General features: G+C 44.2%; 1 protein-coding gene and 1 long non-coding RNA gene across 11 annotated transcripts; one reads left to right on the top strand and one right to left on the bottom strand.

The window, feature by feature from the left end:
• Positions 1 to 14,679: 14,679 nt before the first annotated feature.
• On the top strand, positions 14,680 to 87,939 carry LOC139535752 (kelch domain-containing protein 8A-like). 10 transcript variants are annotated; one of them, XM_071335517.1, is made up of 10 exons: positions 14,680 to 15,382; positions 15,521 to 16,732; positions 55,874 to 56,010; positions 78,198 to 78,608; positions 78,846 to 79,056; positions 79,288 to 79,452; positions 79,557 to 79,775; positions 82,947 to 83,048; positions 86,018 to 86,166; positions 86,248 to 87,939. In XM_071335517.1, the coding sequence occupies exons 4-10, from the start codon at positions 78,444 to 78,446 to the stop codon at positions 86,296 to 86,298; spliced, it is 1,062 nt and encodes a 353-aa protein (XP_071191618.1). In that variant the 5' UTR covers positions 14,680 to 15,382; positions 15,521 to 16,732; positions 55,874 to 56,010; positions 78,198 to 78,443; the 3' UTR covers positions 86,299 to 87,939. The 10 variants fall into 10 exon arrangements, with proteins under 10 accessions (XP_071191618.1, XP_071191609.1, XP_071191610.1 ...); XM_071335508.1 differs by having other exon boundaries at positions 86,018 to 87,939; XM_071335513.1 differs by having other exon boundaries at positions 14,707 to 15,382; positions 16,659 to 16,732; positions 86,018 to 87,939.
• Positions 87,940 to 101,472: 13,533 nt separating this feature from the next.
• Positions 101,473 to 106,334, bottom strand: LOC139535751 (uncharacterized). Its single transcript, XR_011667189.1, has 2 exons — positions 102,277 to 106,334; positions 101,473 to 102,228 (listed from the first exon to the last, which is right to left on the bottom strand). It is a non-coding gene; the product is annotated as an uncharacterized lncRNA (long non-coding RNA).
• Between the last annotated feature and the right edge of the window lie 6,917 nt (positions 106,335 to 113,251).

Raw genomic sequence — 113,251 nt, 5'->3', positions numbered from 1 at the left:
CCCCTCCTCCTCCCTCTTCCTCCTCCCCTCCTCCCCCCCATGCCAAGGTCATTGCCCTCCTTCCTGGTGTTAGCATTCCCCTCGTATCCCCATAATCCTCAGTGTTTGAGCCAACAAGTGTGTGCTTGTGTGTGTGTGTGTGTTTGTGTGCAAGCCTTTGTGTCTAACACCCCTCAGAGTGTTTAGTATTCTCTCCGACACGCGTCCTTGCGTCCCTGTTCTGCTCTTTGGGAGGAGAATACCAGCGCTTGACAGAGGAGAGGAAAGGAGAAGGGGAAGAGGAGAAGTAGGGAGAAGGGGGGAAGGGGAGGAACATGTAAAAATATTATTATTTCCACTTTTCCAGAGGGACTGTTATTTTCCCTGGTGTTCAATAGGCCCCCCTTCCTCCACAGTGTTTAACTGATAACCAGGTCTCCAGCTTGAACTGTGTGACTCACTAAATAGCTGTTGGGCTGTTTGGTTTGGTAGGACTGTGCCATCTGGGAAAAGGACTGGAGCAGGGCTTACTATAATGGGAAGAGTGTGGATATGGGATACGGTTCATAGACTAGATATTGAGTTGGGTTCATAGGGAATTGATATGGGAATTAATACTCACAACACCATGGGATATGGATTGGTGAATATTCATAAGTAATGGGTTTTGCAGAGAAAATAGGAATTTGTGGATTGTATTTAGAGTACATTCACCACAGGCATCTCGGTGTGTGTGTGTGTGTGTGTGTGTGTGTGTGTGTGTGTGTGTGTGTGTGTGTGTGTGTGTGTGTGTGTGTGTGTGTGTGTGTGTGTGTGTGTGTGTGTGTGTGTGTGTGTGTGTGTGTGTGTGTGTGTGTGTGTGTGTGTGTGTGTGTGCATGCATGCAGGTAAATGTGTTTCCATGTGAGTGTGAGCGCATGAGTGTGTGTGCTGTATGTGGCTGTGCCACGGGCTACTCTAGTGTGAAATCGTGTGGTGGTTCCTCCATTCCGCCCCATTTAGCCACACATCACCCATCTCCCATTCCTGACAAGTTTCTTAACTGCTCTAAAATGCAAGCGCCTCGGGGTGGGTGGCGTGTGTGTGAATGCGTATGTGCTTGTGTGTATGCGTGGCTGCAACAAGATCTCACGGTCTCATTTCAGCATTCAACGGTTGTGGAAGGGGAGTGGGGGGGGGGGGGGGGGGGGGGGGGGCAGGCCGGTGACGCATTGCTTCTTGAAAGTGAAATATCTTGAAAACGTGACTGCTGACATGCAAAATATTTTGGAACTGTATTGACAGTGGACTAATGAAGAAAATACCAAAATAGGTTTGGGATAGTGTTATAACAGAAAAAATATTGACCATTAAGTTTAGCCATTTATTCCGACAGGTTAATGTAAGAGTTGAAGGGTAGACAGCATAAACATAACCACATGTAACATATGGATTTGCATAAGTATGTGCATCAAAAGTCCCAATGCAAGTTGCACCTCACTTTTCTATTTTTCAAGTTCTTACATAAAACCGATCAGAATTTGAAAGAATGCCGAAGTCATGTCGGAATTTTTATTTACGGTGCGTGATGTAATATGGAGGCCTCGGCAAGCCAGCCTATTCTCTATAATGTAAACTACAACAGAAATAACAGAAAAACCAGTCAAAAGTTTGGACACACCTACTCATTCAAGGGTTTTTCTTTATTATCAATATTTTCTACATTGTAGAATAATAGCGAAGACATCAAAACTATGAAATAACACATATGAAATCATGTAAACTCAGCAAAACAGAAACGTCCCTTTTTCAGGACCCTGTCTTTCAAAGATAGTTTGTAAAAATCCAAATAACTTCTCAGATCTTTATTGTAAAGGGTTTAAACACGGTTTCCCGTGCTTGTTCAATGAACCATAAACAATTAATGAACACGCACCTGTGGAACGGTCGTTAAGTGTCACGCCCTGACCATAGAGAGCTGTTTATTCTCTATGTTGGTTGGGGCGTGACAGTGACTAGGGTGGGTTATCTAGGTGATTAATGATTTATGTTGGCCTGGTATGGTTCCCAATCAGAGGCAGCTGTTTATAGTTGTCTCTGATTGGGGATCATATTTAGGCCATTTCCCCATTGTGCTTTGTGGGATCTTGACTATGTATAGTTGCCTGTGAGCATTATTGTAGCTTCACATTTCGTTTTGTTCGTTTATTGTTTTGTTTTGCTTTGAGGTTCACATATCAATAAAGATGTGGAACCCAGATCACGCTGCGCTTTGTCCGGGAATTTGCAGGTGCCTTGGTGGAAGAGTGGGGTAAACTCACAGCAAGAACTGGCAAATCTGGTGCAGTCCATGAGGAGGAGATGCACTGCAGTACTTAATGCAGCTGGTGGCCACACCAGATACTGGCTGTTACTTTTGATTTTGACCCCCCCCCTTTTGTTCATGGACACATTATTCAATTTCTGTTAGTCATATGTCTGTGGAACTTGTTCTGTTTATGTCTCAGTTGTTGAATCTTGTTATGTTCATACAAATATTTACACTTGTTAAGTTTAGTGAAAGTTAACACAGTTGACAGTGAGAGGACGTTTCATTTTTTGCGGAGTTTAGTAACCAAAAAGTGTGAAACAAATCAAAATATTTTTTATGTTCTAGATTCTTCAAAGTAGCCACCCTTTCCCTTGATGACAGCTTTGCACACTCTTGGCATTCTCTCAACCAGCTTCACCTTGATTGCTTTACCAACAGTCTTGAAGGAGTTCCCACATATGCTGAGCACTTGTTAGCTGCTTTTCCTTCACTCTGCGGTCCAACTCATCCCAAATCATCTCAATTGGGTTGAGTTGGGTGATTGTGGAGGCCAGGTCATCTGATGCAGCACTCCCTTACTCTCCTTCTTGGTCAAATAGCCCTTATACAGCCTGGAGTTGTGTTGGGTCATTGTCCTGTTGAAAAACAAATGATAATCCCACTAAACGCTTTCCAGATGGGATGGCGTATCGCTGCAGAATGCTGTTGTAGCCATGCTGGTTAATTATGCTTTGAATTCTAAATAAATTACAGACAGTGTCACCAGCAAAGCACCCTACATGATCACACCTCCTCTTCCATGCTTCACGGTGGGAACTTTCAGACCTCAGTATGAGACCCAGATGCAGACAATTAGAAATAACAAATGTTTATTTATGAAACAGGGGCAGGAAAACGACAGGTCAAGTGCAGGCAGAGGTCAGTAATCCATGGCAGAGTCCGTAAGGTATAGAACGGCAGGCTCAAGGTCAGGGCAGGCAGGGGTCAGTAATCCAGGGCAGTGTCAAGAGGTACAGAACGGCGGTCAGGGTCAGGGCAGGCACAAAACTGGGAGAATTAGAAAACAAGAACTAACAAGAAACAAAAGTACGGGAAAAAACGTTGGGAGGCTTGACGAGAAAAGACAAACTGGCAACAGACAAACAGAGAACACAGGTATAAATGCACTGGGGATAATGGGGAGGATGGGCGACACCGGGAGGAGGTTGGAGACAAGCACAAAGACAAGTGAAACAGATCAGGGAACCACACATGCTGAGATCATTCGTTCACCTACTCTGCGTCTCACAAAGACACTGCGGTTGGAACCAAAAATCTCAAATTTGGACTCATCAGACCAAAGGACAGATTTCCACTGGTCTAATGTCCATTGCTCTTGTTTCTTGGCCCAAGCAAGTCTCTTCTTATTATTGGTGTCTTTTAGTAGTGGTTTCATTGTAGCAATTTGACCATGAAGGCCTGAATCACGCAGTCTCCTCTGAACTGTTGATGTTGAGATGTGTCTGGTCCTTGAACTCTGTGAAGCATTTATTTGGGCTGCAATTTCTGAGGCTGGTAACTCTAATGACCTTATCCTCTGCAGCAGAGGTAACTGGGTCTTCCTTTCCTGTGGCGGTCCTCATGAGATCCAGTTTCATCATAGCGTTTGATGGTTTTGCGACTGCAATTGAAGAAACGTTTAAAATTCTTGAAATTTTCCCGATTGACTGACCATGTCTTAAAGTAATGATGACTGTCGTTTCTCTTTGCTTATTTCAGCTGTTCTTGCCATAATATGGACTTGGTATTTTACCAAATAGGGCTATCTTCTGTATACCATCCCTAATTTGTCACAACACAACTGATTGGCTCAAACACATTAAGAAGGAAAGAAATTCCACATATTAGCTTTTAACAAGGCACACCTGTTAATTGAAATGCGTTCCAGGTTACTACCTCATGAAGCTGGTTGAGAGAATGCCAAGAGTGCGCAAAGCTGTCATCAAGGCAAAGGTTGGCTACTTTGAAGAATCTCAAAAATACCATTTATTTTGATTTGTTTAACACTTTATTCCATATGTGTTATTTCATAGTTTTGATGTCTTCACTATTATTCTACAATGTAGAAAATAGTCAAATAAAGAAAAACCCTTGACTGAGTAGGTGTGTCCAAACTTTGACTGGTACTGTATAGCAAATTGATCCAAATCATTTGCAGTCATGACTATTGGTTTCAATTTAATTTTCAGTCAACTTGCAAGCAAATACTTTATGAATGTATAGTTACAAGTCATCTTGCAAGGTTGCTAGCCAGCTAGCCTGCTAACGTTAGCCCTACCAGCACAACATGAGTCTGTCATTTACTATCAACACCTAGCTTGCAGCTACATTAAAGTAAATTAAAGTTTTGGAAATACATAAAGCCATCTGACGTGTAATCTACTTGACACATTAAAGTTACTTTCCTTACAGATCACAGTCAGTTAATTTCCACTCCATTCATATGCAAATCTGTTTGACTCATACTCTGGCCTGTCTGGCTGTCATGTTTTTATTTTAACCTACCCTTCCCTTATCTACACTGAAATAATATCATTTTAGTAATCTTCTATTATGATTCATTTTTTTCCTAGCTCGCATAGCTCATTAGTACAGCCTTATGCTTGAATATACTGTAAAGGTATCTATTGTAGGTCCTAGGATTGTAACGGTTCTCGTCTGGTGAAGGAGAAGAGGACCAAAATGCAGCGTGGTAAGTGTTCGTCATAATTTAATTGAAAACTGAACACTACACAAAATAACAACGAGGAGAAAACAAAACAGTTCTGCAAGGTGAACAGACACTACACAGAAAATAAACACCCACAACCAAAATGGGGAAAACAGGCTACCTAAGTATGATTCTCAATCAGAGACAACGATCGACAGCCTCCTCTGATTGAGAACCATACCAGGCTAAACACAGAAATACAACAACATAGAAAAAAGAACATAGACTACCCACCCCAACTCACGCCCTGACCAACCTAACACAAAGACATAAAAAAGGAACTAAGGTCAGAACGTGACAAGGATACAACAATGAATAATGTGGAACAAATAAATACCATCAAAGGATATCTTACAACATACAATGAACAACTTGTGAAACAACTGTGAAAACCAACCTGGCAATATTTAAGATTTTAATACATTACCGTTGATATTTTTGGTACAGTTGTGTCATTAATTTATTTTCACTGATTTTTTTGTACACTCACATGGCAATCATAGACTCAAATACTGAATTCTGGTGTGTGGAAAATAGAGTAGGTGGTTACTGTGTGGGTGGGATGTTCTGCCTGTCACTTGTTCTCAATAGGCAGCCAGTCTTAGAAGGGGGACTTGAAGAGGGAGACCAGGCACTGCTGCTCTCTTTGTTCTGAGTGTTTGCAGTGCTAATGTTTTTAGTTAATCTGTGTATCTCACATAATTATGTGCCCAGTATGATAGAGCAAGAAAACGTTCTTAGCAAATAATGACAACATGACAACAACAGCAGCTGTAGATGATGTAATGAAAAGTTGGGTGGTTGGAGGAGGGTGGTTGGTAGTGGAGGACATCAGATGTATCCACGTCTGGATGTTGGGCAGAACCCCTAGGTCCTGGAGAACAGGAGCAGAGTTATAAATGTTATTTGGGATCGGTGTCCCATCCACGGGACGATTGAGCTAATGTAGGCTAATGCGATTAGCATAAGGTTATAAGCAACAAGAAAATTTCCCAGGGCATAGACATATCTGATGTTGCCAGAAAGATTACATTTTTGTTTATCTGACTGCACTTTCCAATTTACAGTAGCTATTACAGTGAAAGAATACCATGCTATTGTTTGAGGAGAGTGCACAATTTTGAACATGAAAAGTTATTAATAAACAAATTAGGAACATTTGGGCAGTCTTGATACAACATTTTGAACATAAATACAATGGTTCATTGGATCAGTCTAAAACTTTGCACATACACTGCTGCTATCTAGTGGCCAAAATCTAAATTGCACATTGGCTGGAATAATACATTATGGCCTTTCTCTTGCATTCCAAAGATGATGGTACAAAAAAATACAAAAGAACGGTTGGTTTTTCTTTGTGTTATCTTTTACCAGATCTACTGTGTTATATTCTCCGACATTCCTTTCACATTTCCACAAACTTTAAAGTGTGTCCTTTCAAATGGTACCAAGAATATGCATATCCTTTCTTCAGTGCCTGAGCTACAGGCAGTTATATTTGGGTATGACATTTTAGGCGAAATTTAAAAAAACGGGCGGATCCTTAAGCGGATTAAAGGGAACAGGGTAGGAGACAGAGACGGAAATAAGCAAACACGCAGGTTACGCTATACTGGGAGAAAATTTAATGGATTAGTGCAGTGTTATAAATGGGAGATATGTACTTTTTAACACTTTAGGAAGGTATAGCCTACCTCAAGCTGGTCCCCCCTCTGACTCAGACCACAGACTGATCTGAACTCACTGGTTCTGGTGGATGGGATACCTCTTGGGGGTTTGGACGGTCGGTGGTCCTAAAGTAATTTGAAGAGGAAAATTGAACGTCGGTAGCCCAGCCGCCTGGTAAACAGTGTTTGATCGCTGGATGATTCGTTTTAAGTCTAATACTGTGGGAAATGGAGTCGCCAATGACTAGGGTTTTCAATTTGTCAGAGCTAATGGTGGGAGGCTTCAGCGTCTCAAACCTCGTAACGGGAGGAGGAGAGACCAGAGAAGGCTCGGCCTCTGACTCCAACCCGTTGCTTAGTGGGGAGAACCGGTTGAATGTTTCTGTCGGCTGAATGAGCGACACCGGTTGAGCATTCCTACAGCATTTCCTTCCAGAAGCCATGTGAGAATTGTCCGGCTGCAGGGACTGTGCGAGGGGATTTATACTACTATCTGTACTTATTGGTGGCACAGACGCTGTTTCATCCTTTCCTACACTTAGATTACCCTTGCCTAACGATTGCGTCTGAAGCTGGGCTTGCAGCACAGCTATCCTCCCCATAAGGCTATCCTCCCCATAAGCACGCACCCCTGGGGAGCTCCAGTGTTGAGGATCAGTGTGGCAGATGTGTTGTTGCTTACCCTTACCACCTGGGGGCGGCCTGTCAGGAAGTCCAGATCCAGTTGCAGAGGGAGGTGTTTAGTCCTAGGGTCCTTAGCTTAGTGATGAGCTTTGTGGGTACTATGGTGTTGAACGCTTAGCTGTAGTCAATGAATAGCATTCTCACATAAGTGTTCCTTTTGTCCAGGTGGGAAAGGGCAGTGTGGAGTGCAGTAGAGATTGCATCATCTGTGGATATGTTTGGGCGGTATGCAAATTGGAGTGGGTCTAGGGTTTCTGGGATAATGGTGTTGATGTGAGCCATTACCAACCTTTCAAAGCACTTCATGGCTATGGACGTGAGTGCTACGGGTCTGTAGTCATTTAGGCACGTTGCCTTTGTGTTCTTGGGCACAGGGACTATGGTGGTCTGCTTGAAACATGTTGGTATTACAGACTCAATCAGGGACATGTTGAAAATGCCAGTGAAGACACCTGCCAGTTGGTCAGCACATGCCCGGAGCACACGTCCCGGTAATCCATCTGGCCCCACAGCCTTGTGCATGTTGACCTGTTTAAAGGTCTTACTCACGTCGGCTACGGAGAGCGTGATCACACAGTCGTCCGGAACAGCTGATGCTCTCATGCATGCCTCAGTGTTGCTTGCCTCGGAGCGAGCATAGAAGTGATTTAGCTCATCTGGTAGGCTCGTGTCACTGGGCAGCTCGCGGCTGTGCTTCCCTTTGTAGTCTGTAATAGTTTGCAAGCCCTGCCACATAAGACGAGCGTCGGAGCCGGTGTAGTATGATTCAATCTTAGCCCTGTATTGACGCTTTGCCTGTTTGATGGTTCGTCGCAGGGCATAGCAGGATTTCTTGTAAGCTTCCGGGTTAGAATCCCGCACCTTGAAAGCGGCAGCTCTACCCTTTAGCTCAGTGCGAATGTTGCCTGTAATCCATGGCTTCTGGTTGGGGTATGTACGTACAGTCACTGTGGGGACGACGCCCTCGATGCACTTATTGATAAAGCCAGTGACTGATGTGGTGTACTCCTCAATGCCATCGGAATAATCCCGGAACATGTTCCAGTCTGTGCTAGCAAAACAGTCCTGTAGTTTAGCATCTGCTTCATCTGACCACTTTTTTGTAGACCGAGTCACTGGTGCTTCCTGCTTTAATTTTAGCTTGTAAGCAGGAATCAGGAGGATAGAGTTGTGGTCGGATTTACCAAATGGAGGGCGAGGGAGGGCTTTGTACGCGTCTCTGTGTCACGACTTCCGCCAAAGTTGGTCCCTCTCCTTGTTCGGGCGGCGTTCGGCGGTCGAAGTCACCGACCTTTTAGCCATCGCTGATCCACTTTTCATTTTCCATTGGTTTTGTCTTGTCTTCCATCACACCTGGTTCCAATTCCATCAATTACATGTTGTGTATTTAACCCTCTGTTCCCCCCATGTCCTTGTCCGGAATTGTTTCTTGTAGTGCTTGTGCATGGTATGCTGGTATTACCGGGTTTTGTTTGACCCATTTATTTGTATTGTTCTGTTGACGGTGGTTTATGGATATTAAACGACACCGTTGTAAATCAGTTTTCGCTCTCCTGCGCCTGACTTCTCTGTCGCCAGTACGCACCTCACTACACTCTGTGTGTGGAGTACAGGTGATCTAGAATTTTTTTCCCTCTGGTTGCACATTTAACATGTTGATAGAAATTTGGTAGAACAGATTTAAGTTTCCCTGCATTAAAGTCTCCGGCCACTAGGAGCGCCGCCTCTGGGCGAGTGGTTTCCTGTTTGTTTATTTCCTTATACAGCTGACTGAGTGCGGTCTTAGTGTCAGCATCTGTCTGTGGTGGTAAATAAACAACCACAAAAAGTATAGCTAAAAACTCTCTAGGCAAGTAGTGTGGCCCTCAATTTATCACAATATACTCTACTTCAGGTGAGAAAAATCTAGAGACATCCTTAGATTTCGTGCACCAGCTGTTGTTTACAAATATGCACAGACCCCCCCCCCCCCCCCTCGTCTTACCAGAGTGTGCTGTTCTATCTTGCCGGTGCACCGTATATCTCGCTAGCTGAATATCCATGTCGTCATTCAGACACGATTCCGTGACACATAGGATATTACAGTTTTTGATGTCCCGTTGGTAGGATATTCGTGATCATGCCTCGTCTAGTTTATTGTCCAATGATTGCACGTAGGCGAGTAGTATTGACGGTAACGGCAGCTTTCCCACTCGCCTTTTCCGGGTCCTGACCAGGCATCCGGCTCTTTGTCCTCTGTACCTGCGTCGCTTCATCTTGCAAATAACGGGGATGTTGGCCCTGCTTGTTGAAGAAAAAATCTTCATCTAATCCGAGGTGAGTGATTGCTGTCCTGATATCCAGAAGCTGTTTTTTTGCCATAAGATACGGTTGCAGAAACATTATGTACAAAATAAGTTACAAATAACGCCAAAAAAAACACATAAAAGCACAATTGGTTGGGCGCCCGTAAAACTGCTGCCATTTCTTCCGGCGCCTTGTTGATGGGAATTTGGGCCTGACTCTTCAATGCCATTGGATGAATCACGGAACATATTCCAGTCTGTAGCATAGCATCCACGTCATCTGACCACTTCTGTATTGAGTGAGTCACTGATACTTCCTGTTTTAGTTTTTGCTTGTAAGCAGGAATCAGGAGGATAGAATTATTGTCAGATTTGCCAAATGGTGGGCGAGGGAGAGCTTTGTACAGTGGGGAGAACAAGTATTTGATACACTGCCGATTTTGCCGATTTTCCTACTTACAAAGCATGTAGAGGTCTGTAATTTTTATCATAGGTACACTTCAACTGTGAGAGACGGAACCTAAAACAAAAATCCCGAAAATCACATTGTATGATTTTTAAGTAATTAATTAGCATTTTATTGCATGACATAAGTATTTGATACATCAGAAAAGCAGAACTTAATATTTGGTACAGAATCCTTTGTTTGCAATTACAGAGATCATACGTTTCCTGTAGTTCTTGACCAGGTTTGCACACACTGCAGCAGGGATTTTGGCCCACTCCTCCATACAGACCTTCTCCAGATCCTTCAGGTTTCGGGGCTGTCTCTGGGCAATACGGACTTTCAGCTCCCTCCAAAGATTTTCTATTGGGTTCAGGTCTGGAGACTGGCTAGGCCACTCCAGGACCTTGAGATACTTCTTACGGAGCCACTCCTTAGTTGCCCTGGCTGTGTGTTTCGGGTCGTTGTCATGCTGGAAGACCCAGCCACGACCCATCATCAATGCTCTTACTGAGGGAAGGAGGTTGTTGGCTAAGATCTCGCAATACATGGCCCCATCCATCCTCCCCTCAATACGGTGCAGTCGTCCTGTCCCCTTTGCAGAAAAGCATCCCCAAAGAATGATGTTTCCACCTCCATGCTTCACGGTTGGGATGGTGTTCTTGGGGTTGTACTCATCCTTCTTCTTCCTCCAAACACGGCGAGTGGAGTTTAGACCAAAAAGCTCTAGTTTTGAATCATCAGACCACATGACCTTCTCCCATTCCTCCTCTGGATCATCCAGATGGTCATTGGCAAACTTCAGACGGGCCTGGACATGCGCCTGCTTGAGCAGGGGGACCTTGTGTGCGCTGCAGGATTTTAATCCATGACGGCGTAGTGTGTTACTAATGGTTTTCTTTGAGACTGTGGTCCCAGCTCTCTTCAGGTCATTGACCAGGTCCTGCCGTGTAGTTCTGGGCTGATCCCTCACCTTCCTCATGATCATTGATGCCCCACGAGGTGAGATCTTGCATGGAGCCCCAGACCGAGGGTGATTGACCATCATCTTGAACTTCTTCTATTTTCTTCTATTTTCTAATAATTGCGCCAACAGTTGTTGCCTTCTCACCAAGCTGCTTGCCTATTGTCCTGTAGCCCATCCCAGCCTTGTGCAGGTCTACAATTTTATCCCTGATGTCCTTACACAGCTCTCTGGTCTTGGCCATTGTGGAGAGGTTGGAGTCTGTTTGATTGAGTGTGTGGACAGGTGTCTTTTATACAGGTAACGAGTTCAAACAGGTGCAGTTAATACAGGTAATGATTGGAGAACAGGAGGGCTTCTTAAAGAAAAACTAACAGGTCTGTGAGAGCCGGAATTCTTACTGGTTGGTAGGTGATCAAATACTTATGTCATGCAATAAAATGCAAATGAATTACTTAAAAATCATACAATGTAATTTTCTGGATTTTTGTTTTAGATTCCGTCTCTCACAGTTGAAGTGTACCTATGATAAAAATTACAGACCTCTACATGCTTTGTAAGTAGGAAAACCTGCAAAATCGGCAGTGTATCAAATACTTGTTCTCCCCACTGTATGTGTCTCTGTGTGTGGAGTAAATGTGGTCTAGAGTTTTTTTCCTCTGTTTGCATGCTGGTAGAAATTAGGTAAAACGGATTTAAGCTTGCCTGCACTAGGAGCTCCGCTTTGGATGATAATTTTTCTTGTTTGCTTATGACCTTATATAGCTCGTTGAGTGCAGTCTTAGTGCCAGCATCGGTTTGTGGTAGTAAATAGATAGCTACGAATAATATAGATGAAAACTCTCTTGGTAGATAGTGTGGTCTACATCTTATCATGGGGTACTCTACCTCAGGTGAGCAATACCTCGAGACTTCTTTAAAATTAGACATTGCGCACCAGCTGTTATTTACAAATAGACACACACCCCCACCCCTTGTCTTACCAGACGTAACTGTTCTTTCCTGCCGATGCATGGAAAACCCAGCCAGCTCTATATTATCTGTGTTGTCGTTCAGCTATGACTCAGTTAAACATAAGATATTACAGTTTTTAATGTCCCGTAGTTAGGATAATCTCGAGCGGAGATCATTCAGTTTGTTTTCCAGTGATTGCACGTTGGCCAATAGAATGGATGGTAGAGGTGGGTTACCCACTCGCTGACAAATTCTCACAAGGCACCCCGATCTCTACCCCTTGTATTTCCGTCTTTTCTTAACGCGAATGATGGGGATTTGGGCCTGGTCTCGGGGAAGCAGTATATTCTTTGCGTCAAACTCATTAAAGAAAAAATCTTCGTCCAGTCCGAGGTGAGAAATCGCTGTTCTGATGTCCAGAAGCTCTTTTCGGTTATTAGAGACGGTAGCAGAAACATTATGTACAAAATCAGTTACAAACAATGCGAGAAAACAAACATAATAGCTCAGTTGGTTAGGATCCCGTAAAACAGCAGCCATCCAGTCCGCCGCCGTTATCCAGCTTGAGCTAGCTACCGATCTAGCATACGAACTTGGGAGCACAGAGTAGATTCTCCATATGATGTTGAGAAATAGTGCATTGTGGGTAGTTTAAAAGATATTCAGAAATAAGTTAATACATACTGTATGTAATAACCCAAAAACATAACTATGTTTGTAGTTATAGTTAACCAGATCATGACTTCAACTAAGTTACTAAGTCTGTGTTGTTACTTTGGTGAGTAAAAACTCATGCTTCCTAACCTTTAAGGTAATGGTTAAAAAAGAAAACATGTAAAACAAGTGCCTAGCACTGGGATTGGACCCGCGATCCTCGGAGCCGCAGCCATAGCAAGCCACGAGCATACTAGATTGTAATAGGCGCTCGCAATGCCCCTAGTGGACAGTATTGAAGGCATCTCTCGTCATCCTGGAAACCTGGACAAATGTCTAATCCTGCAGTGGATCTGGTGTGACCTGGCTGGTATTTGTGCGTGTTTGTGTGTGTGTGGTATTCAAAGTGGGACTCTAATAAAGCTAGCCGCTGCCATGGCAACCAGGGTGGAGGCTAACTCATTCTCCGTGTCTGGGGGTCCAACATTGCTCGGCCATGACACACACACACACAGTCCTTAGCCGTGACGAATGGCTCCGATGGACATGGCCGTGTGGAGTCGAGCCCTCAGCCCCAGAGGGGCCAGACAAATCCCTGTGATACACACACACACACACACACACACACACTCTCACACACACATACACTCATACACACACATGTACACTCACACACACACACACACATAGACTGTGAAATGGTCTGTGGCTCCCAAAGAAATTTGTGGGAAAACTCATTGACTGTTCCCCTATTGAAGAGACGAGACAGTCTCACTTACACTGTATCACTATGAGGACACCCTACTGGGGACAGAATGGTGACAGTGTGACAGAAACACAGGACCAATCTCTTTTTGATAGGTTTATTGCATTTATAATCTCTGAATACACAAGACTTTGGAGGAAAGACACACACACACATGCACCTACTCACACAAATCACCCCCAACATTTGTTCCTAGAACCCCCTCCCTCTTGTCAATCAAAGCAGTGGAAAAGGGCACTGGCTTCTCAGCAGCCACTCACCATGATCTGTAAACAATATTACCCATGATTCTCCAGAGGTGTGGGGGAGGGATGGTGACGGCCATGCTCTACCTGACATTTAAGAAAGGCAGTTTCCATAAACACACACGCACACAATTTGTTTTTCATAACCACAGAGATGATGACAAACAATAGAGAATCGTTATTATCAAGAACACCGACAGATTCTTTGTGATTCAGAGGAAATCTAATGATATCAGTGTCAGTGTGTATAGAAAGCAATGAAGTTATAATACCCTGTTAAACCTGGAATCAATAGGAATTGGATCAGAAAGTGTTAGTGGGGTAAATGTGAGACAACACCAAACCTATTGGTCTTGGGTTCTCTTGAGATAAATTAGATTATAAATATGAATATTTGGGCAAACATAATGATTTTCTAGTGATCCCTTGAGTCCAGCTTAGTAGAGAGTGACTGGCAGCACACACACACACACACACACACACACACACACACACACACACACACACACACACACACACACACACACACACACACACACACACACACACACACACACACACACACACACACACACACACACACACACACACACACACACACACACACACACACACACACACACACACACACACACACAGAGAACAATGCAAACCAGCCAAGAAGGACAGTCTATTCACTGACATAAGCAGACTGTAGAGGACGCCTGCTAGTCTAATATACCCCCTCCTCATACTCCCCCATCCTTCTTTCACTCTCTCTCTCTCTCTCTCTCTTCTCTCCCTCTCTCTTTTTATTTTCTTCTCCCTACTTCAGTATCTCCATTTCCCTCCCTCACTCACTAATTTTCTTTCTCTCTTTTCCTCTCCACTCCTTCCCTCACTCACTTATTTTCTCCCTATCCCTTTGACCTCTCCCTAACTCCCTCCCTCGCTCTTCCCTGTATTAGGATTCTACTCCTTGCTCAGCCCAGTCTTTGTGAGTGGGTTAGCCAAGCGTGTCACAGTGAGAACCAGTGAATGGTAATGAACTGTGTGTGTGGTGGTGGGGGTGTGTGTCTCAGAGAAGGAGGGAGTATTCAGTGAGTATGAGGGCAGAGCCAGCAGAGAGAGGGTGAAGAGCGGATAGAGGAACGAGAGCGGAGAGAGGGAGGAGAGCAGACAGAGAAGGAACAAGGCAGTCGGCTGATTCACCACCACTCCATCCATCTCTTCTTTCTCTTTCTCCTCTTCTGCTTCAGTGACGAGGTAGTGGAGGTGTGTGTGGGAAAGGAAACCCTCCCTCCACACACAAACAGACCACTGCTCCTCATCCCTTCCACCTGCCTCCATCCCTCTCCCTTCTCCCATTGTCATTACTACCTCCACCTCTGTCTCATTCCATCCCATCATCCATCTATCTCTCTATTGCTCTTTCTTTCTCTCCAGCCCCCACGCCCTTCTAACCCACACGCTCTGTGTCACCACCGTGGTGAAGAAAATGATCAGCCAACAAGCTGGAAAAGGTAGAGGAGAGGACAGAGAGAGGAGAAAGAGAGGAAGAGTGAACTCTGTCCATTCAAAACACTCCAGACTTTCCCGTTTCCCTGATGGATTATCGCCGGCTCCACGGACAGAAGGAGGAGTGGAGGAGAAAAGAAAAAGACCAATAGAGGAAGAGAGAAGACAAGAATTGAGCTCTGGACAGCCAGTTCGCCTAAAGGGTATGGTTAAAAAAAACTTCAATCATTTTCCTAACAACTTCAGCTCCTTTATGTCCCTTCTGTGTTTTTCATTTCAGTTTAATTTCTCTCCCTCTCTTTCTCTCTCTCTTTTCCCTCCTTCCCTCTCTCCCACCCCAGTCTTGTCTGCAGGCTGTGCTTGGGACTCTGGCTAATTGTGGAATATTCTCAGGACTCCAGCGGAGGAGAGAGAGAGATGCTCTCTCTTTCTTTTCATTCTAATCAATTCCCCTCTATGCAAACACTCAAAGAGCCTTTCTCTTTGAGGGCGATAATTTCATATTCTGTTCATATCATTATTTTCCATTAGTTTTTTTCACACCATTTGTTCCATTTGTTTTTTTCACAGTACCTGTAGGCTGCCACTCAAAAAGAAAAAGAAAATAAAAAACACGCAAAAACTCTCTGACATCCCTAGGGGGTTTGGGAGTGGGTGTACAACACAAGACAATGCCGGTGTGAACTGGACGTGCTTGGACAGAAAAATGAGAGAATGAACGTGAGAGTGAGAGATAAAACATAATCGTGTGGAGTCTACTAGAAATAAGTATTTCCCAGAGTGGTGTGAGGGAAGAAAGCAAGGAAAATACTATTTTCACCTCAGGTCTAACCAGTGCTGTGGATAGACAGAGTAAGACATCGGCCCCTGCTCATCGGTCCCTGCTCATACAACACCGAGACTGAGAAGAATGCACAAGACTGAGGAGAGAACGGACGGACAAACACACAGACAAGTCAGCCCTCCGACCCCAACCGCATTCTGGTCCATCTCTGTTAGGGTACAGCGCCCTACATACACTTACTCTCACACACACTCACTCATACACACACTCATACACACACTCATACACAGACACAAAAGAACCTTGGCTTCGTCTGGGACCCTTTTCTTTTCAGAATTATTTATTTTCTAGCACCCATTTTTTCCCTCTCTCTGCCCCCTTCTCTCCCTGTTTCTCTCCCATCTCTCCTCCATCTCTCCATATAGACTCTGAGAACACCATATCTCCACTACACAGACCTCTACACTTCCTGATTCTTACATTGATTGGTCTTTCAGTTCCTCCCTTCTACATATCTCTACTTCTCTTTCTCTCCCTTCCCTCTTTTTCTCACCATTCTTCTTTCTCTCTTTTTCTCTCTCTCTCTTTCCCTCTCTCACACTCCTTTGCTTTCATGCCCCCCTCGTCACACCTCACTCCCTCTCTCTTCTCCTACCGCTCCCTCACTTGCCCGGTCTCATTGTCTTCACAAACAGCAGTGTTAGTGTGTGTGTGTACGGGGGAACCAATCCATTCTGCAGTGGAGCCACGGAGCACAGGGGAGCCTGAGGTGAGTACCCATATCATATACTTCTCTGTGTTTGGTGTCACCTGAGGGCAGTGTGTGTGTTTTGTGTGTGTTTTTGTGTTTTTGTGCGTGTGTCTGTGTGTTTTTTGTGTCTGCGCTTTTTTTGGTGTTTTTTTCTGTTTCTGTGTGTATTATCATTAATGGTGTGTCAAAGGCGATAATTGTGGCACTTCACTTTAGTCCCCATGGAATGGTATGTGGAATACGAGGTATGACTGTGGTTGACGTGTGTGTGTGTGTGTGTGTGTGTGTGTGTGTGTGTGTGTGTGCGCGCGCGCGCGCGTGCGTGCGTGAGTGTGTGGCACCACATGGTGAGACTGACTGGGACTATACGCGCTCTGCTTATGAATTACTGACCATGGCATTAGCTTCACTCCCTGTTAATTCACATTAAGTATGTAGACACACACACACACACACACACACACACACACACACACACACACACACACACACACACACACACACACACACACACACACACACACACACACACACACACACACACACACACACACACACACACACACACACACATACACACACACACACACACGCACACACATGCACACACCACATTCCATGGTAGATTTAAGTATTTCCCAGGGGTGAACAAGAATAGACCTAATTCTAAATCAGGACTGAGCAGAGAGCTGGTGCTCAAACTCAGCCAGGTCACCCGTGATACAAGTAAGTATTCAATGTCCATCCATGCCTGTAGACGTTAGGAGATGAGGTTGAAACCGGCCACTAGGGGCAACACTGAGCGCTGTCACCTTCAATAGGTTTGTGTTTTGCTGACGGGGATGATGGATGGGCGTAAGCATCTGCATCTGGTACCAAAGGTTGCAAGTTTGAATACAGCGATAGAAAGTTGTTTTGAGATTTTTGTTCTTAGCCTATCCCAAACCTTAACCCTTACCTTAAGGGTTAATGCCTACCTTAATATTTTGGAGTTAATGCCTAAACTTAATCCTAACCTTAGGAATTCAGAGTTAATGCCTAAACTTAACCTTTAGCACTTTGAAATTTGACGTTTGCAACAACTTCAAAATGTGATGTTTGAGAAACATGGATGAACGTCTAATTCTAACGTGAGACTGTGAGAGCTAGTTGCCCAAACTACTCTCATAGCACTTGTAGCCCTGGAACACACACACAGACACACACATACGCATGAACACAAACAAACCTACACACACACACACACGTGACACACAGACACACACATTTCAGCTCAGCTGCTGCACAATTTCATATTTGATTGTTTGTTTTGTTCTTTGTTCATTCTGATAGAACGTGTTTCAACAAATTGCAAGTTCCTGATTCAAATTTCCTGGTGTTTTCAGGAATTTATTAAGAGCCTGCTACTATAGTCCATAATCCCAATGAGATCTGAGATGAGGATTAGAACAGGGGTTTTACTGTCTGAGTCAACCACAGATGTGGTTGTAAAATCATTGTAAGCTGGCAGATTCGACATCACACAAATCATGTCGTGTGTGTGTGTGTGTGGGGGGGAGGAGGGTGGTAAAGGTATAGGAAGAGGGGTAGAGATTAGGAGAAGCAGTGAAAGCCAGATCCAGTTACAACTAAATGGGATAACGGCAAAGAAATGATAGTGTAGTGAAAAAGAAGGAGCGAGGAAAAGGAGGAATGAGAGTGAAGTGGGAAAACAGGAAGAGGATGAAAGAGAAAATATCTAGTGAAGAGAGAAAAAAGGATAAAAACAGAGGAGGGAGAGTGAAGCCTCAACTGTAAAGGCCAGTGAGTGTTCTTCAAAGCGTGTGTGAGTGAAGTCAAGCCAAAACTAATTCATTCACACGCTTCCCTCTTCTCTCTCTTTTACTGCAGCCATGGAGCAAGCAGAGAGGGAGAGAACGAGGGACATAGGAAAATCCATTCGTTCACACGCTCTCTCTCTCTAGCACTGAGCCAGGTAGAGGGAGGGAGGAAAGGGGGGAGGTGGAGAGAGAGGGAGAGTTGTAGGAAGAAAGCCAGGGATAGAGGAAGAGAGGCATTACATAGCTTCCCTCTTCTCTCTCTTCTCACACACACCCACACACACACACACACACACACACACACACACACACACACACACACACACACACACACACACACACACACACACACACACACACACACACACACACACACACACACACACACACACACACACACACACACACACACACACACACACACACACACACACACACACACACATACCCATTGGGATGAAAATTGAGGTAGCTTCCAGTTCCTCTGCATGTGCAGCAAGATTAATGAGCTGTCATCAGCTAATCAGGTCAGCCGGTGGGAGGGCTACCGAATACCAAAAAGCAGTGTGAGTCAGTGTAGGTCAATGCTGTGTGTGTGTGTGTATGTGAGTGTTTGCGTGCGTGCGTGCATCCACGCCTGTGTGTGTGTGTGTGTGTGTGTTTGCATCTGTACGTGTGCGCATTCATGTGTGTGTATGAAAGTAGGTGTGTGATTGCGTGGAAAGGGTTGCTGTGAGAGATTGAGAGGGAGGATGCCCTGATTAGCAGTGAGCTTTTTAAAGTTCTCTCCTCCTCCTCAAGTGTGTTCCCTCCCTCCCTCCTTCAACAAGCTCTCACAGTCTCATTGCAGAATTAGACATTCATCCACGTTCTGCAAACATCACATTTTGAAGTGTTTTTGTTGCTCCAAACGTCACATTTTGAAATGAGGGGTTAAGTTAAGGCACACATTACGAATAGTTAAGGTAAGGGTTAATGTTCAGGATAGGGTTAACCCCCCCCCCCCCCCCCTCCGGGATTTAATACACAACCTTCTCATCCAGAGTCATGGGATTACGTCCATCCACCATCCCCGTTCACAATGTCCTAGCAAAACCAAAGCCTACTTGATGGTAATAGTGCTCACTGTTGCCGCTAGTGGCTGGTTTTGAGGGCATTTCCCGACGTCCTCAGGACATGGATAGACGTCCAATTTCAACATCAATCTTGAACAACCTGGCTGCCTTCCTTAGCTGGCTATTTCATCATCCCTCTCTACCTCTCTGTCTTTCTCAAAATTTCTCCATCTTTCTCTCCAAAGTCCTCATTTGGGGTACAGAGCAGGTCTGGGTGTGTGTGCGTGCGTGCGTGCGTGCGTGCGTGCGTGCGTGCGTGCGTGCGTGCGTGCGTGCGTGTGTGTGTGTGTGTGGGTGGGTGTGGGTGTGAGTGTGAGTGTGTAAGGGGTCGGGGCTACACGTCGACATCCTTTGATCACTAATCCTTTCTCTAGCCAGTCTTTTTATCCCTCTTTCTTCTGGTTCTGTCCATCTCCTGTCCTCTCTTCTCTCGTTCTGCGTGGCCCGTTGCCACGTCTACATTGTGAACAGCTTACAGAGAGCTATCTGGGGCAGGCTGCCCTCTCTCTTTCTCTCCCTCCCTCGGTCTAGCTCTGCTGATCTCATATTCTCTCTTTTTGTGCCTGCTTAAAGAGATCTATGCTGAGCTGACATCAATTCCTCATTCAATAGTCATTTTATTTTCCCCGACTCCTCTCTCCCCTCCTCCCTCTCTCCCCTCGCTTTCTGAGATCACTGTGACCTTTATCTCTTTCTTTCTTTCTCTCTCTTCCCAGACTGAGGTAATCCCTCCAGCCCATACTTAGCTCTGACACTCATTCTCTCTCGTTCTGCTCTTTTTACACATTCCTCTCTTTCCTTCTTGCCCTTTCCTCTGCGACTGATGTCTGTGAGTTGAGCTGGGTGACGGACAAAGGGTTGGGTTGACTCATAGTGCCCCAGTCATTACTGGTATCAGCCTATATTCAGCACGTTATTGAGTAGCCTATCAGCTATCAATTGTAAGGGACAGGATCAAGGTGAAACAGAGCTTACAGCTGCAGTAGGGCCACTTGTAATACTCTTTGATAGTGTGTGCTTAATCCTCTGTAATTGAGGGTAGAACAGCTCTTGTTCTCTGTGTTTCTATCCTCTACCCATAGGAAGGAAGAGTTGAGCCAGTCTATGGTGTATATAGGGGGCAGTTAAATGGACTCCGAGTGCAGGAAGGAGGTGTGTGTGTGCACGTGTGTGTGTGTCCAGTAGAGAGAGAAAGCCCCTGTGTGGTTGTGTGAATGAGGTCTTTGTTAGCAGAGTTGAGAGACAGTGAGCCGTGAGAGAGACTCGGACACACAGTATTACCTGACAACCCCCCTCTCTCCCCCATCACCCAAGCAACCCTGTGCCCCCAATCTACACATACACTCTCACACAAGCATACATTTACACACACACACCTGAAATACCTCATCCTGTGCTATAATACATTTCCCCCTTCTCTCTATATATCACTCTATACCGCCTCTCTACGTTGCTCCCTCTTTATCTATTCCTCTCTTTTCCTCTAGATCCCCCTCTCTCTTTTTCTCTGTCTTTGTGTTTGAACAACTGAAACTGTTTTCCTGTTCCTGGCCCTCTGCTTTATCTGACCAGGTGGAGGGGAGGAGGGGGCTGTTGGCTTACCTGGGGCTAATACACAGAGAGCACTGTGTGTGAGAAGAGAGGGGGCGGGAGAAGAGGGAAAGAGAGAGAGCAAAAACAGGTGCATACAGAAGGAAGGGGTTTACGGCAGTAGATATCAGAAACGGCAACTCTTTTATGTTTTCTTGAGTAGTCTTAACAAAAGGAACATAGGTTTTTACAGGAATGGGAATGCGAACTCTCAGACAGTCACAAGACTTCCTTTATCATTTCCTGTGGAAAGACATGGAGAAGAGGGTGAATACAGCATGAGATACGGAGTGGTAGAGGAGAAGGTGGAAAGGTAGATTATCTGGTGTGGTCTGTTACATGGGTATTGTCTGTTTTATTGACTGATGCATATGGAATTTACGATTTTTGAGTGTGAATCTGATTGTAGATTTAGTGTGCAGAAGACATCATGCAATGGGTGAATGATAATTTTAGCTAAGTCTGTGGTGTCTTGTAATGCATTGAGTGGCTGAGGCAGCGAGCAGGGAAAGCAATGAAATAGCTACCTTCACATTCTCTCTGTATGTTTCACTCTCCTTTGCTCCCCTTCCCCTCTTCCTACCTCTCCTATTTTCTTCCCCTATCTTTCCCTCCGCTACCTCCCCCTCTATCCTTTCTTTTCACTCTCCCGACTTCCCGTCTATCTCTATCTCTCCTTCTCCCTCCTATCTTCCCTTGTCTCACTGTTCTCGCTTCTATCGCAAACGTAGACCGGCAGTCAGTGGCGTACCACAGTTTTGTTGTTTTAAAGCACATTTTTGCTGTTTTAAAGCTAATTTCCTGCCATTCTGCACGTATTTTATTGCAATGGGGCACAGATTAATATGTGAAGTTTTGTAGTTAATCTCATGCTATTTTACAAATTTTCCATGAGGCAGAGAGAACTTTGCAGTTTTCTTGGTAATCTTGTGCTATTTTACACATTTTGCAATGAGGCTGAGAGAATTTTTTATTTTTTAATATAATTTCCTGCAATTCTACACACCATTCCGGAGCTGCGGGGATGTGTGGTACACCAGTGCCATTAGTGACTCATAGACCGTCAGTGACTCACAAAGTGATTTCCCCTAGTTTTTTTTTGTAGTTTTGAGGCTAACTGTTCTGTTCAGAGTATTATGTGTCCTAACTCATATCATTATTAGACGAATGGCCATACATTCATTTGAATTTAGAATTGATTAAGGTATAGCCCATACTCTATGATACAGACGATATGACATAACCAATGTTGCATGGTTGGATGTGAATGGCTTAGGCCGGAGAACACAGGGACAGTATTGTCTATATGTAAGGAGGGGCTTCAACAAGGGAAAGTTCCAATGTGTGTGCATGTTTGTGTATGTGGAGGGTACAGGAGACTGCAGTAATCTCTGACTTCTCTGAAGTGATGAAGCTGGTTGGAATCTGTCTGGAAGACAGGACGTCACATTTGATCCCAACGTGCCACTGGAGTTATTTAGGGACTCTGGGGGATGACTCATAACACCCCTTGCTCCCCCCACCCCCTTGTCTGCCCCTCACTTCAATTTCCTTTCTCCCTTTCTTCTCACTTCTCCCTTCTCCCCCTTTCTTCACCTGCCTCCTCTTTCTCCGGGGTCAAAGATCGTTAGGTGTCTTATCTAGAGGTCTTTACATCACTCACAGCCCTGTTATCACTGCAGCCAGGGCACTGCTCGCTTCTCTCCTCCTTTCGCAGGAAAGTCATCCATTTTTTAACCAAGGGAGGGATGAAGGGAAGGGGGGCGGAGACGTTCGACCTGTCTGGAGAGCCTCCTTTTCTTTTTTAGTTACATTTGTTGTATTTAGAAGGGGCATTGACGCAGGCTGTACCAATGTAATCAATCCATTTTAGAATGTCACAACGGGTTCTGGAAATAAAATCTGCACAAACATGCACACACAGACACTCACACACATTTCTCAGTCTTATCACTGCTGTCATGCGTGTGGACTCAGACAGCCAGTTTGCCTAACAAAGGCAACAGAGTCTGGATTATATCTGTGTCCGTGTGTATAAATAATGTATAATAAGCTAATACGCTTTCCGTATTCTGTTAAACTTGCCTGGCTGTTGACCATAGGGATCAGTTTAAGGATTCTGTCACTCAAAGTCAAGGCCTCTGCTTATCAGCACACATACACATGCACGTGAATGCACACACACACACAAAGATACATGTGACCCGTTTCAGAAAACTAGGCATATGTCGCGGGTTTAAACGTACCGTTTGAACGTACTTATTTGGCAGAAATGCCTTCTCGAAAATGTGAACTTTCATGTGCCTTAATAACAAAATTGTATGCCATCTATAAATAGACATAAAATTGTTAAATTACGAGCCTAGTTGGTTTAGCCATAGAAAAAGTCAGCAACCTTCCCGCTAGCCATGATTGGCTAAGATAATGAGTGGGTTTGACATGCTGAGAGATGGGTTTTGATTGGTCTGCCATATAGCACGCTTCTGTCTATTTTAGCTGGTCAGTATGTCTAGGTAATCCTGTCTAACACTGTTTTTTTTTTAAACTTTTGCGTAGTAAAACGGCATAAACCTAAAGTCAAGTTAAAGTGTACTGTTAGCAAGCCAACGTTAGCTGGCTGGCTCGATAGCTAACGTTACGTGTATGCTCTCCACTTTCTGGAGGACCGAGTTTTGAAATCAGTGGAATTTGAGTATGATAGCTAAAGAGATGGAGAAAACACCTGTCTCCAGATTACATCTTCAAACTAAGGGTAACCATGGCATCCGACAGGAGACAAGTCCATCCATGATGTATATGGGTAAGATAGTCTAGCTAGCTACACTTTCAGATATTACATGTTTCTAATTTTGACAGAAAGTGATTTCATTTCAAGTTAAAGTGTACTGTTAGCTAGATAACATTAGGTGGCTGTCTCGCTAGCTGTCTCGCTAGCTAACATTACATGTATGATCTCATTCTTTGTATCGCTGACGCATTTGCTTGACTAGTTATAGCCTAATGTTAGCTAGCTAACATTCAACCTGGTTGGTTAGCTACCTGCAGGTTCATGCTGGGTAGTAACATCATGAGTGGGGATAATGGTTAATTTTTTACCCAGCTAGCTAGCTAGCTACATGTCTTAACAAAAGACTCTTATCTTAGTGTGCGAGAGCGCAGAATAACTGATGAATTTATGAACTCTCAACATCCGTTGAATATGGCTGGTGTCAGTAAACGTTGGCAAAAAAAGTGTAATTAAAGTGTTGCCAGCAGCACAGCTACAGTCACCAACGCTCGGGATAACATGACAACAGCCTAACCAGCTCTGCTAGGGGGAGTAAAATGGTCAGAGTGAGGTGTTCTCTCATTTGTATCTGGAAGTGGCTAGCTTGCTAGCTTTTTAGCCAGTTAGCTTGGGTGCTTGATTGCCGTTGTGAGGTCAGAACGTTCGGATCAACCCTACTCAGGTAGCAGGTAGCCTACTGGTTAGAGCGTTGGGCCAGTAACCGAAAGGTTGCTGGATCGAATCCCCAAGCTGATAAGATAATAATCTGTCTTTCTGCCCCTGAACAATGCAGTTAATGCACTGTTCCCCAGTATGCAGTCATTGTAAATAAGAATTTGTTCTTAACTGATTTGCCTAGTTAAATAAAGGTTAAATAAAAAATATATATAAAAAAACTCATCGACCAGAGTGTCCAGTGTGCGCTCTGAACATGAAATGCTCTGAATTTACGAAGCACAGTTGCAGTCACCAACGCTCTGGATAACATAACAGCCTAACCAGCTCTGCTAGGGAGAGTAATGTTCAGTGAGCTGTTCTCTCTCACTTAGATGTCTGGAAGTAGCTAGAAAGTTATCTTGGGTGCTTGACTACTGCTGTTAGTACAGAACACTCTAATCAACCCGTAAAGAGATGGGTGGGGCTAAAGCTTAAGAGGGTGTGAATGATGCTGAATGGGTGTAGACAAAGAAGGGCTCTCCAATAGTAGTACCAAAACATTCAAAGGCCATTTTCTCAAAAGTGAGTTTACAAGTTTATCAACTTTTAAAGCAAAATTACTTTCCCATTGTTTCTCAACTATGACATACCATTTTGTAGCTCTGAGTCTCTACTTTTCTCCAATGTAAAAAACACAATTTCAAATGTTGCTACATAAGACCGATTGGAACCGGTCGGTCACAAAAGTGTATATGCAATTCGACCTGTTCACACCACAAAAACATTCTTTGATTAAAGTTTTACTATGCCCTGTCTTCCTCTCTCAGTCCCTCTGTCTCTCTCACTCTACTTTTACTATCTGTTTGTCACACCCCATTTCCCTCTCTCATTGCCAGCATCATCCCTCCTCTTTCTCAGTCCGTCTCTCTTAACCGCTTTCAGTTTTAGGTAATGATATTTCAGGTCATTCTTCCTCCCGTCCCTCTCTCTCCCTCCTCTCTCCCCTCTACCAGAGCCGGATTTGGGTTAGGAGGTAGAGGTCAGGGGCCCCACGTGCCCGTTCGTAAATCCATTGCTGCCCACTTCACTCTCTATCCCTCTCTCTATCCCTCCTCTCTCCCCTCGACTCTATCCTGAAACTCTAGGAGCTCTAAAAAGAAGATTTTCTCCCAAACTACAAAACAACTCCTTGTTCTGTGGGATCACAGAAGGCCTCCTGTGAGTGAGTGTGTGTGTGTGTGTGTGTGTGTGTGTGTGTGTGTGTGTGTGTGTGTGTGTGTGTGTGTGTGTGTGTGTGTGTGTGTGTGTGTGTGTGTGTGTGTGTGTGTGTGTGTGTGTGTGCGTGCGTGCGTGCGTGCGTGCGTGCGTGCGTGCGTGCGTGCGTGCGTGCATGTCTGCCTGCATGCGTATGTGTGTGGTATTACCTCTCCTACGCCTCTGATCATTGACTCATCCATATTCAACCTGTTAATAATGTACAGGGTTTTCTCATCTTCTGCCTAGCCTGTAACATAGTTCCAATAATTACTTCCCTCTAAACAAGATAGAAGGAAAAGACGATGACTCAAATAGTGAGAAGATGAAAGGATAGAGTGCAGGAGAGGACAGATGGATACATCGGCAAGTTCATAAGAGAAGAAGGGTGGGAGGAGAGGAGAGAGTGAGCATGAGAGATGGAGAGTGTAGAAGAGATAGGCATAATGTATTTGCAGGATTAAATCATGATGTCAGATCTTAGATAGAGTTGAAGATTAAAGAGTGGCCATAGCAGAGGGCTTCATGTACAAATGATCGTGTAGTCAAAATAAAGATGGAGCATTAGTTACAGCAGTAAAGCTACTGATTGAGATGAAGAGTTGAAGGGCATTGGGACATTGGTTGAGTTGACGATAGGGCAGATTAAAAGAAAGTGGTGGATGTGATAGCATCTAGCTGTACCAGCTCTCACAGTCTCACGTCAGAATTAGACCTTCATCCATGTCATCAAATGCTACATTTCAAAGTTGTTGCAAAAGTCAAATTTCAATCTTAAAGTGAGGCATTAACTCTGCGTGGTTAAGGTAAGGGTTAAGGTTTGGGATCGGCTTAAAACTAAAATCTTAAAAACAACTTTCTATCTAGATTAAAACTGGCAACCTTTGGAATCAGAGGCAGATTCTTGTGCCCATCCCCCATCCCTGTCCACAATGCCCTAGCAGAACCGAAACCTACTTGAAGGTAGCTGCACTCACTTTTGCCTCTAGTGGCCGGTTTCTACGTCATCTTCCGACATCCTCAGACATGGGTGGATGTCGAATACTGACTCATATCGCGGGTGACCTGGCTGGCGATAGAGTGTTGTTCCAGTATTACTGTAACTCCCTGCTGTGGTGTCGGAGCTGTCAGACAAGCTGAACGTTTTCAAGTCGGAGAGAGTGAGAACGATAGACACAACATTTATATAGACAGAAACGCTGAGGTTAAGAGGATAGGATGCTCACAAGTACACACACACACAGTCCAAATGGGGGTTGGGGAGGTGGGTGTCTCTTTAACTAACTCGCTGCTGTTTTCTATGGCTTTCTATTCCTATGTGATTTTTTCTACTGTCACATAGGGTCCAAAGCCATTGGGTACAGAGTGGAACCTCTGCTATGTCACACACACAAACACACACACACATTCACGCTGCAGGGACTAAAGCCATCGGGTACGAAGTGGAACATCTGCTAACGAAGGGGGAGAAGGGGAGAGGAGGAGAGGAATGGGGTGAGGTTGTCAGGGCTTGAGGAAGGAGAGGTTGCAACTAAACTGCGAAAGTCAACACACGCACACACAGTGTGCCTGTAGGCAGCCCTGGCTCTGGGTCAGCGATAACTGCCCTAATATGAGATGAACACTTCCATAGGACACACACACACAAAACACACATCCACCGCACACACACGCTAGTTGACGCTTGTTCGTGCTGACTCTGGTATATAATGAAGCTCTCAGTTTTACCACCTGGCTCTTAATCTCAAAGCAGCATGTGATTGGCTAACGGTAGGGAGGAAGAACTGTTAACGTGGTACTTTCTCTATCCCAACAAAAAACCCTAATGCATCTGTGACTGTCAATCCATGTGTGAGAGTAAGAGAATTCTGACAGTTAAAATGACCACAAAGATGTGCGAACGTATTCCCCATGACATATCCATGGGCTACACGGTCTACAAAGAGGTTGTCAAATAATAGAGAGACGGAAGATGTCAATCAAGAAACCAGTGTTTAGGCTAGCACAGGACCTCCACATCCGTCTTTTTCACCTGTGGGATTATCTGAAACCAGTCACCCGGACAGCTGATGAAACTGTGGCAGACAGCGTGTATGGTATTGTGTGGGCAAGCGGTTTTCTGATGTCAACGTTGTGAACTGAGTGCCCCATGGTGGCGGTGGGGTTACAGTATGGTATGGGCAGGCATAAGCCATGGAAAACAAACACAATTGCATTTTCTCTATGGTAATTTGAATGCACAGATATAACGTGATTGTTGTCGTGCCATTCGTGCCATTCATCCGCCGCCATCACATGTTTCAGCATGTTTCAGCATGATAATGCACAGCCCCATGTCGCAAGGATCTGTACACAATTCCTGGAAGCTGAAAATGAACCAGTTCTTCCATGGCCTGCATACTCACCAGACATGTCACCCATTGAGCATGTTTGGGATGCTCTGGATCAACGTGTACGACAGCGTGTTCCAGTTCCCGCCAATATCCAGCAACTTTGCACAGGCCACAATCAACAGCCTGATCAACTCTTTGCGAAGAAGATTAATTACACTGCATCAGCAAATGGTGGTCACACCAGATACTGACTGGTTTTCTGTTTCACACCCCTAGCTTTTTTTTAAGGTATCTGTGACCAGCAGATGTATATTTGTATTCCCAGTCATGTGAAATCCATAGATAGGGCCTGATTTATTTATTTCAATTGATTGATTTCCTTGTATGAATCATTGAAATTGTTGCATGTTGCATTTATATTTGTGTTCAGTGTACTTTAACACCACCTCTCTGGGTCTCTGTCTCTCTCGCTCTCTCTGCAGGTATTACATGTGTCTCAATCAAACCATGCCCCAGTTCACCTTTGCCTGTTTCTGTGGTCTGCACGGCTTCTGCCGGAGACGGACGAAGAATAAAAATAAGAAAAGGGAGGAACAAGTGGAGATGGAGGAGAAACAGAGGGATCAGGAGACGGAGGTGTGAAGGAAGTCTGGAGGGACTTCACCCTCCTCTTCATCTTCTCAGAGACTCTGTTTTGGTCATAGTTGAAAAGCCGTTGAAACCCCTTCCTGTGTACTCAGTCCTTGGGAATGAAGGCAGGATATTTTCACCAAACACACTCAGTACCACTGATTTTTACTCGATTTAACTTAAAACTATGATCTGTAATTTCTTATAATTTTTTTTACTCCATGTAGGCCAGTACACTTACAAAGTCCTGCCAAACTGAATTACAGATTGTGCCTTTTAGATGGGGAGATGGAACAGTATGTAATGATGGCATTCTTCTTTCTACGTCCAGATCCTTTTCCATTATTCACACTGTGGTCCGTCTCTCCTCCACCTGAAGCAGCTGTTCAATCAGCAGCTTCACTGGACAGTGTAGGTAGAGGTCAAAGGTTAAAACAAATGTTATTTACAATCTCCTCCACCAAGGGGATGGGCACACACACATGTAAATTAAAGATACGCATGGGTCTGTAAATGTGACTCACTGCCTCGATTACAGTAGGTATTATTAAGTAACAAAATGATATATATTTTTTTTTACATTAGATAAAAGTAGAGACTCAGAGGTAGAAAATTGTATATCATACACTGCAGTTGAGGAACAATGGGAAAGTAATTATATTTGAAAGTTGATAAACTTGTAACTCCACAATGAACCATAATTCCCAACCCATACAGTAATAGCAATACAAACGGATTGTCATAGCTAGCCACCATGCATGAATCTGCAGGCAGCTAGCTAGCTAACATTGGCCTATAACTAGCAATGCAAATGGATTTCTGATATACTAATAATATTTCTACACAGATCATACACGTAACGTTAGCTAGTGAGCCAACAAGCTAACGTTCGCTAGCCACCTAACAGTACGCTTTAACTTGCAATGAAAATGACTTTCTGGCTAAATTAGAAACGTATAATATCGCTTCATGGCAGACTGCTACCCCTTTAACTCCGTTTTGTTTGTAGTTACAGCTTGTTTGGCCTGCGTTGTGTCAAGTCACTCCAGTTCACACTGTCCGTAGGAGTAGTCCATCTAAACTTTTTTCCACTGATCTTTGTCTATAGCGCCTGCTAAAATTCAGGGCAGCAATGTTGTTGAGAGCAGTCCAACATTATATCTTCAAAAAAGTCGCGGTAGCCAGGATTCACATAAGAAGCAGCTCATGTTATAGACAGAAGCAGGCTACATGGCAGACCAATCCGATCTCATCTCTTGGCATGTCCAGCCTATCCATTATCTCAGCCAATCCGGTCTTTTTCCGTGGCTAAACCAACTAGGATCCTAATTTAACAATTTTATCCGTATTTACCAATTGCATGCCGTTTTTGTTATTAAGGCACATTAACGTTTATATGTTCCAGAAGGCATTTTGATCAAAATAAAATAAAACGTTCAAATGCCTCTCCTGTGAAGTAGTGACGTGCGACATACGCCTATCTTCTTGAAACGGTTTATAAATGCCACTGGTGGCGTTGGGACACCTGTCACCTGTCACCTGTTTAATATGGAAGTAGTGAATGTGATTGTGTGTGCATTGAGACTTCATTGCAACTGGAGCATAGAGAGTTTCAGCACCTAGATATTCATATGCTGCAGAATGGCCTTCACACACACACACACACACACACACACACACACACACACACACACACACACACACACACACACACACACACACACACACACACACACACACACACACACACACACACACACACAAACACACACACAGACCCCTTCTCATTAGCCTGTGTAATTATGCATGGCACATCCAGTTGGCCAGTGGAGATGTAATTAACCTTTTCCTGCAGGAAACAGCAGTCTGGACGTCTGACACACACACACACACACACACACACACACACACACACACACACACACACACACACACACACACACACACACACACACACACACACACACACACACACACACACACACACACACACACACACACACACACACACACACACACACACACACACACACACACACACGTCTGGTGTCACGGAAATAAAGCGTCAAAGACGACGTCTGGCATTCAATGATAATCCCCTCACGCATATTTACATCCAAGGTTTAAACTATTAATGTCAGATTACCTCTCCTCTCCCTTTATCTTCCACCCTTTCTCTCTCTCCCTCTTCTCGTCCCCAGCTCCTTCTCTGACTTTCTTTCTCCTTCACTCTCCATGTCTCTGTGTCTGGCTACACAAACCTCTTTCTCTCTTCCCTTCTGACTGTCTCTGGCTCTGTCTCCTTTTTCTCCTTTCTCAACCTCCTTGCCCACATCCCTCTCTCTCCTGCTCCCTCTCCCTCTGTTCATTTCTTTATCTCTCAGTAAAACACGTTCTCTGGGCAGTGAGCATGGCCTTGCCTGGCTGGCACCTCCATAGATTAACACCAGCACTCGCTCAGGGAGCCCTCTCGCCAAGACCACAAAAGCTGCTTTACAACAGATGAAGGGATAGTGTGATTGTGTGTGTGCGTGCGTGCGTGCACCCACATGCGTGTGAGTGTGTTTTTGTGTGTGTGGTGGTCATGTGTGTGCATGTGTGTGTATACGTGTGTGTTTATAAGAAAAGATAAAGCGATAGGGTTGAGTATTTTCCTATTCTACCATTGAGAACAGTGAAATAGGATAAAGCTAAGCCATTTCACAGAGATGAGCAGCTATTATGAGCCACCATGTTACAGAAAGGCTTTTTAACAAGAAAGAGAGGGAGAGAGAAAAAGATAGGGAGAGGGGCAGAGAGAGAACAGTTAATGAGAGAGGGATGTAAATGGAAGAGGGAGCTAATACTCGGCACTCATGCTAATTGGCTACAGTTGCTAACTCTCTGAGGCGAGAGGAGGAGGTTTAGAAAAGCACAGCCTGATCCCAGCATTACACTCGTTTAAAGAAACGATTCACTTGAATAATGCAGTGGAGCTGAAATTAATAACAGGGTGTTATTAGCAGTGGGAGGGCTGTTTTTCACCTGAGTGACTATGTGTAGTCTTCTCAGCCAGGTCGCACGTGATACAAGTCAGTATTCGACGTCCATCCATGTCTAAGGACGTCGGGAGATGACATAGAAACTGGCACTAGGGGCAACAGTGAGCGCTGTTATCTTCAAGTAGGTTTCGGTTTTGCTAGGACATTGCGGATGGGTGTAAGCATCTGCCTCTGATTTCAAATTCAAATCCAGTAATAAAAAGTAGTTGATATTTTTGTTTTAAGCCTATCTCTAGCCTTAACCCTTACCTTAACCATTTGGAGTTAACGTCTAACCTTAAGAATTTAGAGTTAATGCCTGAACTTAACCCTAACCTTAAAAATTCTGAGTTAATGCCTAAACTTAACCTTAAACAATTTGACATTTGATGTTTGGAACAACTTCAAAATATGATGTTTGAGAAACATTAATGAACGTCTAATTCTGACATGAGACTGTGAGAGCTGATACTGTCTTTTATGGATCATATCCATACCATGCATACGGACCCTTACTCAAAGACAAATAGCTAAAAATAGATGGGAGTGACTATATAGCGACTCCCAGGCCTGGAAATTTACTGATTTTAGGGGCTAAGCCATTTTTCCTTCAAGAGTTGCCCAATCTGCCAGGGCAACAAGGTCATCTGCATTAACCAAAATAGGCAATTAAATAGTGTAGGTGATAGCCTATGCATATTGGCTACAACCTGTCAAGTCCAGACAGATGCTGACATGAGGGAGTCGCAGGAAAATGTATGACTTTTAATTACATATATCGGCTAAACGCCAGTCATGTTTGACAAATATAATGTAGTATCCTTATTAATATCTAAAGGATTGATTCTGTCGACATACTTGAGGCACTGTTCATTCTGATAGAAGAGAAAGGCCAGTTCCTGTTGCACACTGCATCACCCACCTTGCAATCTGAGTGGAGGCAGTCAACATTTTGAAACTATTTAACCATAAACCTAATTGTTTAAAACCTGGAAGTTTTTTGTCATTTTATGAGGCATGTCTTACCATGTTCCAACCATATGAATGTTAAGGGGATTATTTTATAAACATTTCCCCATATGTCATTGAAACTAGTATTTCCCTCATGTTTTCAACTTTCTTTCATTGTTCAGCAGCCAAAGACACAATCCTAGTCTTATTAACAACCCATTCTTGTTCCTGCGTCTTTAGAATGTCCCTCTTTCTACATTTCTGAAGGATATTTTAGTCTCTATCATATAAAACCGTTCGCATTTGCAGTGCACTTTTGAGATGGTGTTTTCCCACTAATTGCATTTTGGAACACCTTTATAGCCTACTGCCATGTGCGCATTGCTGTGCTTATAATGTGAAGAAATAGCCTCATAGTTTATCAACATTCTAAGTAAACGTTCTGATCTGTTGCGCCAGCAACATTGGTTTTAAACTTTTTTTTGTATGTACAGTGCTTGTATTGTTTTGGAGATCTATAGCACTGTCCCAGAGTATGTTTGGAATATTTATTTATTGCACAGAAGGACAAGCTGACCCGTAGCATAGGTCAACTTCTGTACTACGGGGGATGGTAGATTGACATTGGCTAGTGCTTTTTCTGTTCATTACTCATCTCGTTAGCTGACAAAGTAAATGTGGACAGTTCTTCTAACATCTTCAATATGCGCCTGGGAATTCGACCCTCGCCATTGCATCCCCAATCTGCCTTTTCTTCACTTGTAGCCTACTTTGGAGTTGCGGTGGTTGTGAGACGGACCCGATCATGTGAAAGACATTGGCTAATAAGAATTAAGATATCTGAGCGAGCCATGTGTGAGAGGTGCATCGGAGCTGTGCTTCGGAGCACGGCGATTGGCAGCTGGGAGAAGGGAATTATAATTAGCCTACTATATTCAGCCCAAGGGCACCACGTGCACTGTCCACAAGGCATGGATCTTTTTAGGGGGCATTACGGCCACACAAGTGGGCATGGCCGTCGATGCCGCCGGGAAAATAGAGGCCTGGCGACTCCTATAAAAGCAGGAGCAAAGGAAAAAGGGAGAGGGAGAGAAAAGGAGTGCTGTCAGATTAGATTTGGGTCAGAAAGGGAGGGAAGAGCCAGTGGGGCAGAGGGTGTTACATATGGACGATATTCATCTCTTTTCCTTTCTCACTCTCTCTTTGTCTCACTACCGCTTTCTCTCCCTCTGTCCCTCCCCCCATCTCTCTCGCTCTTGCTCTCTCAATACCTCACTATCTCACACCTGCAAGATAGGGGGAGGGAAGGGGAGAGGAAGATGAAAACATCACCCTCTCCTCTCCTCATCCCCCTCTCCTCTCTTTCCTAATGAAGACTAAAGTGATCTTTCTACTCTAATGCTCTAATTCGGCCATAAGAGATGGGAACTGATAGAGATTGATAGAGATGGATAGAGATATAGTGATGAAGAAAGGAGGGAGAGACAGGGAGTGAGGATTAAGATATAGAGAGGCATAGAGAGGCAGGATTTGAGGTAGAAAGAAGAGCAGGAAAGGAAGAGAGAGAAAGTGAGGAGCTTTTATGTGATTGAGAGACAGATAGGGTGATGGGAGATGAGATGGGATGAGTAAAGTTAGAGAGATATTTTGAGAGCAGGAGAGAGAGAGCAATAGGTTAAGAGAGAGAGAGAGAGATGGTGTAATTGTGACGGTAATAGGGTTTGTCAGGAGCACCTGTCAGGGTCGAGCTGAAGCCGCGAGGGAGCGAGGGAGGAGATGGAGGAGAGGAACGAAATAGGGGATTGGAGTCAGGATCCCTCTGAGGAGAGTCCTATATCCATGGCAGGATTACCTGATTGCCAATTTGTGTCTGTCTCCAGACATCACACACATAAAACACACACTCGCATTCACTGCAGGGGAAGGATGGAGTTGATTGGACAGGCTCTTGGTGCCTAACGAGGTGTCTATGGCAATCACAGACCAGCTGCTTTGTGATTGGAGGAGAAGGCTGCTACAGCTTGTATTCACATAATTTCTAGATGAAAAGGGAGCGCTACACTGATTATCTTCTAAAACCCAGCTTAGAAAATCTAAGTGACCTTCATGGGAGAGATCTCAGATATTTCAGAGTACAGAGTATGTTGGCTTAGGCAGATTTCTGTTTTAAACATACAGGTTTTAGTTAACCTGAGAATGGTATTAAATGCCCACCCAAACGCCTGGGGCGAGGTAGAGATAAGAGACAGTGAGAGGGAAGGGCTGGGTATGGTTCCTCAGGGAGAGACTGGTCCTCGGATCAGAAAATATTGACAGGCTATAACCCAAACACCCAGCTATGTCTGACAGTGTCTGACACCCATCATTAACACACACACACACACACACACACACACACACACACACACACACACACACACACACACACACACACACACACACACACACACACACACACACACACACACACACACACACACACACACACACACACACACACACACACACACACACACACACACAGGATAGCAGGTTGTTTGTATGTGTAAAAAAGGAAGAGTTTGTGTGTGTCGTGGAGGGGTGTGTAGTGTGTATGTGTAGGGTAGTGGGCTGTATGCTTGGGATGCGGAGCACGTCAGAGGTCTGTGGAGTTTTCTTTGCAGAAAAGCCTCATTAAAGAGGTGTAGGCTCATCTTAACACAGCTATCTACAGCCAGACCAGACCACACAGAGAGAGGGAGAGAGGGAGATGCTGAGGGAGACACTGAGGAACACTTAAAGCACACACAGACACGCATATGAAATACGATATAAAGCATCTTTCTCGGGGTGCTGTGGTATCACACAACGTTTGAGTGTGAGTGAATGGGTTTGTTCTCATCAGGATTTTACCTATCTCTCCCTCCAGACTCTCTCATCTTCTGGTTTTCTCTGCTCTTGTCCTCTATGATCTTTCTTTTGTCCTTAAACTATGTTCTCCTATTCATGTATATTTGATTGTGTCAACTCCGCGGAGATTGCCTATGGTGTATATGTGTGCCTTTTAAATCTGTGCTTATGAATAAATAAGAGATTCCTACGCACTCTGATTATTAAAGAAGCCATATTGCCAGGAACCCATGATGAAATGATATTGTAATTCATGCCTCTCCGATGAATAAACAGATATTTTTCTTGTTTCTGTTCCAGTCAATGAAATCTAAAGCTCTGTTGTTTTGCGCTGAGACTCCCTGATGTTTGCATTTGTATGGTTTTCACAACTGCTCTGAGATTCTTTTATAAAATTGTCCTGTTTCTAAATATAAAGCCCTCCTTCTCCTCCATTCTAAAGCAGATGATTGCACTCACACTGCTTCACCAAGGCAAGAGTTCATACAACAAGAACGAGGGAGAGAGGGAGAGGGAGAGGGAGAGGGTGAGGGAGAGAGAGAGAAAGAAAGAAAGAAAGAAAGAAAGAAAGAAAGAAAGAAAGAAAGAGAGCTTGAGGGTGGGAGAGGAAAGGAGAGGATATGTGAGGGATGGAAGTATGGAAATATGAAGAGATGAGGGAGGGACTGGAGACAGAAAGGGGAATGGAAGAGAGGCAGGTATAGAAAGAGAAGGAGACATGAGCAGAACAAATCAAGCGAACACAATCGAGAGCCCTTAGGCTAAGATATTCCCCATCCTTTAAAACTAAATGCTAAGTTGCTGTTATCTGGTAAATTTCACAATTTGATGGATGCCTCAACACTTCACATTAACCTTTTGTCAATAGGGGGAGTTGTTAGCACTATTTATTTTTTTACATTTCCAAATTAAACTGCCTCGTACTCAATTCTTGCTCGTACAATATGCATATTATTATTACTATTGGATAGAAAACAATCTCTAGTTTCTAAAACCGTTTGAATTATGTCTGTGGGTGAACCAGAACTCTTTCTACAGCGAAAGTCATGACAGGACATGCGAAGGTCTGAAAAATAGTCTCTGATCTCGGATCAGTTTAAAACTCTGTGTGTGCCCTATGGATCGAAATGAACTGCACCCGCCTTCCCCTGGATGTCAGTAACCAATGAGAAGTGGAATGGTGTCTCTACGTGTTTCTCAGAGTTTATAAAAGGCAATGGAGTGAGATGTCCCTTCTTTTCGACGCTCGCCAAGGCGCAAGAGAGGACATCAGAATGGCATGCTCAAAAGCTCTCGTTATTGACCAAAGATATATCCGTCTGTGATTTAATTCGATATAGGTGTTAGAAACATCATAACGAAGTTATTTGAAACCGATTTATATCAGTTTATGCGAGTATATTGCTATTTTTCGGAATTTCCTTAGTATTGCGTTTGAGGATTTGGACATGTGTGTGCCGTGTAGCTATCGTTAGCTGCCAGTTCCGAAGTTGAAGAGGTCGTTTTACAACAAAGCAACGATTCTTTTGGACAAAGGACACATTGCCCAAGATACTGATGGAAGCTCGTCCAAAAGTAAGAGCTATTTATGATTTTATTCCGTATTTATGTGGAAAAATGTAAACGCAGTTGTCGGCCATTTTTTGAGGCACTAGTCTGGCTGTAACTCACAATGTATGTCTAGTAACGTAAATTTTAAAAATCTAAATCAGCGGTTGCATTAATAACCAATGCATCTTTCATTAGCTGTCCAACCTGTATTTCTTTAGTCAATCTAATCGATAAATAATCGTAAACTTAGGTGCCTTTCCAAGATGGCGCCGGCCAGAATGCATGCCGTGTTTTGACAGATTACATAACCACGATTTGTGATGCTAAATATGCACATTTTCGAACAAACTCTATATGCATTGTGTAATATGATGTTACAGGACTGTCACCTGAAGAATTCTGAGAAGGTTAGTGAAAAAATGTATATATTTTGGTGGCGATAACGTTATCGCCCCTTTTGCCTTGATTCAATGCTGGGGTGATGTTAGCTCATGTGGTATGCTAATATAACGATATATTGTGTTTTCGCTGTAAAACACTAAGAAAATCTGAAATATTGTCTGGATTCACAAGATCTGTGTCTTTCAATTGCTGTATGCTGTGTATTTTTCAGAAATGTTTTAGGATGAGTATTTTGGTAATTGACGTCGGTCTCTGTAATTATTCCGGCTGCTTCCAACGCTATTTCAGATTGCAGCTGCAATGTAGAACTGTGATTTATACCTGAAATATGCACATTTTTCTAAAAAAACATATGCTATACCATAAATATGTTATCAGACTGTCATCTTATGCAGTTGTTTCTTGGTTAGTGGCTATATATATCTTTATTTAGTCGAATTAGTGATAGCTACTGATGCAGGAAAAAAATGCTGGAGAAAAAAAGTGGTGTCTTTTGCTATCGTGGTTAGCTAATAGATTTACATATTGTGTCTTCCCTGTAAAACACTTAGAAAATCTGAAATATTGTCTGGATTCACAAGATCTATGTCTTTCAATTGCTGTAGGCTGTGTATTTTTCAGAAATGTTTTAGGATGAGTATTTTGGTAATTGACGTCGGTCTCTGTAATTATTCCGGCTGCTTCCAACGCTATTTCAGATTGCAGCTGCAATGTAGAACTGTGATTTATACCTGAAAAATGCACATTTTTCTAAAAAAACATATGCTATACCATAAATATGTTATCAGACTGTCATCTTATGAAGTTGTTTCTTGGTTAGTGGCTATATATATCTTTATTTAGTCGAATTAGTGATAGCTACTGATGGAGTAAAAAACTGGTGGAGTAAAAAAACTGGTGTCTTTTGCTAACGTGGTTAGCTAATAGATTTACATATTGTGTCTTCCCTGTAAAACATTTTAAAAATCAGAAATGATGGCTGGATTCACAAGATCTGTATCTTTCATCTGGTGTCTTGGACTTGTGATTTAATGATATTTAGATGCTAGTATTTACTTGTGACGCTATGCTAGGCTATGCTAGTCAGCTTTTTTACTGTGGGGGGTGCTCCCGGATCCGGGATGAGTACCAAGTAAAAGTTAAGACCTCTCACCTCTCTGTGACCCTGTGATAATCACATAAGCAGCATGGTGATGACACAAATAACGTACGCTGTACCCTCAACTTACTTCACACCCTCGATTCACGCAAGCGGCACAGACCTTGAAAAGTGATACATAATCACCCACCCACACCCACGTCATTTCTACCCTCATCCAGATATACAGTCCCTTCAGAAAGTATTCAGACCCCTTGACTTTTTTCATTTTTTTTTATGTTACAGCCTTATTCTAAAATGGATTAAATAAAACAATTTCCTCAGCAATCGACACACAATACCCCATAATGACAAAGCAAAAAAAATCCACATTTCTAAATTAAAAAAATAGAAATACCTTATTTACATAAGTATTCAGACCCTTTGCTATGAGACTCGAAATTGAGCTCAGGTGCTTTAACAAAGTACTGAGCAAAGGGTCTGAAAACGTATGTAAATGTGATATTTCAGTTATAATTTTTTTAGACATTTGCTAAAATTTCGAAATACCTGTTTTTCCTTTCATTATAGTGTATGAGGGGGGAGAAAAAGGCTGTGACCTAACAAAATGTGGAAAAAGTCCAGCAGTCTGAATGCAGATCATGTCCAACAATTGAATTTACCACAGGTGGACTCCAATCAAGTTGTAGAAACATCTCAAGGATGATCAACAGAAACAGGATGCACCTGATTGGACATGATTTGGAAAGGCACACTACGGTCTGTATAAGATCACACAGTTGACAGTGCATGTCAGACGAAAAACCAAGCCACGATGTCGAAGGAATTGTGCGTAGCACTCCAAGACAGGATTGTGTCGAGGCACAGATCTGGGGAATGATACCAACACATTTCTGCAGCATTGAAGGTCCCCAAGAACACAGTGGCCTCCATCATTCTTAAATGGAAGACTCTTCATAGAGCTGGTCACACGGCCAAACTGATCAATCAGGGGAGAAGGGCCTTGGTCAGGGAGGTGACCAAGAACCCAATGGTCACTCTGACAGAGCTCTGGAGTGCCTCTGTGGAGATGGAAGAACCTTCCAGAAGGATAATTGGGCCTTTATGATAGAGTGGCCAGATGGAAGCCATTCCTCAGTAAAAGGCACATGACAGCCCGCTTGGAGTTTGCCAAAAGGCACCTAAAGACTCTCAGAATATGAGAAACAAGATTGAACTATTTGTTCTGAATGCCAAGCGTCACGTCTGGAGGAAACATGGCACTATCTGTCATTATAGCGTATTGTGTGTAGATTGGTGAGGGTAAAACAACTATTTAATCAATTTTAGAATAAGGCTGATACCTACCTTTTAAAATTGTATCTTGCCCAATCTCTAATCAACATTTACACACATGCACACAAACAACACACACACACACACACACACACGAAGTGATCAAACACATGCACACACACACACGCACGCGCGCGCACGCACGCACGCACGCACGCACGCACGCACGCACGCACGCACGCACACACACACACACACACACACACACACACACACACACACACACACACACACACACACACACACACACACTGGATCAAAGTGACCGGCTAATACCGGTCACTTTGGTCCAGTCACATTAGCATAGCAAAAGAACACTTACCGTCAATATGGACCTGGTAACCCTGGCAACCAGAACTGGCCAGTCCAGCCACTGAACCAAGCAAAATAACAGGACTCCTACTAGGGTGTACTAGGGTGTATCTCAACAGTCTATAGTGGTCTCCTCACCTCAAATTGTCTCCTTTCCTTTATCTCCACTAATTGAGGTTAAATCTAGTCGAAAACTCTTCTGCAAGACTGTCAAGACTTGAGTACCTGCCATAACTTTGTTCCACACACATGTGTGCACATACAGTACACACACACACACACACACACACACACACACACACACACACACACACACACACACACACACACACACACACACACACACACACACACACACACACACACACACACACACACACACACACACACACACACACACACACACACACACAGCAGAACCAGAATAGCGTAGGCATTGTCTCTCTTTTTAATAAGAGTCTAAGTGATTTAATTGTGTTCTACCTGACAGCCTCACACAGTGAGTTAATTGTGTTCTACCTGACAACCTCACACAGTGAGTTAATTGTGTTCTACCTGACAACCTCACACAGTGAGTTAGTGTTCTACCTGACAACCTCACACAATGAGTTAATTGTGTTCTACCTGACACCCTCACACAGTGAGTTAATTGTGTTCTACCTGACAACCTCACACAGTGAGTTAGTGTTCTACCTGACAACCTCACACAATGAGTTAATTGTGTTCTACCTGACACCCTCACACAGTGAGTTCATTCTGTTCTACCTGACACCCTCACACAGTGAGTTAATTGTGTTCTACCTGACAGCCTCACACAGTGAGTTAATTGTGTTCTACCTGACAACCTCACACAGTGAGTTCATTCTGTTCTACCTGACACCCTCACACAGTGAGTTAATTGTGTTCTACCTGACAACCTCACACAGTGAGTTAATTGTGTTCTACCTGACAACCTCACACAGTGAGTTAGTGTTCTACCTGACAACCTCACACAGTGAGTTAATTGTGTTCTACCTGACACCCGCACACAGTGAGTTAATTGTGTTCTACCTGACACCCTCACACAGTGAGTTAATTGTGTTCTACCTGACACCCTCACACAGTGAGTTAATTGTGTTCTACCTGACACCCTCACACAGTGAGTTAATTGTGTTCTACCTGACACCCTCACACAGTGAGTTAATTGTGTTCTACCTGACACCCTCACATAGTGAGTTAATTGTGTTCTACCTGACAACCTCACACAGTGAGTTAATTGTGTTCTACCTGACACCCTCACACAGTGAGTTAATTGTGTTCTACCTGACAGCCTCACACAGTGAGTTAATTGTGTTCTACCTGACAACCTCACACAGTGAGTTCATTCTGTTCTACCTGACACCCTCACACAGTGAGTTAATTGTGTTCTACCTGACAACCTCACACAGTGAGTTAATTGTGTTCTACCTGACACCCTCACACAGTGAGTTAATTGTGTTCTACCTGACACCCTCACACAGTGAGTTAATTGTGTTCTACCTGACACCCTCACACAGTGAGTTAATTGTGTTCTACCTGACAACCTCACACAGTGAGTTAGTGTTCTACCTGACAACCTCACACAGTGAGTTAATTGTGTTCTACCTGACAACCTCACACAGTGAGTTAATTGTGTTCTACCTGACACCCTCACACAGTGAGTTAATTGTGTGGGCAGACTATCTGCCCCGCTGTTGATCTCCTCTCAGTGTTACCACACACCATGCTGTATGAGCCTCTAATAATAACTAGAAGAGAAAGAACAACACATCACGAAACCGTGTGTGTGCGTGTGCCGTGTGTGTGCGTGTGCCGTGTGTGTGCGTGTGCCGTGTGTGGGTTAATTCAGTGGAGTGACATGTTACAGCACAACAGAAGATACAGGCTGCTAAAAATAGATGTTATTAACAGATTGTAGAAACCCTCTGCACAATGACAATATGCAGGGAATATCCCAGGTGGACCCAATCTGGAACAAAGAATCACTACTGGTATCTCTTCCCCAATTCAACTCATCTCTACATTGTTTAGTATATTGTAGTTTAATAATAATTTATGGGGTGCTTAAATTGATCCTGTTAAACACTTGTAAAAGTGTTTAATGGAAAGGGGTTTCTTACATATCCCAACTCCCCCTGAGACACCCGCAGGGAGTGGGGTCACGGCCAGGGTCACCATTGTCCACCACCCCTGGAGCAATAGAGGATTAAGTGCCTTGCTTAAGGGCACAGCGACAGATTTTTTACCTTGTCGGCTCTGGGATTCAAATCAGCAACCTTTTGGTTACTGGCACAATGCTCTAACCTCGAGGCTACCTGCCACCTGTTTTACACTGGTAACTCTGAACTGTGTTTGCCTCCTTTTAGACGAGAAACTCCTTTTGACTAGTTATTTGGAACTCATCATCAGAGGTGTGATGGGGAAGTTTTAAGATAAGGAACTTTTTTAAAAGCTCTTTGAGGTCGTTTTTCCCTCTCTTTCCTCTGTGTGTTGAGTTTCCTGCCAAGCTGCATTGAGACGGAGCCTTAGAAAGACAGAGCTCTTTAATGAGCGTATCGATCAGCTGTTCTCACACACCTATTTCCAGAGAGAGAAAAGCTTTAGAAAGCTTTACACTCACAACGTGGGCTTTTTCCAAAGGACCACAGGGAACTCTGCTTTGTGCCTGTAAAATTCAATTTACCTTTTCACAGATGGGCAGAACTGCAGCAGGTGTTTAATATATACACACAGAAGCACACGCACACGCACACGCACACGCACACACACACACACACACACACACACACACACACACACACACACACACACACACACACACACACACACGCACACACACACACACAGTACAGTACAAGTCAAAAGTTTGGGCACACCAACTCATTCAAGGGTTTTTCTTTATTGACTATTTTCTACATTGTAGAATAATAGTGAAGACATCAAAACTATGAAATAACACATATGGAATCATGCATTAACCAAAAAAGTGTTAAACAAATCTAAATATATTTTTGATTTTAGATTCTTCAACCTTTGCCTTGATGACAGCTTTGCACACTCTTGGCATTCTCTCAACCAGCTTCATGAGGTAGACACCTGGAACGCATTTAAATTTACAGGTTATACAGAAGATAGCCCTATTTGGTAAAAGACCAAGTCCATATTATGGCAAGATCAGCTCAAATAAGCAAAGAGAAACGACAGTCCATCATTAATTTAAGACATGAAGGTCAGTCAATCCGGAAAATTTCAAGAACTTTGAAAGTTTCTTCAAGTGCAGCCGCAAAAACCATCAAGTGCTATGATGAAACTCACAGTACCCCATAATGTCAAAGTGTAATTATGTTTTTCTAAATGTTTACAAATTAATTTAAAATGAAAAGCTGAAATGTCTTGACTAAATAAGTATTCAACCTCTTTCTTATGGCAAGCCTAAATAAGTTCAGGAGTAAAATGTGCTTAAAAAGTCACATAATAAGTTGGTATGGGTATGCTTGTAATCGTTACTGACTGGAGAGTTTTTCAGGATAAAAAGTACATGGAATGGAACTAAGCACAGGCAAAATCCTAAAGGAAAACCTTGTTCAGTCTGCTTTCCAACAGACACTGAGAGATGAATTCACCTTTCAGCAGGATAATAACCTTAAACTCAAGGCCAAATCTTAACTGGAGTTGCTTACCAAGACAGTGATTGTTTCTTTTGACTTAAATCTACTTGAACATCTATGGCAAGACCTGAAAATGGTTGTCTAGCAGTGATCAACAACCAATTTCACAGAGCTTGAAGAATTTTGAAAAGAATAATAGACAAATATTACACAATCCAGGTGTGGAACGCTCTTAGAGACTTACCCAGAAAGACGCACAGTTGTAAATGCTGCCAAAGGTGCTTCTACAAAGTATTAACTCAGCGGTGTGAATATTGATGTAAATTAGCTATTTCTGTATTTCATTTTCAATACATTTGTAAAACTTTAAAAAACATGTTTCACTTTGTCATGATGGGGGATTGTGTGTAGATGGGTGAGTAAAAAAATCTATTTAATCCATTTTGAATTCAGGCTGTAACAAAACAAATGTGGAAAAAGTCAAAGGGTAGGAATACTTTCTGAATGCACTGTATCCACACAAAAGGAACATGGAAATTGCTAGCGCCAATGAATGTGTGTCTGTATATTTATACCGTATGTAATGTATATGTGTGTGTGCGTGTGTGTGCGAGCAGGCTCAGGGAGGTGTAACCCAGCCCTGTGTGAACCTCTGTGTTCTCTCTGACTGAGATAGGGCTCAGTCTCGCTCCAGTTCTCTCTCTCTGCATCGCATTACCTCTCCACCCCCACCCAGAAAACAGCACAGAGAGAGAAGGTGAGAGAGAAGAAGACAGAGGGAGGAAACAAAGAACAAACGAGAGGGCTGATGAAACTGGATTGGGCTGCAATGCCCTGTGTATAGGCTTACAGCATCTGATGTGAACACAGAAAGGGAAGAGGGAGACGGGAGAGAGAGAAGGATGAAGAGAGATGGGAGGGAGAGATTGATGAAGAGAGAGAGGAGGGAGAGAGAAGGATGAAGAGAGGAGGGAGAGAAGGATGAAGAGAGAGAGGAGGGAGAGAGAAAGATGAAGAGAGAGAGAGGAGGGAGAGAAGGCTAGAGAGAGGGGAGGGAGAGAGACGAGAGGGGAAAGGGGGAGAGAAGAAGCAAGATAGAGGGGATAAGAGAGGAGAGAGAGGGAGAGAGAAGAGAGAGTGGAGATAAACAGAGGAAGAGAGGAGAGTGTAAAAAGGAAAATGAGAGTGAATTTGTGGAAACAAAAAAAGGAGAAATGAGATAGAGAAAGATATGATAGATATATAAGAAAGCGAGAGAAAGGGAATCAATGTCCATGACTATGATTACTTCGTCAGGTTGTGTTAGTGAGTAAAGCTCTCCAGCGTCACTGCATCTGTGTGTGTGTGTCACCCAGATGCTTCTTTCCTGCAGATTTTTAATGAGGAAGAAATTGCCTCGCTCGTTGCCTGCGCCTCTGTAATTTCTGATGCGCTGAAAGAGAAAGAAAACACTTGTGTAGCATGCAGAGTAATATTGCCTCTCTGGCGTGATGCGAATGTGAAATGTTTACTGTTTATTTCTAAATATAGACACTATTCTCCTGTAGGAATAGCCAAGTGCTGATCATTGATTTGCATTGCATTTAGCAAACTCTATTTCTAATTTATAATGCTGATTTATCTTATTGTTTTCTCTCCACTTTTACATCAGGATAGACGTAGACTACAAAACAGACCAGAGAGGAATCGAGAGAGGGGACTTCTATAACTCTCTTGGATAAAAGAGTTGAAAGTCTCTGTAAACACTTGAAACAGAGTTTGAGCTGTCCTGATCAGGCTATTGATCTACTGCTGAGGGATATGCACACACACATCTCTCTGTATATTTGGCAGTCTGTCAAAGCTGAGATTTAGCTCTGATCTGAATCAAGGTCTGAATAGAGAAGAAGAATGAGAAAAAGCAGTGCTGCGGATAGCAAAGCCCAGATTGGTGAACGGGCCTCCATGACTCCATACCAGACCTGTTACTAATGGAACAGTGACCTCCCCTGGTTGAGCTATGTACTGCATCTCTATCTGTCTACTGTGAAAACATAATTGTTTAATTTTTAATTTTATTTAACCTTTATTTAACTAGGCAAGTCAGTTAAGAACAAATTCTTATTTACAATGACAGCCTACCAAAAGGCAAAAGGCCTCCTGCGGGGACGGGGGATGGGATTAAAAATACAAAATCTAATTAAAATATAGGACAAAACACACATCACAACAAGATAGACACCACAACACTACATAAAAAGAGATTTAATTCAATCAAAGCAAACACTTCTATCAAACAGACACAGGTGAAGTTGTATTGATGAAATATATAGCCAGACAATGCTGTACAGGTACAGTTGAAGTCGGAAGATTACATACACTTAGGTTAGAGTCATTTAAACTTGTTTTTCAACCACTCCACAAATTTCTTGTTAACAAACTATAGTTTTGGCAAGTCGGTTAGGACATATACTTTGTGCATGACACAAGTAATTTTTCCAACAATTGTTTACAGATTATTTCACTTATAATTCACTGTATCACAATTCCAGTGGGTCAGAAGTTTACATACACTCAGTTGACTGTGCCTAAACAGCTTGGAAAATTCCAGAAAATTATGTTATGGCGTTAGAAGCTTCTGGTAGGTTAATTGACATAATTTAAGTCAAATGGAGGTGTACCTGTGGATGTATTTCAAGGCCTACCTTCAAACTCAGTGCCTCTTTGCTTAACATAATGGGAAAATCAAAAGAAATCAGCCAAGACCTCAGGAAAAAAATTGTAGACCTCCACAAGTCTGGTACATCCTTGGGAGCAATTTCCAAATGCCTGAAGGTACCATGATCATCTGTACAAACAATAGTACGTAAGTATAAACACCATGGGACCACGCAGCCGTCATACCGCTCAGGAAGGAGACGCGTTCTGTCTCCTAGAGATGAACGTACTTTGGTGCAAAAAGTGCAAATCAATCCCAGAACAACAGCAAAGGACCTTGTGAAGATGCTGGAGGAAACAGGTACAAAAGTATCTATATCCACAGTAAAACGAGTCCTATATCGACATAACCTGAAAGGCCGCTCAACAAGAAGCCACTGCTCTAAAACCGCTATAAAAAAGCCAGACTACGGTTTGCAAATGCACATGGGACAAAGATTGTACTTTTTGGAGAAATGTCCTCTGGTCTGATGAAACAAAAATATAACTGTTTGGCCATAATGACCATCATTATGTTTGGAGGAAAAAGGGGGATGCTTGCAAGCCGAAGAACACCATCCCAACCATGAAGCACGGGGGTGGCAGCATCATGTTGTGGGGGTGTTTTGCTGCAGGAGGGACTGGTGCGCTTCACAAAATAGATGACATCATGAGGAGGGAAAATTACGTGGATATATTGACGCAACATCTCAAGACATCAGGAAGTTAAAGTTTGGTTGCAAATGGGTCTTCCAAATGGACAATGACCCCAAGCATATTTCCAAAGTTGTGGCAAAATGGCTTAAGAAAAACAATGTCAAGGTATTGGTGTGGCCATCACAAAGCCCTGACCTCAATCCTTTAGAACATTTGTGGGCAGAACTGAAAAAGCGTGTGCGAGCAAGGAGGCCTACAAACCTGACTCAGTTACATCAACTCTGTCAGGAGGAATGGGCCAGAATTCACCCAACTTATTGTGGGAAGCTTGTGGAAGGCTACCCGAAAAGTTTGACCCAAGTTAAACATTTTAAAGGCAATGCTACCAAATACTAATTGAGTGTGTGTAAACTTCTGACCCACTGTGAATGTGATGAAAGAAATAAAAGCTGAAATGAATCATTCTCTCTACTATTATTCTGACATTTCACATTCTTAAACTAAATTGGTGATCCTAACTGACCTAAGACAGGGAAAGTTTACTAGGATTAAATGTCAGGAATTGTGAAAAACTGAGTTTAAATGTTTTTGGCTAAGGTGTATGTAAACTTCCGACTTCAACTGTATAGTGATAAGAATACTTGTCCACTGATTCTGTCTAGCCGAGCTATGAGTAACCAATCACTGTGCAGCTCTCAGAAGTCTTTCTAGCTGCAGCCTATTGAGTTGTGAGCCTCTTTGAGTGGCTCGTATCAAAGCCTCTCAGTTTCCCATCCCTACTTAGTTTTACATGGCTATCTCTTCGCAAAGATCCATTTTCTCTCAAACGACTGGGGAATGACACCAGAGTGAATGGCGGATGTTTTATGGTTTTTCTATGCATCGACAGGACAGAACACCAGATTCCGGTGTGTGTCTCTTTAATAACAACAGCTGGTGCGGAATCTGTAATATTAAGGAAGTTTCGAGGTTCTGCTCACCTGAGTTAGAATATGATGAACATGATAATTTGTAGACCATACTATTTACGAAGAGAGTTTTCATCTGTATTTTTCGTGGCTGTCTATTTACCACCACAAACCGATGCTGGCACTAAGACTGCACTCAATGAGCTGTATAAGGCCATAAGCAAACAAGAAAATGCTCATCCAGAGGCCGCGCTCCTAGTGGCTGGTTCTTTTAATGCGGGAAAGCTGAAATCGTTTTACCTCATTTCTACCCGCATGTCACCTGTGCTATTAGAACAGGGGTGTCAAACTCCTTCCACGGATGGCCGAGTGTCTGCAGGTTTTGATTTTTCCTTTCAATTAAGACCTAGACCAGGATTTACCAAACTCGTTCCTGGGGGCCAACCCTAGGTGCACATTTTGGTTTTTGCACTTGCACTCAAAACTGATTTAAATAACCAAGTTTGGGAAACCCTGACCTAGACAACCAGGTGAGGGGTTCCTTTCTAATTAACCTAAATTCATCAATCAAGTACAAGGGTAGAGTGAAAAACTGCAGACACTCAGCCCTCCACAGAATGAGGTGGAGACGTGAACTAGAGGATAACATTTCTAGATCACCTTTCCTCCACATACAGAGATGCATACAAAGCTCTCCCCTGCCCTCCATTTGGCAAATCGGACAATAACTCTATCCTCCTGATTCCTGCTTACGAGCTAAAATTTAAACAGGAAGTACCAGGGATGCGCTCAATACGGAAGGGGGTCCGATGAAGTGGATGCTAACCTACAGGACTGTTTCTCTAGCACAGACTGGAATATGTTCCGATTCATCCAATGGCATTGAGGTGTTTGCCACATCAGTCACCAGCTTCATTAATAAGTGTGTTGACGACATTGTCCCAACAGTGACCATACGTACAGTGCCTTGCAAAAGTATTCGCCCACTAGGAGTTTTTCCTATTTTGTTGCATTACAACCTGTAATTAAAATGTATTTTTAATTGGATTTCATGCAATGGACATACACAAAATAGTCCAAATTGGTGAAGTGAAATTTAAAAAATAACTTATAACTTAAAAAAATTATAATAAAAAATTAAACGGAAAAGTGGTGCATGCATATGTATTCACCCCCTTTGCTATGAAGCCCCTAAATAAGATCTGGTGCAACCAATTACCTTCAGAAGTTACATAATTTGTTAAATAAAGTCCACCTGTGTGCAGTCATGTGACAGTCACATGATCTGTCACATGATCTCAGTATATATACAGTCGCGGCCAAAAGATTTGAGAATGACACAAATATACATTTTCATCAAGTTTGCTGCTTCAGTGTCTTTAGATATTTTTGTCAGATGTTACTATGGAATACTGTATAATTACAAGCATTTCATAAGTGTCAAAGGCTTTTATTGACAATTACATGAAGTTGATGCAAAGAGTCAATATTTGCAGTGTTGACGCTTCTTTTTCAAGACCTCTGCAATCCGCCCTGGCATGCTGTCAATTAACTTCTGGGCCACATCCTGACTGATGGCAGCCCATTCTTGCATAATCAATGCTTGGAGTTTGTCAATGTTTTGTTCCCTGAGCTACTTAGTTATCACTTTTGCCTTATGGCAAGATGCTCCATCATGCTGGAAAAGGCAGTGTTCGTCACCAAACTGCTCCTGGATGGTTGGGAGAAGTTGCTCTCGGAGGATGTGTTGGTACTATTCTTTATTCATGGCTGTGTTCTTAGGCAAAATTGTGAGTGAGCCCACTCCCTTGGCTGAGAAGCAACCCCACACATGAATGGTCTCAGGATGCTTTACTGTTGGCATGACACAGGACTGATGGTAGAGCTCACCTTGTCTTCTCCGGACAAGCATTTTTCCGGATTGCCCAAACAATCGGAAAGGGGATTCATCAGAGAAAATGACTTTTCCCCAGTCCTCAGCAGTCCAATCCCTGTACCTTTTGCAGAATATCAGTCTGTCCCTGATGTTTTCCCTGGAGAGAAGTGGCTTCTTTGCTGCTCTTCTTGACATCACGCCATCCTCCAAAAGTCTTCGCCTCACTATGCGTGCAGATGCACTCACACCTGCCTGCTGCCATTCTTGAGCAAGCTCTGTACTGGTGGTGCCCCAATCCCGCAGCTGAATCAACTTTAGGAGATGGTCCTGGCGCTTGCTGTACTTTCTTGGGCGCCCTGAAGCCTTCTTCACAACAATTGAACTGCTCTCCTTGAAGTTCTTGATGATCCGATAAATGGTTGATTTAGGTGCAATCTTACTGGCAGCAATATCCTTGCCTGTGAAGCCCTTTTTGTGCAAAGCAATGATGACGGCACATGTTTCCTTGCAGGTAACCATGGTTGACAGAGGAAGAACAATGACTCTAAGCACCACCTTCCTTTTGAAGCTTCCAGTCTGTTATTTGAACTCAATCAGCATGACAGAGTGATCTCCAGCCTTGTCCTCGTCAACACTCACACCTATGTTAACAAGAGAATCACTGACATCATGTCAGCGGGTCCTTTTGTGGCAGGGCTGAAATGCAGTGGAAATGTTTTTTGGGGATTCAGTTAATTTGCATGGCAAAGAGGGACTTTGCAATTAATTGTAATTCATCTGATCACTCTTCATAACATTCTGGAGTATATGCAAATTGCCATCATACAAACTGAGGCAGCAGACTTTGTGAAAATTAATATTTGTGTCATTCTCAAAACTTTTGGCCACGACTGTACACCTGTTCTGAAAGGCCCCAGAGTCTGCAACACCACTGAGCAAGCGGCACCACCAAGCAAGCTGCACCATTAAGACCACGGAGCTCTCCAAACAGGTCAGGGACAAAGTTGTGAAATACAGATCAGCGTTGGGTTCTAAAAAAAAAATCAGAAACTTTGAACATCCCACGGAGCACCATTAAATCCATTATTAAAAAATGGAAAGAATTTGACACCACAACAAACCTTCCAAGAGAGGGCCGCACAACAAAACTCACGGACCAGGCAAGGAGGGCATTAATCAGAGAGGCAACAAAGAGACCAAAGATAACCCTGAAGGAGCTGTAAAGCTCCACAGCGGAGATTGGAGTATCTGTCCATAGGACCACTTTAAGCCCTACACTCCACAGAGCTGGGCTTTACGGATAAGTGGCCAGAAAAAAGCCATTGCTTAAAGAAATAAATAAGCCAACATGTTTGGTGTTTGCCAAAAGGCATGTGGGAGACTCCCCAAACATATGGAAGAAGCTACTCTGGTCAGATGAGACTAAAACGGAGCTTTTTGGCCATCAAGGAAAGAGTTATGTCTGGCGCAAACCCACTACCTGTCATCACCCCGAGAACACCATCCCCACAGTGAAGCATGGTGGTGGCAGCATCATGCTGTGGGGATGTTTTTCAACGTTAGAGGCTGGGAAACTGGTCAGAATTGAAGGAATGATGGATGTCGCTAAATACAGGGAAATTCTTGAGGGAAACCTGTTTCAGTCTCCCAGAGATGTGAGACTGGGACGGAGGTTCACCTTCCAGCAGGACAATGACCCTAAGCATACTGCTAAAGCAACACTCGAGTGGTTTAAGGGGAAATATTTAAATGTCTTGGAATGGCCTAATCAAAGCCCAGACCTCAATCCAATTGAGAATCTGTGGTATGACTTAAAGATTGCTGTACACCAGCGGAACCCATCCAACTTGAAGGAGCTGGTGCAGTTTTGCCTTGAAGAATGGGCAAAAATCCCAGTGGCTAGATGTGCCAAGCTTATGGAGACATACCCCAGGAGACTTGCAGCTGTAATTGCTGCAAAATGTTGCTCGACAAAGTATTCACTTTGGAGGGGTGGGGGGGGGGGGTGAATAGATATGCACGCTCAAGTTTTTTGCATCTTCAAAGTGGTAGACATGTGGTGTCAATCAAATGATACAAACCCTCCAAAAATCTATTTTAATTCCAGGTTGTAAGGCAACAAAATAGGAAAAATGCCAAGGGGGGTGAATACTTTCGCAAGCCACTGTACATATCCCAACCAGCAGTTGTGTAAATTACTAGAGTAAAAATACCTCAAAGTACTACTTAAGTAGTTTTTTGGGGTATCTGTACTTTACTTTACTATTTAATTTTTGACAACTTTTACTTCACTAAAGAAAATAATGTACTTTTTACTCCATACATTTTCCCTGACACCTAAAAGTACTTGTTACATTTTGAATGCTTAGCAGGACAGAAAAATTGTCAAATTCACACACTTCAAGAGAACACGTGGTCATCCCTACTGCCTCTGTTCTGGCGGACTCACTAAACACAAATGCATCATTTGTAAATGATGTCTGAGTGTTGGAGTGTGCCCCTGGCTATCTGTAGATTTGGTGCCATCTGCTTTGCTTAACATAAGGAATTTTTTATTATTTATACGTTTACATTTACTTTTGATACTTAAGTATATATAGATTACCAGGAAAAGTACTCAGAGCATGTGCTGACCAGCTAGTAAATGTCTTCACTGACATTTTCAACCTCTCTCTGACCCAGTCTGTGACCAGCAAATCACCATAGTCCTTGTGCCTAAGAACGCCAAGGTAACCTGTCTAAATGACTACTGCCCCGTAGTACTCATATCTGTAGCCATGTAATGCTTTGAAAGGCTGGTCATGGCTCACATCATACCCATCATCCCAGAAACCCTGAACCCACTCATATTCACATACCGCCCCAACAGATCCACAGATGACGGCATCTCTTTTGCACTCCACACTGCCTTTTCCCACCTGGACAAAAGGAACACCTATGTGAGAATGCTGTTAGTTCACTACAGCTCAGCGATCAACATCATAGTGCCCTCCAAGCTTATCACTAAGCTAAGGACCCTGGGACTGAACACCTCCCTCTGCAACTGGATCCTGGACGTCCTGATGGGCCGCCTCCAGGTGGTGAGGGTTGGCTCTAACACATCCGCCACGCTGACCCTCAACACAGGGGCCCCTCAGGGGTGTGTGCTTAATCCCCTACTCCACTCCCTGTTCATGCACAACTGCGTGGCCGCGCACGACTCTAACACCATCATTAAGTTTGCCGATGACATGACGGTGGTAGTCCTGATCACAGACGACGATGAGACAGCCTCTAGGCAGGAGGTCAGAGACCTGACAGTGTGGTGCCAGGACAACAAGCTCTCACTCAACATGGGCAAGACAAAGTACATCACTAAGGAGGTATCATGGTCCAAACACACCAACACAGTCCTGAAGAGGGCACGACACCACCTCTTCCCCCTCAGGAGGCTGAAAAGATTTGGCATGGGCCCTCAGATCCTCAAAAAGTTCTACAGCTGCACCATTGAGAGCATCTTAACTGGCTGCATCACCCCTCGGTACGGCAACTACTTGGCATCCGACCGCACGGCGCTACAGAGGGTAGTGCGTGCGGCCCAGTACATCACTGGGGCCGAACTCCCTGCCATCCAGGACCTCTATACTAGGCGGTGTCAGAGGAAGGCTCTAAAAATGGTCAAAGACTCCAGCCACCCAAGTGACAGCAAGTGGTACCGGAGCACTAAGTCTGTGACCAAAAGGCTCCTGAACAGCTTCTACCCCCAACATAAGTATGCTGAACAGTTAATCAAATGGCTACCCAGACAATTTACATTGACGTACTTAATTATTTATTATCTTAATGGTTTTGCACTGACTCCCCTGTTCTGGCTCTATGCACACTCACTAGACTCTACCAACACATACTACACTCACTCACTCACACACACACACACACACACACACACACACACACACACACACACACACACACACACACACACACACACACACACACACACACACACACACACACACACACACACACACACACACACACACACACACACACACACACACACACACACACACACACACACACACACACGCATATTGACGCCACATTCACACACTCACACATAGACACACGTTCACACTTCACATACGCTGCTGCTACACTGTTTATTATATATACTGATTGACTAGTCACTTTTACCCCTACCCACATGTATACTGAACAAAAATATTTTATAATTTCAAAGATTTTTTCAAAAATATATATAATTTCAAAGATTTTACTCAGTTACAGTTCACATAAGGAAATAAATGCATTATCTATGGATTTCACATGACTGGGCAGGGGTGCATTCAATCAGAATGAGTTTTTCCCCACACAAGAGCCTTATTACAGACAGAAATATTCCTCAGTTTTCTCAGCTCTCCGGCTGGCTGGTCTCAGACGATCCCGCAGTTGAAGCAGCCTGATGAGGAGGTCCTGGACTTGTGGTCTGCGGTTGTGAGGCCGGTTGGACGTACTGTCAAATTCTCTAAAACATTGTTGGAGGAAGCTTATGGTAGAGAAATGAACATTCAGTTATCTGGCAACAGCTCCGGTGGACATTCCTGCAGTCAGTCAGCATGCCAATTGCATGCTCCCTCAAAACTTGAGACATCTGTGGCATTGTATTGTGTGACAAACCTGCACATTTTAGAGAGGCCTTTTATTGTCCCCTCATGCTGTTTCATCAGCTTCTTGATATGCCACACCTGTCAGGTGGATGGATTATCTTGGCAAATGAGAAATGCTCACTAACAGGGATGTAAACACATTTGTGCATAACATTTGAGAGAAATAAGCTTTGTGCGTATGGAACATTTCTGGGATCTTTTATTTCACCTCATGAAACATGGGACCAACACTTTACATGTTGGGTTTATATTTTTGTTCAGTATACATACTGTATTACCGGAATTACCTCAACTACCTCGTACCCCTGCACAAAGCCTCTTTGTTTTTGCTTGTTAGGCCTACAATGTGTTAAAACGCTCTGAATAATTCCCTTCTGTTATGTTACTGTTATATGTTCTGTTTCTCATTGGGAATGTTTGGTTTTTCCTTCTGGCTTTCATCCCTTTTCTGTGGAACACTGCGTGTTCCCTATTCTTCAGCTCGCTGTTCTGTTTGTTAAGATAACGAACGCAGCCACTCACATCCTCCCTACAGAGACACACTGAAGGATTTTATTCTGAGACTACTACGTGTGTCCCAGTTTTAGCAAAATGGCCTATTTGTGTACAGCAATCTCTCACTACAACACCTCGCCCCAAGGCTTGGGTTATTTTAAACAATGTGTGTGTAGGTCCCCCAGTGTGTTATTATCAGTACGCACGTGTCGTGTGTATGTGATGTGTTGCTTTGGGAGGCCAACTCTCGCTCCACTCATCTGTCAGCTCTGTGGGGTTGCTATGGGAACTATAGAAGGGCACGCAGAAGTAATGAGCATCCCATAATTGTTTAAGGTGACCTTGAAGATTCCATTAAGGTTGCATATCTGTGTATGTGCACATGTGCTACGTATGTGTGTGCAGATGTGTGTATAAAGTTAATTTAATTCAGTTGAAGTAAATTAATACTTAGTGGATACCCTGTGAATAGTTTCATGATGCACCACTGCCCCAGTCTTTCCCCTACCTGTCACTTCTCCATTCTTTCTCTCCATCTCTCTCCTAGCTAGCTGTCTCCTGTCACCAGGCCAGGGAGCTTCCACCTGCCACTGTCTGTCTGCCATCATCATCTGAATGCCCTCTCCCCTGGGACTGAAAAACCGCTGCCTGTGGAGGACTGGAGTGGCAGCCAACAGATACAGGGTAGCATATAATCTCCCTCACACTTGCCAGCTCTGTCATTGCCATAATGGACAGGTTTTCATCATCACCATAACAACCAGTTGTGTAGTGTGTGGCATTCTAAACTGGGTGGTTCGAGCCCTGAATGCTGATTGGCTGAAAGCTGTGGTATATCAGACCGTATACCACGGGTATGACAAAACATTTGCTTTAACTGTTCTAATTACGTTAATAACCAGTTTACTCCACGTTGCGTCGTGCTTAAGAACAGCCCTTAGCCGTGGTATATTGGCCATGTACTGTACCACACCACTTCACGCCGTATTGCTTAATTATAGTGTAGCATTATAGTGTGTAAGTGTATAAATGTAAAAAAGCTCTTGCCAAGTGGTCTAGACCTCTATTCCCTCTCAATGGTTAGTTACATTATCCTTGATTGCTGTTGGTGTAGAAAACTCTTCATTATACTATTTCACCCATTCTGTAGAATATACTGAGCTGGGCTGCATAACTCTCCCTCTACAGTGTCTGCTCATTTTCATTCTGGCATTTTAATCAAGGACTGTTTTAATACCTGTCTCACCAGGTGTGAACACATTGACTGATCAGTTAACACGTTCCAGGAAGAAATTAAAACCTGCAGGACTCTCCAGGACCATTATTGATTGCTCCGAGTTCTCCTCACCTTGCTCTCACTTGTCTGAATAATTGGCTCTGATCCACCATAATAGTAGCTGCATCGAAATGTAAATTCATAACCTGCACATGGGAGAAACAACATGAAAAACTGTAAAGCAGAACAGAGATTTCACTGCTACATTATAGTTACAGTACCTTGACATTTATCTCCAATGTTCATTAGTGTAATAATCACTGGCCGATGTATTCCATATTATTCATAACTCTAAAGTTTGTGTTGAAAAGGCTGGCACAGGCTAACATTCCAGCCTTCCCCTTCAGGCTTTTGCTACTTATGTATGTCTTCATTTCTAGATATTTCCCCTGTGGCGGAGTAGCGTTATCTTAGACTGAGTCGCTGTCCACTTTCATGTGGTGCTGAACGTCAGAATTCTGGTTCTGTCACTGTTCGCTTCAATGGTGCTGAATTTCTGCTTCCTATTACAAATTACACCATTGGACCTTCAGGTCTTTCTTACCGACACCAATGGAGTAAAAAAACTAATAATTATCAGCTCCCATTCAGTCAGCCCATAATATCCACACTTCCTCATGACACATTAATATCTTATCGCCTGTTGAAACCTGGGATTCCTACTTTACTGTCCTTAACTTTCATTGAAATATCCTCAAACTTTGTTGCGCTCCTCAGAATTAAAGGCCAAGCTATTCTTCTCTCTACCCCCATTCATATCTCCATGAACCTTCAAAAGATTCCTTTGAAAAACAACTCCCCCTTAAAGAACAAATTACCATACAAAAGCCTGGTACTACCCCAGACTTCACTACACTGCATCTCATCACAAGCTTGGGATTGTCGTCGATTGAAGCCAAGCCTTTCTAATTCCACTCTGTTCAGCTCGATGATCAAAGTGGATCAGGGCAGACAGTTAGTGAGAAGCCCCCAGATGTAGAGCCCTGCCTGGGGCACACTCGGTTCTGTGCATGGGTTATGTGTTCTCTGGTTCTCTACTCTACAGTGTGTGTGTGTGTGTGTGTGTGTGTGTGTGTGTGTGTGTGTGTGTGTGTGTGTGTGTGTGTGTGTGTGTGTGTGTGTGTGTGTGTGTGTGTGTGTGTGTGTGTGTGTGTGTGTGTGTGTGTGTGTGTGTGTGTGTGTGTGTGTGTGTGTGTGTGTGTGTGCGTGTGTGTGTGTGGCTGAGAGGTCTCTGTTTAGGAACACACAAATGGAGTTGCTATAAAAATAACCATATCATGTCAATTGATTCTTGGCGAAATTACAGTAGTTAACCCTACTGAGTCATGCAAGGCTAGCATTAGCATTGATGCCCAAACTACAATGGGAGTGAATGGGATCCAGTTAGCATGCTAAAGTCAAGTGTAATTACATCAAGTGTAATTGTGTAAACTATCTCTCTTACTGAGAGATGTGTGTGTGTGTGATACTGTAGTTGTTCACTCCGCAGGAGTTCTGCTCTCCAGACCAAAGTTCTGGCCAATGGGTTAAAGACAGTGACATTTTGACAAACCAATGATAGTACCTCCCACCTGTGATCCACATTACTAAGTGTCAGAGGTCTGCCCAGACACAACCACCTCCTAGGTTGATCTGTTGATCTGAAACAATTTGATGGCTACAGTATATGGTAGTTGCTCCATCTTGCCCAACAGCAAGGGTCTTGAAGTGATCGATGTGTGTGTGTGTGTGTGTGTGTGTGTGTGTGTGTGTGTGTGTGTGTGTGTGTGTGTGTGTGTGTGTGTGTGTGTGTGTGTGTGTGTGTGTGTGTGTGTGTGTGTGTGTGTGTGTGTGTGTGTGTGTGCGCGTGTGTGAGAGAGAGAGAGAGAAAGAGAAAGGGAGTGAGAGAGAGACAGAGAGAGAGAAGCACCTAGATCTTCTGCACAAATTCTGTCAGAATTGGGCCCTGATAGTAAATCTCAGGAAGACAAAAATAATGGTGTTCCAAAAATTGTCAATTTGCAAGGACCACAAATGCAAATTCCATCTAGACATCATTAACATAGAGCACACAAAAAACGATACATACCTCGGCCTAAACGTCAGCGCCACAGGTAACTTCCACAAAACTGTAAACGATCTGAGAAACAAGGCAAGAAGAGCCTTCTATGTCATCAAAAGGAACATAAAATGATCCACCAATCAATCAAATGTATTTATTAAGCCTTTTTTACATCAGCAGATGTCACAAAGTTCTATACAGAAACCAAACCTAAAACCCCAAACAACAAGCAATGTAGAAGCATGGTGGCTAGGAAAAACTCCCTAGAAAGGCAGGCATGCAGGAAGAAACCTAGAGAGGAAAGCCCTGCCTCCACCTGTTTGTTTAGAAATTCTAGGGACAATAAGGAGGCCTGCGTCTTGTGACCGTATCGCACGTGTAGGTACGTACAGCAGGACCAAATCGGAGAGATAGGTAGGAGCAAGCCCATGTAATGCTTTGTAGGTTAGCTGTAAACCCTTGAAATCAGCCCTAGCCTTAACAGGAAGCCAGTGTAGAGAGGCTAGCAATGGAGTAATGTGATAAAAAAATGAGGTTCTAGTCAAATTTCTAGCAGCCGTGTTTTGCACTAACTGAAGTTTACCTCGTGCTTTATCCGGGTAGCCGGAGAGTAGAGCATTGCAGTAGTCTAATCTAGAAATGACAAAAGCATGGATTAGCTTTTCTGCATCATTTTTGGACAAAAAGTTTCAGATTTTTGCAATGTTACGAAGATGGAAAAAAACTGTCCTTGAAATGTTCTTGATATGTTCTTCAAAAGAGAGATCAGGGTCCACGAGATCAGTAACGCCGAGGTCCTTAACAGCTTTATTTGAGACAACTGTACAACCATCAAGATTAATTGTCAGATCCAACAGCAGATCTCTTTGTTTCTTGGGACCTAGTATCTCTGTTTTGTCTGAGTTTAAAAGTAAAACATTTGCAGCAATCCACTTCCTTATGTCGAAATGTACAGCTGTGTGTCGTCCACATAGCAGTGAAAGTTGACATTGTGTTTCCAAATGACATCACCAAGAGGTAGAATATATAGTGAAAACAATAGTGGTCCTAAAACCGAACGTTGAAGAACGCCGAAACATACAATTGATTTGTCAGAGGACAAATCATCCACAGAGACGAACTGATATCTTTCCGACAGATAAGATCTAAACCAGGCAAGAACTTGTCCGTGTAGACCAATTTGAGTTTTCTAATCTCTCCAAAAGAATGTGGTGGTCGATGGTGTCAAAAGCAGCACTCAGGTCTAGGAGCACAAGGACAGATGCAGAGCCTTGGTCTGAAGCCATTAAAAGGTAATTTACCACTTTCACGAGTACAGTCTCAGTGCTATGATGGGGTCTAAAACCAGACTGAAGAATTTCGTATACATTATTTGTCTTCAGGAAGGCAGTGTTTTGCTACGCAACAGATTCTTCTAAACATTTTTAGATGAATGGGAGATTTGATATAGGGTGATAGTTTTTACATTTTCCAGGTCAAGGTTTGGGTTTTTCAAGAGAGGCTTTATTACTGCCACTTTTAGTGAGTTTAGTACACATCCGGTGGATAGGGAGCCATTTATTGTGTTCAACATAGGAGGTCCAAGCACAGGAAGTAGCTTTTTCAGTAGTTTAGTTTGAATAGGGTCCAGTAAGCAGCTTGAGGTTTTAGAGGCCATGACTATTTTCATGAATGTGTCAAGAGATACAGGATTAAAAAACTTGAGTGTCTCCATTGATCCTAGGTCCTGGCAGTTCTGTGCAGACTCAGGACAACTGAGCTTTAGAGAGATACGCAGGTTCAAAGAGGAGTCCGTAATTTGCTTTCTAATGATCATGATCTTTTCATCGAAGAAGTTCATAAATTAATCACTGCTGAAGTGAAAGCCATCCTCTCTTGTTGAATGCTGCTTTTTAGACAGCTTTGCAACAGTATCAAAGACAAATGTTGGATTGTTGTTATTATCCTCAATTAGGATGATTGAGCAGCAGTGAGGGCTCTTCGATATTGCACGATACTATCTTTCCAAGCTAGTCGTAAGACATCCAGTTTGGTGGAACGCCATTTCCGTTCCAATTTTCTGGAAGCTTCCTTCAGGGCTCGGGCATTTTTGGTATACCAGGGAGCAACTTTCTTGTCACAAATGTTTTTTGTTTTTAGGGGTGCGACTGCATCTAGGGTATTACTCAAGGTTAAATTTAGATCCTCAGTTAGGTGGTTAACCGTTTTTTGTACTCCGGCGTCCTTGGGTAGATGGATGGAATCTGGAAGGGTATCTAGGAATCTTTGGGTTGTCCGAGAATTTATATCACGGCTTTGGTTGGGGTCTGAGCAGATTATTTGTTGTGATTGCAAACATAATAAGATAGTGGTCCGATAGTCCAGGATAATGAGGAAAAACATTTAGATCCACAATATTTATTCAATGGGACAAAACTAGATCCAGGGTATGCCTGTGGCAATGAGGTGGTCCGGAGACATGTTGGACAAACCCCATTGAGTCAATGATGGCTCTGAAAGCCTTTTGGAGTGGGTCTGTGGATTTTTCCATGTGAATACTAAAGTCACCAAAAATGTGAATATTATCTGCCATGACTACAAGGTCCAATAGGAATTCAGAGAACTCAGTGAGGAACGCTGTATACGGCCCAGGAGACCTGTAAACAGTAGCTATAAAAAGTGATTGAGTAGGCTGCATAGATTTCATGACTAGATGTTCAAAAGACGAAAGCGCAGTCTTTTTCTTTGTAAATTGAAATTTGTTAGCAACACTTCCGCCTTTGCGGGATGCGCGGGATGTTACTCGTGTAACCAGGAGGAGAGGCCTCATTTAACACAGCAAATTCATCAGGCTTGAGGCATGTTTCAGTCAGGCCAATCACATCAATATTATGATCAGTGATTAGTTCATTGACTATGTGTCACATGGAATGACGCTGGAGAGACGAAGCAGGTACAGGGAGCAACATTTTTTAATAAATAACGGCCATGGAACGAGACAGGAACAGCGTCAGCAAACAGGTAACAAAAACAAAAGACAATTAATGCATAAGCAGGGAACTGACAAATATAGGGGAGGAAATAAACAGATAAGTGAGTGAGTCCAGGTGAGTCCAGTATCGCTGATGCGCGTGACAAGGGAAGGCAGGTGTGCGTAAAATGACCTCCAGCAGGCCACAAATGTGCATGTGTCAGCATATGGTCTCACAAGGGCTCTGAGGATCTCATCTCGGTACCTAATGGCAGTCAGGCTACCTCTGGCGAGCACATGGAGGGCTGTGCGGCCCCACAAAGAAATGCCACCCCACACCATGACTGACCCACCGCCAAACCGGTCATGCTGGAGGATGTTGCAGGCAGCAGAACATTCTCCACGGCGTCTCCAGACTCTGTCACGTCTGTCACATGTGCTCATGTGCTCAGTGTGAACCTGCTTTCATCTGTGAAGAGCACAGGGCGCCAGTGGCGAATTTGCCAATCTTGGTGTTCCCTGGCAAATGCCAAACGTCCTGCACGGTGTTGGGCTGTAAGCACAACCCCCAACTGTGGACGTCGGGCCCTCATACCACCCTCATGGAGTCTGTTTCTGACCGTTTGAGCAGACACATGCACATTTGTGGCCTGCTGGAGGTCATTTTGCAGGGCTCTGGCAGTGATCCTCCTTGCACAAAGGCGGAGGTAGCGGTCCTGCTGCTGGGTTGTTGCCCTCCTACGGCCTCCTCCACGTCTCCTGATGTACTGGCCTGTCTCCTGGTAGCGCCTCCATGCTCTGGACACTATGCTGACAGACACAGCAAACCTTCTTGCCACAGCTCGCATTGATGTGCCATCCTGGATGAGCTGCACTACCTGAGCCACTTGTGTGGGTTGTAGACTCCGTCTCATGCAACCACTAGAGTGAGAGCACCGCCAGCATTCAACAGTGACCAAAACATCAGCCAGGAAGCATAGGAACTGAGAAGTGGTCTGTGGTCACCACCTGCAGAATCACTCCTTTATTGGGGGTGTCTTGCTAATTGCCTATAATTTCCACCTTTTGTCTATTCCATTTGCACAACAGCATGTGAAATTTATTGTCAATCAGTGTTGCTTCCTAAGTGGACAGTTTGATTTCACAGAAGTGTGATTGACTTGGAGTTACATTGTGTTGTTTAAGTGTTCCCTTTATTTTTTTGAGCAGTGTATATAGATATATATTTTTATTTTCTATATGTATACTTTGACAATGTAAGTAATAATGAACTTGCCATGTCAATAAAGTAAATTGAAAGTAAATTGAATTGAGCGAGAGACTCAGCATGTTGTAATTACTTGGTTCACTCCAGACCTGACTGCCCTTGACCAGCACAAAAACATCCTGTGGCGTACTGCATTAGCATCGAATAGCCCCCGCGATATGAAACTTTTCAGGGAAGTTAGGAACCAATATACACAGGCAGTTAGGAAAGCAAAGGCTAGCTTTTTGAAACAGAAAGTTGCATCCTGTAGCACAAACTCCAAAAAGTTCTGTGACACTGTAAAGTCCATGAGGAATAAGAGCACCTCCTCCCAGCTGCCCACTGCACTGAGGCTAGGAAACACTGTCACCACCGAAAATTGAGAATTTCAAAAAACATTTTTCTCGACGGCTGGCCATGCTTTCCACCTGGCTACCCCTACCCCGGTCAACAGCTCTGCACCCCCCACAGCAACTTCCCGAGGCATTTCTCCGTCACCCAAATCCAGGTAGCTGGTGTTCTGAAAGAGTTGCAAAATCTGGACCCCTACAAATCAGCCGGGCTAGACAATCTGGACCCTCTCCTTCTAAAATTATCCGCCGCAATTGTTGCAACCCCTATTACTAGCCTGATCAACCTCTCTTTCGTATCGTCTGATATCCCCAAAGATTGGAAAGCTGCCGCTCTCATCCCCCTCTTCAAAGCGGGAGACACTCTAGACCCAAACTGTTACAGGCCTATATCCATCCTGCCCTGCCTTTCCAAGGTCTTCGAAAGCCAAGTTAACAAACAGATTACCGACCATTTCGCATCCCACCGTACCTTCTCCGCTATGCAATCTGGTTTCCGAGCTGGTTATGGGTGCACCTCAGCCACGCTCAAGGTCCTAAACGATATCATAACCGCCATCGATAAAAGACAATACTGTGCAGCCGTATTCATCGACCTGGCCAAGGCTTTCGATGTAACGAACGTTGTCGGGAGAAGGAGAAGAGGACCAAGGTGTCCATATTACCTTTTAATAAATACTAACACTTGAACAAAAACAACAAAACGACAAACGAACAGTTCTGCAAGGTGCACTACACTAAACAGAAAACAACTACCCACAAACACAGGTGGGAACAGGCTACCTAAGTATGGTTCTCAATCAGAGACAACGATTGACAGCTGCCTCTGATTGGGAACCATACCAGGCCAAACACATAGAAATACAACACACAGAACAAAACATAGAATGCCCACCCCAACTCACGCCCTGACCAACCGATATAGAGACATAAAAAGGAAAACCTGAACCTATAGGGGAGGGTCTGGGTGGGCATTTCACCGCGGTGGCGGCTCTGGTGCGGGACGTAGACCCCGCTCCACCTCTGGCTTGGCCCACTTAGGTGGCGCCTCTAGAGCGGGGACCCCCGCCGCCGACCCCGGACTGGGGACCCTCGCAGCGGGCCCCGGACAGGAGGGAGACTCTGGCTGCTCCGGACAGGAGGGAGACTCTGGCTGCTCCGGACAGGAGGGAGACTCTGGCTGCTCCGGACAGGAGGGAGACTCTGGCTGCTCCGGACAGGAGGGAGACTCTGGCTGCTCCGGACAGGAGGGAGACTCTGGCTGCTCCGGACAGGAGGGAGACTCTGGCGGCTCCGGACAGGAGGGAGACTCTGGCGGATCCGGACAGGAAGGCGACGCTGGAGGCTCCGGACTGGAGGGCGTCGCTGGAGGCTCCGGACTGGAGGGCGTCGCTGAAGGCTCCGGACTAGAGGGCGTCGCTGGAGGCTCCGGACTGACGGCCTTCTTTGGAGGCCTCGTGCCATAACTCCTCACTGGAGGTTTCGTGCCATGGATCCTCACTGGAGGCTTCGTGCCATGGATCCTCACTGGAGGCTTCGTGCCATGGATCATCACTGGAGGCTTCTTGCCATGTATCATCACTGGAGGCTTCGTGCCATGGATCATCACTGGATGCTTCGTGCCATGGATCATCACTGGAGGCTTTGTGCCATGGATCATCACTGGAGGCTTTGTGCCATGGATCATCACTGGAGGCTTCTTGCCATGGATCATCACTGGAGGCTTCGTGCCATGGATCATCACTGGAGGCTTCGTGCCATGGATCATCACTGGAGGCTTCTTGCCATGGATCATCACTGGAGGCTTCGTGCCATGGATCACCACTGGAGGCTTCTTGCCATGGATCACCACTTGAGTGGAGAGACACACGGGAGGCCTGGCTCTGGGAGAAGGCACAGGACTCACCAGGCTGGGGAGACATATAGGAGGGTTAATTCTGGGCCCATGCACAGGACTCACCAGGCTGGGGAGACATGCAGGAGGCCTTGTCCTTGGCCGAGGCACCGGATACACTGGGCCGTGGAGGCGCACTGGCGGTCTCGAGCGCAAATCTGGCCCCACCCGTTCTGGCTGGATGCCAGCTTCCACCCGGCAAATGCGGGACGCTGGCACCGAGCACACCGGCCTGTGGATGCTCGGTCGAGACACAGTGCGCATCACCCCATAGCACGGGGCCTGACTAGTCACATGCTCGCCCCGGTAAGAATGGGGAGTGGGCTCAGGTCTCCAACCTGACTCCGCCACACTCCCCGTGTGCCCCCCTCCCAATTTTTGGGGGGGCTGCCTCTCGGGCTACCTTGCCAGCCGTGTTCCCTCATACCGCTGGTTCCTTTCTCCTGCTGCCTCCGCTCTCCTGGCTGCCTCCACCTGTTTCCATGGGAGGCGATCCCTTCCAGCCAGGATCTCCTCCCATGTTCAGGATCCCTTGCCGTCCAGAATGTCCTCCCATGTCCAGTCCTCTCTTCCACGCTGCTTAGTCTGTTGGTGGTGGGTAGTTCTGTCACGAACGTCGTCGAGAGAAGGAGAAGAGGACCAAGGTGCAGTGTGGTAAGTGTCCATATTAACTTTTAATAAATACTAACACTTGAACAAAAACAACAAAACGACAAACGAACAGTTCTGCAAGGTGCACTACACTAAACAGAAAACAACTACCCACAAACACAGGTGGGAACAGGCTACCTAAGTATGGTTCTCAATCAGAGACAACGATTGACAGCTGCCTCTGATTGGGAACCATACCAGGCCAAACACATAGAAATACAACACACAGAACAAAACATAGAATGCCCACCCTAACTCACGCCCTGACCAACCAAAATAGAGACATAAAAAGGAACTCTAAGGTCAGGGCGTGACATTTTACTCTGTCAATCACCGCATTCTTATCGGCAGACTCAACAGCCTTGGTTTCTCAAATGACTGCCTCGCCTGGTTCACCAACTACTTCTCAGACAGAGTTCAGTGTGTCAAATCGGAGGGCCTGTTGTCCGGACCTCTGGCAGTCTCTATGGGGGTGCCACAGAGTTCAATTCTCGGGCCAACTCTTTTCTCTGTATACATCAATGTTGCTCTTGCTGCTGGTGATTCTCTGATCCACCTCTACGCAGACGACACCATTCTGTATACTTCCGGCACTTCTTTGGACACTGTGTTAATAAACCTCCAGACGAGTTTCAATGCCATACAACTCTCCTTCCGTGGCCTCCAACTGCTCTTAAATGCAAGTAAAACTAAATGCATGCTCTTCAACTGATCGCTGCCCGCACCTGCCTGCCCGTCTAGCATCACTACTCTGGACGGTTCTGACTTAGAATATGTGGACAACTACAAATACCTAGGTGCCTGGTTAGACTGTAAACTCTCCTTCCAGACTCACATTAAGCATCTCCAATCCAAAATTAAATCTAGAATCAGCTTCCTATTTAGCAAAAAAGCATCCTTCATTCATGCTACCAAACATACCCTTGTAAAACTGACTATCCTACCGATCCTTGACTTCGGCAATGTCATTTACAAAATAGCCTCCAACACTCTACTCAGCAAATTGGATGCAGTCTATCACAGTGCCATCCGTTTCGTCACCAAAGCCCCATATACTGCCCACCACTGTGACCTGTATGCTCTCGTTGGCTGGCCCTCACTTCATATTCGTTGCCAAACCCACTGGCTCCAGGTCATCTATAAGTCTTTGCTAGGTAAAGCCCCGCCTTATCTCAGCTCACTGGTCACCATAGCAGCACCCATCCGTAGAACACGCTCCAGCAGGTATATTTCAGCTGGTCACCCCCAAAGCCAACTCCTCCTTTGGCCGCCTTTCCTTCCAGTTCTCTGCTGCCAATGACTGGAACGAATTGCAAAAATCACTGAAGCTGGAGACTCATATCTCCCTCACTAACTTTAAGCATCAGCTGTCAGAGCAGCTTACAGATCATTGCACCTGTACATAGCCCATTGTAAATAGACCACCCATCTACCTCATTCCCATATTGTTCTTTTTTTTTTTTGCTCCTTTGCACCCCACTATCTCTACTTGCACAATCATCTTCTGCACATCTATCACTCCAGTGTTTAATTGCTAAATTGCAATTATTTCGCCACTATGGCCTATTTATTGCCTTACCTCCCTAATCTTACTTCATTTGCACACACTGTATATAGCCTTTTCTATTGTGTTATTGACTGTATGTTTGTTTATTCATGTGTAACTCTGTGTTGTTTCTGTCGCACTGCTTTGCTTTATCTTGGCCAGGTCGCAGTTGTATATGAGAACTTGTTCTCAACTTGCCTACCTGGCTAAAAAAATAAAAAATATATATAGATGAACAAAAGTGAAGTTATGAGAAAAGCTTTGAGCTTCATGGTGTAGGCCTGCTTTGGTGTATGGCATTCCAGGCCATAAAATGTGCCTACAGAGGACATTATGATAGATCTAAACGAGTTAATTCAATGATACACAGACATTGACAGAAAAAGTTGAGTTAAATGACAAACACAAACAAAAGGAATATTAGATATACAATTGTATTGACAGAATTCTGCAGAGCTATGTACTCACTATAAAATATTAATGCAGTGATTTGAGTTGAGTCGACTGAAGGCAATAAATGTCAGTAATTTACTTTTTATGCAAAACTACTTAAAATTTAAATGCATAAAAGTGTGTCAAAGTGCGATGTGGGTTCTCGGTACAGCACAGTCTCTTTCCGATTTCCACAGTTAATGTATGAATGACAATTAGTAGGCTACGGTGAAGGCAGAAATGTATAATTCAAGTGTGACCCACATAATGACGATGGATGGAAGTAGCTGGGTTTGTTTGAAAATGTTTTTTTAAGAGTGCGGTACCACAAGAGCCTGCCCGTTTCGCAGCGAGGATAGAAGAGAGAGGGTGTGTCTATTAGGCTACTTGAGTGGCTTATTGCACTGAAACCTCTCTCCATCTCTCAGCCTGGCCAGGGGAAACGCCGACGGATAGAAGGCATGGGAGCACCTGGACCGCGTGAAGATCGTAATGTAACTGAGAAGGATTAATATAAATATTCTCGCTTTTAATGTGACCGACCGATCGTTGTGTGCGCCGCGTCCGCTTTGTGATCAACTTCTCTGGGGAGTGTGGGCGCACCTCTCGGCTCTACAGCCTCTTATTGTATGTGGGGTCTTCCTGTTCCTAATAATAGCCTTACTACATACAAAACGTGGTTTCAGTATACCAGTCATTTATTTTTGGTTGGCTGTGTCATTCAGACGAATTACGGCGTAAACAAAACAACGTTGAATGGATATTGTAGGCTACAGAAACAACAAAGTTATTAGCATCCCTAACGTTGATTTTTACATACCTCAGTGTATATTGCGCTGACTGGATACATTGTCATTCGATTTGATCATACAAGGCCTCAAATATTGATCTTGTTCATAAATCTTCTGTTTGAATTTATGCCGTGTTCAGATCATGTCGGAAACTCTGGACGTCCGAGTTAAAATGAACGTAAGTTATTTACGTAGAACTTCCTATTGGTTGATTCTGGTTACACCCAAGAGTGAAACTCAGGATCCGAATCTTCCGCCTAGGTTAGCAAGTCGGACATTTCTGTCTTTCCGACATGATATGCATGTGGCATCACCAGACACTTCCGCTTATGCTCAATTACCCTGGGGATGAGATCAGTTTGAACTATGTGAGTATTGAAAGACTTTCGGTCATCATGATGCACCTTAATACAAAACAGCTAAAAGTGTGCAATACATTCAGTAGATTATAAGCCTATTATTCATGGTGGTACATCTATTATCTATTTTTATGTTCTAACTTGATATTTTTACAAGTGGTAAGATGATGATGAGGATTGTGATGATGATGATGATAGTGTTGTTGTGGTGGTTGTTGTTGTTGGTCATGATAATGATGATGATGACTGTGCTTGTGGTAGCGATGAGGAGAATGATGCTGAAGATAATGAATAATGACTCATGCATTATTCTGTCTGAAATGTCATCTGTTTCTTATGCTGTCTGAATGTCTCACCCCCAGCCCAATCGCACGCTATACAACTAGGAGCAAGGCTGAGAGATCTGGGACAGTGAGCTGAATATAGACTGAAATCCCCTTCTCTCTTTTCTTCTCATCTCTCCTCCTTCTCTCCTCCTCCTGTCCTCTCAGCACTTATTGATTACTTACAATCATAAAAACCCTATAGATCAGTGGGCTTGTGCATTGTGCAATGAGCTACTCTGTGGTATTTATGGTAAATTAATTAATATAAGATCAATGCCATTCTGGCCATCTCTGGCCTGTCAGTCTGCTACCTCTCACTGCTGGGGAGCCTTGGCAGTCCCCTACCCCCTCGCCCCTCTCCTGCTCCCTGCCTCCCTCTCTCCCACCTCTTCTGCTCCCCCCATCTCACTGGCCCAGTCAGCACAGCAGAGAGTGACACAAGGGAGTCCAGTTCTGCTGACAGAGAAATTAAATAGGGAGACCTGGTCCTGTAGGCTCTCGTTTCTTTCTCTCTCACACACACACACACTAGTAATTAAGTATAAAACCCTAGGGATTGTGTCCCAGGCTCCCCAACCATCAATAACTCTACTTGTTCTTTATTGCTCTCTCAATAATCTCTCTCTTTCCCTACCTCAGCAAAACTCTCTCCTTTATCCCACTTCTCCTCAATACTCTCCTCATCTCTCTTTCCTTCTTTTTGCTCTCTCTGTCTGCACTCATGCCTTCTCCAGGCTGCCACGTTGGATAAAGTCATTCTAATGGGGCTCTTTCACAGCAGCCAGTGTACAGAGTGTCCGTGTGTCTCCAAGTGTGTATGCGTGTTTGTTCCCAGGGGGTAATGTGCAATATGTCTCAATTGAGTATACCGTCCAATGGCTTACATAACAGAATGCCTAAAGTATGTATCCTCCATTTTATGCCTTGATACCTACATGCATACAGTTTATTCTAGAGGTCGACCGATTATGATTTTTCAATGCCGATACCGTTACCGATTATTGGAGGACAAAAAAAAGCCGATACCGAGTAATCGGACATTTTTATATATATATTTGTAATAATCACAATTACAACAATACTGAATGAACAATGAACACTTCTATTTTAACTTAATATAATACATAAATATAATCTATTTAATCTCAAATAAATAATGAAACATGTTCAATTTGGTTTAAATAATGCAAAAACACAGTGTAAAAGCACAATATGTGCCATGTAAAAAAGCTAACGTTTAAGTTCCTTCCTCAGAACATGAGAACATATGAGTCTTCAATATTCCCAGTTAAGAAGTTTTAGGTTGTAGTTATTATAGGAATTATAGAACTATTTCTCTCTATACCATTTGTATTTCACATACCTTTGACTATTGAATGTTCTTATAGGCACTATAGTATTGCCAGCCTAATCTCGGGAGTTGATAGGCTTGAAGTCATAAACAGCGCTGTGCTTCAAGCATTGCTAAGAGCTGCTGGCAAACGCAGGAAAGTGCTGTTTGAATGAATGCTTACCAGCCTGCTGCTGCCGACCACCGCTCAGTCAGACTGCTCTATCAAATATCAAATTATAGACTTAATTATAATATAATAAACACACAGAAATACGTGCCTTAGGTCATTAATATGGTCAAATCCAGAAACGATCATTTCGAAAACAAAACGTTTATTCTTTCAGTGAAATACGGTACCATTCCGTATTTTATCGAACGGGTGGCAACCCTAAGTCTAAATATTGCTGTTACATTGCACAACCTTCAATGTTATGTCATAATTATGTAAAATTCTGGCAAATTAATGATGGTCTTTGTTAGGAAGAAATGGTCTTCACACAGTTCGCAACGAGCCAGGCAGCCCAAACTGCTGCATATACCCTGACTGCTTACACTGAACGCAAGAGAAGTGACACAGTTTCCCTAGTTAATATTGCCTGCTAACATGAATTTCTTTTAACTAAATATACAGGTTTTAAAAAATATACTTGTGTATTGATTTTAAGAAAGGCATTGATGTTTATGGTTAGGTACATTGGTGCAACGATTGTTCTATTTTCGAGAATGCGCTTTTGTTAAATCATCACCAGTTTGGCGAAGTAGGCTGTGATTCGAAGATAAATTAACAGGCACCGCATTGATTATATGCAAAGCAGGACAAGCTAGTTAAACTAGTAATATCATCAACCATGTGTAGTTAACTAGTGATTATGTTAAGATTGATTGTTTTTTATAAGTTTAATGCTAGCTAGCAACTTACCTTGGCTCCTTGCAGCCACCAGGTCCTTTTGATGCTGCACTCGCGTAACAGGTGGTCAGCCTACCATGCAGTCTCCTCGTGGATTGCAATGTAATCGGCCGTAAGTCTGTTAATTGGCCGATATGGAGACATTCTAAGTTTTTGATGTTTTCATTTCTAACTGCCACACCGCCTTGTATCCGTTTGTGCTGCCTGTATGTACGCTGCTGGGTTGCTATGGAAACTATTGGTCTGCTTTTACAGCAGGTGTTTACTCACATGCAGATAGCATACAAACACACACACACACACACAAGCGATGCCAGGAGGGCGAGACAGACATTAGCCTTTTAACAGAGAGAGATTAGATACTTACTTGGCCAACTATTCCTCCAACTCTGCCAACAATCTATCACAACTCTCTTCTCCCTGGTCCTGTGTTCTGAAACCCATATTCATTTATTTAGATAGAGCTATGTGGGGCTGTTAATTGCTCATAAGAAATGAAGATGTATGAGAGAGAGAAAGAGCAGTAGCAGTGTAGTGGAGAGAACTGACATTCAATTCAAGGCATTACCTCAGCCTCCTCTCAGCGTTGCTACTGTGTATTAACCATCAGTATCGGTGTATCAGTCATCAGATATTGGTCATCGGGTCAAACCCCCTGAGAGAGCGAGAGAGAGAGGTTAGATTTAATGAGGGATGTGTATAGTCACTCAGTGGCCTGGCCCCTGCACACAACCTTACAATCAGCTATTTTTCAACCTTGGTCCTTTAGTCCAGCACCACTAACGCGCCTGACTCAACTACTCAACTGCCTGGTCTTGACTCTCTCTATTGCTGTGTGGTAGTGTTTGGCTGTAACAAAAGCCTGCACACCCTGTAGATCTCCAGGACCACTAAGCTCGGAGTAGAGCAGCTCCAAGAGATGCATTTGTCTGTTACAAATAGGAAGATGTAGCTGAGAGTCAACATCTGTCACTGTTAGTTAATGTGTTACTGTGTGTGATGATGTCGGTACATTCATACTGTACAACATGTTGTGAAGGAAAGGGAACTGCGTCCCATCAACAGCGGAGTCATTTAAACTAAATCAAACATCAATATTGTTGTTATTGTAATGTTCATAGACAACAACAACAGCGAGGCACAAGGCAGGCACCATTTATTTTGTCAGAAAGCAGGAGAGCATTGCTGATGCTAATGAATGCAATCAGAACAGAGTATGAAATTCTTCTAATCAACTTTTTTAATGATGAGAAGTGACGATGAGATTTTATATTTGGGCCTGTAGGGAGAATGTTCTTCTTGCTCTTGGTCTTCAAAGTGTAATAGGCAGTAACGTTAGCCTTCAGGGTGGTATGACGCTGTGAGAGACTGCCTCCCTGAAATGTACTGTACTAAAGCTGTGTAAACAAAGAATAATAGCATGAGCAGTATACTGCAGTATAGCAAACCCTCAAGCTGGTAAATCACTATGGTAAAACTGCTGTGAGGAGTAATGTATGAAAAGGTAATACATAACCAGTTTTAACGTAGGTTTGATTCTATCCTCCTCTGGTCTCTGTCTGGGAGTTGGTCTAATGGGGTCAGTACTGTTATTTAAATGTGTTAGGCATGAGTCATCAACCTTATTGTGAACAGTCTTGTATGAGTGGAATAAAGCTGTGTTGGACTGTATTTACACTGAATGACCAGCAGTTTTATAACGTTAGCAATGAGTGGCTCTCCTGGGTGTTAGTTTACTTAAGCCCACCCCAGCGTGAACACTGCTATTAGACCAGGATTAAGACCTGCTACAAAAAACCCTGACTACTACACACACACACACACACACACACACACACACACACACACACACACACACACACACACACACACACACACACACACATACACATACACATACACACACACACACACACACACACACACACACACACACACACACACACACATACACACCCCTTGCCCTGACTCCACTGCTCACACTGCAGTGGTTCTGAGGTGTGGGGAGTAAAGCACTATTTGAATACTGCAGGCTAATTAAATGTTAGTCGTTAAACAATCCCTTGCTTGGCTGTTTTCACCCTGTAGAGAGAGAGAGAGAGAGAGTAAAAAGGGGGAGCGATAGGGGACAGATGGAGTGGGAGAGAGAGGAGAGACAATAGGGAGACCTTCGGGAGTACGCCATCACCACGATCAAACCAAGCTGCTTGTATTTGAAACATGGACTAATAGCTTTGCTGAGGATTACATTATAACTAAAGTTGGCAGCCGACTCGTGCCTATATAGGGATTGAAGGAGACTAACTAACTAATTAAAAGTATGAAAAGACATGCTGATTGTGAATGACTTCCTTGGGTTCTGGTGGGACTACTGTTGATCTCAAGCTGTTCAAGCAGTTCATTTAAAAAAAGACGTGGCGAAGCAAATCGTTTATTGATTGCAATTAATACGCTCTGCAAGGCACGCCAGGAGAAAACAATTGTGTCTCACTAACAAGACTCTGCCTGCCGGGGTCAGAGTGGAGAACACCACCATAGCCATGATTAAAACCAAACCAAGTAATATACTGGCTGGCTGGCCATCTGTACCTTGGCCTCGCAACTCCAGAACGTGTCACTGTTTCTATGGTAACCCACTCTTGCCCTCAAAAGTTACATAGTGGAGAATATTTTTTTTTCTAAAAGAAGCATCGATCTTTCTTTATTCTCTTTGTGCATGCATCCTTCTTTTTATTTGTCTGCAGAGAGAGAGAGAGCGAGAGAGAGATTGCTAAACAAAGTGTGACATGGTTTTGATCCTGCTGTACATACCTACATGTACACTACGGTCACAAGACACAGGCCTCCCTATTGTCCATAGAATTTCTTAGCAAACAGCCGGATGCAGGGCTTTCTCCTATAGAGCTTCATTTTTATGGAACGATCTGCCTATCTATGTGAGAGACGCAGACTTGGTCTCAACCTTGAAGTCTTTATTGAAGACTCATCTCTTCAGTAGGTCCTATAATCAGCCTGGTCTCAGAGTAGTAAGTTGGTGGTTTGCGGATATCCTTTTAGTGGTGTTGGGGCTGTGCTTTGGCAAGGTGGGTGGGGTTATATCCTGCCTGGTTGGCCCTGACCGGGGGTATCGTCGGACAGGGCCACGGTGTCTCCCGACCCCTCCTGTCTCAGCCTCCAGTATCTATGCTGAAATAGTTTGTGTCGGGGGGTTAGGGTCAGTCTGTTATATCTGGTGTAATTATCCTGTCTTATCTAGGACCATGCCTCAGGACTACCTGGCCCGATGACTCCTTGCTGTCCCCAGTCTACCTGGTCGCTGCTGCAGTTCCAACTGTTCTGCCTGCGGCTATGGAACCTTGACCTGTTCACCGGACGTGCTACCTTGTCCCGGACCTGCTGTTTTCGACTCTGTCTCTCTACTGCACCTGCTGTCCCAAACTCTGAATGCTTGGCTATGAAAAGCCAACTGATATTTACTCCTAAGGTGCTGACCTGTTGCACCCTCTACAACCACTGTGATTATTATTATTTGACCCTGCTGGTCATCTATGAACGTTTGAACATCTTGGCCATGTTCTGTTATAATCTCCACCCGGCACAGCCAGAAGAGGACTGACCACCCCTCAGAGCCTGGTTCCTCTCTAGGTTTCTTCCTAGGTTCTGGCCTTTCTAGGAAGTTTTTCATAGCCACCGTGCTTCTACATCTGCATTGATTGCTGTTTGGTGTTTTAGGCTGGGTTTCTGTATAGCACTTTGTGACATTGGCTGATGTAAAAAGGGCTTTATAAATACATTTGATTGATTGAGAGATTGACTAACTAAACTTCCATTGTTGAATGTGCCAAACTCACACAAGTTCCCTCGCAGGAAAAAAAATACATACTGAAATAAGCCAATTATGTTTGAGTGATGTGGACCCAAGCACTTCGTCTACTAAAGGCTTTTTGTCAATGAAGCCTAATGATATCCATGTTTTATATTACCCAGCCACACTCTCAGTGTGATGTGTGGGGGTGTTAATGGGTTGTCACTGCTCAGTAGAAATAGGTATTTTGTAAGTGATCCTGTGGCTACCAGGGTTTTAGCTGTGGACTCTTACGTCATTTACATTTGACTTTGTAGTAATTTACTGTAGCAGATGCTCTTATTTAAGATGCTCTTTGAAAAGCTAGGGTTTCAGATGTTTTCAGAAGATGGGCAGGGACTCTGCTGTCCTAGCTTTAGGTGTAGAAGGGCCAAGAGACCAGAGTTGGCAGAACGTGGTGCTAGAGTTGCAGTTGTCCAGACCGGAGATGTCATGTGCCTGGATTAGGACCTGTGGCCCTTCCTCTGTGAGGTATGGTCATACCCTACGAATGTTGTAGAGCATGAACATGCAGGATCGAGTCACTGCTTTGATGTTTGCAGAGAACATGTTGTCCAGGGTCATGCCAAGGCTTTTTTAACTCTGGGAGGGGGACACCGTGGAGTTGTCAACCATGATGGAGAGGTCTTTGAGCAGGCAGGCCTTCCCCAGGAGGAAGAGCAGCTTCTTCTTGTCTGTTGAGCTTGAAGTGGTAGGCCGACATCCAAGCTGAGATATCTGCCAGGCACACAGAGATGCATGTCGCCACCTGAGTGTCACAAGGGGGAAGGAGAAAAGTAGTTGAGGATAATCCGCATAGCAATGATAGGAGATATCATGTGAGAATATGACAGAGCTGAGTGTCTTGGTGTATAGAGAGGAGGAGAGTGCCTAGAACCAAGCCCTGGGGGACACCAGTTATGAGAGTACGTGGTGCAGACACAGATCCTCTCCACTACACCTGGTAGGAGCGGCCTGCCAGGTAGAATGCAATCCAAGAGTGTGCAGAACCTGAGACACCCAGCCCTGAGAGGGTGGAGAGGAGGATCTGATGGTTCACAGTGTCGAAGGCAACGGAGAGATTTAGGAGGATGAGAACAGAGGAGAGAGAGTCCGCTTTGGCAGTATGAAGAGCCTGTGTGACACAGAGAAGAGCAGTCTCGGTTGAGTGACCCATCTTGAAGCCTGACTGGTTATGGTCAAGAACGTCGTTCTGAGAGCGATAGCGAGAGAGATGATCAAATACAGCATGCTCAAGTGTTTTGAAAAGAAGGAAGGAATACCGGTCTGTAGTTTGAGTCAGAGTGTTAGTTTCTTAAAAAGGGGAATGACTGCCAGTGGTCAGGGATAAGTTGATGAGGAAAGTGAGGAATGGGAGAAGGTCTCCAGGGAAGGGAAGAGGTGATGGGGTCAAGTGGGCAGGTTCTTGGGTGGACGGACCTCGCTAGTCGCAAGATTTAATCTGCAGAGAGAGGGGAGAAAGAGGTCAAGGCGCAGGGTAGTTCTGTGTGAGAGTGAACAGTGGATTCAATAGGCTGAGTGAATGAGGAGCAGATGTCGTTAAACTTCTTTTCAAAAAGGTTGACAAAGTCGTCCGCAGAGAGGGAGGAGGGAAAGGGAGGGACGGAGGTTTAAGGAGGGAGGAGAAGGTGGAAAATAGTTTTCTCGGTTAGAGACAGAAGGTTATAATTTAGAGTAATACAAAGTGCATACAGAGCAACAGAAGGTCGAGAGGAGGGAGTGGAAGGATGATAGGTCCTCTGGAAATGTAGTTTCCCTCCATTTTCGCTCAGCTGCCTGCAACCCTGTTCTGTAAGCAGTGAGACACTCAGCCAATGTTTCAGGAGGGGAGGGCCAAGATGGGTAGGAGGAAAGGGGACAGTGCGAGTCATAGGATGCGGGAAGCGATGAGAGTAGGGTTGAAGAGGCAGAATCATGAGAGAGGAGGGAGAAGGATTTAGCAGAAGGGAGAGATGATAGGATAGAAGAGGAGAAAGTAGTGGGAGAGAGAGAGTGAAGATTGCGACATGGTGCATGACCATCTGGGTAGGGGCTGAGTGGCTAGGGTTGGAGGAAAGGGAGACAGAAAAGGAAAGTAGTGCGAAGGATTAGTAGGCGAACAGCATCTTGTAAAGATGAGGTCAAGCATATTGCCAGCCTTGTAAGTGGGAGGGGACTGGCAAAGGGTGAGGTCAAAATAGGCAAGAAGGGGAAACAGAGTTGGAAAGAAATTACTTGAAGGCAGATGTCAAGAGGTTGGTCTCCAAGGTACGAGTGACAGTGACAGCATGGAATTCAAATGAGGAGATGGACAGGTGAGTGAGGGAGAAAATAAAAAATATCCACTTAGGAGAAACGAGTAGTTCTGTGCAACCATTATGACGACCAGATGCTCTCGGACTATGAGAGAACACTGAGCTGATCCACCATGCGGCTGCTGCTGCTCAGTCACACTGTCTGTGTGGGTAGAAGAAATAGGTTACAGGCAAGAACTAGACACGGAGAGAGAGGAGGAAGAGGGAGGGGGATGTGGGGAAGGGAAGGCTGGTTGCCTGGTTACTGATGGATGTTTTGCTCTGCTTGTAAAGCCCAATTCATCCTGATTGTGTACACAGCTAAAGAGGGCCATGACACACACACACACACACACACACACACACACACACACACACACACACACACACACACACACACACACACACACACACACACACACACACACACACACACACACACACACACACACAGCCAAAGGCCCAATCTATTCAATAGTAAATAGCTGTAGGTTGCTTTGATTAGAAGCATCTGCTAAATGACCATATTATTCTGAGTCAGTGGGAACTTAGATAAGTACTCTTCTATTCGATTATATTACATTGTCTTTCCTGTTCCATACTAATCATCCTTCCTTCTCATTTCCTCCAGGACCTAGTACGAGCCGGTGGTCAACTCCAAGGGAAGAGCCTCCGGTTGGGCTTTGCTGACCTTGCTCCATCCGCTCTCTCTGGTCTTCCACCTAGTTCTCTAGATCTCCTGACAACACCACTCTCTCGACTCTTCCCGTTGACACGGCACTATACCCAGGGGTGCTAACCCTGTCCACCTCCATCTCTGGTTTCCTGGACCCACCTCTCCCCCAGCAACCCTTCCCCTCCCTGGGCCGAGATATAGATGTCTGTGCCCTCGGCCTTGGAGTTCCACTGGCAGAGCCTGGCTCGGCTGCCAAGCGGGCGTGTCTACCACTCCCTGGCGGAGGTAGGGGGGCAGATGTACATGCTGGGGGGCTGTGATGCTGCAGGGAGGCCCTCCCCAGCCCTGGAACTATACTCTCCAGAGGTAGGTTGGAGCATACACACACGCACGCACGCACGCACACACACACACATACACCCACACACACACACACACAAACACACAACCCACACACACACAAACACACAACCCACACACACACAAACACACGACGCACACGCACACAAACACACACAGGATTAAACACAGAACGCATCGGTTCAAACATTTACACAGGACTAATCGACCATGTAATTAATTACACTTTTTTGTTGTTTTCAGGGGGACCAGTGGCTGAGCTTGCCCCCCATGCCCACCCCTCGGGCGGGTGCGGCCGTGGCGGTGCTGGGCAAGCAGATCCTGGTGGTGGGTGGTGTGGGGGAGGACCAGCACCCTCTCAAGGTGGTGGAGGTGTACAACACAGAGGAGGGGAGGTGGAGGAAGAGGAGCGCCCTCAGAGAAGCACTGATGGGGGTGGCCGTCACTGTAAAAGGTGTGTTGGGTAGGGGGTGGCTGTCGCTGTGAAAGGTTTGTAGGTGGGGGGTGGCCGTCGTTGTGAAAGGTGTGTAGGGGGGGTGGTCGTTGTTGTGAAAAGTGTGTAGGGTGGGAGGTGACACAAGGACATATATACTTGCATTCTGTACATGGCCAGATCCATGTTAATGGCTCAGTTTCTCACCTCTCCCTCCACCTTTCTCTCTCTCTCTCTCACCCTTCTCTGTAGATGGGCGTGCGTTGGCAGTGGGTGGTATGGGTTCAGACCTGCTCCCTCGTAGTATACTACAGCAGTATGACCTGAGGAAGAATGTGTGGGCACTACTGCCCCCTATGCCCACACCGCGATATGATGCTACAGCACACCTACTGGGCAACAAGATCTACGTGGCAGGTAAGGAAAGGGTGTGCGTGTTTGGGTGTCTGTTCACGCTTGTGTGCGTGTTTGCCAGTTTGCACGTGTAATGTGTATACTAAGTGTGTGTGTGTTCTCTTTAGGTGGGCGTCAGTGTAAGCGCACATTGAAGGTCTTTGAGGTATTTGATTCAGAGACACGCTCCTGGAGTACACTACCCAACATGCCGTGTAAACGTTCGTACGGTGGCGTGTTCTGGGACAGTTCGGGGAGGCTGTGTCTGCTGGGGGGGCTAAGGAAGGGAGGGGGCCACCAGAGCTCCAAGTTCACCAAGAATGTCAACATCTTTGATACTAACCAGGGTAAGAACCACAAAAAAAACACATACACAAAACACATACATATGCATTTAAGTGCACTGATTTCCTCTCCAGGTACACAATAAAGTTATATTTCTCTCCAAATAAAAGCTAGCTGCATGCTGCACACATACACACACACACCTCATACCCCTGGAAAAACGACTTATCTTCCGTCTTACAGAAAATGAATATCAAATGGTCAAATTGAAAAGAGACCAGGAAGAGAAAAGTAAGAGCCATACTGTCACGCCCTGACCTTAGAGAGACATTTTATTTCTCTATTTGGTTAGGTCAGGGTGTGATGTGGGGTGGGCATTCTATGTTTGGTTTTCTAGGTTTCTGTATTTCTATGTTTTAGCCGGGTATGGTTCTCAATCAGGGACAGCTGTCTATCGTTGTCTCTGATTGAGAATCATACTTAGGCAGCCTTTTTCCCCACCTAATGTGTGGGTAATGATTATTTTCCGTGTGTGTTTGTGTGCACCTCAGTTGCGTCACGGTCTTTGCTGTTTACCTGTTTGTTTTGTTGGTTAAGTTTTTCACTCCTATTAAAAGATGTGGAACGACATGCACGCTGCGCCTTGATTGATTTATGACAGGGAGTTTGAGCATAGCGAGCGTGACACATACCCAGGTAAAAAAATCGATAAGTCATTTCAAACAATAGGGTGTTTTGTCACGCATTTGGATTCTTCTATTTTTACCAGTCGATTCCAAATGAAAGAAGCAGTGGGAGTCTGAATACTAATCTAACACCACGGTGAGAATGTCTGTCTGGCCAGCTGGCAGGCTGGCTGGGTTTTACTCCAGAGATATCAAACAGACATTTACTCTACCTTCCTCCATACCTTCCTCCTCACACACACACACACACACACACACACACACACACACACACACACAAATAAGGGCCTCACACACACACACACTCATCACTCACACACACACAGTAAACAATAAGGCCCATTCACTCTCCCTCCCAATCTAATCTAAGTGGAGATGAGATGGGTGATGAGCTACAGTGAGGGTGTTTAAATTACAGGATTCAGAAACAGATTGTGTTATTATCTGCCTTCCTCCACAGATGGTCATGCTGTCTGCAACTCTCACACTGGGATATTATACTCTGTAGCTCACTCATTGTTAGATTTACCCAGAGCCATTTATTTAGATATCTGAATATATGGCTCTGGATTGACCTAGAATTCAATGTCTTGAGAGAATGTTTTGAGAATGTTGACAGAAAATGTGTGTGCAAAATAGCAGCAACAAGGCAGTCCTGTGGGAGAAAACAGCTTGTTAATGAGATGTCGAAGGAAAATGACAAGAATCGTGCAAGCTAACAGGCAGGCAAATAACGGCGCAGAATAGTGGTGTGCAGAACGGCATCTCAGAACGCACAACTCGCCAGTCCTTGTCACGGATGGGCTATTGCAGACCATACCAGGTTCTACTCCTATTGAGGAGTGGAAAAACATCGCTTGGTCCAATGAATCCCGGTTCCTGTTGCGCCATGCTGATGGCAGAGTCAGGATTTGGCGTAAGCAGCATGAGTCCATGGCGCCATCCTGCCTTGTGTCAACGGCACAGGCTGGTGGTGGTGGTGTAATGGTGTATGGAATGTTTTCCTGGCAGACATTAAGTACCTTGATACCAATTGAGCAATGTTTTCTTGCCCCAAAGAATTTGGGCTGTTCTGGAGGCAAAGGGGGGTCCGACCCGATACTAGATGGGTGTACCTAATAAAAAACTGTCCACTGAGTGTAGATTACATTGATAAAAGTAGAATATTAAAATTACTACAATATACAAAGACAGACATTGTGTAATATGACATAAGTCATAACAAAGTAGAGCCCCGAATTTTCTAGTATCCTGAATTGTGTTCTCCATGTCTGTCTGACTGTAGCTCATCATGATCTGTTCAATGGAAATCCACTGACTACCAAAGCCTCTACAAAACTGTAGAAAATACATCACACCAATGCACACTCTCTGTATACAAGATACACTCACACACAGCCCAGCACATACATTAACTACACAACTGCAATATCTCCAGTCCCTTCTAGTTCAGCTATCTGTAGTAGACTAACTAAACTCTCTGAACCTTTCTTCCCGCTAGTGTGTTAGTGTGTGCCCCTCCCTCTGAATCTGAAGGAAAAAGGGAACTTAGTGCTGAATATGATATGTTTTATAAAGTTATTTGGAGGAAGCCCCTGAGAGTGCCAGCCAGCCAACACTTCAACAACAAAGGCCCTGGCAGTGAGTCGCAGAGCAGTGTGCCCGTCGCCAGCTGTGCTCTGCCTTATTCCCTTTCAAGCTCAAATATGGGCTGGATTGGCACCAGTTCAATAACAAAGTGCTTTTATCTGCTCTGGTTATGTTTTCGTCTCTCTCTCTCTCCCTCTGTATTTCTCTTCCTCTCTCTCTCTCTGTGGAGCTGATTGTGAAGTCAGAGACACTAAACTCACGCAGGCTTGGGTTTCTTACAGACAACATAAAAGCTTTAAAAGAGTCTTTGAAAAACAAAAAAATCTCCCTAGTCGCTGTTTCTCTGAAATAGTTTCACTGTCTTTAGCAGCACAAATGTTTGCCTAAGTAGAAGTGTAAATGATATGCCAATTTACTGTAATAGTCATCCCCTGTCAGACTGCAGGAGGAAAATAACTAGTTTTTCTCCTTTGAATCAATTGAAGTGTTCCGATTGGATGGTTTTACAGGAAATGGACCCTATTTTCTTATTTCCAATATCTGGGGCCATGACCTGGTAGCTTGGTGTGTGTGTGTGGACATTTGTATTCAAGGTGCGCACAGTATTTCTTATTGAGTTGTGGTGCCACCAGCATTCAGGCACACACCAAATTGTAACTTGCAGAATTCAAAAACAAATGGAAAAAATCTAATTGTCACCTTGCTGGAGTTTTATGCAGTGGTCAAAGTTGATTGTACACACACTTCCCTGCCTCCCCCACCCTCATTAAAATGTGGTTTACACTTGCACGCACACGCACACACACGCACGCACACACACACACACACACACACACACACACACACACACACACACACACACACACACACACACACACACACACACACACACACACACACACACACACACACACACACACACACACTCTGGCATCGTCCTCTCCTGTCTCCCTCCAGGGTTGTGGTTGAAGTCAGAGGACACTGTAGCCATGAAGACTAAGAGGGCTGACTTTGCCTCGTCTTTCCTCAGGGGCAGGATGGTCGTAGCAGGAGGACTCGGTGAGGGAGTGTGAATGTGTGTGTATATGTGCTCATATATGTGTGTTTTTCTTGAACGTTAGTTGGTCATGACAATGTGTGTTGACCATACAGTGCATTCGGAGAGTATTCAGACCCCTTAGACTTTTTCCACATTTTGTTACGCTACAGCCTTATTGAAAAATGGATTAAATAAAATAAATAAAAATCCTCATCAATCTACACACAATACCCCATGTTAACAAAGTCAAACAGGTTTTTAGAAACTTTTGCTATTTTATAAAAAAACAAAATAACAGAAATACCTTATTTACATAAGTATTTAGACCCTTTACTATGAGACTTGAAAATTGAGCTTAGGTGCATCTTGTTTCCATTGATCATTGGCACACACCGGTCTATATAAGGTCCAAAAGTTGACAGTGCATGTCAGAGCAAAGACCAAGCCATGAGGTCGAAGGAATTGTCCATAGAGCGCCGAGACAGGATTGTGTCGAGGCACAGATCTGGGGAAGGGTACCAAAAAAGGTCAGGGAGGTGAGCAAGAACCCGATGTTCACTCTGACAGAGCTCCAGAGTTCCTCTGTGGAGATGGGAGAACCTTCCAGAAGGACAATCATCTCTGCAGCACTCCACCAATCAGGCCTTTATGGTAGAGTGGCCAGACGGAAGCCACTCGTCAGTAAAAGACACATGACAGCCCGCTTGACAGGACTCTCAGAACATGAGAAACAAGATTATCTGGTCTGATGAAACCAAGATTGAAGGAAGATTGAAGATTGAAGGCCTGGAGGTAACGTGGCACCATCTCCACGGTGAAGCATTGTGGTGGCAGCATCGTGCTATGGGCATGTTTTTCAGCGACAGGGACTGGGAGACTAGTCATGACCGAGGGAAAGAGGAACGGAGCAAAGTACAGAGAGATCCTTGATGAAAACCTGCTCCAGAGTGCTCAGGACCTCAGACTGGGGCGAAGGTTCACCTTCCAACTGGACAAAGACCCTGAGCACACAGCCAAGACAACGCAGGAGTGGTTTCAGAACAAGTCTCTGAATGTCCTTGAGTGGCCCAGCCAGAGCCTGGACTTGAACCTGATTGAACATCACTGGAGAGACCAGAAAATACCTCTGCAGCGACGCTGCCCATCCAACCTGACAGAGCTTGTGAGGATCTGCAGAGAAGAATGGGAGAAACTCCCCAGATACAGTTGTGCCAAACTTGTAGAGTCATATCCAAGAAGACTCTAGGCCGTAATCGCTGCCAAAGTGCTGAGTAAAGGGTCTGAATACTTACAGTACCAGTCAAAAGTTTGGACACACACCGACTCATTCAAGGGTTTTTATTTATTTTCACTATTTTCTGCATTGTAGAATAATAGTGAAGACATCAAAACGATGAAATAACACATGGAATCATGTAGTAACCAAAAAAGTGTTAAACAAAGATTCTTCAAAGTAGCCACCCTTTGCCTTGATGACAGCTTTGCACACTCTTGGCATTCTCTCAACCAGCTTCATGAGGAATGCTTTTCCAACAGTCTTGAAGTAGTTCCCACATATGCTGAGCACTTGTTGGCTATTTTTCCTTCACTTTGCGGTCAACTCATCCCAAACCATCTCAATTGGGTTGAGGTTGGGTGATTGTGGAGGCCAGGTCATCTGACACAGCACTCCATCACTCTCTTTCTTGGTCAAATAGCCCTTACACAGCCTGGAGGTGTGTTTTGGGTCATTGCCGTGTTGAACAAATGATAGTCCCATTAAGCGCAAACCAGATGGGATGGCGTATCGCAGCAGAATGCTGTGGTAGCCATGCTGGTTAAGTTTCCCTTGAATTCTAAATAAATCACTGACGGTGTCACCAGCAAAGCACCCCCACACCATCACACCTCCTCCTCAATGCTTGACGGTGGGAACCACACATGCAGAGATCATCCATACACCAACTCTGCGTCTCACAAAGACACGGTGGTTGGAACCAAAAATCTCCAATTTGGACTCATCAGACCAAAGGACTGGTCTAATTTCCACTGGTCTAATGTCCATTGCTCGTTTTTCTTGGCCCAAGCAAGTATCTTCTTCTTATTGGTGTCCTTTGGTAGTGATTTCTTTGCAGCAATTAGACCATGAAGGCCTGATTCACACGGTCTCCTCTGAAAAGTTGATGTTGAGATTTGTCTGTTACTTGAACTTTGTGAAGCATTTATTTGGGCTGCAATCTGAGATGCAGTTAAATCTAACAAATGTATCCTCTGCAGCAGAGGTAACTCTGGGTCTTCCTTTCCTGTGGCGGTCCTCGTGAGAGCCAGTTTCATCATAACGCTTGATGGTTTTTGTGACTGAACTTGAAGAAACTTTCAAAGTTCTTGAAATTTTCCAAATTGACTGACCTTCATGTCTTAAAGTAATGATGGACTGTCGTTTCTCTTTGCTTATTTGAGCTGTTATTGTCATAAATGAACTTGGTCTTTTACCAAATATCTTCTGTATACCACCCCTACCTTGTCACAACACAACTGATTGGCTCAAATGCATTAAGGAAAGAAATTTCACAAATGAACTTTTAACAAGGTACACCTGTTAATGGAATTGCATTCCAGGTGACTACCTCATGAATATGGTTGAGAGAATGCCAAGAGTGTGCAAAGCTGTCATCAAGGCAAAGGGTGGCTACTTTGAAGAATCTCAAATGTAAAGTATATTTTGATTTGTTTAACACTTTTTTGGTTACTACATGATTCCATGTGTTATTTCATAGTTTTGATGTCTTCACTATTATTCTACAATGTAGACAATAGTAAAAAAAGGTTCTTGCTTTGTCATTATGGGGTATTGTGTGTAGATTGGAGAAAAAACAAAAAATTATCCATTTTAGAATTAGGCTGTAACGTAGCAAATGTGGAAAAAGTCAAGGGGTCTGAATAATGTACTTTCGAATGCACTGTATATTGACTGTATGAACACCGTATGATGACTGTGCGTGGTCCCCAGGTCACCAGCCTTCAGTTCTGGACACTGTGGAAGCCTTCCACCCTCAGAAGAGGAAGTGGGAGAGACTGGCTCCCATGGCAATGGCGCGATGCTCTGCCTCGTCCATCGTCATCAGGGACCGCTTGCTGGTGGTGGGAGGAGTCAACCAGGTGCTGGAATATTGCTGTGCTTGTTGTCACACACACACACACACGTCATTTACTATCTGTCTCTGTCTAACTGTCTTTAAGGTCCCTAGTTCAGCCCATGAGATCCTGTATGTGAAAGAGGAGTGTCTGTAGGCTAGAGGACACGACCCTTACAGGATGATTGACAGCAGGATGACCACAAGAAGATTCTGAATTCTAGAACATTCTATTCAAGATCAGTGGTTCCAGTGCTTTCATAATGGCAGCTGGTCTGGAACAAGTGCAATATGTTTCCTAAGATCTACAGAGGAATAGAAAGGATGGGGAACTAATGCCACAAACACAGAACAGTGCCCTCTGCTGGGTTGTCTATACACACTCAACTCCAACACAGTGAGAGAACTTATATCACACAGGCTACACACACAGAGAATAGATCCCAATTATCACCATACTGACTCACATCGTACAAGATATTCTACACCAGGGATGGCCAACTTTGATGGGCGTGGGGCCCACTAAAAACCTGAACTCATCATGAGGGGCCGTAGTTACTCGCGGGTCTGCGTACCCACATGTGCACAACCACATTTCGAAATTGCGCCTTGTGTATTCTACAAAAAAGGCAGCCAGTTGCACATCCCTGTTCTACACACATGAGGAGCTGGCTTTCTCTGTAAATAAGTTATTCAGAAGAGTTTTAGTAATGAAAAGATTCCTCTTCACTGTGTGTGATCTCCCAATAGAGATTCTCAAGATATTCAATATTTTTTTTACTTTTGCATCTATTGTTGTAGACTTACTGCTTGCCTTGCCTTAAACGTTTTAAACTGGACATATAGATGTGATCTTAACAGGGAGTAAAGACTAGAGCAAGGTAATACATTTTGTATTGTTACTTAGATAAATACTGTTTATTTGTTGTGTATGAAATGTGTGCAGTTTGTCAACAGTTTGATATTCGTTACTGTAGATGCAAGTGACATGTTAGTGTACACCCATCTCTAAGACCTAAATTAGTCAACTCCTGACATACAGTACAGTATGCAGTGGCTTGGACTGGAATGAAGGCATACACTTAACTGGAGTGTGCATATAGCATGCATGCAGACATAGCATGCAGATATCTGGAGCAAGTCAAAATAATGTATATGAATTAACTTCACTACTGAAACAGTGTGCAATCATCAGGAGTTGACTATACCCACTGATGGAGGCTGCTGAGGGGAGGACTGGAATGGCTGGAATGGACTGAATGTATTGGTATCAAACACAACCATGATACCATTCCATTTACTCCATTCCAGCCATTATTATGAGCCATCCTCCCCTCAGCAGCCTCCACTGAAACCCACATATTTGAATGGGTTGCCTATGGATTGCTATGGCAATAGGAATTATATAGGTGTGATATCATACTTTTATATATTTGTCAATGAGAAGGTTAATCATGTAATGTCTGGTTTAGAGTATATACCAAATGGTGTAGGTTCTTTAATCCTATTTAAGATCTGTTGGGGAGACAGCTCTTTTTAACATCCCCATTTAAAAAATATATGTTATACTCATGATACCTGCAATACTGGTTTTCGGTTAATCTGTTTTGGTTTGTAATTAGTGCACTGTGTATTGACAATTGATTAATGTGAAAATGTATTAATGAATAGCTTCATTCTCAGGATGTTTTTAAAAAGCACAAACTACTGGATGAATACTTCTACAGTAAGTATGGGTTCAATGAGGTATTCTTCTAACTTGATTAGAAAATAAAACAAAAGAAGCTTAACAAAATAATTCCATGGAGTGCATCCACTTCCTACCTGTATGTAGTATTCTTCTATATCATTCTTCTTTCATTCTTATTCTGTACTGTTAGATTTCAGTGCAGCCTTTTATATTATTGACCATAACCTGTTGTTAAGGAAACTTTTCATCCTCTGCCATATCATGGATTCAGAGTTACAGTGAATTCGGAAAGTATTCAGACACCTTGACTTATTCCACATTTCGTTACATTACAGTCTTATTCTAAAATGGATTAAATAGTTTTTTTTGCTCTCATCAACCTACACACAATACCTCATAATGACAAAGCAAAAACAGGGTTTTAGAAATGTTTGCAAATGTATTAAACATATATAAACAGAAATATCTTATACATAAGTATAAGTATACATACATAAGTATTCAGACCCTTTGCTCTGAGACTCAAAATTGAGCTCAGGTGCATCCTGTTTCCATTGATCATCCTTGAGATGTTTCTACAACTTGATTGGAGTTCACCTGTGGTAAATTCAGTTGATTGGATATGATTTGGAAAGACACACCTGTTTATATAAGGTCTACAGTTGACAGTGCATGTCAGAGCAAAAACCAAGCCATGAGGTTGAAGAAATTGTCCGTAGAGCTCCGAGACAGGACTGTGTCGAGGCACAGATCTGGGAGAGGGTACCAAAAAATATCTGCAGTATTTTTTGGTACCCTCAGCAAAGGGTGGCTACTTTGAAGAATCTCAAATATAAAATATATTCCTCATGAAGCTGGTTGAGAGAATGTGCAAAGCTATCATCAAGGCAGAGGGTGGCTACTTTGAAGAATCTTTGTTTAACACTTTTTTGGTTACTTCATGATTCCATATGTGTTATTTCATAGTGTTAATGTCTTCACAATTATTCTACAATGCAGAAAATAGTAAAAATAAAGAAAAAACCTTGAATGAGTAGGTGTTCTAAAACTTTTGACCGGTAGTGTATGATGATATTCAACCATATTATCAGGTTTGAAGGTAAGACCCAGGTGCAGTGTCGAAGTAAACAGGAGACAAAGGGCTGTGAGACATGGGTTTAAATCTGGACATATGAAAGGTAGGATGTATATGAAGGGTCCGGGGCAACAGAAGACGAACAGCAGAGGGGCTAATGATTTTGGAGATGGGAAACGTGCCGATAAACCGAAGGTATAGTTTGTGGGATTCCACCCGGAGGGGCAGATCCCGGGTGGACAGCCATACCTTCAGCCCAAGACGATACCGGAGAGCCGGGGTCCGGTGGCGATCTGTTTGTCGTCGATGCCTGGAGGTGGTCTTGAGGAGGGCTGAGCGGACTCTCCTCCAGGTACGACGACAGCGGCGGACAAACATCTGGCCAGAAGGTATGCCGACCTCTTCTTCCTGCTCAGGGAAGAGCGGGTCTGATACCCCAGAGAACACTCAGGAGATAGGCCCATGGCAGAGCAGGGAAGGGTGTTGCGGGCGTATTCATCCCACACCAGCTGCTGGCTCCAGGTGGTGGGGTTGGCGGAGACCAGGCAGCGCAGAGTAGTCTCTAGGTCCTGGTTGGCTCGCTCTGACTGGCCTTTGGACTGGGGGTGGAACCCGGAGGACAGGCTAGCCGACGACCCAATGAGGGTGTAGAACGCCTTCCAGAACCGGGACGGGAACTGGGGGCCCCGGTCAGAGACCATGTCGGCTAGTAGTCCATGGATCTGAAAGACGTGCTGCACCATGAGCTGGGCCGTCTCTTTGGCAGAGGGTAGTTTGGGGAGAGGAATAAAATGGGCGGCTTTGGAAAACCGATCCACCACCGTCAAGATGGCGGTGTTGCAATCAGATGGGGGAAGCCCCGTGACAAAGTCCAGGCAGATGTGAGACCAGGGACGATGAGGGACAGGCAGAGGTTGGAGGAAACGAGCCGGAGTAGGGGAGTCTTGTTTTGTGCACAAACCGTGCAAGCGGCGACAAATGAGAGACGTCAGGGACACTGGGGTTTGGCTGGGAACCCTGCGCCTCCCGGACCTGCTTCTCTATACCCCAGCTGAGTGCCGTCGCCAGGCACAAGGTGGGCACAATGGTCTCGGGCTCCGGGGTAATAGCCGTGGGGCTATAGCGGTGAGACAGTACATCCGGCTTGACATTCTTGGATCCCGGCCGATATGAGAGGGAGAAGTTGAACCGTGTGAACAGGAGGGCCCATCTGCCTTGCCTGGAGTTGAGGCATTTGGCTGTGCGGAGATACTCCAGGTTTTTGTGGTCAGTCCATACAATGAACGGATGCTCTGCCCCTTCCAGCCAGTGCCTCCATTCCTCCAACACCATCTTCACTGCGAGAAGATCACGATTCCCCACATCGTAGTTTTTCTCTGTGGCGTTGAGGCGGTGGGAGAAGAAGGTGCAGGGAAGTAGCTTCAGGTCCGGGGCAGAACGCTGGTACAGGACCACCCCCACTCCTACATCAGAAGCATCGTTCTCCACCACGAACTGATGGGAAGGATCAGGATGAACCAAGATGGGAGCAGTGGTGATGCAGTGGGTGAGGTCCCGGAACGCCCGGTCAGCAGCAGGGGACCACGTGAACGGAACCTTGGGAGAGGTGAGTGCTGACGGGGTAAGCCAGGGGGCTGTAATCCCGGGTAAAGCAGCGATAAAAGTTGGTGAACCCCAGGAAACGTTGCAGCTGCACCATGGACGTAGGCTGGGGCCAATCCACCACCGCCCTCACCTTCCTGGGATCCATCTGGACACTCCCAGCAGAGATTATGTACACAGCTCTTCTGGCTGTGCCGGGTGGAGATTATAACAGAACATGGCCAAGATGTTCAAATGTTCATAAATGACCAGCATGGTCAAATAATAATAATCACAGTAGTTGTCGAGGGTGCAACAAGTCAGAACCTCAGGAGTAAATGTCAGTTGGCTTTTCATAGCCGATCATTGAGAGTATCTCTACCGCTCCTGCTGTCTCTAGAGAGTTGAAAACAGCAGGTCTGGGACAGGTACCACGTCCGGTGAACAGGTCAGGGTTCCATAGCTGCAGGCAGAACAATTGAAACTGGAGCAGCAGCACGGCCAGGTGGACTGGGGACAGCAAGGAGTCATCATGCCAGGTAGTCCTGAGGCATGGTCCTAGGGCTCAGGTCCTCCGAGAGAGAGAAAGAAAGAAAGAAAGAGAGAATTAGAGAGAGCATACTTAAATTCACACAGGACACCGGATAAGACAGGAGAAGTACTCCAGATATAACAGACTGACCCTAGCACCCCGACAGATAAACTACTGCAGCATAAATACTGGAGGCTGAGACAGGAGGGGTCAGGAGACACTGTGGCCCCATCCGATGATACCCCCAAACAGGGCCAAACAGGCAGGATATAAACCCACCCACTTTGCCAAAGCACAGCCCCCACACCACTAGAGGGATATCTTCAACCACCAACTTACCATATTGAGACAAGGCCGAGTATAGCCCACAAAGATCTCCGCTACGGCACAACCCAAGGGGGGATGACAATCCAAACAGGAAGATCACGTCAGCGACTCAACCCACTCAAGTGACGCATCCCTCCTAGGGACGGCATGGAAGAGCACCAGTAAGCCAGTGACTCAGCGCCTGTAATAGGGTTAGAGGCAGAGAATCCCAGTGGAGAGAGGGGAACCGACCAGGCAGAGACAGCAAGGGCGGTTCGTTGCTCCAGAGCCTTTCCGTTCACCTTCACACTCCTGTGCCAGACTACACTCAATCATATGACCTACTGAAGAGATGAGTCTTCAGTAAAGACTTAAAGGTTGAGACCGAGTCTGCGTCTCTCACATGGGTAGTTATACCATTCCATAAAAATGGAGCTTTATAGGAGAAAGCCCTGCCTCCAGCTGTTTGCTTAGAAATTCTAGGGACAATTAGGAGGCCTGCGTCTTGTGACCGTAGCGTACGTGTAGGTATGTACGGCAGGACCAAATCGGAAAGATAGGTAGGAGCAAGCCCATGTAATGCTTTGTAGGTTAGCAGTAAAACCATGAAATCAGCCCTTGCCTTAACAGGAAGCCAGTGTAGGGAGGCTAGCACTGGAGTAATGTGATCAAATCTTTTGGTTCTAGTCAGGATTCTAGCAGCCATATTTAGCCCTAACTGAAGTTTATTTAGTGCTTTATCCGGGTAGCCGGAAAGTAGAGCATTGCAGTAGTCTAACCTAGAAGTAACAAAAGCATGGATTCATTTTTCTGCATCATTATTGGACAGAAAGTTTCTGATTTTTGCAATGTTACGTAGATGGAAAAAAGCTGTCCTTGAAACAGTCTTGATATGTTCGTCAAAAGAGAGATCAGGGTCCAGAGTGACGCCGAGGTCCTTCACAGTTTTATTTGAGACGACTGTACAACCATCAAGATTAATTGTCAGATTCAACAGAAGATCTCTTTGTTTCTTGGGACCTAGAACAAGTATCTCTGTTTTGTCCGACTTTAAAAGTAGAAAGTTTGCAGCCAGCCACTTCCTTATGTCTGAAACACAGGCTTCTAGTGAGGCCAATTTTGGGGCTTCACCGTGTTTCATTGAAATGTACAGCTGTGTGTCATCCGCATAGCAGTGAAAGTTAACATTATGTTTTCGAATGACATCCCAAAGAGGTAAAATATATAGTGAAAACAATAGTGGTCCTAAAACGGAACCTTGAGGAACACCGAAATTTACAGTGGATTTGTCAGAGGACAAACCATTCACAGAGACAAACTGATATCTTTCCGACAGATAAGATCTAAACCAGGCCAGAACTTGTCCGTGTAGACCAATTTGGGTTTCCAATCTCTCCAAAAGAATGTGGTGATCAATGGTATCAAAAGCAGCACTAAGGTCTAGGAGCACGAGGACAGATGCAGAGCCTCGGTCTGACGCCATTAAAAGGTCATTTACCACCTTCACAAGTGCAGTCTCAGTGCTATGATGTGGTCTAAAACCAGACTGTTTGTTTGATTGTTTGTCTTCAGGAAGGCAGTGACAGCTTTTTATTTTTATTTTGAGAGGAATGGAAGATTCGATATAGGCCGATAGTTTTTTATATTTTCTGGGTCAAGGTTTGGCTTTTTCAAGAGAGGCTTTATTACTGCCAATTTTAGTGAGTTTGGTACACATCCGGTGGATAGAGAGCTGTTTATTATGTTCGACATAGGAGGGCCAAGCACAGGAAGCAGCTCTTTCAGTAGTTTAGTTGGAATAGGGTCCAGTATGCAGCTTGAAGGTTTAGAGGTCATGATTAGTTTCATCATTGTGTCAAGAGATTTAGTACTAAAACACTTGAGTGTCTCTCTTGATCCTAGGTCCTGGCAGAGTTGTGCAGACTCATTTACATTTACATTTAAGTCATTTAGCAGACGCTCTTATCCAGAGCGACTTACAGGACAACTGAGCTTTGGAGGAATACGCAGATTTAAAGAGGAGTCCGTAATTTGCTTTTTAATGATCATGATCTTTTCCTCAAAGAAGTTCATGAATTTATTACTGCTGAAGTGAAAGCCATCCTCTCTTGGGGCATGCTGCTTTTTAGTTAGCTTTGCGACAGTATCAAAAAGAAACCGCTGTGTCAGATTTAAAAAAAACTTTACTGAAAAAGCATAATCTGAGTACGGCGCTCAGAGCCCAATCCAGCCAAAGAAATACCCGCCATGTTGGAGTCAACAGAAGTTAGAAATAACATGATAAATATTCACTTACCTTTGATGATCTTCATCAGAATGCACTCCCAGGAATCCCAGTTCGACAATAAATTACTGATTTGTTCCATAAAGTCCATCATTTTGAAGTATCACTCCAGAGAACAGCAATTGCAATTGACAGGCCGGCTGCGACAGAGCCTAGGCTCGAACCCAGAATCTCTGGTGGCACAGCTTGCATCAGTGCCTTAGACCACTGCGCCACCCAGGAGGCTGTGAATGTAAATGTTAACGCCGCCGCATACAATGATGTTCTAGGCGATTCTGTGCTTCCAACTTTGTGACAACAGTTTGGGGAAGGCCATTTCCTGTTTCAGTATGACAATGTCCCCTTGCACAAAGTGAGGATCATACAGAAATGGTTTGTCGAGATTGGTGTGGAAGAACTTGACTGGCCTGCCTAGAGCCCTGTGCAGGCCAGTCAATATTAATGCCAATGATTTTGGAATGAGATGTTCGACGAGCAGGTGTCTACATTGGTCATGTAGTGTACCAAATACCAAAATTATTTTCAGCCTCTGCTGGGCATAGTTGGTGTTGAAAATTGCCTTGTAATCTCACTCTTCACCACTAGATGACAATTAAACACAACACATAAGCTATAAACTGAGGAATATGATTCTTCTCTAGGACAGAATTGACCCAAACATATTGAACAGGCTGGCTGACTCTTTATGGTGTACTTATCTTTTTGTTCAACAGTCTTTTTTTCACAGTATAGCCATAGATCAAAGCCTCACAATAACTATGCAAACACACGCTCAGTTCTGAACCTTCCCCCTCAAAGTCAATGATACAGTGGATTTATACATGGATACACACTGTGCTCTGAAACACTTGTCTTTAAATGATACTCCTTCCTCACTAAGGTGAGAAAAATAGGCGACGTTGGCGCCAAGTGGAGTTGTAGAATGTATCGTGAACAGTTGACGTAAACATGGCCTCATGTTATACGCATCAATCACATTAACATTCTTCCAAATAGTATTTTTTCTGTTCATCTACCACGGAGGAGATTTGTTGTGAATGGAAACGTTGCTTCAATTGATTCTAATGCTGTAACCAAGACTTCCTGTGCATGATGACTTCCGTTGTCCATTTTGGGTCTACATTTGCCCCATGACCCCTCTTTGCCCTGCTCACAGGCAGAGCTGCCAGACACATACACACACCACAAACATCCTATATGAATCACCACTGTCAAATGAGTTAATTGCATTCTGAGGGGAGTGGTTGGCTGTTCTCTGTTGCAAGTGTATTCTCCCCTCTACTTTTCCCACATTATTAACTGAGTTAGGCCTGTCTCTATGGCCTTGCCCTGCAGCAGAGAGAGAGAGAGAGAGAGAGAGGGAGAGAGCTTATTAGGATGGACAGACATCCACTTTCAGCTCAGATTAGTGGCATGTTTAACTCTTTATTATTGACTGCTTCCAACAGGCCATGATGTGGGTAGGATCTATATCTGCTGTGTCCATTCAAATGATCAATTTGTGACTTGTTTTGGTAATCAGTGGCTGTGTTGGAGGGGGTGTGGCTTCACTTCTCCTAGGAAATCAGCAATTAATACAGGGAGGCGTGCTCTCCACCTCTGCTTGGCAATTAGCAATTAGTGTTAGTACTTTAGTCTCCCTTGGTTTCGCAGCGGTAGCTGTAAGCGGAGGCTATGTCAGTTTTGTCGCAAAACGAAGACTGTTCTTTGGCGTTGTTTGAGGAAGGCTCCCTACCACCACTCTCTCACTTGAGTATCTTACCAAGTTATTTTCAGATCAAATATTTGCTCTTTTTGTAACTTTGGCAACTGTTTTCTAAACCTGTTCGCACTGCTCCCTGTAGGCTTTACAGAGCCTCCCCACCCGTTGGTTGCAACCCTTCTAATTTAGTGTACCCTGTACGCACAACCCATGTGGAATTCCATGTCTCTGGCAGCATTTGGAACTGCTGACCTGCGGTCAAGAACGCCGACTTCATCTCAGCATATGCTGCCCTTTAGTCCGGTGACTTTTTGGCCCTGACAAGGACATGGATCAACCCAGAGAAATCTGCTGCTCTTCATCTGACAATGTTCTCTCATAGTCTGAGAGCATCTGGTCGTTGTGGTGGTGGCACAGGTCTACTCATTTCTCCTAAGTGGAGATTCTCTTTTCTCCCTCTCTCCAGTCCATCTCCTCACTTGAATTCCATGCTGTCACTCAAGCTTAACATTATTGTCATCTATCACCAATCAGGTGATAGATGGAGAGTTCCTCAATGAGCTTGACACCTTGATTAAGCTAATTTTCTGACAATGGCTCACTGCTCTTCGTTCTTGGCAACTTCAATCTCCCGATGTCTGCCTTGCCCAATCCCCTCCAAATCACACAAGGCAGGCAATACACTTGACCTAATCTTTACTAGAGGCTCCTCCCTGACTAATCTCACTGCAACCCCCCCCCCCCCCCCCCCCCACAGATCACTACTTTGTTTCCTTTTCTGTCTCCCTTTCCTCCAATCCTAACCACTCAGCCCCTACCCAGATAGTTGTGCCATGCAATCTTCACTCTCTCTCCCACTACTCTCTCCTCTTCTATCCTATCATCTCTCCCTTCTGCTAAATCCTCCTCTCTCCTGATTTTGCCTCTTCGAACGTACTCTCCTCCCTTTCTGCATCCTATGACTCGCACTGGGCCCTTTCCTCCCGGCCAGCTCGGCCCTCCCCTCCTGCTCTGTGGCTAAGTGACTCAATGCGAGCCTACAGAACAGGGCTGCGGGCAGCTGAGTGAAAATGGAGGAAAACTATCGGAGGACTGATCATCCTTTCACTCTGCCCTCTCTACTTTCTCTTCCTCTGTATCTGTTGATAAAGCCACTTTCTACCACTCTAAATTTCAAGCATCTGCCTCTAAACCTGGGACTCTTTTCCATTTTCTCCTCCCTCCTTAATCCTTTCGGACAACTGTCAACCACTTTGAAAAGAAGGTTGACGACATCTGCTACTCATTCACTCAGCCTAAAGTCCACTGGTCTCACTCGCATAACTACCCTACGCCTTGACCTCTTTCTCCCCTCTCTCTCCAGATGAAATCCTGTGACTAGTGAGGTCTGGCAGCCCGACAACCTTCCCATTCAATCCCATCCCCTCCTCCCTTCTACAGACCATCTCTGGAGACCCTCTCCCATTCCTCACTTACATCAACTCATCCCTGACCACTGGCTGTGTCCCCTCTGACTTCAAAGTTGCACGAGTCGCTCCCCTCAAGAAACCAACACTCAACTCATCTGAAGTCAACAACTATAGACTTTTCTTTCCAAAACACTTGAGCGTGCTGTCTCGTCAACTTTCTCGTTATCTCTCTCAGAATGATCTTCTTGACCCTAACCAGTTAGGCTTTAAGACAGGTCACTCAACTGAGACTGCTCTTCTGTGTCATGAAGGCTCTCCGCCCTGCCTAACCTTGCTCGCTCTCACTCAGATCTTTCAATTCAAGGTGCTTAATTTGCAAGGGAAACATGTTTACATTGCCAAAGCAGGTGACATGGATGAAGTAAAAAGTTCCAAAATAACGTGTCCAATGTCATGTTTATATAGTGTTGTAATGATATGCAAATAGTTCAATTACAAAAGGGAAAACAAATATGGGTTGTATTTACAATGGTGTTCTTCACTGCGCCCAATAGATATGGGAGTTTATCAAAATTTGATTTGTTTTTTCAAATTCTTTGTAATCTGAGGGAAATATGTCTCTATGGTCATACATTTGGCAAGAGGTTAGGAAGTGCAGCTCAGTTTCCAACTCATTTTGTGGGCAGTGTGCACACAGCAGACCTGGCTCGAGAAGACAGGCTTTCTGCGGTCTTTCTCAATAGCAAGACTATGCGGAGTCTGTACATTGTCAAAGCTTTCCTTAATTTTGGGTCATTTACAGCGGTAAGGTATTCTGCCACTGTGGACTTACTGTTTATGGCCAAAGAGCATTCTAGTTGGCTGTTTTTTTTTGTAAATTCTTTCCATTGTGTCAAGTATTATATTTGTTTTCTCATGATTTGGTTTGGTCTAATTGTGTTGCTGTCCTGGGGCTCTGTGGGGTCTGTTTGTGAACAGAGGCCCAGGACAAGCTTGCTTAGCGGGGCTCTTCTCCAGGTAATTTTTTCTGTAGGTCAAGGCTTTGTTATGGAAGGTTTAGGAATCGCTTCCATTTAGGTGGTTGTGGAATTCAACGTCTCTTCTGGATTTCGATCATTTGCAGGTATCGGCCTAACTCTGCTCTGCATGCATTATTTGGTGATTTACGTTGTACACAGGATATTTTTTGCAGAATTCTGCATGCAGTCTCACTTTGGTGTTTGTCCCATTTTGTGAATTCTTGGTTGGTGAGTGGACCCCAGACCTCACAACCATAAAGGGCAATGGGTTTTGTAACTGATTCAAGTATTTTTAGCCAGATCCAAATTGGTATGTCAAATTTTATGTTCCTTTTTGATAGCATAGAAGGCCCTTCTAGCCTTGTCTCTGATCGGTCACAGCTTTGTGGAAGTTACATGTGGTGCTGATGTTTAAGCTGAGGTATGTCGGTTTTTTGTGTGCTCTAGGTTAACATTGTCTAGATGACATTTGTATTTGTGGTCCTGGCAATGACCTTTTTTGGAACACAATTTTTGTCTTACTGAGATTTACTGTCAAGGCCCAGGTCTGACAGAATCTGTGCAGAAGATCTAGGTGTTAGTGTAGTCCCACCTTGGTTGGGGACAGAAGCACCAGATCAGCAAACAGTACACATTTGACTTAAGCTTCTAGTAGGGTGAGGCCAGGTGCTACAGACTGTTCTAGTGCCCTTGCCAATTCGTTGATATGTTGAAGTGGGTGGGGCTTAAGCTGCATCCCTGTCTCACCCCACGGCCCTGTGGAATTTTTTTTGTTGCTAATTTTAACCACACAATTGTTATGGATTTTATGTCGTATGTTTTCCCCCAACACCACTTTTCATCAATTTGTATAGCAGACCCTCATGCCAAATTGAGTCAAGCTTTTTTGAAGTAAACAAATCATGAAGACCGGGTGGCGCAGTGGTCTAGGGCACTGCATCGCAGTGCTAGCTGCGCCACCAGAGTCTCTGGGTTCGCGCCTGGGCTGGGTTCGCGCCCAGGCTCTGTCGCAGCCGGCCGCAACCGGGAGATCCGTGGGGCGACGCACAATTGTCATAGCGTCGTCCGGGTTAGGGAGGGTTTGGCCGGTAGGGAGGGTTTGGCCGGTAGGGATATCCTTGTCTCAGTATGTAAAAATGTAATAAAATGTATGCACTCTACTGTAAGTCGCTCTGGATAAGAGCGTCTGCTAAATGACTAAAATGTAAAATGTAAGACTTTGCCTTTGTTTCGGTTTGTTTGTCAATTAGGTTGTGCAGGGTGAATACATAATCTGTCGTACGGTTATTTGGATTAAAGGGCAAATTGACATTTGCTCAGTATATTGTTTTCACTGAGGAAATGTACAAGTCTGCTGTTAATGATGCAGATGATTTTCCCAAGGCTGCTGTTGATGCATATCCCACGGTAGTTATTGGGGTCAAATTTGTCTCCACTTTTGTGGATTTGGGGTGATCAGTCCTTTGTTCCAAATATTGGGGAAGATGTCAGAGCTGAGGATGATAAGGAGTTTAAGTATAGCCAATTGGAAATTGTGGTCTGTATATTTTATCATTTCATGTAGGATACCATCAACACCACTTATTGGGTTGGAGGGTTTGTTTTTGTCCTGTTCATTCTATGTATTTGGAGAATCCAGTGGGTTCTGGTAGTCTTTAACAGCTGATTTATGATTTGTAATTGATCATGTATATGTTTTTGCTGTTTATAGAGCCAAAAAGTTTGTAGAAGTGGTTTATCCATACATCTCCGTGTTGGATAGATAACTCTTCGTGTTTTACAATTTTCCCAGAAGTGCTTAGATTCTATGTATTCTTCAATTACATTGAGCTGATTTCTGATTTGTTACTACTTTTTCCGTAGTGTATTTCTGTATTGTTTTAGTGATTCACCATAGTGAAGGTGTAGACTCAGGTTTTCTGGGTCTCTATTTGTGGTTGGATAGGTTTCTCAATTTCTTTCTTAGGTTTTTGCATTCTTCATCAAACCATTTGTCATTGTTGTTAATTTTCTTAGGTTGTCCACTTGCAGTTTTTAGATTTGATAGGCTGAAAGGTGAAATATACTGTTATGGCTTTCTACTGCCAAGTTTACACCTTCACTATTACAGTGAAATTTTTTGTCCAAGGAGTTGTCTAAAAAGGGATTGAATTTGTTGCCTAATTGTTTTTTGGTAGATTTCTACACTACTTTAATTCCATCTATAGCATTTCTGAATATTGTGCAGTTCCTTTGGCTTTGCCTCATTTGACTATTGCTCAATTCAGGTAGACTGATTTTTGCTGTGTTCTGATGGGGATGTTAGTGGGATGATGGTGAATGCTCTGAGAGACTCTTGTTAGAGGGCAGTGATAAAGTAATCTACAGTACTACTGCTGAGGGATGGTGGTGTACGTACCATAGGAGTCTCTTCGAAGCCTACCATTGACTATGTACAGAGCTGCAGGAGTTGACACATTTTTGTATGTTGTTTTGTCATAGCACTACTAAAGGACACCAATAAGAGACTTGCTTGGGACAAGAAACATGAGAAATGGACATTAGACAGGTGTAAATCTGATCAGTCCAAATGAGATTTTTGGTTCCAACTGCCGTGTCTTTGTGAGACACAGAGTACGTGAATGGATCTCTGCATGTGTGGTTCACACCGTGAAGCGTGGGGGTGCTTTGCTGGCGACTGTCAGTGATTTATTTAGAATTCAAGGCACACTTAACCAGCATGGCTACCACAGCATTCTGCAGCGATACGCCATCCCATCTGGTTTGCGCTTAGTGGGACTATCATTATTATTATTATTTTTTAAATAAATTACCCCCTTTTCTTCCCAATTTTCGTGGTATCCAATCGCTAGTAATTACTATCTTGTCTCATCGCTACAACTCCCGTACGGGCTCGGGAGAGACGAAGGTCGAAAGTCATGCGTCCTCCGAAGCACAACCCAACCAAGCCGCACTGCTTCTTAACACAGCGCGCCTCCAACCCGGAAGCCAGCCGCACCAATGTGTCGAAGGAAACACCGTGCACCCGCCCCCCTTGGTTAGCGCGCACTGCGCCCGGCCCGCCACAGGAGTCGCTGGAGCGCGATGAGACAAGGATATCCCTACCGGCCAAACCCTCCCTAACCCGGACGACGCTAGGCCAATTGTGCGTCGCCCCACAGACCTCCCGGTCGCGGCCGGCTGCGACAGAGCCTGGGCGCGGCCAAAGAGACTCTGGTGGCACAGCTAGCGCTGCGATGCAGTGCCCTAGACCACTGCGCCACCCGGGAGGCCCTATCATTTTGTTTTTAAACTGGACAATGACCCAACACACCTCCAGGCTGTGTCAGGGATATATGACCAAGAAGGAGAGATGGAGTGCTGCATCAGATGACCTTGCCTCCACATTCAACCGACCTCAACCCAATTGAGTTGTTTTGGGATGAGTTGGACCACACAGTGAAGGAAAAGCCGCTAACAATTGCTCCGCATATTTGGGAACTCCTTCAAGACTGTTGGAAAAGCATTCCAGGTTAAGCTGGTTGAAAGATTGCCAAGAGTGTGCAACGCTGTCATCAATGCAAAGGGTGGCTACTTTGAAGAATCTAAAATATATTTTGATTTGTTGAACACTTTTTTGGTTACCACATGATTCCATGTGTTATTTCATAGTTTTGGTGTCTTCACTATTATTTTACAATGTAGTGTCACGAACCGGCTCAGAGCCCGTAACAAAAGGGAGACCACGTGGAAATAAGGAGTAACAAAATATATTTATTAGATAAAGAAACTAGGTATAATATACAATGGTGTGTGTAATCAGCAATCAGCAGTGTAAGTGAATGTTTTGCATGCATGAATGTGATAATGCAGGGTGTTGAAAGATGCTAAAACAAACAACCAAAAAGCACCATGAAACATAACCGAATCTATCAAGGTGTCTACATGGAGAGAGTCCCCTCCATGAATGGGGAAGTGGTGTATTTATCCTGGGAGACACCGGGCCCAGGTGTCTCCCATGTAGCTGACGACCCTCCCAACTCCGCCCACCGACATCCTAATAAGGAAACAAGAGAGAATACGGCAGACAGAGTGGGAGGGTCGTCACATTCCCCCCCATAAAACCGGGGACCAACAAGGACCCCGGAACAACGTACCAGCCTCTGCGTCCCAAATTGACACAGCCTCTGCGTCCCAAATTGACACAGCCTCTGCGTCCCAAATTGACACAGCCTCTGCGTCCCAAATTGACACAGCCTCTGCGTCCCAAATTGACACAGCCTCTGCGTCCCAAATTGACACAGCCTCTGCGTCCCAAATTGACACAGCCTCTGCGTCCCAAATTGACACAGCCTCTGCATCCCAAATTGACACAGCCTCTGCGTCCCAAATTTATGAGGGGTTACGTGTGCACACTTCCAATTTGCCCCAGCCAACCTCCTCCACCACAGACCTCAGCAATCCTTGCGCACGGGAAGCAATATTTAAGAGGAAAGAAGACTCCCCAGACCTCAGTGCATAGGAAGCAACATTTAAGAGGAAATAAGACTCCCCAGACCTCAGCAACCTTAGTGCATAGGAAGCAACATTTAAGAGGAAATAAGACTCCCCAGACCTCAGCAACCTTAGTGCATAGGAAGCAACATTTAAGAGGAAAGAAGAACATAAGACCAGGAGGGAACAGACAGGAAATGCAGAACCAGACAATACAACCATTCAAGAACAGGGCGCACGAGACCACATCAGCTACAACCTCCAACGAAAAGAACATCAAGGTCCTTAATTTTTAACAACTCCCAATGATTCCCAGTCACTTCCCAACGATTCACAGTCACTTCCCAACGATTCACAGTCTAACTCATTTCAATCTACCCTGCAATATATAATCGTCAGGACCAGACACATCTTCCTCCTCATGCACAGATCTAGCATGATAAGAATCGCCAAGGAAACAACGGTATCAGCCAAAAGAACAGGTTTACCATCCTCTGTAGACTCCCACTGTTCAGTCTCAGAAGAACGTGCATACTAGGGTTTTAACAAATTTACATGGCACAGCTGGTGTGCTTTCCTCCGTTCTGGAGTGGCAACTAGGTAATTTTGCTCAGTGTACTGACGCACCACTGTATATGGACCTTTAAACTTGGCTTCAAAAGGAGAACCAACAATTGGCAGCAGAGCAAGAACCTGGTCACCCGGAGTAAACTGACGAGGCTCAGTTCGGCGATCAAATATGCCCTTCATCCTCTCCTGTGAAGATGATAACTTCTCTTTAGCCATTTCACCACTACTACCCTTTTTAGAACGAGGCAAAGGACCCACACAGTCAATGATCAGATACTCAAAAGGTTGGCTGAGTACAGGAATAGGAAACAGTGGTACCGGCTTAATAGCTTGATTAGGTTTACCAGTTAATTGACAGGTGTGACAAGTTTTGATGAAATCAGAGACATCCCTCTTCAATCTAGGCCAAAAGAAATGTCTTAATATGCGATGGTATGTTTTCCTCACACCCATATGTCCAGCAACATCATTGTGAGAAGTTGTCAACACCAACTCACGAAGTTTTACTGGTACCACAACCTGACTAATCGCCTCCCCCAGAAAACAACTCCCATGAGACACCAACTTTCTCATCAGGACATCCTCTTGGAGAAAATAGCCATGGGCGACATCTCCCAACTGTTCCACGGGCACAATTTGGTCACGCAACTCTTCTAATGTGGAGTCATCCCGTTGCGCAGTAATTAGATCTGAGCGGGTTACAGATAACGGGATAACAGGGAAAACAGGGACATACTTCTTTGTATTATTAGTCGGCGCACACGCAGAGAACACCTCTGGGACACTCCGTACACTCTCATCAGGTATCCCAACAAATGACGGCTTAGTGGAAACAACTAGAGATGGAACTTCGACAGGCCATACACGATCACCAGCCAAGTTATTCCCAAGGATAACGTCGATACCCTCAATAGGCAACGAAGGACGCACCCCCACAACAACTTCACCCTTCACCAGCCCACAATCCAACATCAATTTATGCAATGGAACTGACAGTGTGTTCAAACCTATTCCCCTAATTAGAACACTATTCCCTGAATCAGTCTCGGCAGAAAAGGGTAACACAGACTCCAACACAAATGATTCAGAGGCACCTGTGTCTCTCAGGATCTTCACTGGCACTAGGTCCTTACTTCCTAATATAGACACAAAACCTTCCGTAATGAAAGGTAAATAGCCTGGGTGAATATGGACTTTCACCTGCGCCTGGGCCTGAGACCATGTGTCATGAGTGAACTGATGTGGAACAGGCGCAGCTAACGCCGTAGGCTTAGATTTTACATAATCACGCGTACTGAATTTATCCTTTTCCCTGAGAACCGGACACTCGTTTTTCCAATGACCTGAACCTTGACAGTAGTGACACTCTTGCCCAAAGTCAGCTTTACCATTGGAGTCAGGCTCAACCCTAGTTGAATTGAACTCTGCCCGTGAACCAAAGTATTTCGGTGAGCGAAGCCCAAATCTATCCGAACGCCCCCACTCATTCCGAATACGGGGCTCTGCAAAGACTCTTTTGTGAGTCAACACATACTCATCCGCCAAAACCGCAGCTTCAGCGACATTCTTTACTTTTCATTCGTTAATATAGGTGGCAATACGATCAGGGATTGTGTCCTTAAATTGCTCTAACATAATCAGATCACACAGCCCTTGGAAAGTAACAACTGCAGAGGCAGAACACCAGCGATTAAACTGTACAGATAATTGTCGCGCAAACTCAACATGAGTCTGTTTATCATCCCTTTTTAAAGTTCTAAATCGTTGGCGGTAAGCCTCAGGGACCAACTCATAAATCTGCAACACAGCCGTTTTAACCTTATCATAACAGGCACTGTCGTGTACAGTAAGAGCTGAATATGCCTCCTGCGCTTTACCAGTCAGCACACACTGCAACATTAAGCTGCGATCAGAATCAGGCCAACTCCTAGCGTCAGCAACACGCTCAAACAACGAAAAGAATGTCTCAGGGTCCTTTTCATTAAACTGAGGTAATAACCGTAAGTTCCCAACAATATCAAATGTGTCCGGGGCACGACCAAAAGAGGAACGACCCCTAGGTAAATCTGGATCACCTTCCCAGAACAAACTCTCCCCTGAGATCTTTCCTTCCCTAACCAACTCTATCCGTTCTTGTTGCAACTTGATTTTAGCATGCTCCATATCTTGTTTAAATTCTAATTCCTTTTCATACTTTACACGATCATACTCTAGCTGTAACAGAAGCAGTTCTTTCTGCTGTTCAAAAAGAAGACTACTAGGACTAACCGATGGAATGGCCATTGCAACGTTACGGGGAGATGACCCCTCAGCAGAGACTGGCCCAGTGATAACTTCAAGAATACCACTCTCCATCAGATTGGCCTTCAATATCAACCTAATAGAATTCTTTAGACGTTTATCACTAATTTCAACCTTGTAGTGTTCAGCGATTTTCAACAGCTGTTCTTTAGTACCTAATTCTAACAATTCCTCTGATGGAAAGCGAATGAACTCATCTACATAAGACGCCATAGTCCAAAAAAAATATTATCACTCTTCCCCTCTGCTGAGCACACCAGACCACAACCAGAGAAATGACAATCACCCTGAGCACCACAGAAGAGAGATGAGATATGGAGCTTCCCCAAAACCTACAATAACTCAACCCTAGTCTTCGTGCGGATTTGCGGTGGGTATTTACGCACTGTAGCCCGCTGGCAAGGTAATAAACCCCCCAGCACGCTGGCAGATTCCACCAAGCCACGGATGTGCCCCCGAGACAACTGCTCAGTCCACAGACACCACACAAAAATAACAAACATTAACCATGCCCAACATATTCCAAAAAGGAAACACGTCGCTAAGCCTATCAGGGGTAAAAGGCTATAGCTCCAGGTAGCAAGTTCCACTACCCTACCCAAATCTCCCACTGAGGTACACAGCGGATTACTCACCTCAGACCGATGTCCCAACAGAAAGTAGAACAAGGGTTTCCAGGCTGGGCAGGGCCCTGGAAACTAACCAATGTACTCTCTCCAACGCAGCACACAAACCAAACAACAAAGGCAACCAATACTGGGCCTATCAAACTCAAACAAAACATGCAAACCAAACACGTACCTCCACGTTCTCCCAAACCAACACGCCCAATGATCCCGGATGAGCCCCCACTTGTCACGAACCGGCTCAGAGCCCGTAACAAAAGGGAGACCACGTGGAAATAAGGAGTAACAAAATATATTTATTAGATAAAGAAACTAGGTATAATATACAATGGTGTGTGTAATCAGCAATCAGCAGTGTAAGTGAATGTTTTGCATGCATGAATGTGATAATGCAGGGTGTTGAAAGATGCTAAAACAAACAACCAAAAAGCACCATGAAACATAACCGAATCTATCAAGGTGTCTACATGGAGAGAGTCCCCTCCATGAATGGGGAAGTGGTGTATTTATCCTGGGAGACACCGGGCCCAGGTGTCTCCCATGTAGCTGACGACCCTCCCAACTCCGCCCACCGACATCCTAATAAGGAAACAAGAGAGAATACGGCAGACAGAGTGGGAGGGTCGTCACAGTAGAAAATAGTAAAAATAAATAGAAACCCTTGAATTAATAGGTTTGTCAACATTTGACTGGTACTGTATATAAATCTATTAGTTGCATGAATTTTGTATAATTGAAAACTATTTTTTTATGCTGTTCTGCGTATCTGTTCATAAACAATGTGCTACGGAATCGGTACATCGAATCTCTTCCCAGCTATTTTGCAATCTGTATGGTTCTTAAATTAAACTGGTATACTTTTTCTTTAGTCATTTTCTTTAACTAATTTTGGTCTTTAATGCAGGGCTGACAGACTACTTTCTCCCTGTTCCACTTGCTTCATTCCATTGTTGCAGTAATGCTGCTTTTAGTTTGTAATTTTGGATAGAGCAGACATTTCCATTTATTTTTTTTGCTGCATGTTAGACAATAACTCCACCAGTCCTATTGATGATATAATTTACACAGATTATACTTTTTCTTTTTATCCAGAAATGTTTTTTAAATGTTTATACATTTGAGTTTAACCATAATATTTGTTCTCTCTTTTCTGGTGGTTTAAACCGAAATTGCAACCGACTTTCTACGCCTTGTTTTAAAAATAGGGATATGGTGGATATTTAATTTTCAAATAACCTAAAGTGAGAGGTTGTAATCTGATTGAAGGGCAAAGGCCATTTTTGAATGCTGGGTGAGCAAGTTCTACTAATTCGGATTTAAATGTAGTTTATGTATGACAAACCTTTTAAGGTCTAATGCTTTAATATGTAATCATTTCTGCCATCTGAATTCATATTCATTATATAAATAGGCCTTATTTAAATTGTCTGGCTTGCTGTCCCAAATAAAGTGGATTTTTTATTTTTTTTATTCATATAATTTAAACAAGTTGTTGGGTGTCAGCAGGGCCATACGCAAATTGCTAATCTGGGGACATGACAAGAGTTAATCCGGGCTATTTTTTTTTTCTCCCCCCCCCCTACAAATAGACAGGTATTTTCCTTTCCATGGTAAAGATTGTATCTATTTTTGTTAACTGTCTTATTGTAGTGAAAATGTATTTTGGGATATGAATACTGAGTATGTCCACTTCACCATCAGACCATTTTATTGGTAAACTACATGGTAATGTAAAAGTTTTGTTTTTTGTGATCTAGTACGTAATATAGTACACATCACAATTTGGTTTTAATCCAGAGAGGTTAGAAAAATTGTTGTTCCTCTGAGGCTGTGGAGGGATCCAAATTGTGGATTTAAAATAACATGACTCAGTATACAATGACACCTTTTTTGTTTTAAATCCCTGGATTTCTATCCCCTTGATATTATTGTTGGATCTGATTTTAATGGCTAACATTTCGATGGCTGTAAATAGATATGCCGATCGTGGAGAACATTGTTTTACGCACGATAGTAATACTTCCGGAGAAGAAAACATTTTACTATTTTACACCTGATTAGTATCGATAATATCCGACCATACCTTTTTTAATTCTATGGGCTATGCATTATGCTAATTTTTTTGCATCACAACACTGAAGTGTAAGAAGCCTCCAATTTTTTTTTTAATGACTCGATCTTTATAAACTCAGCAAAATAAATACGTCCCTTTTCCAGGACCCTGTCTTTCAAAGATAATTAGCAAAATCCAAATAACTTCAGACCTTCATTGTAAAGGGTTTAAACACTGTTTCCCATGCTTGTTCAATGAACCATAAACAATTAATGAACATGCACCTGTGGAACGGTCGTTAAGACACTAACAGCTTACAGACGGAAGGCAATTAAGGTCACAGTTATGAAAACTTAGGACACTAAAGAGGCCTTTCTACTGACTCTGAAAAACACCAAAAGAAAGATGCCCAGGATCCCTGCTCATCTGCGTGAACGTGCCTTAGGCATGCTGCAAGGAGGCATGAGGACTGCAGATGTGGCCAGGGCAATAAATTGCAATGTCCGTACAGTGAGATGCCTAAAACAGCGCAACAGAGAGACAGGACGGACAGCTGATTGTCTTCGCAGTGGCAGACAACACCTGCACAGGATCGGTACATCCGAACATCACACCTGCGGGACAGGTACAGGATGGCAACAACAACTGCCTGAGTTACACCAGGAACGTACAATCACTCCATCAGTGCTCAGACTGTCCGCAATAGGCTGAGAGAGGCTGGACTGAGGTCTTGTAGGCCTGTTGTAAGGCTGGTCCTCACCAGAGGACAATGTCACCTATGGGCACAAACCCACCATCACTGGACCAGAAAGGACTGGCAAAAAGTGCTCTTCACTGACTAGTCGCGGTTTTGTCTCACCAGGGGGGATGGACGGATTCGCATTTATCGTCCAAGGAATGAACGTTACACCGAGGCCTGTACTCTGGAGCGGGATCGATTTGGAGGTGGAGGGTCCGTCATGGTCTGGGGCGGTGTGTCACATCATCGGACTGAGCTTGTTGTCATTGCAGGCAATCTCAACGCTGTGCGTTACAGGGAAGACATCCTCCTCCCTCATATGGTACCCTTCCTGCAGGCTCATCCTGACATGACCCTCCAGCATGACAATGCCACCAGTCATACTGCTCGTTCTGTGCGTGATTTCCTGCAAGACAGGAATGTCAGTGTTCTGCCATGGCCAGTGAAGAGTCCGGATCTCAATCCCATTGATCACGTCTGGGACTTGTTGGATCGGAGGGTGAGGGCTAGGGCCATTCCCCCCAGAAATGTCCGGGAACTTGCAGGTGCCTTGGTGGAAGTGTGGGGTAACATCTCACAGCAAGAACTGGCAAATCTGGTGCAGTCCATGAGGAGATGCGCTGCAGTACTTAATGCAGCTGGTGGCCACACCAGATACTGTTACTTTTGATTTTGACCCCCCCTTTGTTCAGGGACACATTATTCCATTTCTGTTAGTCACATGTCTGTGGAACTTGTTCAATTTATGTCTCAGTTGTTGAATCTTATGTTTATACAGATATGTACACATGTTAAGTTTGCTGAAAATAAACGCATTTGACAGTGAGAGGACATAATTTTTTTGCTGAGTTTATTTACCACCTGGGTCCTGTTTCAGTAATGGTGAAATCAAATCTTGTTGAGTATCTGATAATTTAACATTTTAATAAAGTGGTTAAAATATGTCCTCTGAGTATATTAAAAAAAGTTTTGATATATCTCAACTGGTATGCCATCCTGTCCTGGAGTTTTCCTAAACTTAAAGGCTTTCATTGTATCAAGAAGTTCCTCCTCTGTAGATTGGCCTTCACATGAGTATTTCTGTATAGCTGTTAATTTTAGATTGTTAATAGAAAAAAATCCTCACAATTAACTTCAGTTAGTGGAGACAGAGGAGACTGAAATGAAAACATATGCTTCAAGGACTTTGCACTCTTTCAAAATATTGTTTGGTGAATCATGGGTGTCTCCATTTGTAACAAGTTTCAGTAAATTCTTCTTGGTAGCATTTCTATGTCGAAGATTTAAAAATAATTAGGTGCATTTTCCCCATATTACATCCAGTTTGCTTTTTTTATATATTATATTACACTTGATGTTTCTGGAATAAGTTCCTCCAGTTTTTTTCCCCCTTCAAATTTATTCTGTGCCTCTATGGTACAGTTTTTAATACTTTTGATCTATACTGTTAGCCCCGCTCTCTCCTTTGTTAATATGAACTCTGTTGACCTAAATTGCTTTTGTTTTAAAGATGAGTATTGAATTCCATGGCCTCTAAAGGCACATTTTACCTTTATTTAACTAGGCAAGTCAGTTAAGAACAAGTTCTTATTTTCAATGACGGCCTAGGAACAGTTAACTGCCTTGTTCGGGGACAGAACGACAGATTTTGACCTTGTCAGCTCGGGGATTCGATCTTGCAACCTTTCGGTTACTAGTCCAACGCTCTAACCACTAGTCTACCTGCCACCCATTTAAATGTGTCCCGTACAATAAGCGGATCTGTTGTACCTATGTTATGTAGGAAAAAGTTAATTATAATTCTTCTGTCCTTGTTAAAAACAAGTTGTCATCCAATAGGCTTTGATTACATTTCCAATATCTTCGCCCATGTGGAAATTCTGTAAGAGTAATGTATATGCCCATTTGTTGATGGTCCAACCGCATTCTGTCCCCCATCAACATTTAACTTTTGGTGCCAAGTAGTCAAGACGACTAGCTTGATTGAGCCTCCACCATGTATATGGATCCAAGATGGCGTAGCAGTCGGACGTGTGTTTGTATTGTCCTGTATTGTCCTGTCGCGTGTAAATAGTAAATAGTAAATAGTCTTCGTATTTTTCGTATACATTTCGTATATATTTTAATTTCACTTTCCATCTAGGAACTGAATATACATTCCTACATTCCGCCTCACCCAATGTGGTACGGACCTGCTATTTTTTTATACTTTAGAACCGTAACCCCAAGCAGAAGCTAGCCAGATAACTAGCTACTAGCTAGTAGTCAGTTAGCCACTGCTGCGGTCTTCACCCTCAACTCGGACACAGCCAGCTTCAATACCGGGCCAATACCTGCCAGTCTGCAAGCGCGATATCAACCCAGAGCATATAGGACTGCTTTTTCTCTACCACATCACCGGATTCCTGACGCAAGCTCTGGACAATTACACCGTATCATCACAGCTAGCTAGCTGCAACCGAGTGGCTACTACTGGCTAACACCTCTGTCCCGAAGCAAGCACCAGTTAGCCTTGAGCTAGCCTCGAGCTAGGCCCATCTGCCGGCTAGCTGCAAGCGCGATATCAACCCAGAGCATATAGGACTGCTTTTTCTCTACCACATCACCGGATTCCTGACGCAAGCTCTGGACAATTACACCGTATCATCACAGCTAGCTAGCTGCAACCGAGTGGCTACTACTGGCTAACACCTCTGTCCCGAAGCAAGCACCAGTTAGCCTTGAGCTAGCCTCGAGCTAGGCCCATCTGCCGGCTAGCTGAAGAGCTAGCGCCACTGCCACTGCCACGAAGCTAGCACCAGTTAGCAAACACAATTCTACAATTCACAACCTCTCTTTCGCCATCGCCATCTGGCTTGGATTCTCTGTCGACACAACCACGTCTGAGCAGACCCCCTCCGTCTGAGCAGACCACCCCCCGGGCTACTAACTTTAAACGCCGCGTGCTAGCTTAGTGGAGGCCTCCTCTGCTCCATCTACGGCTGCCCCCTGGACACTATGATCACTTGGCTACATAGCTGATGCATGCTTGACTGTCCATTAATTCACGGTACTCCATTCTGTTTATTTGTGTTTTACCTGTCGGCTCTGTGCTTTAACTCAGGATCTGTGTGTAGTTAATCCGACCCTCTCTGCCTAGTCGTCGCCATTTTTACCTGTTGTTGCTGTGTTAGACTAGCACCCTGTTATTGCTGCTGTTATCTTACCTGTTGTTTTAGCTAGCTCTCCCAATCAAGACCTGCAATCACTTTATGCCTTATTGTATGTCTCTCTCAAATATCAATATGCCTTGCATACTGTTGTTCAGGCTAGTTTTCATTATCATTGTTTTGGTTTGCAATGGACCCTGTAATTCCACTCTCCGTACCTCTGATACCCCCTTTGTCCCACCCCCCACACATGCGGTGACCTCACCCATTGAGACCAGCATGTCCAGAGATACAACCTCTCTTATCATCACCCAGTGCCTGGGCTTGCCTCCGCTGTACCCGCGCCCCTCCATACCCCTGTCTGCACATTATGCCCAGAATCTATTCTACCACGCCCATAAATCTGCTCCTTTTATTCTTTGTCCCCAACGCTCTAGGCGACCAGTTTTGATAGCCTTTAGCCGCACCCTCATCCTACTACTCCTCTGTTCCTCGGGTGATGTGGAGGTAAACCCAGGCCCTGCATGTCCCCAGTCACCCTCATTTGTTGACTTCTGCGATCGAAAAAGCCTTGGCCTCATGCATGTCAACATCAGAAGCCTCCTCCCTAAGTTTGCCTTACTCACCGCTTTAGCACACTCTGCCAATCCTGATGTCCTTGCCGTGTCCGAATCCTGGTTTAGGAAGGCCACCAAAAATTCTGAGATTTCCATACCCAACTATAACACTTTCCGTCAAGATAGAACTGCCAAAGGGGGAGGAGTTGCAATCTACTGCAGAGATAGCCTGCAAAGTTCTGTCATACTTTCCAGGTCTATGCCCAAACAGTTCGAACTTCTAATTTTAAAAATGAATCTCTCCAGAAATAAGTCTCTCACTGTTGCCGCCTGCTACCGACCCCCCTCAGCTCCCAGCTGTGCCCTGGACACCATCTGTGAATTGATCGCTCCCCATCTAGCTTCAGAGTTTGTTCTGTTAGGTGACCTAAACTGGGATATGCTTAACACCCCGGCAGTCCTACAATCCAAGCTTGATGCCCTCAATCTCACACAAATCATCAAGGAACCCACCAGGTACAACCCTAAATCCGTAAACATGGGCACCCTAATAGACATTATCCTGACCAACCTGCCCTCCAAATACACCTCTGCTGTCTTCAATCAAGATCTCAGCGATCACTGCCTCATTGCCTGTATCCGCCACGGGTCCGCGGTCAAACGACCACCCCTCATCACTGTCAAACGCTCCCTAAAACACTTCTGCGAGCAGGCCTTTCTAATCGACCTGGCCCGGGTACCCTGGAAGGATATTGACCTCATCCCGTCAGTTGAGGATGCCTGGTCATTCTTTAAATGTTACTTCCTCACCATATTAGACAAGCATGCTCCGTTCAAAAAATGCAGAACCAAGAACAGATATAGCCCTTGGTTCACTCCAGACCTGACTGCCCTCGACCAGCACAAAAACATCCTGTGGCGAACTGCAATAGCATCGAAGAGCCCCCGCGATATGCAACTGTTCAGGGAAGTCAGGAACCAATACACGCAGTCAGTCAGGAAAGCAAAGGCCAGCTTTTTCAAGCAGAAATTCGCATCCTGTAG

The sequence above is a fragment of the Salvelinus alpinus genome, chromosome 12, assembly GCF_045679555.1.
Source record: "Salvelinus alpinus chromosome 12, SLU_Salpinus.1, whole genome shotgun sequence".
In the NCBI taxonomy this organism is placed as follows: Eukaryota; Metazoa; Chordata; class Actinopteri; order Salmoniformes; family Salmonidae; genus Salvelinus; species Salvelinus alpinus.
This window is presented reverse-complemented; position numbering and strand designations above follow the sequence as displayed.

Bases quoted from the DNA above. Each gene is read 5' to 3' on its own strand.
- LOC139535752 (XM_071335509.1), top strand. From the start codon at position 78,444: ATGTCTGTGCCCTCGGCCTTGGAGTTCCACTGGCAGAGCCTGGCTCGG. The intron at 79,057-79,287 runs GTGTGTTGGGTA...CCTTCTCTGTAG, and splicing joins GGTGGCCGTCACTGTAAAAG to ATGGGCGTGCGTTGGCAGTG. The intron at 79,453-79,556 runs GTAAGGAAAGGG...TGTTCTCTTTAG, and splicing joins CAACAAGATCTACGTGGCAG to GTGGGCGTCAGTGTAAGCGC.